At 43.5% G+C, this 144,179-nt stretch overlaps 1 protein-coding gene across 1 annotated transcript; it reads right to left on the bottom strand.

Moving 5' to 3' along the window:
• Positions 1-42,839: 42,839 nt before the first annotated feature.
• Positions 42,840-121,304, bottom strand: LOC126188739 (uncharacterized). The gene is made up of 4 exons (XM_049930347.1): positions 121,192-121,304; positions 108,240-108,443; positions 73,211-73,385; positions 42,840-42,989 (listed from the first exon to the last, which is right to left on the bottom strand). Exons 1-4 carry the CDS (start codon positions 121,302-121,304, stop codon positions 42,840-42,842), a joined length of 642 nt encoding a protein of 213 aa, XP_049786304.1.
• Between the last annotated feature and the right edge of the window lie 22,875 nt (positions 121,305-144,179).

The raw sequence follows: 144,179 nt of genomic DNA, 5'->3' as shown, positions 1-144,179 counted from the left end.
TTTGCAAACTGTTAAATTCTTGGCGCTCCCTTGAGTAATGCCTCATCTGGCTCTCACCTAAATACTGTAACGGAAAATGTTTCAAGAGGTAAAATGGTGCTCGCTATCGAGGGTGTAACGTCCCACTGGTGGGCGCTGAATAGATCTAAAGGGACTTTCCTGGTCCTTGGCAAATTCGGGAGGGGGGGGGGGGGCATTGGGACTGAAATGACGGATAATACAACCGTTTACTATTCCATGCAGAAGTTTGTTAGTTATCGAAGAGTACCTGCCTGAAAAGATTTCATGATTTGTTTGACTCACTTATGAAATTTGTTGGAAGCAAAGATGTTTCCTTAAAAAGAAATTTATTGAATTTTCAGAGTGATACAGCATATTTAATTGACATTTATAGTGAATTTAAAGAAATGAATGTACAGCTGTAAAGAGATGATTCGAATTTGACGAAAGCAATTTAGTCGTTTTTGTATTTGTATCAAAACTTGTGTTGTACATACAAAATTTAGATCAGAAATTTTTTTATCATTTCTCGGATCTTCCTCTGTGGAAAGAAATGTAATGGCATTCCTGATATACTACCATCATGTGGAATCACATCAGGCAGACTTTAGAAATAGATTTCAGCATGTCTTTGATGATCTTTCGAAAGGTTGCTAAAAACTTTCTCATACCATAAAGAATTATCACTAAGGATGAACTGACACAATTGTAAGAAATGATGAGCTAAAACTGAAATTAATAATGAATATCTAGAATTTTGGTTTCAAAGGCAAGTTCCAGTATAATATCCATCTTTACATACAACAGCAGTGAAATTTTCATTGCATTCCCACCATAATATTTAGCTGAAAGTGGGTATACTGCAGTCAGCAGTGTAGTGTAAAAAAAGAGAAACAGTGTCAGTAGTGGAATGTGGCAATTTAAGAAAGATGATGATAAATAGAACACCAGATATCGACAGCTTAGTGCCACAGCAAGCTTACATCTCTCACCAACAATAATACATTAATTTTTAGTAATATATATTTGCTGATTGTTTTTGAGTGATACACCAATATTGTTAACATCTTTTATTATTATTATTATTATTTATTTTTAGGCTTTCATTTTTGGACCAATGAAGTCAATTATGCAAAGGTTTATACAAATTGGTGTTATTCAATAATCTAGTTCACTTCAGTTCAATAATAATTCAATAAGACAGTTTAATAATATAGTGGCAATACAAGGATTATTATATAAAGAGTATTTTGCTTGTCTGTCTGCCCAATATTTCTTCATATTTTCAGATGTTTTCTTTATTTCTTTGTCTGAGATCAAGCTTCCTGTAGTCCTTTTATTGATTTTTATTTGTAATTTGGATTGTGTGTCTTGCAGTAGTTTGCTTTTCTATGTTTGTTTTTTTGGAGCATCTACTGTAATTTGGAGTTCACCTATGTCTCCCTTAATTTTTGTGATCCATTTGACGTTGCTGTTACTATTCCACAATTTTTCAACTATTCTCTTATTAATTCCGTTTTCTGGGGTTCTCACTGGATGTTAAAGAATGAAATGCATTTCTTCCTGATTGTGCTCATTACTTGTTCTATTTTCTTGAATACTCTTTTATTTGAAGCTATTCTTCCAACGCCCATTTACTTGATATTTTTTATTTATGCATGTCGTAATAATTTTTCCTTTTATCTTTAATATTTTGCCAATTTATGCGGTAATAATTGCTTTCAAGATGGTTTCTCCTGCACATGTCATTTCTGGTTATGTAACACATTTATAAGAATTTATTTTTGCAGCTATAGATAGGCTTTTTTGTTGTGTGTGTTTTTGGTAATGTATTTTATTTTGTTCCCTTTGTTTTTCTACTTTCTTTCCTGTGCTGGTTTTCTCTTTTAGACTGTATGTTATGATTTCACCTACATATTTAAATTTATTAAGACTTTTAAATCCTATTTATCTATTAAAATTTTGTTTGCATGAGTTGGATCAGTTAGCACATTCCCTTTTTTTTAATATGATACTCTATGGCCAATATTCTGTGCTACTTGTTGTAGTGATTTACCTTGTTGTCTGGTTTCTTTAACGTTGTTGGCTAGGAAAGCAAGATCATCAGCAAATCGCAAACAGTTTAAATTTGTATCACTTTTTGCGCTTCCAATTCTTACACTCTTTGCGTTATCTATCCATGTACCATTCTCTCATTGTGTATTCCAGTGCACTGTTGAACAGTAATTCTGATAGGAAGTCACCTCGTCTTAAGCCTGTGTTTATGAAGAATCATTCAGAAATTTCTCATCTAAACATAACTTTAGATTTGGTGTGAATTAGAGTGAGTTCTAATAGTTTAATTAGTTTTGAATGGAGTCCTAGATTCCTTAATACACTCCTGGAAATGGAAAAAAGAACACATTGACACCGGTGTGTCAGACCCACCATACTTGCTCCGGACACTGCGAGAGGGCTGTACAAGCAATGATAACACGCACGGCACAGCGAACTCACCAGGAACCGCAGTGTTGGCCGTCGAATGGCGCTAGCTGCGCAGCATTTGTGCACCGCCGCCATCAGTGTCAGCCAGTTTGCCGTGGCATACGGAGCTCCATCGCAGTCTTTAACACTGGTAGCATGCCGCGACAGCGTGGACGTGAACCGTATGTGCAGTTCACGGACTTTGAGCGAGGGCGTATAGTGGGCATGCGGGAGGCCGGGTGGACGTACCGCCGAATTGCTCAACACGTGGGGCGTGAGGTCTCCACAGTACATCGATGTTGTCACCAGAGGTCGGCGGAAGGTGCACGTGCCCGTCGACCTGGGACCGGACCGCAGAGACGCACGGATGCACGCCAAGACCGTAGGATCCTACGCAGTGCCGTAGGGGACCGCACCGCCACTTCCCAGCAAATTAGGGACACTGTTGCTCCTGGGGTATCGGCGAGGACCATTCGCAACCGTCTCCATGAAGCTGGGCTACGGTCCCGCACACCGTTAGGCCATCGTCCGCTCACGCCCCAACATCGTGCAGCCCGCCTCCAGTGGTGTCGCGACAGGCGTGAATGGAGGGACGAATGGAGACATGTCGTCTTCAGCAATGAGAGTTGCTTCTGCCTTGGTGCCAATGATGGTCGTATGCGTGTTTGGCGCCGTGCAGGTGAGCGCCACAATCAGGACTGCATACGACCGAGGCACACAGGGCCAACACCCGGCATCATGGTGTGGGGAGTGATCTCCTACACTGGCCGTACACCACTGCTGATCGTCGAGGGGACACTGAATAGTGCACGGTACATCCAAACCGTCATCGAACCCATCGTTCTACCATTCCTAGACCGGCAAGGGACCTTGCTGTTCCAACAGGACAATGCACGTCCGCATGTATGCCGTGCCACCCAACGTGCTCTAGAAGGTGTAAGTCAACTACCCTGGCCAGCAAGATCTCCGGATCTGTCCCCCATTGAGCATGTTTGGGACTGGATGAAGCGTCGTCTCACGCGGTCTGCACGTCCAGCACGAACGCTGGTCCAACTGAGGCGCCAGGTGGAAATGGCATGGCAAGCCGTTCCACAGGACTACATCCAGCATCTCTACGATCGTCTCCATGGGAGAATAGCAGCCTGCATTGCTGCGAAAGGTGGATATACACTGTACTAGTGCCGACATTGTGAATGCTCTGTTGCCTGTGTCTATGTGCCTGTGGTTCTGTCAGTGTGATCATGTGATGTATCTGACCCCAGGAATGTGTCAATAAAGTTTCCCCTTCCTGGGACAATGAATTCACAGTGTTCTTATTTCAATTTCCAGGAGTGTACTTTCGATACTGAAGGTCTACGGAAGTCTAAAAGTGTTACCACCAGAGATTTATTTCTTTTCCTGTAGTTTGCCATAATCTATTTGAAACCAATTATTTATTTTGCACAGTTACTCCATTGCCTGAAACCTCCCTGATATTCGCTTAACTCCTCTTCTAATTGTCCTCTGATTCTTCTGTATAGGATCATGGATAAAATTTTGTATGAATATGTGCAGTGTACGAGAGAGATTCCTCTGCAATTGTCCGAAATGTTCTTTTCTCTGATTTTGTGTAGTGGATGATGGTCGTGGTTCAATATTCAGGGAATTGTTCTGTTTTCCAAATTTTTATTAGAGCTGTATATAACGAGACCTTGACTGTGTCACTTGAACATTTCCATATTTAAGCAAAAACCTGATCTTCTCCACATGCCTAATAACTTATTGTCCTTTGACTTCTTGGCTACTTCAAGGGTCTAGTTTGTTAGATATGATTTTTATTGGGTTATTTTCGTTGATTTGTAGACGTTTTTTGGGTTTTTGCAGTTCAAAAGTTTATCAAATTCTTTTGCCATGATTTCAGTATTTTCTTTGGTACTATGTGCCATTCTTCTACTTTCATCTTTCAGTACTGAGAGGTGGCATGAGCCCCCTCTCATACTTCTATCTTGCGATTTTCCTCTGTAATTGCATGCGGTGAAAAGTTGCTATTCCTTCACACGTGGACTTCCCACGCAGCGTCTCTCGTGACCCAGGTGGTCCAGTGACAGGCAGGCTCTGCTGATCTTGAAAGGGTAAGCCGATGGGCGTGAGGGAGTCGAGTGAATGCTTTCCAGACGCCGACATTGTAGAATAGCGGCTGAGACACGCTCGCATGGGCCTGAAGTAGCGGCTGGGCTAGAGGTTCCGTTACTTCGCAGAAACTTAGCGAAAACACTTTCTGGCGGGCTACCAGCGAGGTGTGGGAATGACTTGTGTACCCAGGCAGTTGTGGCGGGCAAATTCCCGAGCTTTCTGCAAAATCGTAACTGTGATTGGCTTGCTCAGGGCATAGCTCCCTGACGTAACAAAATCAGCGCAGAATTTGGCGCCAAGAATCTCCATTGGTGGAATGGTAGTGCTCCGGCAATAGAGTGGAATTTTCCGCTGGTTTTCGAGTTGCTGATTGGAACGGTTAACCATGGCCACTGTGGTGGGGGCGGGAATGTTCTGTGTTTGGTTTGTACAGGTGCTCTTGTGGAGGAGTCGGCTTTCGCCTTTCGATCGGAGTAGGTTACAAGACTGAGCTCTCGCTGCTCTGGTCATCCTGCCTTCTGTTGGCTGTCTAATATACTTTTATTTAGTTGTAACTGTTTGACGAAGTTGCTGAAGTTTCGACTTCAACGTAACTTTCCAAGTACAGTTGACAATTGAGCGTTGTGCGTACAAGAGGCCTATGTTGTCTGTCTTGAGCAATTTTGGCTAAATTTGACTGTATCGGAGTTACTGGGTGACTTCGCTTGTTAAAATCAATCACTGTAGCATCAGTGATTGTGTGGCGAGCCTTCTTCGTCTCCCTCAGAGGCGCATTTGTATTGCTAGGAAGTCTTTAGTCTGGAACAACCAGGCCAGGATAATTTGTTTCGGGCTATACTAGCGACATTATCATCACCACGACGGGATGTCGAAGCAACCAGCCATCGCCTCCGGTATGCCAGATTGTGTCCATGCAGTTAAGAAGACAGCTTGGTAATGTACGTCTGCAGCACCAGCAAAGCAGGCAATTTTGCTAGGTGATGATCCGAGCTCAGCAGAGCGCGCCTGTTTGTCTTTCTAACTTTGATCTGTCTTGGGTGTTCATTGTCTGAGTTCTCACTAATGTAGCAGCAATTAATGCTGGGTTGGCTGTGTGTCTGTCTTAAGACTTGAGTTGCAAGGTATTGGCTCCACATATCACTTTGTCATAAATGTCACAATCTAGTTTAGGGACAACTTCACCTTCACAGCATTTATTTGAGTATCCAATTTGAGCCAATTTGACGTATTGTAAATGTTTCATGTGTTTTTGTTTATTATTTTGAGTTATAATAAATCATATTGTTATTTTGGACAGAACTTTCATTCTGTTAATCAGTAGAGCAACCCTATCATTTCTCACTACGTTAATGAAACTTTCCTTTATTTAACTTATTTATCAAATTAAATTATTGCAGGTGCCAAACTCTTTTCTACTCCACTTTCAGGGTCGTTTACAGTCAGTTCACGTTTCTTTTTAATCCATGTGCAACAGCAAAAGTCGAAGTTAGAATAGGGAGGGCTTAGAGCATCATTTACATATGTAGATTCTAGAAGAATTTAGTGTTAAATACACTGCTAGCCCCGGCACCTCGCATAAAATAGCGACCCTTAGCCTCGGATCTTTCCTGTGAATCACTGATTAACAAACAGTATTCTTAGTAGGAACATTCAAATTTGTTTTCTCTACTTTTTTATGATGAATACCCTAGTTATTTTTCTTGTAGTTCCGTGATTAATTTTAAGTAGCGGCGCATGATTACTGTTTTTGTTTTCAGCGTATATATTTGTTTGTTTGTTCATTGTTTTATGTGTTTCTTTGATGTGGTGTCCGCACCACATCACATTTTGTCGGGTTTGTGTGCAGTTTCTGGACCACAACAAATCGTGCATGTAATTACAGCGTTGGACCGGCGTTGTTGAAATTTTATGTCTATGTGGAAAAATATATGGAGTAGATTATTTTTATTGTGCATCGCAGATAAATTAGTTTTTCATGAATGATCACTAGAAGTAAGGCACGACTATTATCCAGCGAAGCTAAAACGAAAGAGGATAGCATAATGGATAAGGGGCAATTTACTGACGGGGATAGGTTCGGAGATGAGATGGGTACATTTTTAGCAGGACAGGACGACAGGGTCATTGATGAGGACGGTGATTTGGACGCGATCTTAGGGCAACGTCGCGGCCGTGATTATGATAGTGAAGTAGAGGATGAAACAGAGACAGGCACACAGGTCGAGACGGCAGCAGAAGTTTATAATCAAACGAACGAGAGCAGACAGGGGCCAGCTCGGTCACGTCAGAGCTCTAGCGCCCAGGTGTCCAGAGTTACATCGCTCATGTTTGAAGAGGATCAAAAAGATGACATAAACCCAATACTGAGCTTCCTACGATCAATGAAAGGAGAAGCTGACGAACAGCGTAAGAAGGAGAAGGAAGAAGCTGACGATCAGCGTAAGAAGGACACTCAGGCAATAATTTCGCATATAGGAGAAATTCGAGGGGAATTACTAACAATAAAGAAAGAATGTGGAGAAGTAAAACAAATGTCAATGGCTGCACAAAAAGTAGCAGGCCTGGCCAAAACGGCGGCAATAGGGGCAATGAAAGTCGCGGAAGCAACTTCTAAACTCGCAGGGCGCTTGCGACGTACAACACAGTCCCACTCAAAATCCCTAGCGTTCTTAAAAACCCAGGGTAATATCGCGGTTGCGAACACCACGAAACGAATGGAAGACGTAGAGAGTCGGATAGCAAAACTAGAGCAAAACGGGCACACGAGCACTGCGCGTTCGGATACCAATGATGGAGTACACAGAATTGTGTCTCCGAGGAAAAGCCCGCCGTGCTCTAGCCCAATGACCGAGTGCGGAACTAACAATGCACACGCAGAAACAGCGTGTAATAGCTCCAATAATTGTAGCCCGTTTAGGAGAGTGAATTCTGAGTGCCACTTCCACTGTGATACAGAGGTAGCACATCACAGTTATCAGCAAGCTAGAACAGGACACTCAGCAGACGTGCAAGTATCGGAAACGAGTGACAACACCAGTGCGAGGATCAGACAGGATTTTGATCACAATCACTTCCTGTCGATACTAAAATTCCAGAAGTTCAAAGAAAATGGAGGGTCGATGCATCCCAAGAGCTGGGTGATGCAGTTTACAAATTCATTACCGGCATCATGGCCAACCCAGACAAAATTAGAATTCATGTGTGGACACATCGAAGGCCAAGCCGCGGAAAAGATGCGAGGTGTGGCAGCGACGTGTCGGACTTATCAGGAATTTGTTGGTGCATTTCTGCGGACCTACTGGTCAAAGGAAACGCAAGACAGGATTAAAGAGGAAATAATATTTTGTCCTGAACTGGAAGTGTCCGGGCATAGAAGCGCAACCAAATTTCTTGATGATTTACTCAAGAAGAATCAATTTTGAGATAGTTCATATAGCAACGGAGAAATCATTAAATTTTACTTTTCCAAATTGCCTGTTAGGTATCAACAGACACTTGTCGGAAAGTGTGGATCTGACATAGAAGCATTCAAGAGTCTATTGCGCGAACTCGAAGTAGTCTTCGATAAACAAAACGCAAAGGACAGGAAGAAGGCGCAAAATAACAAATACCACGGGCCAACAAGGGCAGACGACAACAGATCGCATAATCCCACCCGTCAGTTAGGAAACCAGGGTTACGGAAATCAAGGTTACGCTATTCAAGGTTATGGAAACCAGAGACACGGAAACCAGAACGTCGGGGAACAGGGTCAATCTAGACAAGGAATCTGGGACAGGAGGAATAACGAACGGCAAAGCGACCGTAATTGGAGAGAGCGAAATCAAGGACAACAGGAGAACCAGGAGATTGAAATTAGACCGGCAAATCCTAATGCACGTCAAAGGAGGGGGAGTCTAACAAGGAATTGGCGGTAGTCCATAGGACACCACCACATCTCACACACAAAGGAGTTCGTGGAATAATAGTAGTTTAAGTGGTGTACACAGTAGAATAGGAAAATATATAAACCTTTCTTCGGGGAACAATAATTGTTGCATTAATAGATTAAGATTGTTAAATTATTAACACGAGGCATTGTCTCGCATAAGAATTTACTGCTGCTATCCTTTTTTTGTTTATGTTCGCGACTTCCAATGTCGATGGAGCTGGAGACACTACCTTTCCATGAGCAATGTTTTTGTCCTTTCCTGTCTGGTGTCCATGTTGAGGGATAATGATGAGTGAGGAGATGTCGCACAAACGGGCGCATACAACAACGTGCTCCTGGAAGCGTTCTGAGAAGTCGTGATACGCTCCATAGCGGCCACAACCAGTTCGTGAGACGTTCATACCAATGCTTGCAGGCACGCATCAGTGCACTGCAAGATTGTGGTATATTGCGTGATTTCGAGGATGAATATGGGCAGTATAGTTTTTACAGTGATGCGCCAGCATCGTTGTCTTGCAAGTCGGGGTGAACCTGTGAGCGTTTGACTCCAATGGTGCCCTAGACGGTAGAAATGCGGGCATAAAGCCTACCATGCCAATGAGCTGGTTGGGGATTTAGCGTGCTGCTTGTGACTGTCACAAATGAATAACTAAGGAATTATACTTGGAGATTGCTGACATACTGTGTAGCTGGTGTGTGGTGGGCGACGGAATCCTCAACAGGAACCAGTCCTGGCTTGGTCATATTACATTGCCTCTGGAAAAACCGCATGACATAGAAAAAGAAGTTGCAACTATAAATTTATTGTCTTGTATAGCCATGGCTAACCCAGTCTCTGGAGTTTCAGTGAGGCATAGTGAGAACTCGGAGGCCATGTCGTACGGCGCGCACATCACTGTCGTCATTAGCGGCGAGCAGCAAGACATCTCAGCGTAACAGGAATTATGTAAAAAAAAAAAAAAAAAGAAGAGAAGAAGAAAAAGAGAGAGAGAGAGAGAGATTAAAGAGAGAGATTACCATGTACTAGGATAAGTTAAACTTTAGGATTTAACAATAACTAGATCCTTAATATTGTGGTGGTTTTCTACCACAAGTGTTTGGCGCGCGCCTGTTGGGATGCTATTTTTCAGGTCACCAAACCACAGACCCGAGACGGAGGGACGACGGGCGAGCAAAAGTAGAATAGTTGCATGTTCTTTATAGCATAGTAAAACATCGACCTGCATAACAACATAATTTAATCAAAAGACATAGAATGTAGATCGTTGGCAAATGGTAGTTAATTCTTAAGCACGTCTACTGTCGATCTATACAATTAATAGTAATATTAGTGCGGGCCCGCACATTTAGTTGTTCATCCAATACGTAGCATCAGTTGTCACACACCATATACTAGTGAGATCGGTCTCTACACAAATATCAAGATAAATTATTTCCATGTCTAGATTAGATACACCAAGATTTTGTTATAATGATATAAAAGTAAAATAAGAGTGTCTGAAATGACAGACCATCAATATGTCGTTATGTAAATTTATTATAACATAGAAGGTCATGGGAAAAAGTTAGGCATAAGATTTTTGTCAGAATTGTGCAGATGACGGGTATCGTGGCAATGCAGAGGCCAGCCGGAGCAAAAACAAGAGTTCTTCGGCTACCTGCATGAAGGGGAGTGTCAGCGCGCCACCTAATGAGAAGGGCGCGGGAGCGTCTGGTCCTGCAAGCTGACAGTCACAGGGCCATATACCTGAGGGATTAGGCGGGATCCTCGCCGGGCCACAAGCGAAAGTGAGGCTGGCCGTTGACACTGACATGCAACCCACACGCAACAGCCAGCTAGCTCTCCGGACGCGGCAGCCGTTTGGAGGGATTCCCTGCGGCAGACCACGTTGTCGTGAGTACACGAAGTAGATCACGTATGGTGTCAGAACCTGCACCCCATGTGCCTCAGGACAGAAAGGGACGCTATATACTCACCTGTTTGGGTTTTTACAACTCACTAGCATTGGCCGATCTGCATACACAAAGCAGTATCGTGCCACAAACTCTAACAAATGAATTGTCTCATTTCTAACTTCTCCTCTGTATTAGAGAGCAGTTGTAGCAATCGTTGCTCCTAGTTCGATCCTGTATGGATGACCTCACACACTTGTGGAGTCACTCCACGTGCCATCATCTCTCGTCGAATTTCAATATTGGGAAACGTAAAGTACTGTCCAGGGAGAGAAGAGATCTGGACTAGTGATGCAACCCAACTAGTAGACCTCAGATACATTTAATCGACATGAGGAGAGCCTATCACTATGTCTTCCTACCGTACTGCCGTTATCATATGCGTGGGTCTTGCTGCAATCTCAGCAGCGTAATGCAGATGCTCCAGCACACCCTATTGCTGTTGCAACAACGTAGCAACAACACCCGACGTTTAGCCCTATGTGTTGTCAGTACTGTGGCCCCATCCCAAAAGCCCCCCTCCGATGCTCAAGACATGGAACCACGTGCTTCAATGCATATGACTCAACATACCAACCCCCTCAGAGAAACTAACGAATTTGTGAAGTGCTTCGAATATTTCTAGCAATGTGATTTAGTGCCTCATTCTCAGCACAGTTGTGAACATTGTGCAATGTGCAAGCACAACTTGACGCCCCATGAACCTTGTTTTTTTTCTTAAATTTCTTTCTCTAGTGTTGTTTTTATAATGTATGTTATACCTTGTATGTGTTTGTGTTTTACACTGTAACTCTTATGTAAGTGATAGAGTAGGGCGCACAAATTACACATTACTGTATTGTTCTCCACACAATGTTGTTTTTTTTTGTATTTTGTATTTATTGTTGTCTGTATGCAAACAGTGTGCCTGAAGTCCCCATAAACTGAAGCAGATACCACCACTTTCATTGTGAATGGACCATCAGTTCAGGGAACATTTTGTAAAGGTTATTCTTGCTGCAGGAAGACAGAATGAATCGGAGGTTGTAATTAGATTCTGAAAGCTCACAAAGAGATTGTTAACTTAAATAGTATCATGTGTGACTGAGTTCAGGTTAGTTTAATGATTCAGATTGTTGTAACATCTTGGGCATTTAATTGCGGAGCACTCCAACTGTGATTGTAAAGAATAAACTGCTCCATATTTGGCTCACAAGCCCGGGCCATATTTAGAGCGTGAATGTCTGTGTGAATCGGTGTTTGGAAGGGGCTCCCTGGGTATGGATGTGTGATGTGAGTGTTAGAGTTCCATATTAAGAAGGTGAAGTTGGCTACATCATAAATAATCCTCCCTCTATGAGCTGCATTTTTCAGTTGCAGCGATTTTCTTTATAGAGTGCGGCAAGTGGAGTCAGTTTGCAAGATTGTTCTTGGGCAATTGACTCACTACCTTGCACCTAAGTGACCCAACCGCTCACCAATTACAATCTAAAATGGCGTAGGGGCTATGAGAGGTGGCATGAGCCCCCTCACATATTTCTATCTTACGATTTTCCTCTCTAATTGCATGCGGTGAAAAGTGCGCGGACTTCCCACGCAGCGTCTCTCGTCACCCGAGTGGTCCGGTGACAGGCGGGCTCTGCTGATCTTGAAAGGGTAAGCCGACGGGCATGAGGGAGTCGAGTGAATGCTTTCCAGACGCTGACATTGTAGAATAGCGGCTGAGACACGCTCGCATGGGCCTGAAGTAGCGGCTGGGCTAGAGGTTCCATTACTTCGCAGAAACTTAGCGAAAACACTTTCTGGCGGGCTACCAGCGAGGCGTGGGAATGACTTGTGTACCCAGGCAGTTGTGGCGGGCAAATTCCCGCGCTTTCTGCAAAATCGTAACTGTGATTGGCTTGCTCAGGGCATAGCTCCCTGACGTAACAAAATCAGCGCAGAATTTGGCGCCAAGAATCTCCATTGGTGGAATGGTAGTGCTCCGGCAATAGAGTGGAATTTTCCGCTGGTTTTCGAGTTGCTGATTGGAACGGTTAACCATGGCCACTGTGGTGGGGGCGGGTATGTTCTGTGTTTGGTTTGTACGGGTGCTCTTGTGGAGGAGTCGGCTCTCGCCTTTCGGTCGGAGTAGGTTACAAGACTGAGCTCTCGCTGCTCTGGTCAGCCTGCCTTCTGTTGGCTGTCTAATATACTTTTATTTAATTGTAACTGTTTGACGAAGTTGCGAAGTTGCTGAAGTTTCGACTTGAACGTAACTTTCCAAGTACAGTTGGGAATTCAGCTTCTGCGTACAATAGGCCTATGTAGTCTGTCTTGAGCAGTTTTGGCCAAATTTGACTGTATCAGAGTTATGGGTGACTTCGCTTGTTAAAATCAATCACTGTAGCATCAGTGATTGTGTGGCGAGCCTTCTTCGTCTCCCTCAGAGGCGCATTTGTATTGCTAGGAAGTCTTTAGTCTGGAACAACCAGGCCAGGATAATTTGTTTCGGGCTATACTAGCGACATTATCATCACCACGACGGGATGTTGAAACAACCAGCCATCACCTCCAGTATGCCAGATTGTGTCCGTGCAGTTAAGAAGACAGCTTGGTAATGTACGTCTGCAGCACCAGCAAAGCAGGCAATTTTGCTAGGTGATGAACAGAGCTCAGCAGAGCGCGCCTGTTTGTCTTTTCTAACTTCGATCTGTCTTGGGTGTTCATTGTCTGAGTTCTCACTAATGTAGCAGCAATTAATGCTGGGTTGGCTGTGTGTCTGTCTTAAGACTTGAGCTGCAAGGTATTGGCTCCACATACCACTTCGTCATAAATGTCACAATCTAGTTTAGGGACAACTTCACCTTCACAGCATTTATTTGAGTATCCAATTTGAGCCAATTTGATGTATTGTAAATGTTTCATGTGTTTTTGTTTATTATTTTGAGTTGTAATAAATCATATTGTTATTTTGGACAGAACTTTCATTCTGTTAATCGGTAGAGCAACCCTATCATTTCTCACTACGTTAATGAAACTTTCCTTTATTTAACTTATTTATCAAATTAAATTATTGCAGGTGCCAAACTCTTTTCTACTCCACTTGCAGGGTCGATTACAATCAGTTCGCGTTTCTTTTTAATCCATGTGCAACAGCAAAAGTCGGATTTAGAATAGGGGGGCTTAGAGCATCATTTACATATGTAGATTCTAGAAGAATTTAGTGTTAAATACACGGCTAGCCCCGGCACCTCGCAGTACTAGCGTAAGGGCCTCATATGGCTGTAGTTGTTTCCCAAAGATTTTGTAGTAGTTCATGGAATTGGTTTTGTGGTAATAATCCTATATATAGTTCATTATATATTTATGCCCTCCCCCCATGAACCATGGACCTTGCCGTTGGTAGGGAGGCTTGCGTGCCTCATCGATACAGATAGCCGTACCGTAGGTGCAACCACAACGGAGGGGTATCTGTTGAGAGGCCAGACAAACATGTGGTTCCTGAAGAGGGGCAGCAGCCTTTTCAGTAGTAGCATGGGCAACAATCTGGATGATTGACTGATCTGGCCTTGTAACACTGACCAAAATGGCCTTGCTGTTCTGGTACTGTGAACGGCTGAAAGCAAGGGGAAACTACAGCCGTAATTTTTCCTGAGGTCATGCAGCTTTACTGTATGATTAAATGATTATGTCGTCCTCTTGGGTAAAATATTCCGGAGGTAAAATAGTCCCCCATTCAAATCTCCGGGCGGGGACTAGTCAGGAGGGCGTCGTTATCAGGAGAAAGAAAACTGTCGTTTAACGGATCGGAGCGTGGAATGTCAGATCCCTTAATCGGGCAAGTAGGTTAGAAAATTTAAAAAGCGAAATGGATAGGTTAAAGTTAGATATAGTTGGAATTATTTAAGTTCGGTGGCAGGAGGAACAAGACTTCTGGTCAGGTGAATACAGGGTTATAAATACAAAATCAAATAGGGGTAATGCAGGAGTAGGTTTAATAATGAATAAAAAATAGGAGTACGGGTAGGCTACTACAAACAGCATAGTGAATGCATTATTGTGGCCAAGATAGACACGACGCCCACGCCTACTACAGTAGTACAAGTTTATATGCCAACTAGCTCTGCAGATGTCGAAGAACTTGATGAAATGTATGATGAGATAAAAGAAATTATTCAGGTAGTGAAGCGAGACGAAAATTTAATAGGCATGGGTGACTGGAATTCGAGAGTAGGAAAAGGGAGAGAAGGAAACATAGTAGATGAAGCCGTGTAGTAGAGGAAGCCGCCTGGTAGAATTTTGCGCAGAGCATAACTTAATCATAGCTAACACTTGGTTCAAGAATCGTGAAAGAAGGCTGTATACATGGAAGAACCCTGGAGATACTAAAAGGTATCAGATAGATTATATAATGGTAAGACAGAGATTTAGGAACCAGGTTTTAAATTGTAAGACATTTCCAGGGGCAGATGTGGACTCTGACCACAATCTATTGGTTATGAACTGTAGATTAAAATTGAAGAAACTGCAAAAAGGTGGGAATTTAAGGAGATGGAACCTGGATAAACTGACTAAACCAGAGGTTGTACAGAGTTTCAGGGAGAGCATAAGGGAACAATTGACAGGAATGGGGGAAAGAAATAAAGTAGAGGAAGAATGGGTAGCTTTGAGGGATGAAATAGCGAAGGCAGCAGAGGATCAAATAGGTAAAAGGACGAGGGCTAGTAGAAACCCTTGGGTAACAGAAGAAATATTGAATTTAATTGATGAAAGGAGAAAATATAAAAATGCAGTAAATGAAGCAGGCAAAAAGGAATCCAAACGTCTCAAAAATGATATCGACAGGAAGTGCAAAATGGCTAAGCAGGGATGGCTAGAGGACAAATGTAAGGATGTAGAGGCTTATCTCACTAGGGGCAAGATAGATACTGCCTACAGGAAAATTAAGGAGACCTTTGGAGAAAAGATAGCCACTTGTTTGAATATCAAGAGCTCAGATGGAAACCCAGTTCTAAGCGAAGAAGGGAAAGCAGAAAGGTGGAAGGAGTATATAGAGGGTCTATACAAGGGCGATGTACTTGAGGACAATATTATGGAAATGGAAGAGGATGTAGATGATGATGAAATGGGAGATACGATACTGCGTGAAGAGTTTGACAGAGCACTAAAAGACCTAAGTCGAAACAAGGCCCCGGGAGTAGACAACATTCCATTGGAACTACTGACGGCCTTGGGAGAGCCAGTCCTGACAAAACTCTACCATCTGGTGAGCAAGATGTGTGAGACAAGCGAAATACCCTCAGACTTATCTTAGAAGAAAGATTAAGGAAAGGCAAACCTACGTTTCTAGCATTTGTAGACTTAGAGAAAGCTTTTGACAATGTTGACTGGAATACTCTCTTTCAAATTCTAAAGGTGGCAGGGGTAAAATACAGGGAGCGAAAGGCTATTTACAATTTGTACAGAAACCAGATGGCAGTTATAAGAGTCGAGGGGCATGAAAGGGATGCAGTGGTTAGGAAGGGAGTGAGACTGGGTTGTAGCCACTCCCCGATGTTATTCAATCTGTATATTGAGCAACCAGTAAAAGAAACAAAAGAAAAATTCGGAATAGGTATTAAAATTCATGGAGAAGAAATAAAAACTTTAAGGTTCGCCGATGACATTGTAATTCTGTGACAGACAGCAAAGGACTTGGAAGAGCAGTTGAACGGAATGGACAGTGTCTTGAAAGGAGGATATAAGATGAACATCAACAAAAGCAAAACGAGGATAATGGAATGTAGTCGAATTAAGTCGGGTGATGCTGAGGGAATTAGATTAGGAAATGAGTCACTTAAAGTAGTAAAGGAGTTTTGCTATTTGAGGAGCAAAATAACTGATGATAGTCGAAGTAGAGAGGATATAAAACGTAGACTGGCAATGGCAAGGAAAGCGTTTCTGAAGAGGAAAAATTTGATAACATCGAGTGCCGATTTAAATGTCAGGAAATCGTTTCTGAAAGTATTTGTATGGAGTGTAGCCATGTATGGAAGTGAAACGTGGACGATAAATAGTTTAGACAAGAAAAGAATAGAAGCTTTCGAAATGTGGTGCTACAGAAGAATGCTGAAGATTAGATGGGTAGATCACATAACTAATGAGGAGGTGTTGAATAGAATTGGGGAGAAGAGGAGCTTGTTGCACAATTTGACTAGAAGAAGGAATCGGTTGGTAGAACATGTTCTGAGACTCGAGGGATCACCATTTTAGTATTGGAGGGCAGCGTGGAGGGTAAAATTCGTAGAGGGAGACTAAGAGATGAATACACTAAGCAGATTCAGAAGGATGTAGGCTGCAGTAGGTACTGGGAGATGAAGGAGCTTGCACAGGATAGAGTAGCATGGAGAGCTGCATCAGACCAGTCTCAGGACTGAAGACCACAACAACAACATATATTTATGGAATCCCCTCTTATTTCTTCAAATGTCTGCGTGAATTTTTCCATTCGTTTTTAAGGTTGACATTTCTTTTGTTTTACGTATGTGAAACGTTAACCATGATCGGTGTTTAATTACTGGACGTACACTCCTGGAAATGGAAAAAAGAACACATTGACACCGGTGTGTCAGACCCACCATACTTGCTCCGGACACTGCGAGAGGGCTGTACAAGCAATGATCACACGCACGGCACAGCGGACACACCAGGAACCGCGGTGTTGGCCGTCGAATGGCGCTAGCTGCGCAGCATTTGTGCACCGCCGCCGTCAGTGTCAGCCAGTTTGCCGTGGCATACGGAGCTCCATCGCAGTCTTTAACACTGGTAGCATGCCGCGACAGCGTGGACGTGAACCGTATGTGCAGTTGACGGACTTTGAGCGAGGGCGTATAGTGGGCATGCGGGAGGCCGGGTGGACGTACCGCCGATTTGCTCAACACGTGGGGCGTGAGGTCTCCACAGTACATCGATGTTTTCGCCAGTGGTCGGCGGAAGGTGCACGTGCCCGTCGACCTGGGACCGGACCGCAGCGACGCACGGATGCACGCCAAGACCGTAGGATCCTACGCAGTGCCATAGGGGACCGCACCGCCACTTCCCAGCAAATTAGGGACACTGTTGCTCCTGGGGTATCGGCGAGGACCATTCGCAACCGTCTCCATGAAGCTGGGCTACGGTCCCGCACACCGTTAGGCCGTCTTCCGCTCACGCCCCAACATCGTTCAGCCCGCCTCCAGTGGTGTCGCGACAGGCGTGAATCGAGGGACGAATGCAGACGTGTCGTCTTCAGCGATGAGAGTCGCTTCTGCCTTGGTGCCAATGATGGTCGTATGCGTGTTTGGCGCCGTGCAGGTGAGCGCCACAATCAGGACTGCATACGACCGAGGCACACAGGGCCAACACCCGGCATCATGGTGTGGGGAGCGATCTCCTACACTGGCCGTACACCACTGGTGATCGTCGAGGGGACACTGAATAGTGCACAGTACATCCAAACCGTCATCGAACCCATCGTTCTACCATTCCTAGACTGGCAAGGGAACTTGCTGTTCCAACAGGACAATGCACGTCCGCATGTATCCCGTACCACCCAACGTGCTCTAGAAGGTGTAAGTCAACTACCCTGGCCAGCAAGATCTCCGGATCTGTCCCCCATTGAGCATGTTTGGGACTGGATGAAGCGTCGTCTCACGCGGTCTGCACGTCCAGCACGAACGCTGGTCCAACTGAGGCGCCAGGTGGAAATGGCATGGCAAGCCGTTCCACAGGACTACATCCAGCATCTCTACGATCGTCTCCATGGGAGAATAGCAGCCTGCATTGCTGCGAAAGGTGGATATACACTGTACTAGTGCCGACATTGTGCATGCTCTGTTGCCTGTGTCTATGTGCCTGTGGTTCTGTCAGTGTGATCATGTGATGTATCTGACCCCAGGAATGTGTCAATAAAGTTTCCCCTTCCTGGGACAATGAATTCACGGTGTTCTTATTTCAATTTCCAGGAGTGTATATAAAAATTTTTTGTCAAGTTGACCATTGTTTCGACTGCACTATAGCAATTTTCATCAGAATAAAAAGTTGCATGAGATACCTAAAAATAAGACGACCTGAGATAAAATACACTTAATAGGAATACTTCCATAAATTACGTTCAAACAATGTACTTACATATAAGTAGCGTCTTAGCAAAAGTGCTCTCGTCAAACAGAAATGTCATTAGGTATAAAATCTAAAACGTAAAAGTATAATATGATTGTCTAGTACATAAAACACTACATGGAATATAGTAACAGTTGCAAGGTCGCTTAGGGCGAAACACGGCATAACATAGCCGCTACCGTCAGACTTAACGGCTATCACGCTGAGGTAGCCGCGAGGTGGACACGAAAACATATTCGCGCCATCTAGCAGGAAGTAATCGACATACAGACAAATTAAGGGCAAATGAGGCATTGCAAGGACAATTTTGAAACATACTGGTAACAAACAAGGAACCAGTGTATGAAAGTTACAACATAACGTAACAGTCTTTTTTACAAAAGAAAATACAGTTCAGGTAATAAACAAAGAAAACATAAAATTGAAAGGGAAAAAGATGTTTAGGAGACTACACTGAGGATAATATCGCCATTCAGACAATTTTAACTCGTGGCTCTATACCCTGAAAAAAGTTTTTTTTGCGTTATTGCAACTGTTCGTTAAGAATGAGTGGTTCAAATGGCTCTGAGCACTATGGGACTCAACTGCTGTGGTCATTAGTCCCCTAGAACTTAGAACTACTTAAACCTAACTAACCTAAGGACATCACACACATCCATGCCCGAGGCAGGATTCGAACCTGCGACCGTAGCAGCAGCGCGGCTCCGGACTGGAGCGCCTAGAACCGCACGGCCACCACGGCCGGCTACGTTAAGAATGAGACCGTCCTTCAGAGATAGGTGTTCAAAAATTTATAGCTCTTCTAAGATGTTCAGCGTAAAGCCTTTTTTCTCTGAGTGCAAGATCTGTACGTCTTTTACATCTTTAGGATTATGCCCTGTGATTAATAAATGATCAGCAACAGTTGAATTACACAGGTCTGCAAAAAAATATTTTTTGAAAGTTGTTTGAAATTTGATAACTGACTTTTATGTACTTTTCAGCGCTGATTTCAAAAATGCAATCTATTTTTTTCTATCACGTCTGATTTTCTCACAAAAAGGGGAGTATTTTTGGGTATAATAACCATATTTAAACAATTTATCACATTTCTTCCAACGTTATAAAATTTTATTTTATTTATAAATCATGTTCTAAACTACTTTTCCAGTACACTTCCATTTCTCTTTAAGCTCATAAGTCCTTATCATAACGCTTTCGCTTTCTGTCGGAGCTTCTTTTATTGCTTTTCCGGCTGTGGACTCGTTGAGAATCATCTCCTTTTATCCTCCAGCAGTAGTCCGCTATCATGTTGACGTTCCATCTTTCTTGATATCTTCTTTCCATTTCTTTGCTGTCTTGGTGGAATCTTTCGCCCTGCCCTTCACTTACATCACCAAGGTTTGCACGGATGTAGTCAAGATGTGAGTGGAGAAAATGTACTTTAATGCTCATGTTATAGCCCAGCTTCTTAAAGTTGTCGAGCATGTCTACAACGATTGTCTTGTAGTTTGGATCTCTTTTGTTTCCTAGGAAACCGGTAACAACTAATTTCAAAGATGTCCATGCGGCCTTTTATTTTGTTTCCATTTTGTCCACAAAGTTGGGATCTGTCTTTAGTTTTGTAATGTCTAGTCCGACAAAGATTCCCTTCTTTAGCTTTGCCCCGGATAAACCAGGAAACTGTCCACAAAGATATCTGAAACACTCCCCTTCTTTTAGCAATGCCCTAACAAATGTTTCATCAGCCCCAACTTAGTGTGAAATGGTGGAAGTAACACCTTTTTGGGATCTACAAGGCTTTTCCTCTCAACATTTTTAACCCCTAGCTGTAAGGTTTTTCTCAAGGGCCAAGCTATTTTTTATGTAGTGTAGCTTTCTGTCTCTACTGTCCCATTCACAGAGAAAGCAAGGGAACTTTGTATAGCCACTTTGTTGACCAAACAGCGTTGAAATCATTTTTAAATCACCACATAGTGTCAATTTCTCTTCTGAATAGCAGAGTTTGCTTAAAACCAGTTCAAGGTTTTCGTAACATTCTTTTAAGTGAACATTGAGTCCAACTGGTATAGAAGCATACTTATTGCCATTGTGTAGATGTATTGCTTGAAGGCTTCTTTTTGAAGAATCAATAAAAAATCTCCACTCATCAGGAGCATGTTCTATTTTGAAACGTGCCATAAGTCCAGGCACATCACTGCAAAACACCAGGTCACCTTCTTGAGTGAAGAAAGATACAAACACATTTTCCCTCGATTGATACCAAGAAAAGGATGTACCCGGAGCCAACATACGTTTATCTTTCAATCTAGATCCTAAAACCTCTACCGATTCTTTAGAAAGGCCTAGGTCTCTAACCAAATCGTTCAGTTCAGATTGTGAGAATGGAATGGGGTCGGTTGTGCCAGGATCGTAGCAATCTCTGTCTTCTTCACTATCACCTTGCTGAGCCAATGGCTCGTGATCATCTGTATCGCCGGCCGCGGTGGTCTAGCGGTTCTAGGCGCGCAGTCCGGAACCGCGCGGCTGCTACGGTCGCAGGTTCGAATCCTGCCTCGGGCATGGATGTGTGTGATGTCCTTAGGTTAGTTAGGTTTAAGTAGTTCTAAGTTCTAGGGGACTGATGACCACAGATGTTAAGTCCCATAGTGCTCAGAGCCATTTGAACCATCATCTGTATCATCCATAGAGGAAAGGGTGTTGGTACTTCAGGTCCATGAGGAACAGGGCGAATGGCTGACTGAATGTTAGGGTAAGAAATATCCTTTTTGTTTTTCAAATTGAAACCTCGTACGTTGCAAGAACAAAAATAGCAGTTATCACTATGATTTTTGGGCTCCCTCCAAACCATTGGTATTCCAAAACCCTAAGGACTGCTTTTTACTTTGAAACCATTGCGTCAGTTCTTCAGCACTCACTGACCAAACTCTGTGTGGGGCCCATGGTTTATCTTGATGGCCTAACTTTATACCAAAGTAGGTGAAATATACTTCTTCAACAAAATCGGAAATGTTTCTTTGTTGCTTTTTAACGGTATAGTGACCACAAATGTAGCAGAAGCAATCTGGCGAATTTATACATTCGAAGAGGTACTGTGAACTGAAGGGCAATAGCAGAAGCTCACTGCTTAGTGATGGCGGGGGAAAGGGCAGCGCGCCAGACAGGCACTGACATGAAAATACTGCTGGTTTCTCCCGATAACTCTTTATTTTACGTATATCTAATATAAAAACGGCTAAATAACAGTTTATAGAGATCCTAAAAACCAAAATTCAAATTCACTAGAGTGCTGAAATATCGAAAGATGCTAAAACTAGACAAGCAAACTGTACGTGATGGAATTGTTTCACTATTTTTTCCGAAATCAGCGTTGAAAACACTATAAAAATCACTTAACAAATTTGAAGCAATTTTTATGTCGCAAACCTGTGTTATGAACATTGGCGCCTTTTTCCTCTAGAAGGTGTTCCTTGAATCTTACCGAAATAGCTCGGCCTGTTTGCCCTAGGTAATAGGCGGGACAATTGTCGTAAATAACTTTATAAACACCCGAATTTTGCAAAGCGGGAAGCGTGGGTTTCAACTTATGTATGAAGTTATTTTTTAAAGAATTATTAGTGGAAAAGGCTACTCTAGAATTATTCTTATTTTGAATCAGACGCTGTATTTTGTAGGAAACTGGACCCAGAAATTGTATAGAGAAAATTTTCTTTTCAATAGGTTCACTATTAGAAATGCCTAAGGTGGTGATTCTCTCGTTGGATTTACTACAAAAAATATTGTCTACTATTGAAGGATCATAGCCATTATTGACTGTAATAGTTGTAATCAGACTGGTTTCAGATTTGAGATTTTCACTAGAAAGGGGGATGCAGGTGGCTCTATGGATATCTGAGTGAAAAAAGGCTTTCTTATGAGACTGTAGGTGTGTAACACCACAGCTCTTATGCTGTATGAATTTATTTTGCTTTTGCTTTATTTAATGTTACATTGTTGATCTTCTGTAAGTGTGATTGAATCGATAACATAAAATTGTGTACTCTTTTCTTTGTTAAAAACTTTGATGTCGTGATTTGATTCTATGCAAAGTAGTGTATTTGTAATTTAAAGTTCTTTGTCCCATTTGGAGGGAACAGAACTTATTGTATGTAATTGTAATTTTGTGTGAATAATTTTTTGTAGAAGTGTCAATATGTGAAAATGTTCTGTTTTATTTAATGCATTTGTTTGCTGTTATGTAAATTGCTGATCCTCACTTAGGGTTCTTAGTTAGTTTGTATGTAAATGGTGTAGTGGTTCCCCTCTGGAACGGAACTGTGTAGCGCGCGCAAATTGTGGTTGGCATAGGTGGAAAAGGTGGAACTGATAGTCAGTCGGAGACGAGCCACCAGTCGGAAAGGAGCTACGAGTCTGTGCACTGTCATTATAAAGGTGCATATTGTGCTGATTCAGAGAGAGAGGCTTTTCCTGCTTCTTTCCAAGGCCTCGGATGGATGGACAAATAGCTGGAACTATTTTGGAATTTGTATGAATCATCGCCACGAAGAAATGACAGAGTCCAGCAATTCTGTCTGCGAATCCACCTACCAACATGCAGTTGCCACCACATTGCGCAATCATTGTATCGGAATACTGCATTGATGTACAGTGAAGGATCAGCCTAATGGATGTGTTAGTGTGCTGAAATATAAGGTAATTCATATCGGAATTTATTTACCTACCTTGATTTTACTCCTCATCATAACACCTCTCAGGATCCTCTCCGTTTGAAGTAAAGTGATTACCGAGTGTCCTTACTGAAAGTACATTTATGACCAGAGTTTTACCAATTAATGCCTCTTGAACTTAGTAAAGAGAAAGTTAAAATCAATGATGCTTGTTGAAATAATTTTCCTAGAAAAACTGCTTACTAAAGTGCTGTTACCAACTTCAAACTTTAGGCTGAGTCTTATAAAGTAAATGATCACGTTGTTGTCTGTGGTAAATTCTAAAAGGTGAGTCAGTTTCTTGCAATTTTGTCAACATTGTGTTTCGTTGTAGTAAAAGTGAGAAAGCTGCAGTTGTGAAACGTTACATTCTCATGTATGCCAAGTGTTTGTCTCTCTTGTGTGCATATTAACAGTATAAAGACCACTCAGTTTGTGTAAACCCTGAAAGTGATAGTGTTTTTCTGTGCCTGTTATAATTTTGAAAATAGTTCCTGCTGCTCTAACTGTTAGCTTCAATCTTAAAACATATGTGCGTCAGAGTTCATTGCACTCGCGTGTTACTAAGCCTAGGTTGTGTCTGTTATGTTGTCCATTATAGTTACTTATACCTACTTTCATAAACGAGAATGTAAATCTTTCTCTTGCCTAATTAGGCTGGCGACTGTTTCCCTTATTCTAGGAATAGTATAGCTAGGCAAAATTTTGTTTGTCACTATTCCAATATTTACGTAATTCTTACTTTCATTTCCGATAAGCCACCTCCGTTAGGAACAACACGGTCAATTTAACAAAATTCCTCTCAGAGGGTAACACTGTTCTGTTGCTTTGTGCCATAGTTGCTTTTACAAAATTGTTTTATGTCACAATCTGCTTCTAGCATTGAGGTTATGGTACAGTAGTAGCAGTTAGGAGTGTTATAGGTGGACTGAAGTGAAAGGTATAATTTGATTAGAACTGCTTTCTTTGCGGAAGATATTGAAGCTAATTTTGTGTTCTACTATCGTAAGAGTGAGATCTAGAAAGTTTAACTGTCGGAACTCATTCTTAAATTCACAAGGGAAAGAAATATTTTCGTGAAACTTGTTAAAAATATTGAAAAGTCAATCAGTACCGTCGTCAGGCTCTTTGTCTATGATCGAGATGTCGTCGACGTATCTTGCATATGAAAGAATGCCTACAGCTGTTGCTGAGAAATTATTCAGACGTTTTACTTATAAGGAATTAATTAACACATCTGCAAGGATCTTGGTGTCTTACACCTTGGCCCATTCTGGTATGCCCATGCATGTTTCCTTCGCTGTTCAAGGAAGGTAGATTCTCGGCTTGTTTTTTCAGATTTCATACCAGTCCTTAATGTAATGCTATGTGTTACTTGTTGCTATTTGTCATTTTTAATTAACTGATGTTAACTTTTTGTTCTCTCAATTTTTTGAGACTCGACTTGTTGCGCTGCTATTCGTCAACAGCAGTCTAGGGGGTGCTTTCCAACACAATAATGCTCGTCCACTACCGCTGTTGTAACCTAACACGATCTACAGAGTGTTGACAAGTTGCCTTGGCCTGCTTGATCACCAGATATGTCTCCAATCGAGCACATACGGGACATCATCGGACGACAACTCCAGGATCATCCGCAACTAGCATTAACCAGCCTTGCATTGGCCGACCAAGTGTAGCAGGCACGGAATTCCATTGCACAAGCTGATATCCGGCACGTGTACAGCACATGACATACACATTTTAATGTTTGCATTCAACATTCTGGCGGTTACATCGGTTATTAATGTACCAGCATTTGACATTTTCAATAGCTTATCTCGCATCTAAATTAAACTGTCATATTGCAATGTTAATTTGTTATGGTTTATATTGTTTAATGTGAAAATCATTTGTGTTTATAATTTACGTTTTACTAATATTTCATCTGTTTTTGAAAGGTATTTATTGTAAAAGTCTCTGTAGCAATTAATGGCACATGATAACTAGCTTTGAATATTTAAAGATCATTTTCAGATCTGATTTTTTAAACAAATTTGCCGTTTCACAACCTTTGATTAACCAGATTAGAAGACGAGCACTACATGTGATTGAAACTAGTTATCAAGTGTGACTAATTGCACCTGAGACTGTTACAATAATGGTTTCAAAGATTCTAAATTTGAGGTGTCTTTCATGAGAAAATGTCATCCATGTGTTATATATATTTAAAGCAGAGAGTATGTTTGTATATCCGGGGTGTCCTCCCACACCCATGGATCAATGTCAGTGAAATTTTGCACAGAAGCACCAGGCCTCATGAGTACAGCATTGTGAAGTTTATAACCTCCTAGCTCCAATATGGGCAGAGATACGGACAATAACGTGTTTTTTTTTTCAGCCTCTGGCATATAGGCTGATCTGCACGGTAAGGTGTAAGTAGGCTGTTTAGGTTTTTATGTTGCTAACGCCACGTAGCGCTCTGTATGAAAATCACTGACTGTGCTCTGTGCAGTCTGTGGCTGATTGGCATTGTTGGAATATTCTGTATTGTAATGTTGGGCAGTTGGATGTTAACAGCGCATAGCGTTGTGCAGTTGGAGGTGAGTCGCGAGCAGTGGTGGATGTGGGAACAGAGATGGCAGACTTTTGAAAGCGGACGATCTGGACGTGTGGCCGTCAGAAAAAGGAAATTTGTAAGACTGGATGTCATGAACTGATATATATATATATATATATATTATGACTTTTGAACACTATTAAGGTAAATACATTGTCTGTTCTCCATCAAAATATTCATTTGCTAATTATGCCTATCAGTAGTTAGTGCCTTCAATAGTTACAATCTTTTATTTAGCTAGCGGTATTGGCGCTCGCTGTATTGCAGTAGTTTGAGTAAAGTGATTCATGAAAGGTATAGGTTATTGTTAGTCAGGGCCAGTCTTTTGTAGGGATTATTGGAAGTCAGATTGCAATGCGCTAAAAAAAATTGTGTGTCAGTTTAGTGATGATCAGAATAAGTAAAGAGAGAAATGTCTGAGTACGTTCAGTTTTGCTCAGCTGTTTGAAAATCAGATAACGTAGAGGTTTTCCAGCACTGTCATTTATAAATTTTTCTAAGGGAATGTTCAAAGGGTGTTGTCTGGGAAAAGTACTGGTCTGCTAAACCAATCTGTTCTGCAGGGCAGCGTACATGTTAAGGGCAAGAACCAGTTATTCGGAACCTGACGTGTAGGCTGGAATGACATTAGTGTTGTGTTGGAGTAGTATCAGCCTGCTTTACCGACCTTCTTTGTATGGAGGCCTGTACATCACGAGCAAATTAATGCTTTTAGACCCCTGATGTGTAATCTGCCCTACATATCAGGCATGTTGTAGCAGAAGTATTGGCCTTCTTTATTGAACTGTACTGCAGGGGATAATTGTGCTGATGAGCAGGGCTGGGGACAGGGTGAGGTAGGTGGAGGCTGGGATGGACAGAGTGAGAGGGAGGAGAGAGAGGAGTAGGAGAAGATGCATGAGGCAGGTGGAAGGTGTAGAGGTGTAATGGGCAAGGAGGCAGGTGGAAAAGGAAGAGGAAGAGGATGAGATGGACAAAGGGGTGGGGAGGAGGATGTGGTCAGAGGGAGGGGGAGAAAGATATAGTCAGAGAGAGGGGGTGGAGGAAATGGACAAAGCTAGGCAGAGGAGGAGATGAAGGGACAGAGAGAGTTGGCAGGAGGAGATAGATAGACCTGGGAGGATGAGGTAGACAGACAGAGAGAGGAAGAGATGGACACAGAAAGGAGAAAGAGAACGTGTATTTGTGAAACGCTTACATGGGTGAAGTGGTGGGGTAGCTATCAATATTTCATTTATCAGTCTACTAAAAATATCATGCAAGATCATAAATGACCACTAAAGATGGGCACTTCTCTTGACATATAGTTTGTATACTTAACTAGCTTTAAAGGTGAATGGTGATAATTCTTTAGGAGTTGTCCGCCCCCGGTAGCTGAGTGGTCAGCGCGACAGAATGTCAATCCTTAGGGCCCGAGTTCGAGTCCCGGCTGGGTCGGCGATATTCTCCGCACAGGGACTGGGTGTTGTGCTAATCATCATTATTTCATCCCCATCGAAGCGCAAGTCGCCGAAGTGGCGTCAAATCGGAAGACTTGCGCCCGGCGAACGGTCTACGCGACGGGAGGCCCTAGTTACACGACATTTACATTTTACAGTTTTTAATTCACAGGACTCGTTAAAATCTGACGAGGGACTAGGAATATGGAAGAACAAGGTGTCATGCACTTGGGGTTTGTCACTGTGAACCGCTTGGAGGGGTAAGAGCTACGCTAGTGGATGTAAACTTTGGGTGACTGATTTTTGGGGGCTAAGCGTCTGTGCAAGTTTATACTTCAGCTTTTGTCAGGCTTTCGTCTACAGACGTCAGTGCTGGACTTCGCGTATTTTTTCGAGAGTCAGTGATAGAATTTGAGCGCCATTCAGTACTTTTTGTTGGTGTTTGACTTGAAGCAGATCAGGACATTTAATTTTGTACCACTGTATCTATACTCGCTCTTACGTGGACTCTCTACACAGCGCTGAGTTTGGGGTTCCGTAACCGGGAGCGCCTTGCGCGCAAGTGAGGAAATTAAACGGCGAGCGCATGCGCTGAATGGGGAGAACGCTAAGATGGTGCAAAATGCCGCGAGAAAAATTCAGCGGGCAGGACAGGACAACGTGTGAAGAGAGGCTTGCCGGCCGCTGTGGCCGAGCGGTTCTAGGCGCTTCAGTTTGGAACCGCGCGACCGCTACGGTCGCAGCTTCGAATCCTGCATAGGGCATGTATGTGTGTGAAGTCCTTAGGTTAGTTAGGTTTAAGTAGTTCTAAGTTCTGGGGGATTGATGACCTGATGACCTCAGATGTTAAGTCCCATAGTGCCCAGAGGCATTTGAACCATTTGAAGAGCAGCTTGCTGTTTGGTATACGGGCAAGGTATACTGGAGGAACACTCTACGATTATCGCCAACGGTGGTGTGTCTGTGCGCGATCGAGTAAGTATGTGTAATTGAGCTCCAAATATCTTGACAGTGTGATAACTTATTAACAACGATGTGTCATTGTGAGCCATTACGCTAAATGGCGTTTCCGTTATTCCGTCGTTGCCGGCAGACAAAGCGTGCTAAGCCCGTATTACGAACTACTGCAGCTTATTAATGGTTTAGACTTCTAAAGGCGGTTCTTCCACGATGTCCATCCACTGGCGTTGTTCCTTACGTTTTTAAAGGTGCAGTGCTTCTCACCGGGTGTCCGCAGCTCGTGGTCTAGTTGCTAGTATTGCTGCCTCTGGATCACGGGGTCATGGGTTCGATTCCTGGCCGGGCTGGGGATTTTCTCTGCCCGGGGACTGGGTGTTTGTGTTATTCTCATAATTTTATCATCATCGTCATCATCATTATTCGTGACAGAGGCTAGAATGGACTGTGTAAAAAATTGGACTGCGTAAAAACATTGGGACTGTGTACAGGCGCTGATGACAGCGCAGTTGAGCGCCCCAAACATCTTCTCACTGGGTCACTGAATATTATATTGATTTTCTCAAAGAATGTTAATGATAGAAAATCAAGTTGTTTGCTGGTAATCAATTTAGTACACGGTGCCTTATGTGCCGTGAATGATAGAGTTTTTGGTGGTAATCAATGCCGTTGTTTTGTAAAGGAAGAGGCTCACCGCCTGCAAAATTAAGTGTGCAGAATTTGTTTTTTCGTGCACTCAATAGTTGTACTTACCTAATTAATGTTCTCATTCAAAGGAAATGTAAAGTACCGGCCATTAGTAAATGTAACTGTGCAGTAATTTTCACCATGCACTAAAGGATTATGTTAACTGTTGGTTCATGCCTTTGAAGAGTGTTATTAGCCTTGAAACTGATTGGTGTTTCTCTGTATCATAAAGTGTATTTTCTACTTGTTACGCGCCATTTCTGTAGGGCGGCGGCCTGTTGTACAGTGGCAGCTAGTGAAGGCATAAGCTGGGCTACTTAAGTCTCAGCATTGCGAGATGGTTACTGGGCCAGCGTGTATTTGACGCTATTGTACATTTCTTATTTTTTTTAAAGGATTCACCTTCACTTTATTTCGAGAAGATAATTAAAAAACCAACTCTTGAAGGTAATGTCTTGGACCTCCTAGAAACAAACAGACAAGAGCTTATCGTATAAGTTAGTAGTTATCCAGGGCCGCTTCAAGCACAGCTAACGATCTTATTATATCAGACGTACTGTTACACATCCGGTGGGCTCCTCGGTGTTTGGTGCCCACACTCCCTCTTCCCTGGGGAACCACTGGGAATTGATCAAGGTCAGCCTGGGGAATCACCCAGACAATTGTTCTACTTATGATCAAAATCATGACATAACCGGTCATGTGATATAAAAATTTTGGGAACCGCTCTCAGACAATGGGAGCACAATAAAACCCACTGACCAATAGGAACTGAGCTCTACGCTCCCCTCCGTTTAAGACAATATGATACCAGCAGTGTGAGCCCCACTGTCATTCTGGGTCTGAACTTCATCGTGACAGGACGATAAAGTGCCAGCAGCACCAGCAGGACACAGCTTGCGCCCCCAGGCATAAGAGGAATAAATACCTAATATAATTGTTAGTATTTTTATTAACAGATATATATTCATATATATATATACTTACGATTTGTTATTGCTGTAACAGTGCAGCGTGCCCCTGAACCAGTTATAGTGGAAATGTAGGATGAGGACACACACCTACTACCGAGCAGACGGCAGCAGCAGCAGCCGTCAGATGGACTTCCCGATTTATCGGGTCTGTACTGTATTCTGCTGCCGCCTCCGTTCAAATACACTATGTGATCAAAAGTATCCGGACACCTCGATGGAAACGACACCCTACACTGGTAATGCTGGAATTCAATGTGGTGTTGGCCCACCCTTAGCGTTGATGACAGCTTCCACTCTCGCAGGCATACTTTCAATCAGGTGCTGGAAGGTTTCTTGGGGAATGGCAGCCCATTCTACACAGAGTGCTGCACTGAGGAGAGAGGTATCGATGTCGGTCGGCGAGGGCTGACACGAAGTCGGTGTACCAAAAAACCCCAAAGGGGTTCTGTAGGATTCAGGTCAGGACTCTGTGCAGGCCAGTCCATTACAGGGATGTTATTGTCGTGTAACCACTCCGCCACAGGCCGTGCATTATGAACAGGTGCTCGATCGTGTTGAAAGATGCAATCGTCATCCCTGAATTGCTCTTCAGCAGTGAGAAGCAAGAAGGTGCCTAAAACATCAATGTGGGCCCGTGCTGAGATAGTGCCACGCAAAACAACATGGGGTGCAAGCCCCCTCCATGAAAAACACGACCACACCATAACACCACCACCTCCGAATTTTACTGTTGGCACTACACACGCTGGCAGATGACGTTCACCGGGCATTCGCCATACCCACACACTGTCATCGGGTCGCCACATTGTGTACAGTGATTCGTCACTCCACACAACGTTTTTCCACTGTTCACTCGTCCAATGTTTACGCTCCTTACACCAAGCGAGGCGTCGTTTGGCATTTGCCGGTGTGATGTGTGGATTATGAGCAGCCGCTCGACCATGAAATCCAAGTTTTCTCACCTCCCGCCTAACTGTCATTGTACTTGCAGTGGGTCCAGATGCAGCTTGGAATTCCTGTGTGTCCACTTCACTATCACATGGGAAACAATGAACCTAGGGATGTTTAGGAGTGTGGAAATCTCGCGTGCAGACGTGTGACACAAGTGACACCCAATCACCGGACCATGTTCGAAGTTCCTGAATTCCGCCAAGGTCCCCATTCTGCTCTCTGACGATGTCTAATGGCTACTGAGGTCTACGATATGGAGTACCTGGCAATAGGTGGCAGCACAATCCACCTAATATGAAAAACGTATGTTTTTGGCGGTGTCCAGATACTTTTGATCACATAGTGTATACTGTGTCGTCACTGCTGCACCAGCTTATAAAATGGCAGGCCAGCCCCCATCAAGGGTATTACTATTCACAAGGGCATGTAACATCACTGTGTGTGGATCAAAACAAGTAAATATAGGACTGGATCCTGATAACGTCTTTGCTGTGGTTACTGAAATTGAAAATGCACAACACGTTGATTCTAAAGTTCAGTACTCATGGTACAAGTGGGAATATATGAGCAGTATCATGAATTATGTAAAGAATAAAATGACTGATAAGTCTGATCCATCCCATACATCTACTGATACTCAAATGCTAGGCCATAAAGTCACTAAAGCTGATTTGTATGGTTTCGTTAGAATGAACTTAGAGGGTCGGAATATGTACTTAACATATTCGAGTCTGAGAAATTAGATGATTCGTACTGTGCAATAACGATCGCTACAGGAAGACTGTGTCGTTGGCAGCCATATGTAAGAGCTGCAGAGTACGACTTTGTAGACTACTTGAACAAAAATAGTGTTACACTGTACCAAGTCGAGCAGTGTATAAATTCCTCTCTACCCTGTACCAAAATGTGTGTCTGTAGAACCTGTAAAGACAGTCAAGAGAGAGTTCACAGATGGAGTTCCTATGTGGGTAATACAGCCCGTTGGCTTGAACGCCATTCAGGCCGAGTTCAAGGCCTACAGATGACTCATTTTCCAAGTTTTGTGCTACCACTACGTGGTACACCTAAGGTGAATCAGGCTTGATGTGTATGTGTATGTGTATGTGTGTGTGTGTGTGTGTGTGTGTGTGTGTGTGCAAACACATGTTGTTTTCAACCGACCACTGTCTTTTCTGACACTCCATTAAAAGAATATTTAGCTTCCTCATACTGGGAATCAGTGTGTTGCGTCCAGACCGCCACCGCTGCCGCCTCCAGGTCACTGAGACCGCTGGTGTCCAAGTATCGCACCCGAGTCGATGACCACTGAATGAGTGTCAGATACAAAACGCCCGTTGAGACAACCGTAGGCAGGTGGTTATTGGCTCTCTGATAAATAACCCACGCCTAAACAGGCTCATATGATGCTTGTGACAGCCAGAGCGATCGAGAGCGAGAGGCAAGAAGTTATGGCTTGGTAAATGTCTCCGAAATAAATACACACCTGAGTAGGAAGAAATTCCGTTTTGCAACCAACACAGGGCAGTTTAATGGGTGGAGGCCCATCGATCTCGAATCGAGCATTCACATCGGAATGTATATAGCAAGGTTCATACAGAGATAGAAGTTCATCATTTTTAAACACTTGAGGCAGTAACTTAAATCTGTGTGAAATGTCAGATGGCCGGGTTGTAAGCTGTGTAGGAAACAGTTAATAGTCCAATGCATTTCAACTAGTGCGTCTTTCAGTGAGTTTCCTATACATATCCATAAACACTTTACAAATATTGGGTCTAGTGCAGCAGGGGATACAACCCGTCGGCTTTGAACAATGACGTCATTCCTTAGTCATAGATCGTAATGTCTTCACTTCGAGGCATAGATAATAAAGCAGTTCTGTGTTCTAAGAAGCACTACCATTAAAGTAATGGAATGTAAATCTAAAAGCGATCGCTTGATATTGGGTGCATCATTTTACTGATTGCTTAATGAAGTAGGATCAGTTTATTCTATCTCGTGAGATTTTTTTTTTAAAAAAGCCAAAAAACACTTATTAGGTACTGAAGGGAGCTGCTTAATAAAGTAGGATCAGTTTATTCTATCTCGTGAGATTTTTTTTTTCAAAAGCCAAAAAACACTTATTAGGTACTGAAGGGAGCTGCTTAATAAAGTAGGATCAGTTTATTCTATCTCGTGAGATTTTTTTTTAAAAAAAGCCAGAAAACACTTATTAGGTACTGAAGGGAGCTGCTTAATAAAGTAGGATCAGTTTATTCTATCTCGTGAGATGTTTTTTTTAAAAAAAGTCAAAAAACACTTACGCTTTTGACAAGATCAATGTTTATCTCTCTCGCATTCCTTTGTTTCTCAACATTCTCCTCAGCTCTTTCATCTCTGTAATACATGCTCTCTGGCGACTTGTGACGTCATTGTTCAAAGCCGACGGGTTGTATCCCCTGCTGCACTAGTCCCCAAATATTTCGTGATTTCAGCCACTTTCTTGAGTGTGGAATAGGCGTTCGTAGGTCGCTCGTCATCCTCTTCGTCTAGGTTAAGTCGTCATCTTGTGTTCTTGAATATACGAAAGTCGTGCACTCACTAAATAATAAAGGTCTGCACATCACTGGATCTGACTTGCAGTATACACTCACTGTCCTTGCTTAAGTTAATGAGCAGAGTCGTTCATTCTGGCGATGAACTAGCCATAGAGCCCGGTGTGTTCGTCATTTTATACTTTTTTAAGTTGCAAAAAAAAAGGTATATAATTAGCGATCGATGAACAGCTCACCCAGTCGTGACAAAACTGGCAAATTAGTAAGATGTCGAGGCACACTTCAGCAGCACGTGAAGCGAAAAGGCCATATGATACGGCAGTTATTTTGTTTAACGTTAGCTTCGGTTTAAACAACACGGACTGTAATTGCACCAATACTGGTATGATTTCTGACCAAGAGTCCTATACAGAGGTTGTATTTGAAAATCCACGATTTTGTGACGTTGATAATGGTGTCAATTATGTGACACATCAACGCATATTTCTGCACTGTTCCATGGCAACGTTCATTCGCCGTCAGTAATGCTGGCGGATCGTACAGTCACAGTAGGAGACTTTCTTGGAACAGTTAAAATATTCAACAACAACGAGTATATACATCTGCAGGAACAGACGTTTAAGAATTTAATCTACGCAAGTCGTAGTGTAAAGTGTGCTGTAGAGTACTGACTAAGGTTGCAATCGTACGTCTACCGATTCTAAGAGACATTGTGGAACAAGCATGTGGAATCTGTTCGCAGAACTCTTCCGCCATCGGAAGAAACCGTCGCTTAGTTGTTTGATTCATGGAGGTGGAAATGTGTATGAGCCAAGTATGTCAGACATAGCCACGGAACTTTGTTCATATTTTAGTCTGTACATATACCCTACAATACGTAAGTATTTATTGTATGGTTCACTATAAAATGCCCTGTATGCCAAGGAGAGCATCTAGTTGTTGTCATAGCGGAGTGGGCGACACATCCTCTTCAAAAGAGTCTTATGGTAACCATCTGGTCATGCGATGATGATGCTGGAAACAAGAAGAAGAAAGCTGATAGGCTAATTCCCTACGACACTCGCTCTTTAATTGCGGGTTATTTGGTGTGTGAAAAAACTAATTTAGTTCTAACACTGTTAACACATCCTGAGGGGGTGCACTTCAGGCATGTATACGTTTTTTCAGCAACCGTTTTTCAGCCAAAATATCAGCTCTTGCAGGAGACAATTGCTCTGCATTGAGGGGGTGATGTACCAGATGTTCAGCGATAGCACCGATATTCCAGCACCTGAAAAAAGTGAAGTCAAACAGAGCGCTCGTATTTGACGACGTGGTGGTAGAAAACCCGGATGAAATTAGAAAATGAAATTTTTGCTTTGGTCGCCATATGCAAGTCGAAGTATTTGATTTGATCTAGACATACTCAAGGACCCCGAAGGAGTTCTTCCAGATAATGCAAAACTTACTGTAGTTTTCAAGCAGGAAAATTTTAATTTAAAGCATATTTGCAAAGTTCATGTAGAAGCCGACATCTCATTCAACGAATTGGTCACAATATGCGCGGACTGCTGGAATAATTTGCAGTTTATTAATAAGACGCAGAAACTGAATGAGAGGCGATGTAGACGAAACTTAAACCTGTCTATACAGGGTGAGTCACCTAACGTTACCGCTGGATATATTTCGTAAACCACATCAAATACTGACGAACCGATTCCACAGACCGAACGTGAGGAGAGGGGCTAGTGTAATTGTTTAATACAAACCATACAAAAATGCACGGAAGTATGTTTTTTAACACAAACCTACGTTTTTTTAAAATGGAACCACGTTAGTTTTGTTAGCACATCTGAACATATAAACAAATACGTAATCAGTGCCGCTTGTTGCATTGTAAAATGTTAATTACATCCGGAGATATTGTAACCTAAAGTTGACGCTTGAACCCTCCGACGTTCAGCTGCGTGTTGTAACAAACACGGGCCACGGGCGTTTCATAGGACGTGGAGGACGCATAAATTGGACAGCCCGTTCTCCTGATCTTACACCTCTGGACTTCTTTCTGTGGGGTACGTTAAAGGAGAATGTGTACCGTGATGTGCCTACAACCCCAGGGGATATGAAACAACGTATTGTGGCAGCCTGCGGCGACATTACACCAGATGTACTGCGGCGTGTACGACATTCATTACGCCAGAGATTGCAATTGTGTGCAGCAAATGGTGGCCACCACATTGAACATCTATTGGCCTGAAATGTCGGGACACACTCTATTCCATTCCGTAATTGAAAACGGAAACCACGTGTGTACGTGTACCTCACCCCTCATGGAAATGTACATGTGCGTCAGTGAAAAAGACCAATAAAAAGGTGTTAGCATGTGGACGTAATGTGCTGTTCCAGTCTCTTCTGTACCTAAGGTCCATCAACGTTCCCTTTGGATCCCCACGTAATTCGGTGCTCTCCGATACACACGATCGAACAGCGGAGGAATGGTACTCAAGCGTCAACTTTAGGTTACAATATCTCCGGATGTCATTAACATTTTACAATGCAACAAAGCCATTGATTACGTATTTATTTATATGTTCAGATGGGCTAACAAAACTAACGGGGTTCCATTTAAAAAAAATGTAGGTTTGTGTTAAAAAACATACTTCCGTGCATTTTTTTATGGTTTGTACACTCCTGGAAATTGAAATAAGAACACCGTGAATTCATTGTCCCAGGAAGGGGAAACTTTATTGACACATTCCTGGGGTCAGATACATCACATGATCACACTGACAGAACCACAGGCACATAGACACAGGCAACAGAGCATGCACAATGTCGGCACTAGTACAGTGTATATCCACCTTTCGCAGCAATGCAGGTTGCTATTCTTCCATGGAGACGATCGTAGAGATGCTGGATGTAGTCCTGTGGAACGGCTTGCCATGCCATTTCCACCTGGCGCCTCAGTTGGACCAGCGTTCGTGCTGGACGTGCAGACCGCGTGAGACGACGCTTCATCCACTCCCAAACATGCTCAATGGGGGACAGATCCGGAGATCTTGCTGGCCAGGGTAGTTGACTTACACCTTCTAGAGCACGTTGGGTGGCACGGGATACATGCGGACGTGCATTGTCCTGTTGGAACAGCAAGTTCCCTTGCCAGTCTAGGAATGGTAGAACGATGGGTTCGATGACGGTTTGGATGTACCGTGCACTATTCAGTATCCCCTCGACGATAACCAGTGGTGTACGGCCAGTGTAGGAGATCGCTCCCCACACCATGATGCCGGATGTTGGCCCTGTGTGCCTCGATCGTATGCAGTCCTGATTGTGGCGCTCACCTGCACGGCGCCAAACACGCATACGACCATCATTGGCACCAAGGCAGAAGCGACTCTCATCGCTGAAGACGACACGTCTCCATTCGTCCCTCCATTCACGCCTGTCGCGACACCACTGGAGGCGGGCTGCACGATGTTGGGGCGTGAGCGGACGACGGCCTAACGGTGTGCGGGACCGTAGCCCAGCTTCATGGAGACGGTTGCGAATGGTCCTCGCCGATACCCCAGGAGCAACAGTGTCCCTAATTTGCTGGGAAGTGGCGGTGCGGTCCCCTACGGCACTGCGTAGGATCCTACGGTCTTGGCGTGCATCCGTGCGTCGCTGCGGTCCGGTCCCAGGTCGACGGGCACGTGCACCTTCCGCCGACCACTGGCGACAACATCGATGTACTGTGGAGACCTCACGCCCCACGTGTTGAGCAATTCGGCGGTACGTCCACCCGGCCTCCCGCATGCCCACTATACGCCCTCGCTCAAAGTCCGTCAACTGCACATACGGTTCACGTCCACGCTGTCGCGGCATGCTACCAGTGTTAAAGACTGCGATGGAGCTCCGTATGCCACGGAAAACTGGCTGACACTGACGGCGGCGGTGCACAAATGCTGCGCAGCTAGCGCCATTCGACGGCCAACACCGCGGTTCCTGGTGTGTCCGCTGTGCCGTGCGTGTGATCATTGCTTGTACAGCCCTCTCGCAGTGTCCGGAGCAAGTATGGTGGGTCTGACACACCGGTGTAAATGTGTTCTTTTTTCCATTTCCAGGAGTGTATTAACCAATTACACTAGCCCCTCTCCTCACGTTCGGTCTGTGGAATCGGTTCGTCAGTATTTGATGTGGTTTACGAAATATATCCAGCGGTAGTGTTAGGTGACTCACCCTGTATATTGTAGGCTACAGAGAAATTCCCAGGGGTGCAATGTGCTCATCCTGACAGGATGAATGTTAAGCCAAACATACGATTACACGTCAGCAGGAGAACCAATACCATCGACACAAGATTAACGGAATTGGATACAGGCGTCAAGGCAGCGGCTGGAAAATGTTAATCTCAGCTGAACGATGGAATGCAGCGAAGTGAGCAAGCAATCAACACAAGGCTAACGGAATTGTAAAGTATTATCAATGCACCAGCTCAGCCCTTGTGAGGTCAATTGAGGAGCTATTTGACTGAGAAGTAGTGGCACCAGCCACGAAAGCTGACAACAGCTGGGAGAGCAGTGTGCTGATCACGTGCCGCTCTGTATCCACATCAGGTTATACCTATGGGCTGAGGATGACATGGGGGCCTGTCAGACCCATTGGTCCTTCAAGGCCGGCTGTTGTTTTTTTCTTTTTTTTCTGTGAAAGTCGAGAACTGAATGACACAATCCAGTGGCATGAGGCATGTGTAGAGGGAAAAACTGAAACAGTCAGTGAAGTGTCAGTGCACGATTAATGGAAATGGATGGGATTGTCAAGGGAATAGCTATGTGCGAATCCCTGACGCAGGATACGAATGAGAGAGTCCATCAACATGAATTTCAGGTAGATGATTTAAGAACACAAACAATCCATCACCCCCCTGAGTATATAAGACGTGCACTATCTCAAAGTGCAATCAGAATGTTGACAAAACTCGAGGTCATAGAGGCATGGAAAGCTTTTTGTCGCAAACTACAGCTCTTAAAACTGGGCCAGCTGGATCGTGAATTGTCTCTACCTAAAGCATTAAAGCGTTTAGGTCCATAACAGAAAGTATCACACAGCTCTGGGTGGCAGTGTCTGATGGTGGCAGAAAAAGAGAAGATGATGATGATGATGAGAATTTCATCAAACATCACAGTGGTAGCGAATTAGATAGACATATGGCATCAGTAGAGATGAGCCATATATGTTGGAAAAGCTACCTATACACTTAACAAAGGACACCATCGGCTGCAGTCGCCACAGACGCCTACTGCAGAGGCAACACAGCAGACAGACCTGCGATGCAGGTTGCCGACTCTGCTGCGAAGTCCGGCTGATGCAAGAGTGTTTACAAGCAAGTGCCACAGTTAACAAACACGTAGGTGCGAACAACGTCTATCAGAGGGCATCAATCAGCAGCAGAGGAAGGGGGCGCGACGATCAACGACCTATTTCCTGGCGATCACGTGTGTGCAAATAGTCCCAGAACTATCCTTCCGTCTGGGGCTAGATAAGCCAGCGGCTGGCCATTCAGCGTGCAGTTCTCGACTCGCCGAGTGCGGAGAAGATCGGCCAGTCCAGCGGTGTGTCACTTCGATCATCCCCTCTCCCACAAAAGATGTGAGACGTCGCTTCCATCGTGTTAGGCTATCTGCCAGCTGCTAACAGCCGACTTCGACGTGGAACAGTTGTAGGGGCATAGAGTCGAAGGGAACTCTGATTATAGGAATTAGTTGCTATTTTCTTGATCCAAAGAAGGGATCTTTTTTGTTTTTTTGGTTTTGAAGGTTGTGTTGCTGGTGATGGTTTATTGTAGTTTCTTTGATAAAAAAGTTGGCAAAACGAGTTGGTTCTTGCTCCGTAGATTCATTACCATCCATGTTGGAAACAGGGAGTTTGAACGGATGCATGGTTTAGTGGTGCTAATGTTCTTAAAAACATCGAACCCTCAAAAGTATTTGCCGAAAGACAAGAGATTATATGCTAAAATATTACGTATGACTAATGTTCATAGGCGACACAACAACCCAAAAAGACGATTAAAAAGCACAGACAGTAGGAAATACGTTAACATGGAAATTGGAATGCAGGTGTGGGGAAGGAGTAGAAGAAAGGATTATGGGATAGTGTGATTTTAGTACTAGGAATGAGAAAGGAGAAAGACCAACTGAGTTCTGCACTAAATTACAGCTAGTAATAGCGAATACTCTGTCAAGAATCACAAAAGAAGGAGGTATAGTTGTAAAGGCCAGGAGATACAGGATTACATCATGGTCAGGCAGAGTTTCTTAAATCTGATACTGGATTGAATGGCATACCCAGGAGCAGGTATGAACTCGGATCACAATTTAGTAGTGACGAAGAGTAGGCTGAAGCTTAAGAGATTAGTCAGGAAGAATCAATGAACTAAGATGTGGGATACAGAAGTACTAGGGAGTGAGGAGATATGCCTGAAGTTCTCTGACGTTGTAGATATTGCTATAAGGAATAGCTAAGTAGGCAGTTTAGGTGAAGATCAGTCACAGCAGTCAGAAAGAAAATCAGAAGACAGTGATAGTGGGAGAGGAAGGTAGAAGGAGCCAATGTAAATATAGGAGAGACAGTGTCGTTGGGAGAGAAGACAGTGGCAGCGAAAAAGAGGAGTCTGTGTGTAAGCCAGTCACGGTTTGGGATGGGGGTGGTGAGGTCGACATATGTCAATTTTCCCTTATCGCTCTAGCCCACTTATTAAAAAACGTTGGTCTATTTAATCTATCCACATATTAGTCCCGCGTTGGATAACTGCGCGACCTAAGGCGTCTTGTCACGGTCCGCGCGGCTCCCCCGTCGGAGGTTCGAGTCCTCCCTCGGGCATGGGTGCGTGTGTTGTCCATAGCGTAAGTTAGTTTAAGTTAGATTAAGTAGTGCGTAAGCTTAGGGACCGATGACCTAAGCAGTTTGGCCCCATAAGATCTTACTACCACACATTAGACTTCCCAGGTCTAGGCGTCCAAACCCCGAGCCTACACTCCCCAAGCCCATAAGTTGAAAAAATATAACGGTGGCTAAAGAGAAAGACAGCAGACTGTAAGCAAAAAGAGAGATACAGTGGCAATGTGAGAGAAAAAGAATGCAACAAAGACAATGGTATGGGACAGTGCGACAGTAAAGTGGCATGGTGAGAGAGAGCGAGAGAAAGGGATGAAGATATAACTGGAGAGACAGGAGGAAATGTCAGAGGGAGAAAATAGAGAGAGAGAGAGAGAGAGAGAGAGAGAGAGACATATAGACAGAAGCAGTGAGAGAGATGCTGAATATGGAGGCTCAACTACAAAGAGATGCTGGGGAAAAGGGTTTAGAAAGTCCTGTGTTAAAAGAGAGCGAATACGTTCACATGCTAAAATTTTTGGTGAGGAACGCAGAATGGGGATTGAGACAGGTGGTTCCCCATTTCTCTGTCAGAGTCTATTAAAGAGGAACGTATTCATCTTTTTTGTGCTTCGACAGGAGTATTTTGCCGCTTGCAGAATTTGCTTGGTTGTTATATTCATTTGTCGTTTTAAATTTGCCTAGCAAACTTGTCTACTGACAGTTACATTATTTTCATAATTAAAATACTAGTTTTTACATGAACATTAATCTCACCATTTTTTCTTTATTTAAATATTTCATTATAGTAATGTTAGTAATTTACATTGAATATATTAATTATTTTAATTTTTGTCATTTTTTAAAATTCTTATGAGATCATTAAACAATAAGTCGTATAGTAAAATTTTATACAATTTGAAATAATAAAATGTAAATACTACGTTGTAGGCTTTTAATTCGAAAATGACTAAAATGTTCCTTGCGAGTTAGTTAACACAGGATTTCCCTCTGGTAGGGCTTGCAACATCGTTTGAGCCTAGTGAGCCATAGATCGTAAAAACGGCCCAGATATGGTGGGGACCACTGAGTATATTTGAACTTTAAAACCGTAATTTTCTGTCGATGATACTCGAGAAAAATATAATAAAGTGGAGAAAATGAGCCTGTGCCAGGCATTGAAGATCATATTGAAGTCTTAAAGGACTTAGCAAAATAATTGTGTAGGTTTAAATTTAAGCTGAACGCTATCATAGAGCTAAGCCGCCCATGGAGTTTTCTTTCCTTTTTGATGACTGTACAGTGACATTTTTAGCAGAGGTGAAGCGGCTGAGAGTGAAATCATTGTGAAGCGAATAATATCTACGCACAAGAGTAGATGGCGAGTGTTCCAAGTCTGACAGATTTCCGGGCCATGACCGACAGAGTTCTTGAACCAACACAGCAGTCTCTGTGGTACAGGAAATTATGGCAGAAATGAAATCATAATTTAGGCTATACGACCAGCGTTAGGAGAAACGAGTTGACGGGGCACATTTTTGTCACCTCGGTAAATATTTAAAAAGCGATATGGTTTTTGAATACGAAAGGTCCTGTTGTAAAGTATACGAGGGTAATGGAAGAAATGTTAAGTGCAATACTTAATGCCATCAATGTTCGTACTATTAGCAGTTAACTCTCATATGCTTCACAATGGGTTCATGAATATAGGACTTACCGCCAAAAAGATTTACCAGGATATCAAGAAACACCGCGGCTTTCAGTAAATAATGTCAGCACTCTCTTTTCCTACCGTAACTGGAATAACTCGTAGCCATTGCCCAGTTGGTTTCTTCTCCGCTGGTCGTAGGCTCTAATGTTCATGCGGTAAACAGTACATAACGAAATGTCAAGTGCGAAAGAATTCAGTGTTATTAAAAACGAAAATAGGAATATTAGGATGCCACCTGATTTTTATTTCTATTATGGAGCCAAAAGAATCAAGAAAAAGGTTTTGAGAGCCATTCTACTATCAATGCTCATGGTAGAGTTTCCAGGAGCTTGTTATTTATAGAGCAAAAGTTACAGCAAAATGCTTGACCTTATATCATAGCTTGCACGAGATCACACTTTTAACGGTTCGTTTAGTTTTTGCTCGAAATCGCAATCGACACATTAAACTACGTGTTGCTTTCTGGGAAACTGTAGATTCGTAGGAGCAGCTAACAATCGACTTTAACTGGAATTTGTATTTAGTTTTTACGTATGGAACTGTCAGAGCAAGTAACTTCAGAAGCGCGATTCGAGATTTATATCAGTATTCAAACAGTAAATATAAATTATGAAAGTTATGCTCCTTCGCATGCTGTATAGGTTCCAGAACGATACGGCTCCTACCCATCACACCATTCTCACGCTCTGAGACCATCTGTCGCATGACGTGACGTGTGCTAGTCTGCATATGGCACTGATTCATATTATAGTAATTCTAAAATACCCTATCGAACACAGTTGACTTTTCGAAGCGAAATGCCTTTCTTACATGCAGGCATCTCTTAATACTGTGAGGAGAACTTATTGTTAAGCGTTTTTAATAAGACAAAAACTGACACACAAAAATCATGTTGCGTAAATCACACAGATCTTACCAGTGCCTCCTGTTTTCCGATGTGAGTGAGTTAAATGCGTAGCAAAAGCCGATCTCTGTCCGCTGCAGGAAGAACAGACTCGAGCAGTTGAAACGGTGGCCCTGCCAATAGCATTTCTCGAAGACTTCATCAACTGGCGGCAATGCCTGCAAGAAGAAAGATCGTGCTCGTTTAATAAACAGCATTCAGTGAAACTACAGGGTGTCTCAAAAACATTCATCCGATTTCACAAGATTACACTGATGAGTCAAAAATTATGACCCCATAATTCACACGAGGGGTGTCCAGAAAGTAAGTTCCGATCGGTCGCGAAATGGAAACGACTATGAAAGTCCGATGAAGCTTTGCACAGATGTGTTCGACAGTGTCTCTAGTATGCCTTTCGGTTGCATCACTTCGCTATTTTCAGTTCTGAGCGCATGGTGAGCACAAAAAGATGCGTAGAAAATAGTGTCTCCCGCCAAGTATGAGATCCTGGTGAGAGATTTCGCCTGATGTTATGCAGCCCACATTACAGAACTGTCATACAGTTACTACTTACAAGGGAACTTCCCCATCGCACCCCCCTCAGATTTAGTTATAAGTTGGCACAGTGGATAGTCCTTGAAAAACTGGACACAGATCAATCGAGAAAACAGGAAGAAGTGTGGAACTGTGAGAAAAACAAGCAAAATATACAAACTGAGTAGTCCATGGCCAGATAGGCAACATCAAGGATAAAATGAGCTAAGGAGCGACGTGGTCCCGTGGTTACCGTAAGCAGCTACAGAATGAGAGGGCCTTGGTTCTAGTCTTCCCTCGAGTGAGAAGTTTACGTTTTTATTTTCACAAAGTTATGATCTGTCCGTTCGTTCATTCACGTCTCTGTTCACTGTAATAAGTTTAGTGTCTGTTTTACGACCGCACCGCAAAACAGTGCGATTAGTAGACGAAAGGACGTGCCTCTCCAATGGGAACCGAAAACATTTGATCGCAAGGTCATAGCTCAACCAATTCCTCCACAGGTAAACACGTCATATATATTCTATATGACACTGGTGACGGCATGTGCGTCACATGACAGGAATATGTTGTCGACCCACCAAACTTGTACACTTGGCGAATGAGTAAAAAGATTCTTCTACCTTGCCTGATTTAGGTTTTCTTGTGGATGTGATAACCACTCCCAAACAGTGATTAAAACATAAGAGTTTGTCATATAATAATTGAAAATAAAAAATTAAACTTTTCACTCGAGGGAAGACTTGAACCAAGGACCTCTCGTTCCTTAGCTGCTCACGCTAACCGCGGGACCACGGCGCTCCTTATCTCACTTTGTCCTTGATGTTGCCTATCTGGCCATGAACTACTCAGTTTGTAAATTTTGCTTATTTTTTTCACAGTTCCACACAACTTCTTCCTGTTTTCTCGATTTATCTGTGTTCAGTTTTTCAAGGCCTATCCACTGCGCCAACTTATAACTAAATCTGAGGGGGGTGCGATGGAGAGGTTCCCTTGTTAGTGACAATTCTCTGTCGCAATCTGCAGGGGCAATGAAAATGCTCCTGCAGTTCTTTCGATGGGAAGTGTTTGATCAGCCGCACTACAGCCCGTAATTGGCTCCCTCTGTGTTTCATCTCTGTTCACATTAACTACTGGCTATGAAGACAACATTTTCGTACAGACAACGAGCTATAGATGAGCGTAGAGAATTGGCGGGAAACACAGGCGGCTGCCTTCTATGATGAGGGTATTGGGAAGTTGGTACAACGCTACGACAAATGTCTAAGTCGGAGTGGTGACTATGTAGAGCAGTGGCTGGAAGCTGTAGCTAATTGTTGCAGTAAAATATTTCTGATTATCACAGTGGTTTCCATTTCGCGACCAATCGGAACTTACTTTATGGACAACCCTCGTAGCTCGTTCGTCCGTCTTTGCAACGAAATACATCACTCATTCTGCGTATCATGGATCCGGCAGTGTGTGGGTAGGTTTGTGGAGGTATGTTCCATTAAAAGTCTACTCACAGGTCATGTGATAACAGGCTGCTGCTTTCTGTACGCGGGGATGGCGCCCGCCCGATAACGTCCCAGATGGGTTCCGTAGGATTTACTTCAGGAGAGTTTGGTCGCCGAGACCTCTACGTGAGTTCACTATAATGCTACTCAAACCACTGTAGCACGGTTCTGGCACCGAGACACGGATAATTATACTGCTGAAAGATGGTATCACCGTCGGGAAAGACATCAAGCACGAAGGGATGCAGGTGGTTCGCATCTGTCAGCGTGTCTTCGATTACTACCACACGTCCCAAGCAAGCACAGGGGAATATCTCCCATAGCATAATACTGCTCCCACCGTCCTGCGTCTGGGACTTAGTGTAGCAAAAATGTGATTCACCCGAAGAGCCAACACGGTTCCATTGATGGACGGTCGCATCCTGATGGTCCCGTGCCCATCGCAGTCGTAACTGACTATGTCGTTGGGTCAACGTGTGAACATGTAGAGGTGGTCTACTGCGGACCTCCATGTTCAACAATGTACGATGAACGGTGTGCTCCGAAACACTTGTGCATGCACCAGCATTGTGCTCTTCCGGCAGATTGGTTCAAATGGCTCTGAGCACTATGGGACTTAACATCTATGGTCATCAGTCCCCTAGAACTTAGAACTACTTAAACCTAACTAACCTAAGGACATCACACAACACCCAGTCATCACGAGGCAGAGAAAATCCCTGACCCCGCCGGGAATCGAACCCGGGAACCCGGGCGTGGGAAGCGAGAACGCTACCGCACGACCACGAGCTGCGGACATCTTCCGGCAGAGATGCCACAGACAGCCATCTATCCTACTTTACAGAGCAGACTTCCGAACCGCACTTTCTGTGAAGAATTGTGAACGTCCAACCATTTAGCGCCAAGTCACTGTCACTGTCCTTCTACCTCCTTCCGTAGATGCTCACGACATTAGCACTTGAACATTCGACCAGCTCCACCGTTTCCGAGAAAATCGTCCTCAGGGTCTGCGTAATAATAATCATCTGGCCTTTTTCAAAGTCGCTTATCTTAATGGATATCCCCATCTGCAGGTCATATCTTCGCTTGGACGATCCTCCGTCCGTGTCTGCTCCGCTTACGTACTTTTGTTACCGAGTCACTTGCATGCAACGCCACCAGGTGGCATCCAACGTCGCGGTAGGCAGTGGTCATGATGTTTTGGCTTATCAGGGTATATCTTTTACAGGAATGCAGGTGGGAGCTTGGAGTAAATTTTAACTTATTCAACGAAACCAAAAGTTTACTTTGGAGCCAGTTGTAAGTCACCGGCTCACGAGGTTGGCAGTAGAGGAATCCCTAGTGCAACTAGCGTGCGTCGGCCCCTGTGACCGAGCGGTTTTAGGCGCTTCAGTCCGGAACCGCGCTGTTGCTACGGTCGCAGGTTCGAATCCTGCCTCGGGCATGGATGTGTGTGATGTCCTTAGGTTAGTTAGGTTTAATTAGTTCTAAGTTCTAGGGGACTGACGACCTCAGAAGTTAAGCCCCGTAGTGCTCAGAGCCATTTGAACCATTTTTGTTGTTATTTGAGAAAGAAAATAAAACCTAGTTTGTGGATGCATTAAAAGATGAGCTCTGGAGCACAAAACTAGGTTTCTTTTCTGATTTATTTGAAATACTCAGCAAAACAAATTCTAGCCTACAAGGTAATGGTGCAATTCTGCTTACTGCTACAGACAAAAACTCCAACCTTGAGAGGTGAAGTCGAGGTATGAATGAGGAAAACAAAAGAAAGTAACTTGAAGATTTCCATTGACATCTAAATGTGCAGTTAGTATCAAAATTCAATAATTAATTCATGCCTGTTTAGTGCGATTGAAAATGAGGTTGAATGGATGTTGCCCAACACTAGATATTAAGCAGTACTTGTAAAATCAACTTCCTGAAGAGGAGGAATTGACAGACCTGAAGAACAACCGCACATTAAAACTGTGTACCAAGAATCAGATTTATGCAATTTCTGTATTTCTGTTTAGCAAACTTACCTTCATATACGTAAAAGAGCACTCATCATTTTGCTGCAGTTTTTCGTGTGAAAGCGCGTTTTCTATTAACGCTAGTATAAGAACAGTTAAAACTAGACGGTTGCGAAAGTTAGACGCGGAAATATGAGCGAATTTGTTCTACATCTGAGCCAATATAAGATAGACGTGTAATGTTTGTCAAACCCACGTGAGTCACTAAATTCATAATACTACTGAAAAGTTTTGTATTTTTGAAAAGTGTATGATGTATAATTATTTCATACATAGAAATGAAATACAGAAATCAAATAAATGTTAAAATATCATTCGAAGGGCTTATTTCAATAGTGGTACAAGTCCATTACCTCCACTTTTCTGCCTGTAATGCTTCTGAAATTAATTATCCAAACAAACAGAAAGAAAGGTTCATCTCTAGCAAGAAGCCATATGGTTGAACATTTCTGGTATCTCAACTGCAGATTTTTCAGCGCTCATTTAATTTTAGGACTCTGTATCTCAGAATGAACAATAATGGACTTGTACCACTATTGAAATAAGCCCTTCATTTGTTACAATAGAATCTCACTTATTAATATTATAGAAAGAGTATGCCGTGGAATTGCACGTATTACAAGGTGTGTCTCCATTAGGAAAAGTTGGAGAAGCACTGCTGCAGAGTGCCATGTAGCGACGTTTGCATGCTGTAAACCAGGCTCCCATCAATCTTCGCAAGTTGGAGTACGCAGCTGACCAGTCACGGGGCAGAATGTCTCCCAAACACCTTCAGTCGCTCATTCAGTCTACATCTCAAAGCGATGCCACCATCATGAGGACGAAATGGAAGGCTACTCTGTTCGAAATAACTTTAGAAATGACACTTCTGCTGGAGCAGGAGTGGCGTGGATCGGGGTTGTCGCAATTTACACGAAACACACATGTTACCTGAAATATCATTAAACTTGGTCATACTTACAAACTTTTCAACTTACAAGTATGGAATGCACCAGTGTACTCTAGAAGAGATACACTATTTTTCTCATTTTAAGTTTATTTTCAATAATTTTTTAAGATAATGCATGGAAAATTTATGGAAATGAATTTCGTGTACCGTTCCCGAATATTTGTTTGTAATTGAAGACAGAACACATTACGAGAATGAAATCTGAAGACTAAATCATATTTTCACCTAGTTCAATCTGGAGCTCCGTCAGCGACCTCTGTCAAGAGATATCCTGAGGTGACAGAAGTCATGGGATACGTACAAATATCGTGTCGGACGTCCTTTTTTCCGGTGTACTGCAGCAGCTAGACGTGACATGAACAAGTTGTTGGAAGCCCCCTGCAGAAATATTGAGCCATGCTGTCTCTATAGCTTTCCATAAATGCGAAAGTGTTTCCAGCGTAGGATATCATGCACGAACTGACCTCTCGGTTACGTCCCATGTCGGGCGATCCGTGTGGCCAAAATCATTCGCCCGAACTGTCCAGAGTGTTCTTCAAATCAGTTGTGAACAACTGTGGCCCACGGAGACGGCAAATTGTCACCCCTAAAAATTCAATCGTTGTTTGGGTACATGAAGTCCGTGAATGACTGCAAACGGCTTCAAAGTAGCCGAACATAACCATTTACAGTCAATAATCGGTTCAGTTGAACTAGAGGACCCAGTCCATTCCATGTAAACACAGCCCACACCATTATGGAACCACCACCAGCTTGCACAGTGCCTTGCTGACAACGTGGGTTCATGAATTCATGGGATCTGCGTCACACCCGAACCCCATTATCAGCTCTTACCACCTGAAATCGGACTCATTTGATCAGGCCACGGTTTTCCAGTCGTCTAGAGTCCAACCGATGTGGAGACGAGCCCAGGACAGACACTGCAGACGATGTCGTGCTGTAAGCAAAGGCACTCGCGTCGGTCGTCTGCTGCCGAGGCGCATTGACGTCAAATTTCGCCGAAATGTCCTTACGGATGCGTTCGTCGCACATCCCATATTAAGTTCGGTGGTTACTTCACGCAGTTTTACTTGTCTGTTAGCACTGACAACTCTACGCAAACACCGCTGCTCTCGGTCGTTAAGGGGAGGTCGTCGGTCACTGTGCGCTCGTGTTTAGAGGAAATGCCTGAAATTTGGTATTCTCGGTACACTCTTGACATTGTGGATCTCGCAATATTGAATTCCTTAACTATTTCCGAAATAGAATCACCCATGCATCTAGCTCCAACAACCATCTCACATTCAAAGTCTGTTAACTCTTGTCGTGCGGCCAAATTACGTTGGACACCTTTTCATAAGAATCACCTAAGTACAAATAATAGCTCCTCCAGTGCACTGCCCTTTCATACCTTGTGCACGCGATACTTCCAACATCTGTAAACGTTCATATCGCTATCCCTTGACTTTCCTCATCTCAGTGTAATTTAAGTTACATTTTACGCCTGATGCACCGCCAACAGCTAAGTCGCCCATTTCGTTTCACGACAGGAAGCAGATCGCTAGATTTATAACTAACTTCTTATTAAAAATGGTTCAAATGGCTCTGAGCACTATGGGACTCAACATCTTAGGTCATAAGTCCCCTAGAACTTAGAACTACTTAAACCTAACTAGCCTAAGGACATCACATACACCCATGCCCGAGGCAGGATTCGAACCTGCGACCGTAGCAGTCCCGCGGTTCCGGACTGCAGCGCCAGAACCGCTAGACCACCGCGGCCGGCTAACTTCTTATTATTGCACAACAAAAAACTGTAATGACAACTAAAATTACAAATCCCGCACCCGTAAGAAATGAAAAAATGAAACAAGCGTAGAGCAAGCAGTGTGTTGCAATGGTGGGATTGAAGGCCTGGCGACAACAGGTGGTTGCTACAGCTGCAGGTCTCTTGGGACCGGCCCGAATGATTGTCTTGCCTTTCATATGAGCCTCGTTCCACTACTTCATTCGTAGCCGTCAATCCTAAAGAGGTTTCGAACAAAGTGCAGGTAGGCGTTCAGTTGAATTAATTATAAGCTTAGCAACTACACATGCATTATTCCACGGACCACTGCACAGTACATGCGAGGGGACGGGGAGAGTATTTCTACCAGTGTTACATTGCAACTCGATTCTGTTATTATAAGCGTAGTTTTCACGGAGATAGTACGTTTCGAAACAGAGTTTCGAAACTGTATTGATAGAACCTGCGCATGCCCGGCTATCAATGCGCGAAAGTCGTTTGCGACATTGTTTGATTCGCGACACGAAACTATTAGTTGCTTGTGTTTCCGGGATTATCTTTCAGTAAATGCGAAATGAAGTGGGGAAATGTGAGACTGGTTGGTTTTTGGGTGGTCGCTTGTGGGACGTTAATGATAATCGTTACAAGGACGTCCGCCTCCTTAGCTGAGAGGTCAGCGCTTCTGACTGTCACGCAACGGGCCCTGGTTTGATTCCCTGCGGGGTTAGAGATTTTTTACTGATCGGGGACTTGGTATTGTGTTGTCCTCACCATTATTTCATCATAATTGTCATTTAAGTCGCACAGTGTGACGTCAACTGAAAAGATTTGCAAATCGGCCGCCGAACTTCTCCAGGTTGGGACTCCTGGCCATCAATGCCATGTGGTCAGTTCATTACAAGAACAAAGTGTTATTTAGTACTGGAATTGAGGCAAGTTTTCGTGATGTGAGCATCGAAGGATTGACGACATTGGCGTCATTGGCCGGGAGGCCACTTGGGGAAGGTCCAGCCCCTTGGTGCAGGTCTTATTACATTCGAAGCCACATTGGGCGACCTGCGAGCCGGATGGGGATGAAATGACGATGAAGACAACACAACACCCAGTCCCTGAGCGGAGAAAATCCCCGACCCAGCCGGGAATGGAACCCGTCCCGTAGGACGGGAATCCGCCACACTGACCACTCAGCTATCGCAGCGGACATTGACGGCATTAAGAAACCACACTGAAGAGGCTGACTTCACTAGAAGCAGAGCTGCGCGAATGAGGAAATTATGCAAAGAATACGGATGTGAAGTAAATGGTGGCAATAGAAAATTAATATGTACGAAGTGAAAAATTTGATGTCATAACGTCGCACATGACAGATTTCCCCACAAGGTAGCATCACAAATATCTGGAAAAAATTTAGCATTTGTGGACTAAGGAACGCGACATGGGGAAGGATAAAAATCTCCATTTGAAGTATCCTTTGAAGTATTTTACCAAAATTCCGTCAGTGAGCAACCGAGTTGGCTCTTTTCTTTATACGAATTCATACGCGTTTGGTCTATTTTTTTTTTTTTTTTTTTTTACATGTTTCAAGCAGACAAGCCTGATCTCTGCCACTACCAATGTAACTACCACGACTTTCATTCCAGAAACAAAACGGTGATTGTGGATTCATAAAACATTGAATCTGAAGTGTACGCTGATATCTCTGTGTTGACAGCCATTTACGAAACTAGTTTCGCACCGCTAATTTCAAGAAACAAGTTTAGCATCTCAGTCTATCAGGCTTTACATTTGGTATGGTGTGTGACGCAAACCTAGCTAACAAGCCTTTTGGTTGCTACTATGATCTGCACTAGTTAGGCCGACTAAGAGATATGTTGCTCAACATGAACGCAGAAACAGACATGAATCTGCCATGTAATGGATTGATCCATACGAATAGAATGGCCCTTGTAAAGGAGTTCCTGGTGTAGGTTCTTAAAAAAGGATTAAAGGTTTAATTAATTACAAGGGGCTTCATCTAACTGCAGAATTAAAAGTCTTGGCCCAGTTTGACCCCATTTTATTGTAATTACTCGTCACGGTCACATACATAGATTGTTGTTGTGGTCTTCAGTCCTGAGACTGATTTGATGCAGCTCTCCATGCTACCCTATCCTGTGCAAGTTTCTTCATCTCCCAGTACCTACTGCAACCTACATCCTTCTGAATCTGCTTAGTGTATTCATCTCTTGGTCTCACTCTACGATTTTTACCCTCCACACTATCCACCAATACTAAATTTGTGATCCCTTGATGTCTCAGAACATGTCCTACCAACCGGTCCTTTCTTCTAGTCAAGTTGTGCCACAAACTCCTCTTCTCCCCAATTCTATTCAATACCTCCTCATTAGTTATATGATCTACCCATCTAATCTACAGCATTCTTCTGTAGCACCACATTTCGAAAGCTTCTATTCTCTTCCTGTCCAAACTATTTATCGTCCATGTTTCACTTCCATACATGGCTACACTCCAAACGAATACTTTCAGAAACGACTTCCTGACACTTAAATCTATACTCGATGTTAACAAATTTCTCTTCTTCAGAAACGCTTTCCTTGCCATTGGCAGTCTACATTTTATATCTTCTCTACTTCGACCATCATCAATTATTTTGCTCCCCAAATAGCAAAACTCCTTTACTACTTTAAGTATCTCATTTCCTAATCTAATTCCTTCAGCATCGCCCGACTTAATTATACTACATTCCATTATCCTCGTTTTGCTTTTGTTGATGTTCATCTTATTTCCTCCTTTCAAGATACAAAAGAAATAAATTACACATTAATGTGACTGACAAAAGATGAAGTGAGAGAACGCCATAAAGGAGTGCCAGTGTTGTTCCGAAATACGATACAATATTTCTACGGGCACTGCACCAACTGCAGCCGTTATGAAATACATGAATTCTTGACATACGAATGGAAAACCTGGTAGAAGCCGACCTCAGGGAAGATCAGTTTGGATTATCTTAGAAAGTAGATTAAGGAAAGGCAAACCTACATTTCTAGCATTTGTAGACTCAGAAAGCTTTTGACAATGTTGACTGGAATACTCGCTTTCAACTTCTAAAGGTGGCAGGGGTAAAATACAGGGAACGAAAGGCTATTTACAATTTGTACAGAAACCAGATGGCAGTTATAAGAGTCGAGGGACATGAAAGGGAAGCAGTGGTTGGGAAGGGAGTGAGACAGGGTTGTAGCCTCTCCCCGATGACATTCAATCTGTATATTGAGCAAGCAGTAAAGGAAACGAAAGAAAAATTCGGAGTAGGAATTAAAATCCATGGAGAAGAAATAAAAACTTTGAGGTTCGTCGATGACATTGTAATTCTGTCAGAGGCAGCAAAAGATTTAGCAGAGCAGTTGAACGGAATGGACAGTGTCTTGAAAGGAGGATATAAGGTGAACATCAACAAAAGGAAAACAAAGATAATGGAATGTAGTCGAATTAAGTCGGGTGATGCTGAGGGAATTAGATTAGGAAATAAGACACTTAAAGTAGTAAAGGAGTTTTGTTAATTGGGGAGCAAAATAACTGATGATGGTCGAAGTAGAGAAGATGTAAAATGTATACTGGCAATGGGAAGGAAAGCGTTTCTGAAGAAGAGAAATTTGAGTATAGATTTAAGTGTCAGGAAGTCGTTTCTGTATGTATTTGTATGGAGTGTAGCCATGTATGGAAGTGAAACGTGGACGATAAATAGCTTAGACAAGAAGAGAATAGCAGCTTTAGAAACGTGGTGCTACAGAAGAATGCTGAAGATTAGATGGGTAGATCACATAACTAATGAGGAGGTATTGAATAGAATTGTGGAGAAGGGAAATTTGTGGCACAAGTAGACTATAGGACAAGGGATCGCTAGGTAGGATATATTCTGAGGCACAAAAGGGATCACGAATTTAGTATTGGAGGGCAGCGTGGAGGTTAAAAATCTTAGAGAGAGACCAAGAGATGAATACACTAAACAGATTCAGAAGGATGTAGGTTGCAGTAGGTACTGGGAGAAGCAGAAGCTTGCACAGGATAGAGTAGCATGGAGAGCTGCATCAAACCTGTCTCTGGACTGAAGACCACAACAACAACAATCGCAGTTGGGAATATGGCGCACCATGTGCTGCAAAATGGAATGACGACAATGAACATTTGTGCCGGACTGGGACTCGAACCCGGATTTCCCGCTTACTGGGAGCAATCGCCTTATCATTAGGCTATTTGAGTACGACTCACGGCCAGAGCCAAGACTCCATAGGCCGTCAACGATGTATCTACAACCTGTAGTCGTCCATCCATTATGCACATTGCCGAACAGGTAAGACTTTTTAACTGAAAGTCGCTTGCTCGGTATCGGCAGATAAATTCGGTATTGCAGTGTTAGCGTTGTCCTGAAGTACGATGCATTATTCCTTAGGACATACATGAGCGAAAGTGCCAGCTATGAACATAGAAAACAATTTAAACCAGCTAGTTTAACTTGGCCAAGCTCGCAAGGAAGAAGTGAGATATGAGTGACTATAGTCTCCAACTCGACACTCTCTAAAAAGCATATACGTGTGTGAGAGTGCAGCGATTGCCCTGATCATGTCATAAAGATGTATGATATGCACATGATAATGAAAAAGCCGGCTTCGTCATGAGTGAGCCCCTGAGTACCTGACCAAAGCCGGCCGCGGTGGCCGTGCGGTTCTAGGCGCTTCAGTCCGGAACCGCGAGACTGCTATGGTCGCAGGTTCGAATCCTGCTTTGGGCATGGATGTGTGTGATGTCCTTAGGTTAGTTAGGTTTAAGTAGTTCTAAGTTCTAGGGGACTGATGACCTCAGATGTTAAGTCCCATAGTGCTCAGAGCCATTTTTGAACCTGACCAAATTTAAAGTTACAGGATCTAACCAAGTTTAAAAGCAATAGCCCAAAAGCTCTTAAGTGCTTCCTGGATAGCCTGCGCTACCAGATATTCTCGCCAAAGTTAGCAAATTTGCCAGTCGAATCATGCACGGCCAGGCCTGCTGTTAACTACTACTCATCAGCCACTCTGTATAGGCTGGTACACAGAAATGCAAGCCTGCCTTCTGCCGCTTCTTCAAAGAGTATCGTCAGAGCGTCTCCTTCTCCATGTTCCAAAACTCCGTATATCAGCTTTCACGTCTCCATCCAAAGTGCCCAAGAAACGCTATGTTTCCTTTCTGCCCTGCAGAAAAATCAAGTAAAAGGTAATTCGCCAATTGTAAGGCTCCACTAAGCATTGGGCAACCACCCTTTGTCTTTAAACAGCGGTCCAGCGCCCTATCTAGCAAATGTTTTATAAGTTATGCTTAACCCTGTATTTGGCAGTGTTGCTCTAAAGCAGACTTCTATGTTTCGAACAGTGTACCGATACGTGGAACTGTTTCAGTGTTTCGGAACGGCTGTGGTTCACTGTTTCGAAACAGTGGTGTTTCATTCCGCCCCTGTCTCGGGTAACCGGACCAGATTCGATCTCGAGTCAGACACAGAAACTGTATCGTTGTTTCAAAATAAGGCTGTTTCAGTCCACCTGTGCTTGGAACGGACTAATTGTATCGAAACAGTGATGTTTCATTCCGCGCTGTGTCGGACGAGATTCGGGTTCGGCATAGGTACTGAAACACAACATACCACTTCGTGAAACACTTTCAAGAGTGTCGAAATCTTTTTGACAAGCAATAGCATGAAGCTTAAGAAATCCTAAAATAAAGCTTGGTTTCTATGTGACTGTCCTATTCTGAAATGCCGTAACATCTGCTTTATAAACACTAACCAAACAATAAAACAACGCATACTATTCACATTCAAAATAATAAATATGTAAAAATCATTCAGGTAAATTACACTTTTTTTTAAAAAAATACGCTTCTCTGTTCATGTACAGTAATCATATTAAGAAACGCAAGTAAGCCTACAACATTTTGAATAAAAAAAGGCGTAGAGTGACAGTTATTAGACCTATACATGAATTTGATGTAGGTATAATTGCAAGCAATCTGTTTGACGTATCACTGATAGTGTAATGGTGAACGGGAAGGGCTGGGAAGCATAGTGAATTTATAGTAACGGTTTGTAACACCTTAAAAGACAAAAATTTTCTGTTACATTTTGTTATTTATTCGAATTATTTGGCGTTATTTGTGAGTCTATAGTCACGGTGCGTATTATCCACAATGATTCCCTGTGTGTGCATGGAAATTAGCAGGATGGGTATATTACCCATACTAACGGAATGTGGGAATCCCAGTAGCATATCCGTCGTTTCTGCAGTTTGCTCCCACCTCCAGTTCCGTTCGTGGTGGCTCTTCTGTCTTCAGCTATGGCTGTCCTCAGCCAATTGAAAAGTATGAAAGTCACACGACACGAAATCAGCGCATTTGCTGTAGGAAATACAAACTGTCAAGACGCCTAAGTGATAGTTTCATACTTTCTGCGTTATGATTAGCGCTCTCGCACCTCATTTATGTTTATACGGTCATACTTATACAGTAGACATTCAAGATGATAAGATGTGTAGGTTTATTAGATTACAAAACACAAACTGTTTCACTGTTTCGAAACATCGTATCGAAACATTACATTGTACTGTTTCATTTGTTTCGAAACAGTTATGTGTTTCAGTTTGCCCATCTCTACTCTAAAGCAACATCAAATTTACGTTGGCCTTATGGGACAACAAACACTTCCCAGTGCCTTTTACTGGCATTGTTGCCTCCAGGCAACGTTCCTTTACACACTGCGAATGCCAATTGTTGTAATAGTTCAAGGTTTTCCACACGAGATGGCAGTTGTGCAGTGGTGTTACAGAGATCTCCTCGTGTGAGCAACGGGGGTGTCTTATTTTGGTTCTGAAAGAGTGGAATCCAATAAATTGGCAGTAATCTTAGCAGATTTTCTTCAAGAAATACCCAAAGGTGAGTTTACAGCAGAAATATTTCAATCTAACATTGTTTTGAATTATGTAAATAGTATAAAACTTTTATGTTGCCTGTGAGCAACATTGCCCATAGTTGGGACATGTGCCATTAGTATATTACATATGCTTATGGCGTGACAGAGTAGACATTTTTATTTTCAGGGGCTTTTTAGCTATGGATTCCAGAATATTTTATGGAATTAAAAAAACGAGAGGAATTGTAGTTCCACCAGAAAATCCGGCTTTGTCTGATCTGAGCGAATCTGAAGACTCTGAACTCGAAGTTTTGGCAGACTGTAGTGATGATGATCCAGACTACACTCCTGGAAATGGAAAAAAGAACACATTGACACCGGTGTGTCAGACCCACCATACTTGCTCCGGACACTGCGAGAGGGCTGTACAAGCAATGATCACACGCACGGCACAGCGGACACACCAGGAACCGCGGTGTTGGCCGTCGAATGACGCTAGCTGCGCAGCATTTGTGCACCGCCGCCGTCAGTGTCAGCCAGTTTGCCGTGGCATACGGAGCTCCATCGCAGTCTTTAACACTGGTAGCATGCCGCGACAGCGTGGACTCACACCGTATGTGCAGTTGACGGACTTTGAGCGAGGGCGTATAGTGGGCATGCGGGAGGCCGGGTGGACGTACCGCCGAATTGCTCAACACGTGGGGCGTGAGGTCTCCACAGTACATCGATGTTGTCGCCAGTGGTCGGCGGAAGGTGCACGTGCCCGTCGACCTGGGACCGGACCGCAGCGACGCACGGATGCATGCCAAGACCGTAGGATCCTACGCAGTGCCGTAGGGGACCGCACTGCCACTTCCCAGCAAATTAGGGACACTGTTGCTCCTGGGGTATCGGCGAGGACCATTCGCAACCGTCTCCATGAAGCTGGGCTACGGTCCCGCACACCGTTAGGCCGTCTTCCGCTCACGCCCCAACATCGTGCAGCCCGCCTCCAGTGGTGTCGCGACAGGCGTGAATGGAGGGACGAATGGAGACGTGTCGTCTTCAGCGATGAGAGTCGCTTCTGCCTTGGTGCCAATGATGGTCGTATGCGTGTTTGGCGCCGTGCAGGTGAGCGCCACAATCAGGACTGCATACGACCGAGGCACACAGGGCCAACACCCGGCATCATGGTGTGGGGAGCGATCTCCTACACTGGCCGTACACCACTGGTAATCGTCGAGGGGACACTGAATAGTGCACGGTACATCCAAACCGTCATCGAACCCATCGTTCTACCATTCCTAGACCGGCAAGGGAACTTGCTGTTCCAACAGGACAATGCACTTCCGCATGTATCCCGTGCCACCCAACGTGCTCTAGAAGGTGTAAGTCAACTACCCTGGCCAGCAAGATCTCCGGATCTGTCCCCCATTGAGCATGTTTGGGACTGGATGAAGCGTCGTCCCACGCGGTCTGCACGTCCAGCACGAACGCTGGTCCAACTGAGGCGCCAGGTGGAAATGGCATGGCAAGCCGTTCCACAGGACTACATCCAGCATCTCTACGATCGTCTCCATGGGAGAATAGCAGCCTGCATTGCTGCGAAAGGTGGATATACACTGTACTAGTGCCGACATTGTGCATGCTCTGTTGCCTGTGTCTATGTGCCTGTGGTTCTGTCAGTGTGATCATGTGATGTATCTGACCCCAGGAATGTGTCAATAAAGTTTCCCCTTCCTGGGACAATGAATTCACGGTGTTCTTATTTCAATTTCCAGGAGTGTATATTCCAGAGCGTCAATCTCAGTTTCATAACCTAATTATACCAGAAACTGATTCTGATTCAGGAAGTGAAATCTCAGAAGCTGAACATGTGCAAGGTCCTTCTGCAGTGAATCCTTCTAGTGCAAGTGCCAGTCAAGTTAAAAAGAAAATTACAAAAGCAGTCACTTACATGTGGGTAAAGGAAAATATAATTGCTAGGGCAGAAAGTTTCTATCTTGTGTTTTCTGATGAAGGCAATACACCACTGGGTTATTTCAGAAGATTCTTTGATTCAGAACTAATTGACAAAATTGTGCAGGAAACGAACTTACACTCTGTGCAACGAACTACCACGTCAGTAAACACCAATATAAATGAAATGGAACAATTTTTCGGTGTTCTGATATACATGAGTCTTGTTTCTATGCCTTTGTACACGGACTATTGGTCTCAGTCAATGAATTGTGAAAAAATCACCAGCATTTTCAGTTTGAAGCGCTTTCGGAAACTCCACCGATACCTGCATTTTACAAACAATGAGGATGCTGTGAACTCTTCTGACAGACTTTCCAAAATAAGACCTGTTCTTGAGTCTATTGTAAGGAACTGCCGTGAGCAGAAACAAGAGTCGAAATTTTCCATAGATGAGATGATGGTTCCATATAAAGGTACAAGAGCAGGTAATTTGCGTCAATATATTGAAAACAAGCCACACAAGTGGGGTTTTAAGATTTTTGCTCTTGCTGGTGTGTCTGGAGTTGTCTATGATTTTCTTCCCTATACTGGCAAGGGGATGATAACTGATCTTGCTGATGACGAGAAAGTATTTGGAATTGGAGGACAAGTTGTGGTTACACTTTGCAAAAGTATTCCAAGAGATATTTCTCCCAGAGTTTATTTTGACAATTTATTTTGCAGCCTTGAACTTATAACATACTTTTAAAAAATCAAAACATTGAGCCCATGGGCACCATAAGGAAGAACCGAATAAAGTACTGTCCTCCACAAGACGAGAAGCAGTTACTGAAACAAGGACGAGGCAGCTATGATTACAGGAAAGGACAGTCATTCAGACCTCATTTTAGTAAGGTGGGCAGACAAGAAAATCGTGACACTTGCAAGCTCATTTTGTGGTGTCCAACCACTCGCAACAGCAATGAAAAAAGAAGAATTGATGTGCCCTGTCCCAGTACTGTACGTCAGTACAACAAGCATATGGGAGGAGTTGGTCTTGCTAGTATTCTGATAGAGCTCTACAGAGTACCAATGAAAACTAGGTGTTGGTACATGAGATTGTTTGGATTTACTCTAGATCTGAGTGTTGTAAATGCCTGGCTGGTATTTCGAAGAGACTCTCTGGACAAGAAGATCTCATAGAAGTCATTCAGGGCAGATATTGGCAATGGTTTGATGTTTTCAGGGAAAAGGAAAGTAGGAAGGCCCTCAATAGACATAACACCACTACAAAAGAAGAGGAGGAAGCCAAGAGTTCCGACTGTTACACAAGATGTCCGATTTGATAATATGGAGCATTGGCCTGTATGCGATCCCAAAGGTCGTTGTCGTTATTGTCCATCTGGATATTCTACAGTCATGTGTTCAAAATGCAATCTAGTATTGTTTCGTTCCAAAGAGGAACTATTTCCAAAAATTCCATTGCAAGAAGAACTAGAAGGGAAAATGAAACAGTTCTATTACACAGCGGAATGCGTAAATGTGTTTATGAATTAAATTATTCACATACAGGAAACCTTTTGCTTGAGGTTATTGGCAAACACTTTTTTTCTATAATACGTATAATTGTGGTCTACTGCTGGCAATGATGCTTGTAAGCAACATTTCATAATTTTCATAATTTTTGTCAAAAATTTCTAAAACTGACTGAATTGTATTTCTTTAAGCATAATCAATAAATATAAGCACTGAAAAATTTTTTTGTTTCTATTTTCACCATTTGCCAAATAAAGGGTTAAACTACCCTCCCAAATCAAAATTCAAATGGCTCTAAGCACTATGGGACTTAACTGCTGAGGCCATCAGTCCTATAGACTTAGAACTACTTAAATCTAACTAACCTAAGGACATCACACACATCCATGCCCGAGGCAGGATTCGAACCTGCGACCGTAGCAGCAGCGCGGTTCCAGACTGAAGCGCCTAGAACCGCTCGGAAACAGGGGCCGGCCTGCCCTCCCACTTACACAGTTCTGAGAAAACTGAGTTCCAGACTCCCACTTCAAAGCTATCATTTTACTTTGACCAGTGAGCTGTTTTCCCACATTGGAAATTTCTAGGAAACAGCCACCTAAACTCACATTTGCGGACATATTTATTCTAGTTTTCCTAGTGAACTTTTTTCCTGCCTTGCAGGAGAGAGAAATTCTCACTCCACCCGAAGCTGGTTCCAGCCGTCGCACAACCTCCCCCACAAGGGGAGAAGAAAAAACTTTTAGCAATAAACAGCTGCCAAACTTCCCACAGGAAAGCAGAGATAAGTATCTCTCAGCCAGCGAAAACCGTTGCCAGCAAACACAACATTTCACCAAGCTGTTCTTTGAACAGAGAGGCAGACCTATAACAATATTTTATTTCCACCCACTCAACATGCAACACATTCATTATGCTGGGCGTTTTAACCAGCGTCCAGCACTGCCCACCGCATGACGACACTTCGTGAAATCTTGACTGCACGTGCCTTGCTGATGCCGAGGCAGACAATATGGGAGCTGTAAACACCTACCTGGCAGTCAGTGCATTGGCACAGAGTAACATACTTATCTTTGTCAGTGTCCTGGTCACCATTCCCTGCTACAAGTAGCTAATCTTTAGAAGCCTGCTAATCTCCCTCCCCCCCCCCCCGCCCCCCCCCCCCCCAAGGAGCTCCCGGGCCTGATCGCCGTTCGCCAGCGAGTCCCCACTCCTACCATGAGGGCCACCTGGAACTCCATCATATTCTTACAACACAACAAATATGGGACGTGCAATTACCCACACAGCTAGAGGGAAATAAAGGCATGTGATAGTCGCTTGATCCCTGCAATCAAGGATATCAGCCATATTATCATCATGAATCGGTCTTAACATGATATAGATTATCATTAATCGAATCAATAGCAGTAATACATCAGGCGTGGCTGTCCTTCACTTGACTGACGCATTTCAGTGAGGGGAGGGAAAAGTGCCTGTTCACACTGGGGTGACAAATTGTCGTGGGATAGCGAGATGCACATGTATAGAGGGCGGTAGTATCGCTTACATAAGGTATAAAAGGGCAGTGCGTTGGCAGCACTATCGTTTGTAGTCAGGTGATTCATGGCAAAGGTTTCCGGCGTGATTCTGGCCACACAGTGTGAATTAACAGACTTTGAACTTGGAACGGCAGTTTGAGCTAGACGCTTGGGACAATCCATTTCGGAAATAAAGAATTCAACATTCCGAGATCCACAGTATCAACAGGGTGCCTAGAACACCAAATTTTAGGTATCATCTGTAACCACTTAAAATGCGTTGGCCGGCGGCCTTCACTTAACGACCGAAAGCAGCGGCCTTTACACAGAGCTGTCAGTGCTAGCAGACAAGCAACACGGCGTGAAATAATCGCTTAAATCAATGTGGAACGTACGATGAAGGTATCCGTTAGAACATCGCGGCGAAATTTGGTTTTAACGGGCTGTGGCCACAGACGACCGACGTGAGTGCCTTTACTAAAAACACAACATCGCCTGCAGCGTTTGTTCTGGGCTCGTGACCGACCATACCGATTGAATACTAGACGACTGGAAAGCCGTAGCCTGGTCAGATGAGTCCCTATTTCAGTTGGTAAGAGTCGATGATAGGGTTCGAGTGTGGCGCAGACCCCCCGAAGCCATGGACCCAAGTTGTCAACAAGGCACTGTGCAAGCTGGTGGTCCCTCCGTAATGCTGTGTCTGTGTTTACATGGAGTGGACTGGGTCCTCTGGTCCAACTGAACCAACTATTGACTGGAAATGGTTATGTTCCGATGCTTCATTTGCATCCATTCATGGACTTCATGTTCCCAAACAACACTGGAATTTTTATAGGTGACAATTTGCCATGTCAGTGGGCCACAGTTGTGCGCGACTGGTTTGAAGAACATTCTGGACAATTCGAGCGAATAATGTGGCCACCCAGATGGGCAGAGTTGGGACGTAATAAGTTCAGGCGAAATTTTTTCAAACGATCTAACAGTGTTCAGAAAGGACAGATTAAATACAGTTGATGGTGTAGTATTTATTGCTGTCAGAAGTAGTTTGCCTTATAGCGAAATTGAAGTAGATAGTTCCTGCGAAATAGTATGGGTAGAGGTTATACTTGAAAATCGGGCAAAACTATTAATTGGATCGTTTTACCGAGCCCCCGACTCAGAAGAGTTGAGTCTCATTTCAAATGAGTACCCCACTCATACAGTGGTGACTTCAATCTACCCTCGATATGCTGGAAAAATTAAACGTTTAAAGCCGCCGGCACGCATAAAACGTCATCCCAAATTGTACTGAATGCTTTCTCAGAAAATTATTTTGAACATTTAGTTCATGAGCAGCCTCGAGGCGTAAATGGTTGCGAAAGCATACTTGACTTCTTAGCAACAAATAATCCTCGACAAATATTGAGTATCGTGACGAATACAGGGATTAGCGACCACAAGGCAGTTGCTACTAGGCTGAATGCCGTAACACCTACAACCATCAAAAGGAAACGCAAAAAAATATATATTTTTAAAAAACTGATAAAAATGCTCTTAACGCCGTTTTAAGAGACAGTCCTCACTCCTTCTGATCTGGTCATCATGTAAGCGTAGAAAAGTTGTGGGATGATTTGAAAGAAACAGTGTCAACAGTTGAGAGATCTATACCACATAAATTAATAAGGGATGATACTGATCCCCCATGGTATACAAAACGGGTCAGATCGCTGTTGCAGAAGGAGCGAAAAAAGCATGCCAAATTTAAAAGAACGCAAAATCCCCAAGACTGGCAAAGTTTTACAGAAGTTCGAAATATAGAGCGTACTTCAATGTGAGATGCTTTTAATAATTTCCATAACGAACCTCTGTCTCGAAATCTGGCAGAAAACCCAAAGAAATTCTGGTCATATATCAAGCACACCAGTGGCAAGATGCAATCTATACCTTCACCGTGCGATAACAACGGTGAAGTCACTGATGGTAGTACTACTAAAGCAGAGTTATTAAACACGGTTTCCCGAAACTCCATCACTAAAAAAGACGAAGTAAATATTCCTGAATTCCAATCAAAACAACTGCCATGACGAGAAACGTAGAAGTAGATATCCTCGGTGTCGGAAAGCAGCTTAAATCACTTAATAAAGGCAAAGCTTCTGGTCCAGATTGTACACCAGTCAGGTTCCTCTCAGAGTATGCTGATACAATAGTTCCATATTTCGCAATTATATACAACCGCTCGCTCACAGAAAGATCCGTACCTAAAGACTGGGAAATTGCTCAAGTCACACCAGTACCCAAAAAGGGAAGTAGGAGTAATCCGTTGAATTACAGGCCCATATCACTAACGTCGATTTGCTGTAGGGTTTTGGAACATATACTGTATTAGAACATTATGAAGTACATCGTAGAAAACGATTTTTTATTGACACATAGTCAGCACGGATTCAGAAAATATCGTTATTTCGAAACACAACCAGCTCTTTATACTCAAGAGGTTCAAAAAGGCTCTGAGCAGTATGGGACTTAACATCTATGGTCATCAGTCCCCTAGAACTTAGAACTACTTAAACCTAACTAACCTAAGGACATCACACAACACCCAGTCATCACGAGGCAGAGAAAATCCCTGACCCAGCCGGGAATCGAACCCGGGAACCCGGGCGCGGGAAGCGAGAAAGCTACCGCACGACCACGAGCTGCGAACTACTCATGAGGTAATGAGTGCTATCGACAGGGGATGTCAAATTGATTCCATATTTTTAGATTTCCAGGCTTTCGACACAGTTCCTCACAAGCGTCTTCTAACCAAACTGCGTGTCTATGGAATATCATCTCAGTTGTGCGACTGGATTCGTGATTCCTGTCAGAAAGGTCACAGTTCGTAGTAATAGACGGAAAGTCAACGAGAAAATAGAAGTAATATCCGGCGTTCCCCAAGGAAGCGTTAAAGGCTCTCTATTTTTCCTGGTCTATATTAACGATATAGGAGACAATCTTAGTGGCCGTTTTAGATTGTTTGCAGATGATGCTATCATTGTATTATAAAGTCATCAGATGACCAAAACGAATTGCAAATTGTATAGTGCGAAAAGTGGCAATTGACCCTGAATAAAGAAAAGTGTGAAGTTATTCACATGAGTACTAAAAGAAATCCACTAAATTTTCATTACGCGATAAGTCATACAAATCTGAAGATTGTAAATTCAACTAAATACTTAGGGATTACAATTACAAATAGCTTAAATTGGAACGATTTCATAGATACTGTCTTGGGTAGAGCAAACCAAAGACTGCGATTCATTGTCAAAACATGTAGAAGGTGCAACATGTCTAATAAAGAGACTGCTTACACCACGCTTGTCCGCTCTATTCTGGAGTATTGGTGTGTGGTATGGGACCCGCATCAGGTGGGACTGGCGGATGACATCGAAAAAGTACAAAGAAGGGCGGGTCGTTTTGTATAATCGCGAAATAGGGGAGATAGTGCCACAGACATACGAGAATTGGAGTGGCAATCATTAAAACAAAGGCGTTTTTCGTAGCGACGGGATCTTCTCATGAAATTTCAATCATCAGTTTTCTTCTCCGATTGCGAAAATATTCTGTTGGCACCCACCTACAAAGGGAGAAATGATCATCACGAAAAAATAAGAGAAATCAGTTTTTTTCTTTATTGTGATTTTTATCACCTTTTCACAAGGCGGGCTGTCAGCAGCAGAGTACGCCGCTCTTCAATCTTGAGTCTTACAAGAAGTAATACATAGAGGGGGCACAGAGAATACAAACAAAACAGCGAGCAAAACAATGTAGACACGAAAAAACAAAAAACATGGAGCCGTTCACGCTGGACGAGAAAACATCACTGACACTAGTTGACACGGCGCACATAACATGGATGACGGCGACGGTACACGTGAACAGTGGCGGCGTGACGGCGAACAAACACTAAACACAAACGAAGGCACACACACGATACACTGATGGCGATGACCTCCGGCGCGCGAATGTTCACTGTGCGTGTGCGAGTCCGGGGACCTGCCAAGAGAGGAGGAGGAGAAAGGGGAGTGGGAGAGCGACAGGGGAGAGCAGAGATGCCACGGGCAGTGGAGATAGGGGGAGGGAGGAAGGGGGAGGGGAAGCCCGGGGGAAGAGGGCTGGAGGGAGGGGACGGGGGAAAAGGAAAGAGAAGGGAAGGGAAGAAAAGGGAGGGAGGGTGCCTAAAGGAAAGGACACCGGAAGTGAGGGGTGGAGAAGGGTCAAAGTTGATAGGAGAGGTAGATGGAGGGGAGGAGGACATCATCAGGGAAGGGGAGCTGGCGGAAGCCACCTTGGGAGAGGGTAAGGAGGGTGGAGAGATGGAGACCGTGTGGGACGTGGGAATACATGCGCGGCAGCAGGCGGGGGTGGGAGAGGATCGAGGAGACTAGCGGGTGAGGAGGACCGAGTTTACGTGAGGTGTACGAGATCCGTATCCTTTCAATGAAAAGGAGGAGGTGGGGGAAGGGGATGAGATCGTACAGGATCCGCGTGGGGGAGGGGAGACGGATGCGATAGGCGAGGCGGTGAGCATGGCGTTCAAGGATTTGGAGGGATTTATAAATGGTAGGGGGGGCGGAGATCCAAGCCGGATGGGCATAACAAAGGATAGGGCGGATGAGGGATTTATAGGTGTGGAGAATGGTGGAGGGGTCCAGACCCCACGTACGGCTGGAAAGGAGCTTGAGGAGACTGAGTCGGGAGCGTGCCTTGGCTTGGATTGTCCGGAGGTGGGGAATCCAGGAGAGGCGACGGTCGAGGGTGACGCCAAGGTACTTAAGGGTGGGAGTGAGAGCGATAGGACGGCCATAGATGGTGAGATATAAATCAAGGAGGCGGAAGGAAGGGGTGGTTTTGCCTACAATGATCGCCTGTGTTTTGGAGAAATCAGGGCTCACAAAGAGAAATTTAAGTGCCCGTTTTTCCCGCGCGCCGTTCGAGAGTGGAACGGTAGAGAGACAGCTTGAAGGTGGTTCATTGAACCCTTTACCAGGAACTTTATTGTGAATAGCAGAGTAATCATGTAGATGTAGATGTAGATGTAATCGAGAGGTGTCAGTTCGTGCACAATATCCTGCAACGGCCCCACTTTCGCAGTTGTGGACGGCTATAGAGGCAGCATGGCTCAGTATTCCTGCAGAGGACTTTCAGTGACTTGTCGAGTCCATGCCACGTCGAGTTGCTGCACTACGACAAGCAAAAGGAGATCCAAACGATATTAAAAGACATCTCACGACTTTTGTTACATCCGTTTATGTGTCCTGGTAAGCGCTCTAACTCCTCTTATGCTATCCTATACAGGGTGGTACAATGATCGTGACCGGGCCAAATATCTCACGAAATAAGCGTCAAACGACAAAACTACAAAGAACGAAACTTGTCTAGCTTGAAGGGGGAACCCAGATGACGCTATAATTGGCCCGGTAGATGGCGCTGCCATAGGTCAAACGGATATCAACAGCGTTTTCTTAAATAGGAACCCCCTTTTTTTTATTACATATTCATGAAGTACGTAAAGAAATATGAATGTTTTACTTTGACCACTTCCTTCGCGTTGTGACAGATGGCGCTGTAATAGTCGCAAACATATGGCTCACAATTTTAGACGAACAGCTGGTAACAGGTAGGTTCTTTAAATTAAAATTCAGAACGTACAGGGTGTTTCAAAAATGACCGGTATATTTGAAACGGCAATAAAAACTAAACGAGCAGCGATAGAAATACACCGTTTGTTGCAATATGCTTGGGACAACAGTACATTTTCAGGCAGACAAACTTTCGAAATTACAGTAGTTACAATTTTCAACAATAGATGGCGCTGCGGTCTGGGAAACTCTATAGTACGATATTTTCCACATATCCACCATGCGTAGCAATAATATGGCGTAGTCTCTGAATGAAATTACCCGAAACCTTTGACAACGTGTCTGGCGGAATGGCTTCACATGCAGATGAGATGTACTGCTTCAGCTGTTCAATTGTTTCTGGATTCTGGCGGTACACCTGGTCTTTCAAGTGTCCCCACAGAAAGAAGTCACAGGGGTTCATGTCTGGCGAATAGGGAGGCCAATCCACGCCGCCTCCTGTATGTTTCGGATAGCCCAAAGCAATCACACGATCATCGAAATATTCATTCAGGAAATTAAAGACGTCGGCCGTGCGATGTGGCCGGGCACCATCTTGCATAAACCACGAGGTGTTCGCAGTGTCGTCTAAGGCAGTTTGTACCGCCACAAATTCACGAAGAATGTCCAGATAGCGTGATGCAGTAATCGTTTCGGATCTGAAAAATGGGCCAATGATTCCTTTGGAAGAAATGGCGGTCCAGACCAGTACTTTTTGAGGATGCAGGGACGATGGGACTGCAACATGGGGCTTTTCGGTTCCCCATATGCGCCAGTTCTGTTTATTGACGAAGCCGTCCAGGTAAAAATAAGCTTCGTCAGTAAACCAAATGCTGCCCACATGCATATCGCCGTCATCAATCCTGTGCACTATATCGTTAGCGAATGTCTCTCGTGCAGCAATGGTAGCGGCGCTGAGGGGTTGCCGCGTTTGAATTTTGTATGGATAGAGGTGTAAACTCTGGCGCATGAGACGATACGTGGACGTTGGCATCATTTGGACCGCAGCTGTAACACGGCGAACGGAAACCCGAGGCCGCTGTTGGATCACCTGCTGCACTAGCTGCGCGTTGCCCTCTGTGGTTGCCGTACGTGGTCGCCCTACCTTTCCAGCACGTTCATCCGTCACGTTCCCAGTCCGTTGAAACTTTTCAAACAGATCCTTTATTGTATCGCTTTTCGGTCCTTTGGTTACATTAAACCTCCGTTGAAAACTTCGTCTTGTTGCAACAACACTGTGTTCTAGGCGGTGGAATTCCAACACCAGAAAAATCCTCTGTTCTAAGGAATAAACCATGTTGTCTACAGCACACTTGCACGTTGTGAACAGCACACGCTTACAGCAGAAAGACGACGTACAGAATGGCGCACCCACAGACTGCGTTGTCTTCTATATCTTTCACATCACTTGCAGCGCCATCTGTTGTTGAAAATTGTAACTACTGTAATTTCGAAAGTTTGTACGCCTGAAAATGTACTGTTGTCCCAAGCATATTGCAACAAACGGTGTATTTCTATCGCTGCTTGTTTAGTTTTTATTGCCGTTTCAAATATACCGGTCATTTTTTAAACAACCTGTAGGTACGTTTGAACACTTTATTTCGGTTGTTCCAATGTGATAGATGTACCATTGTGAACGTTTCTGAGAACGCATGCTGTTACAGCGTGATTACCGGTAAATACCACATTAATGCAATAAATGCTCAAAATGATGTCCGTCAACCTCAATGCATTTGGCGATACATGTACGACATTCCTCTCAACAGCGAGTAGTTCGTCTTCCGTAATGTTCGCACATGCATTGACAATGCGCTGACGCATGTTGTCAGGTGTTGTCGGGGGATCACGATAGCAAATATCCTTCAACTTTCCCCACAGCAAGAAATTCGGGGACGTCAGATCCGGTGAACGTGCGGGCCATGGTATGGTGCTCCGACGACCGATCCACCTGTCATGAAATATGCTATTCAATACCGCTTCAACAGCACGCGAGCTATGTGCCGGACATCCATCATGTTGGAAGTACATCGCCAGTTTGTCATGCAGTGAAACATCTTGTAGTAACGTTGGTAGAACATTACGTAGGAAATGAGCATACATTGCGCCATTTAGATTGCCATCGATAAAATGGGGGCCAATTATCCTTCCTCCCATAATACCGCACCATACATTAACCCGCCAAAGTCGCTGATGTTCCACTTGTCGCAGCAATCGTGCATTTTCCGTTGCCCAATAGTGCATATTATGCCGGTTTACGTTACCGCTGTTGGTGAATGACGCTTCGTCGCTAAATAGAACGCGTGCAAAAAATCTGTCATTGTCCCGTAATTTCTCTTGAGCCCAGAGGCAGAACTGTACACGACGTTCAAAGTCGTCGCCATGCAATTCCTGGTGCATAGAAATATGAAACGGGTGCAATCGATGTTGATGTAGCATTCTCAACACCGACGTTTTTGAGATTCCCGATTCTCGCGCAGTTTGTCTGCTACTGATGCGCGGATTATCCGCGACAGCAGCTAAAACACCTACTTGGGCATCATCATTTGTTGCAGGTCGTGGATGACGTTTCACATGTGGCTGAACTTTTTTTTTTTTTTTTTTTTTTTTTTTTTTTCCTTTATTGAATTTCAATTCCCCCCGAAGGGGGCGGGCTGGCAGCAGCTTAGGACGCCGCTCTGCAGCCTACAGATTTTCTGATAAAAAGCAGGAGAATAAACAATAATAAAAAACAGGCGATAAAATCGGGGACTTAGTGAGTAAACAGGTGAAAAGAAAATGGGGAAATTAAAACAAACAACAGAGGGAGGATGAAGCGAATAAAAATACATACGGAGCAGACAGGGGGAACAATAGACAATTAAAAAACACGGCGACAGTCTGGATTCTGTTCGCAAAGTATATAAAAATGCACACCCAGCGACAGCATGGTTTCTGTTCGCAACACAACACTGAATAGTCACTAGAACACAGCACGAAAAGTCGGCAAAGGTGACACCACAGTCGAGAGCAGGTGGGGGAAACTGGACAGGAGATGGGAAAACAAAAAGGGGGGGAAAGGAGAGGAAAAGCGAAGGGGGGGGGAAACCGGGAAAGGAGCTGATGGAGGATGAGAACCCATAAGAGGGGTGGGGGGCAGACGCGACAGGGAGGGGGGGTAGGCAGAGGAGGGGAATACAAAAGGACTGGGGGGGAGAAGGGAGGTAGGGAGAGGTGTAGTGGGGAGGAAACAGGACGGAAGGGGGGGGGAAGAGGGAGCCCAGGGAAAGGACAGAGGAAAGGAGGGGGAGGGAGGATCAGAGTTGATAGGAAGGATAAATGGAGGGAGAGAGGGCATCATCCGGGAGGGGGAGTTGACGGAAGCCACCTTGGGAAAGGAGATGGAGGGTGTAGAGATGGAGGGTAGGGGGGACACAACAGTGAAGACGGGGCAGGGGGCGAGGATGGGAGAGGAGAGGAGCAACCAGGGGGTGAGGGGGGTCAAGACGGCGGGAGGTGTAGAGGATGCGGATATGTTCGAGGAAGAGGAGCAGATGGGGGAAAGGAATGAGATCATAGAGGATCCGCGTGGGGGACGGGAGGCGGATACGGAAGGCGAGGCGGAGTGCATGACGCTCAAGGATCTGGAGGGACTGATAGAATTTGGGGGGGGCAGATATCCAGGCAGGACTGGCATAACAGAGGATGGGACGGATTAAGGATTTGTAGGTGTGGAGGATGGGAGAGGGGTGCAACCCCCATGTCCGGCCAGAGAGGAGTTTGAGGAGGCGGAGGCGGTTGTGGGCTTTGGATTGGATGGATCGGAGATGAGGGATCCAGGTGAGGTGACGGTCAATGGTGAGGCCAAGGTAGGTGAGGGTGGGGGTGAGACGGACAGGACGTGCGCAGACAGTAAGGGAGAAATCCAGGAGCCGGAAGGAGCGAGTGGTACGACCTACGATGATTGCCTGGGTCTTGGAAGGATTGAGTTTCAGGAGCCATTGGTTACACCATGCAGCAAAAAGGTCAAGGTGATTCTGGAGAAGGCGTTGGGACCGTTGGAGGGTAGGAGCGAGGGCGAGGAATGCGGTGTCATCAGCATATTGCAAGAGGTGCACTGGAGGGGGGGGTTGGGGCATATCTGCTGTGTACAGGAGGTAGAGGAGAGGGGAGAGGACAGAGCCCTGGGGCACACCGGCAGAGGGGTAGAAGGTGCGAGAATTGGCATGATGGATGGTAACGTAGGAGGGGCGGCGGGAGAGGAAGGAGGCCACCAGACGGATGTAGTTGATAGGAAGGGCGTAGGTTTGGAGTTTAAACAGGAGACCGGGATGCCAGACACGGTCGTAGGCCTTTTCAAGGTCAAGGGAGACAAAAATGGCGGAGCGACGGGAGTTAAGCTGGAGGGAGAGGAGATGAGTGAGGCGGAGGAGTTGGTCATCAGCAGAGAAGGAAGGTCGAAAGCCACATTGGGTGTTTGGGAGGAGGTGGTTTTGGTGGAGGTGGAGATGGATGCGCCGGGAAAGGATGGATTCCAAAAGCTTGCTGAACACCGACGTGAGACAGATAGGACGATAGGAAGAGGCATCAGATGGAGGCTTATTGGGTTTGGAGAACATCAGGATACGGGAGGTTTTCCACAGGTCGGGATAGAAGCCAGTGGCAAGGATGACATTGTAGAGGGCGGCAAGGAGGGAAAGGAAGGAGGGAGGGCAGTGTTTGAGGTGGCGGTAGGTAACGCAGTCGTGGCCGGGAGCAGTGTTGCGTTTAGTGCGGAGTGTGAGGGTGGCTGAACACTTCCTGTTCCCTTAAATAACGTAACTATCTAGCGAACGGTCCGGACACTTGGATGATGTCGTCCAGGATATCGAGCAGCACACGCCTGTTGGGCATTTTAATCACAAGAGCCATACATCAACACGATATCGACCTTTTCCGCAATTGGTAAACGGTCCATTTTAAAACGGGTAATGTATCACGAATCAAATACCGTCCGCACTGGCGGAATGTTACGTGATACCACGTACTTATACGTTTGTGACTATTACAGCGCCATCTATCACAAAGCGAAAAAAGTGGTCCAACTAAAACATCTATATTTCTTTACGTACTACACGAATATGTAATAAAAAATGGGGGCTCCTACTTAAAAAAACGCAGTTGATATTCGTTTGACATATGGCAGTGCCATCTAGCGGGCCAACCATAGCGTCATCTGGTTTCCCCCTTCAAGCTAGACAAGTTTCGTTCTTTGTAGTTTTTCGTGAGATATTTGGCCCGGTCACTATGGACCACCCCGTATATATCCTGATTCATAAATACAACTAAGGCGTTGAGACTGTTGTACAGTCTACCTAGAATACTGATTTCCTAAATTTATCGAAGAGGGTTTCACAAGAACAACATTAATTTTCTTCCAAAAAGTTCCACTTAAATACCTGAATATCATCGTTACACTTTCGCATGGGCTATATTGACCTTTTCATGACCCTAGCAGTGTGGCTGTAAATTTTTCGCTGTCTGCTGTCATACCTCCTTGACAAGAAACCCAAACTTTGGAGCAGCCTTTAGAATATAAATTTTAGAAAGCATTCTGGAGCACAGCTGTCGATATGAAATGTTAAAAATCAAATAAAAACAGCCTCGCTTGCGTTTTCAGATTCTTTTATTCGTTAGCAACCGGTTTCGGTCCTTTCTTTTTCTACTAATATCACTCCTCTACCGCCATCAGCAACCATGATGGCGGGGCAAAGCCTGAAAAGGATCTGTGGAAAGGACCGAAACCGATTGCTAACAAATAAAAAATCTGAAAATGTGATCGAGACTGTTTTTATTTGATTTTTACTCCCTAGCATATGTTTTGCTAATGTCTTTTATGTTGTTTATCAAACAAATGCCTCGTTATTTCAGTCCAATAATAAAAAACTAGACAGTAAGTAATCCCATAGAAGTTATTCATATTAAAGTCTTCTACAATAACAGCTGAGTTTTACTGTGTAGAGGTTGAATGATATCGACTGTTCCCTGAATAATACATTCATTCTATAAGACAGGAATGATCATTTCCATATAAATTATAAAGAGTACAAGCAGTGGCTAATATTACCAAATGGTGTTAGACCCACCTGCAGCATTAACGAGGTGATGTTGAGGTCTTCGAACAGGTGTACGGCAGTGCCTGCTTCATCCAAGGCGTCCTGTATTCGATGGTAGTATGGGTACTGAATGAGGCAGATCGCAGACATGATGGCAGAAAGCTGGCGTCCTAATGTGCTGTTAACCTCTGACACTCCAAGGTGCCTGAAAAAGACAATGACTGCTTGAAATCCTTGTCCACCCTATATTTATTCGGGTCGCATTTGGGAAATAATTTGTGTGATCATTATTGGTTTCAGCTGCTAGACGACTTCTTCAGATTTGTACTGGTTGCCTGCAGGATAATAAGTCACATTCATTGTAGTAAGTGGCTGCTTTTACAGTCAGATTTGCGGTTACTGAATGAAGGGTTTTTTCTTAGAAAACGAAGTAGGGCCAGCTGAGAGGCTGTTGTAACCATCCCACAATCTCTCTCTTTCCCAGTGTTTATCCCGTCGTACAGAGTCTGCGCTTTCCATGATGCGTTTTTTATTACTGTTTTAAATTTCTGGTAGGATATTTTTCCTGTGGCCTCAGTAGTCAGTAAATGTAAGGGAGAGAATTAGTGTGCGCCGTCCATCTGTGAATTGTGTAACCATTGTTGTGTGTACCGTATTTTAACTGTTTGTGTGCCGTATTTTTTGAGGAGCAGATTGTAGACCAGCCCAACATTTGCGTAGATGAATGGAATATCCCCTATAAACCACATACAGACTGACGAAGAGGCCAGATCAACGGCAGGTTGACCGCAGTGGAGATTCGATCCGTGGCTGTTTCTCGCAACCTATCACACTGAGCGTTAAGCTATTACGAACATACTACCCAGTGATAAGCCAAAACATTATGACCTCTGCCGAGAATTCTTCCGTGTTGTATGGCCGTGGTCCATGGAACTCTTCTACCCCTGACGTTTCGTCCAAGGCTACGTTGGACATCTTCGAAGGTGTTCCTGTTTGTGCTGAGTCTTGCCGACTCCGAAGATGTCCATCGTAGCCTTGGACGAAACGTCAGGGATAGAAGAATTCCATGGACCACAGCCATACAAACCGGAAGAATTCTCGGCAGCTGAAACATCCGTCGTGAAAGCCTTCGTTGTATGATTATGGCTTCTGCTTAATCCACCTTTGAAACGCAAAATAGCAGCAGTTCTGCTTGGCTTGGGTTCGACAAGTGCTTGGTAAGTTTCTGGAGCTATATGGCACCAGATGCCTACACGCAGGTCACGCAATTCCCATAAATTACGGAGTAGTGTTTTGCGAGTGACGGGCTGGTGACTGATAACGGCCCAGATGTCTTCCACTGAGTTCAGATCAGAGGAACTTGCTGGCCAAGATACCAACGTGAGCTCGCTGTCACCCTCCTCAAACCATTACAGCACGATCCTGGCCTTGTAATATGGACAGTTATGTAGGATGAAGATGACATCATCGTCGGGGAAGATATAACGATATAACCTTCGAAGGGATGCAAGTTCAATGAAGCCAAGGTGAAGACAATCTCCACTCATTCCAAATTAATAATATAAGTGTAGACCAGATGTGGCTTAAATTCAAAGAAATAGTATCGGCATCGATTGAGAGTTTTCTAGCAAATAAATTAACAAACGACGGAGCTGATCCTCCGTGGTACACAAAACGGGTTAGAACACTGTTGCAGAAACAACGAAACAAACATGCCAAATTTAAGCAGACGCGAGATCCCCAAGATAGGCGATCCTTTACAGAAGCTCGAAACTTAGCGCGGAGTTCAATGCGAGACGCCTATAACAGTTTCCACAACGAAACTTTGTTTCGAAACCTGGCAGAAAATCCAAAGAGATTCTGGTCGTATGTGAAGTATGTTAGCGGCAAGAAACAATCAATGCCTTCTCTACGCGATAACAATGGAGATACTATCGAAGACAGTGCTGCCAAAGCAGAGTTACTAAACACAGCCTTTCGAAATGCCTTCACAAAAGAAGACGAAGTAAATATTCCAGAATTCGAATCGAGAACAGCTGCCAACATTAGTAACGTAGAATTAAATATCCTCGGAATAGTGAAGCAACTTAAATCACTTAATAAAAGCAAGTCTTCTGGTCCAGACTGTATACCAATTAGGTTCCTTTCGGAGTATGCTGATGCATTAGCTCCATACTTAACAATAATATACAACCGTTTGCTCGATGAAAGAACCGTACCCAAAGATTGGTAAGTTGCACACGTCACACCAATATTCAAGAAAGGTAGTAGGAGTAATCCACTAAGTTACAGGCCCATATCGTTAACGTCGATATGCAGCGAGATTTTGGAATATATATTGTGTTCGAACATTACGAAGTACCTCGAAGAAAACGATCTATTGACACACAGTCAACATGGGTGTAGAAAACATCGTTCCTGTGAAACACAACTAGCTCTTTATTCACATGAAGTGCTGGGTGCTATAGGCAAGGAATTTCAGATCGATTCCGTATTCCTGGATTCCCGGAAGGCTTTTGACACTGTACCATACAAGTGGCTCGTAGTCAAATTGCGTGCTTATGGAATATCGTCTCAGTTATGTGACTGGATTTGCGATTCCCTGTCAGAGAGGTCACAGTTCGTAGTGTAGGGAAGCAGCCTATTCACGCTGTAGTAAATTCACATCAGTTTCCATTGTGTGCTAGCCAGTCTGCTGTAACTAGCTCTGACGTCATAAATGTTGCGCAATACCTTAAAAATCAAGCAAATGACCTAAAACTTTTCTAGCATGTCAGGAATAATACTAAATTAAGGTGTGTTAAATATCAGTTCGATAACTTCAGCCATTTTCGAAATTTGGACGTTTTTCTAAAAAAATCATTGGCGCAACAGAAAAGAGCTAGAGACTTCAAAATTTATATTTAGATTCATCTTTCATAATGATTTAATAAAAACAGTACTTTGGATTTCACAAACTAAGACTTTAGTGGAAATTCATGATTTTCTGGTTTTCGTCTCAAAACTGAAGGAAGCAAGATAGATTAAGTAGGCTAATAAATAAGGCTAGGATGTTTAGATTTAAATAGGTTGGAGGTCCGCTATGACTGTGAAGATGTGAAAAGTTTCTTTTGAATACCTATAAAATTATAGCAATAGCGGATCTCAAAAGGGCCAGTTCAGAGCTCATCTACTGCGTGCAGTGTAATTTAATTAATTCTCTCGCACAAAATATTTAACTTAGCCACGTCAAAATTTTATTATCAATACTTATCTGCGTGCTGAATGCACGTTTAAATTAAGAGCTTCATCGGCCATCAGCAAAAGAAGCTATAAATTATTATGTAACTTGAAGTGGTGCGTTACTAGCCCAGCGGCTAGTCGGGAGAGCCGATTTGATCAGGTGTTCCCTTAGCCGTCCGCACCGCGGCTATATATATAAGAGCGCTGCGCGAGGAAGGAAGGCCCCAGTTCTCTCCAGACGCTGAATAGCACGACATCTGTGTCGGGAGTCGCGTCGCTTCGGTATCACTGCTACAAACAGCCTCGGGTGCCGTATTAAGTTACTAGAAATACGCGGAACCATGAAATAATTTCAAGTGAAGGGTTAATTCTTGGATGATTTTCATTATCTAGCTTCAGTTTGCGTATTGTCGTATTTTCACGTGCCGTCGCGGGACAGACATTCTAACAATTATTTAGCGTGGCGTTTGATGAAATATTCTCATCAAATCTTGGCGAGCATTCTTTTTAACATTTAATTCGGACATTTATAGTTGCATCAGCGCATTAGACTCTAAACTGCTCTGTTAGTTAGATTGTAGGGATACTTGTGTTTGTTAACAGTGAATTTCAGAATATACTCAACTATTTTGGAAAATCGTTTTTTGATTAGAAATCCCGGACAATCTCCTAATTCCTCAGAGCTATAAGCTGCAGCTATAATGGTATTCTCAGATGAAGTGGGCACTAGGAACTCTAATTACAGGCTTCACTTTTTGTTAAATCACTTTCTGGGTGCTAAAAAGTAAATAGAGAGCCAGTGTTGAGAACGGCGAAAGACAGCATTAACAGCATTCTAAAAGCCTGAAACTGATTGAACATTCAAACATTTATACAGCATTATTTTAATTTTCACAAGTTAACCGCCGCTCCACATATGGTGCATCAGCCGGGAAATCAACTAAGTGAAAGTGATTTTTAACTATTCGGATTCGCGAGTGAAATGCGACACGCAGCTGAGTAATAGAACAGTGAAAGTGTTACGTGGGCATGTGGACAACGCAGTTGGATTAACAACGCATCTGGATTGATGGAGCTGCCAGCATCGCGAGAAGCCAGTTTCGCCGTACCGCAGTCGTCCGCAGTTGCGGGCCACGCAAACACACAACAGCCGTCGGAGTGCCGTCTGCAATGCAGCGAGCTGCGTCGCATCAGTAATCCTGGTACGCCGCGCCGACCACGTCGTGCAGAAGGAACTAAGTTAAGTGAAAAGCTGTTAAAAATTTTACTAACCTGCACTAAAAGACTGTCGGCGATGGAACCGCCAAAAGAAACTGAGTTTAAACTTAAATTAGAACCTATGTCTGTTGAGGGAACTGTAAATTCAGACAACGTTTCAAGTATAAACATGCATGAAAGTAGTAATGTTAAAGTGAAATATGAAGTATTGCCTCCTGACAGTAGTGTGGGAAGGGGCAATGATTCAATAATAGAGACCCCTGTAGTAAAGCAGAAAGTAGAAATTGTAAATTTATTGGATGATAGTTTCTCTGATGAATTAAAAATGAAACAGTCATCAGAGATGGTGGAGTTTAAGAAGGAGCAGTTAGATATGACTGATCAATCAGAAGTTTCATTTAGTTTTGAAGATTCTGGTGTTGGAGCTAGTTTTTCGTCACCTGGGTGTGATAAAAAGCCAGCTAGTGAGCAACCCAAAGATGCTGGGGCTGTTGATCTAAATGTTATATTACAAGCAATAGCTGCCAGTCAAACAAATTTTAATATGCGGTTTGAGGCAATGGATAATAAATTGGAATCCAATAATGCTGAGTTAAAGTCTGAAATAAGTGAACAGGTCAAAAACAGTAATGCTGAATTAAAGTCTGAAATAAGTGAGGTCAAAAGCAGTAATGCTGAATTAAAGTATGAGATTATGGCCAGCCAAACTAATTTTAATAAACGATTGGAGGTAATGGACGATACCTTCAAGGCTGGTTGCAATAAGTTGAAAGAGGATCTAGACAGTTTGAATTATAAAATTGACTACAACCATGAGGATATTAAGAAAAAGGTTGCTCAAAAATTTTCTGAAATGTATAAAACAGTAAAATCCGAAGTTGCTGAGGTTCGCAAGGACTTCCAAATGGAAGATGCGAAGCTGGAGCACAAGTTAACAGAAAAGATCGTGGCGGAATCTGAACTGTGCTCAGATAGATTTAAAGATGTTAATATTAAAGTAAACATATGTCACGCAGACGTAGATGCAATTAAAACTGATACTACTCATATTGTACAAAGAGTAGATAATGTTGAATTGAGAGTAGAAAATATCGATACTAACATTGCTAACATTGAGAGTAAAGTAGCTTCAGTAACTTCTGGTAATGGTAGTATACAACAAGTTGTAGCTGCAAACGCCGCTTTTATCGGGTGTCGGCAGTTCTTGCGGTTCGATCCAGATAAAAATATCCACCCGCTAGATTTCTGGAACGATTTTGAAGATGTGATTCCACCAACTTGGTCTGAACGAGAGAAAATCTCATTTATTAGAAGCCATTTAGCAGGTGACGCCATGCGTTGGTCAGCTGATGTTATGTTGAAGTGTAAAACTTTAGCGGAGTTTAAAACAGCTTTCATTAATGAGTATTGGTCTAGCAATAAGCAAAATGAAGTGTTGAGAGAATTTTGGAGTGGAAAACGCTTCAATGCAGGCAAGGAATCAAATAAAGAGTTTGCTAGGTCATGGATTTCACGTTTGTCACATTTGGCGGAAAAGCTAAAACCAGAAATGATTATACTAGGTCTTGAAGCCAAACTGCCATGGTATTGGCAAACTAGAATTATATCTGCCCCTAGAGACAATCTGGATCGTTTCATTGAGTATCTGGAACGTGTAGAACGTGTTGCTGCCAATGAGGAGCAAGCACGTAATAACAGAAATGCCAATAACAATAATAGTAATTTTAGGAACGAGCAAAATGGCAATGTAAACATCAGAACAGTAGGTATTCGCCATCCTAAGAGAGGTAGGAATTGGGGAAATAATTATCAGAACCAACAATGGCGTCCAAGGGATAACAATTTTGTTCCAAACAGAATTATGCAGGTAAACAACCGCGCGGAAAGCAATGCTATGCCAGCTAACTATAATGAAACTAAAGGAAACAGTAGTAGGCCGAGGCAGGAAAACTAGTTCCCGTCTATGAGGACACTGGCGCTCACCAGGCGGTTACTTTTCCTAAGCCAGTAGTTACGGGAATTGGTAAGACAAATCAGAATACTCAAACTGAACATGTGGATGAAGAGTCGGTAGCATCTAAGGATACAACAGAAATATTAGATCACTCACAGTATTTGATAGATACCGTGTTAGAGACGCTTTCTAAGTGGGAAGAGAAAGAGAAGGCGCAGCAGTGTAACGATAGGGAGGAGCTACAAAATACTGAATTGACAGGTGAAGAAGCAGAAGAAATTCATGCTTATATTTACGATGAAGATGATGTGCTCTTATCTAAAGTGCCTGTGCAGGATGTTGATAATGTACTAATGGATTTAGGACAGGAGATAAGTGAGAATGTAGAGGGTAGGCTGTTGAGGGTCGATGAACCCAGTAGCTGTGACCAGTTGTCACTTGAGAAGGAAACCGACGATAATGGTGAAAGTGGTTTAGCTGTAACTAATGTTACGCCCGGTCCGGAGGCGCAGAATCGCTCAGACTACAGTAATTTGGGTTATGTTCAGCAAACTAAATGTAATGAAGTCGTGCGGTGTTTCGATTTAAAATTAATAGACCGACTGGAAAAGGCAGCTGAAAATGTAATTCAGGAAACCCCTACACACTGTGACCTAAATGTAATGAAGACAGATGTCAATCACTTTAGTTGGAGACAAATCCAAAAGGAACTACTAGATGAATTTGAGGAACCACCTGTACAACCTAGAATAAGCCACCCTATAATAATAGTGAATATGTTGGGTATCAATGTACGTTGTCTCTTAGACAGTGGAAGTGAGGTGAGTGCAATATCTCAGTCCTTCTTTGATGCATTACCTGGTAAAGACAAGCTTACAGTAATGAGGGTATCAGGACTAAGAATAATTGGTGCTACTGGCAAGGTTTCAAAAACAGTAAAGCAAGAAGCTTTACTACCCTTTAACATTAATGGTAATTTAATTGATCATCCATGTTTGTTGACTTTGAAAGAAGCCAGTTAAAAATGGTTTTGCCAATAACCGGAGTAATTACAGTCCCTTTTAGTGATAAACATGTAGTAACTGATGATGAAACTTGGGAGCTGCCTATACGAATTCTGAAAAATAGGAGGTATTGGGACGAAGGTGTTAATCTTAGTAACAGTAAGCTGAACACAGAAGAAGAAGAAGGAGCAATTATTTTAGACAAACTAGAGGCTAAATTGCAGGAAATCGATAAGATTTCAGACAATCAAAAGGAAGAACTGAGACAGGTTCTAAAGAGGTATCGTAAGGTATTTTCAGATCGACGTGGCGTGGTCAAAGGTTATGAATGAATGCTGTAGGGAGGAGGTTGTTCTGTAACCTCTACACAGTGTGGCAGCTGTGCAGTCCCAGCTGTGTGAGATCTTCTTTCCCTTTCAGGTCTCACTCATTCTTCCTCTTTCCTGTCCTCAAAAATTTCGACCTCTTCTTTCCAGACATGAAATTTTTCTGTCATGGCTATCAAGCCATGAGTTCTGTAACCATTCTATCCACCGATTAGTGAAGAAAAATACCTAATGTGACAAACCTAATAGTGACAAACAATAGAGAAGTATGATGTAATTAAGGTACAATGCATTTGAGTAACAAGTATGTATAGAACTCTGGTACTATGGTAAGTACAAAGTGTTGTTTTATTGGAAATGGTCCACCAACAGTAATTTAAAAAGATATATGAATTCATATACAAGCAGGATCTGAAGTGGTAGTGAAACCTAATGTATGCATTAGAGCTAACTAAGAAATAGTAAAAGAGATTGCTTAGTGTTAGGAAAAATATGCAGATAAGTTGTAAGATTAAACTCACCTGGTGTAGCAAGGAAAGGCAGTGTAATAGAATTGAGCAGTGTTTGTGGTTGAGACGTGAAGGACACGTCCCTGAAGTATTTATAAGGTTGGAGCTGGCCATTATTTTAGTGTAGTGTGTGACAGGATACACCTACACGTATTGAGGTTATGAGTTGGAGGTGTGAATGCGACCATAGGTACCCTTATGTTAGATGAGACAGAGCAGCTCATGGTGTCCTATTGGTTTAAGGAATTTAGCATTACGCTCGTCCATAATTACTTGATGCACTTTAGTGGTAGGTCCGAGAGAGACTACCTGAGGTTTCAGCGTCCGATCGAGTGAAAATGGTTTGCCACGTGAGCAAACTGATCAGCTACAATACACTATGAATATGAAATAAATGTGCTATCCTATGCTTTAAATATTAATAGAGTGAGTGTTAAATAAGTACACACACTAGCAAAATAAATAACATAATGGCAGACGTGAAACATTAATTTTAGCTCAGCATAAATACACTTCAAAGTAAGTAAGTACCTAATTGCAGATGTGGAACTAACACAACAGCAGAGGACCAATAAGTGGATTTTGTAGTCAACTAAACGTAGTGTGTTTTGAACACTCAGAACTGTACTATTACCAAAAGTTACTCACATGTACGAAGAAGCTGAGAAAACAACCACTAATCAAATATACTCATACTATCTCTAAGCATAAGGTAATCAAAGATGAGTCAGTTAAGTAAATAAAATGCAGATTTGTCAGGAATGTACCGAGCATTGGTTCAGTGTTCCGGCCCAGAAATAATAAATTGAAATTAAATAGGATTCATGATTGTATGCCTTGAGCATAAATTTTCTCTAGTACGTGACTAACGGCGTTTTGAACCATTTGTTTACCGATTATGACAATTAAGTAACCGCGAGAGTAATATTGAAAAAGTTCTGTTAACTTTGTTCCAGCAAAATATTGAAGGATAAAATGTATATATACCTATTTCATTGTGACCCACCCTTAGATATTAAGTGAACAGAGTCTGAGGCACTCTTTTTGTTTGTTCTACAGGACAAACCAGATAATGGCAGCCGGGTAGCTGCGTGAAAGTGTGGAGTGACTTGGACACAACTCACAGTGACCCCTCCCCTTTCCCCCATGTAATTTAGAGAGAACGTGAAGGACGCACACCATAGCAACTTCCCCTCCTCTACCCTTGTGAATGGAAGTGTAGGACGCCAGCCAAAGCGGCTACAACCACGTGTGTAAAAATTATTTGTGAACTTTTCTTTCAGGTTTAGAAAAGACTGCTAAGAGATAATCATCTGTTTAGGTATCATGTTATTTTCTTTGAATTTGTGTATGTAAAAATGTATTTAATGTATTTAATGGATCTAAGATTTTCATAATTTTTCAATTCGTATGTGTTTGTTTGTCTAAGGCAATATGTACGCCAAAATATTTCATTGACTTTGCGTAAAATTTTGAGTAATGACATTGTTTAAAAGGCAGTGAACATGCCCACAATTTAAATAATTAATGTAGGTAATCAGTTTTCTTTAATGTTTCTACATGTTTATATTTCAATTTTGATTTTTTTATAGGGAGTTAAACTGTACTCTTGCTTCCCTTTTTGTAATTAATTTTTTTTTCATTCATTAACATTCATAAACAAAAAATTTAAGTAGAGGGTGATGTAGGGAAGCAGCCTACTCACGCTGTAGTAAATTCACATCAGTTTCCATTGTGTGCTAGCCAGTCTGCTGTAACTAGCTCTGACGTCATAAATGTTGCGCAATACCTTAAAAATCAAGCAAATGACCTAAAACTTTTCTAGCATGTCAGGAATAATACTAAATTAAGGTGTGTTAAATATCAGTTCGATAACTTCAGCCATTTTCGAAATTTGGACGTTTTTCTAAAAAAATCATTGGCGCAACAGAAAAGAGCTAGAGACTTCAAAATCTATATTTAGATTCATCTTTCATAATGATTTAATAAAAACAGTACTTTGGATTTCACAAACTAAGACTTTAGTGGAAATTCATGATTTTCTGGTTTTCGTCTCAAAACTGAAAGCAAGCTAGATAGATTAAGTAGGCTAATAAATAAGGCTAGGATGTTTAGATTTAAATAGGCTGGAGGTCCGCTATGACTGTGAAGATGTGAAAAGTTTCTTTTGAATACCTGTAAAATTATAGCGATAGCGGATCTCAAAAGGGCCAGTTCAGAGCTCATCTACTGCGTGCAGTGTAATTTAATTAATTCTCTCGCACAAAATATTTAACTTAGCCACGTCAAAATTTTATTATCAATACTTACCTGCGTGCTGAATGCACGTTTAAATTAAGAGCTTCATCGGCCATCAGCAAAAGAAGCTATACATTATTATGTAACTTGAAGTGGTGCGTTACTAGCCCAGCAGCTAGTCGGGAGAGCCGATTTGATCAGGCGTTCCCTTAGCCGTCCGCACCGCGGCTATATATATAAGAGCGCTGCGCGAGGAAGGAAGGCCCCAGTTCTCTCCAGACGCTGAATAGCACGACATCTGTGTCGGGAGTCGCGTCGCTTCGGTATCACTGCTACAAACAGCCTCGGGTGCCGTATTAAGTTACTAGAGATACGCGGAACCATGAAATAATTTCAAGGGAAGGGTTAATTCTGGGATGATTTTCATTATCTAGCTTCAGTTTGCGTATTGTCGTATTTTCACGTGCCGTCGCGGGACAGACATTCTACCAATTATTTAGCGTGGCGTTTGATGAAATATTCTCATCAAATCTTGGCGAGCATTCTTTTTAACATTTAATTCGGACATTTATAGTTGCATCAGTGCATTAGACTCTGAACTGCTCTGTTAGTTAGGTTGTAGGGATACTTGTGTTTGTTAACAGTGAATTTCAGAATATACTCAACTATTTTGGAAAATCGTTTTTTGATTAGAAATCCCGGACAATCTCCTAATTCCTCAGAGCTATAAGCTGCAGCTATAATGGTATTCTCAGATGAAGTGGGCACTAGGAACTCTAATTACAGGCTTCACATTTTGTTAAATCACTTTCTGGGTGCTAAAAAGTAAATAGAGAGCCAGTGTTGAGAACGGCGAAAGACAGCATTAACAGCATTCTAAATGCCTGAAACTGATTCAACATTCAAACATTTATACAGCATTATTTTAATTTTCACAAGTTAACCGCCGCCCCACAGTAGTAATTGACGGAATGTCATCGAGTAAAACAGAAGTGATTTCACGCGTTCCCCAAGGTAGTGTTATGGGTCCTTTGTTGTTCCTTATCTATATAAACGATTTGGGAGACATGTGAGCAGCCGTCTTCGGTAGTTTGCAGATGACGCTGTCGTTTATCGACTAATAAAGTCATCAGAAGAGCGAACCAAACTGCAAAACGATTTAGAAAAAATATCTGAATGGTGCGAAAAGTGGCAGTTGACCCTAAATAACGAAAAGTGTGAGGTCATCCACATGACTGCTAAAAGGAACTCGTTAAACTTCGGTTACACGATAAATCAGTCTAATCTAAAAGCCGTAAATTCAACGAAATACTAAGGTATTACAGTTTCGAACAATTTAAATTGGAAGGAACACATAGAAAATGTTGTGGGGAAGGCTAACCAAAGACTGCGTTTCATTAGCAGGACACTTAGAAAATGTAACAGACCTACTAAGGAGACTGCCTACACTACGCTTGTCCGTCCTCTTTCAGAATACTATTGCGCGGTGTGGGATCCTTACCAGATAGGACTGACTGAGTACATACAAAAAGTTTAAAGAAAGGCAGCACGTTTTGTATTATCGCGAAATATGGAAGAGAGTGTCACAGAAATGATACAGGATTTGGGATGGACATCATTAAAAGAAAGGCGTTTTTCGTGACGACGGAATGTCCTCATGAAATTCCAATTACCAACTTTCTCCTCCGAATGAGAAAATATTTTGTTGACACCGACTTACATAGGGAGGAACGATCACCACGATAAAATAAGGGAAATCAGAGCTCGTGCGGAAAGATATAGGTGTTCATTATTTCCGTGCGCTATACGAGATTGGAATAATAGAAAATTGTGAAGGTGGTTCGATGAACCCTCTGCCAGGCACTAAATGTGATTTGCAGAGTATCCATGTAGATGTAGATCTAGACGTATAATGTCCATTATTGTATAATACTGCCCCGACGTTTCTGCGTTGGTAGCGTGGTGCGGACACGCCCATCGACTTGGTATATGAAGAATCGTGATTCATTCGACGAGGAGGCACAGTTCCATTGAGCCATGGTCCAATCTCGATGACACCCTGCCCACTGCAATCGTAGCTGACAATGTCGTTGGCGTGCAATTGGGGTTTCCTATATGTCCCTCTTCGGAACAGAGACGAATTTCCTGTCAAAATCCAATATGCATGATGTATAATGCACTCAAATAGTGCTCGTCCTTGCAGATCGGATATAGAAAGGGTTAATTTGATACTAGTAAACTGCAGGAGCATCCAACGAAAAGTCCCCCAATTAGTATCGCTTATTGAAGCTTATAATGCCCAGATAGTATTAGGAACAGAACTTTGATTGAGAACGAAATTGGGTAGCAACAAAATCCTAAGTTAAGACTGGAGTATTTATCATAAGGATAGGTTAGTCATCGATGGTGGCGTATTTATTGCAATAACGTATCTGATAATATCTAGCAGAAGTTATCACTTATTCCAAATGTGAATTCATCTGGGTGAGACTAAGCATCAAAGGTCAGTGAAAAATGGTGCTCGGATGCTTTTAGAGTATTCTGACCGTTTCGTCAGAAAATTGCTTCGGGCATATAATTAAAGAACCAACTCGTGAAAGTAGCGTCTTGAACCTCCTAGTAACAAACAGACTTGAACTTAATGAATCAGTTAACGTAGATGAAGTTACCAGTGGTAATAAAACTGTGATAGCAACTGTGACTGCAGGTGTTACAAGGAATGTTAAGAAAGGTAGGAAAACATTTTTCCTTAGCATGCGTGGCAGGATACAAATTGCAGAGTATCAGAGTAGTCGACATCAAATATTCAGTGCTGACGACGTAGACGTGGAGACAAATGAGAAAAATTCGTAAGCGTCTTTCATTATGCCTCAGACACTAATTGTCCGAAAAAGGTCTTAAGGGGTGGGAAAGACCCACCGTGGTTTGATAGCCGTCTTAGAAAACTTCTCCGTCAACAAAGAGAGCCTCATCACAGATTCGAGACAAGTCAAAACCTAGCTGACAAACGAAAGCTAAACGAAGCGAAAAATAGTGTAAGGACGGCAATGAGAAAAGCGTTCAGTGACTTTGAAAGTAAAATTTTGTCAACCGATCTGAGTAAAACCACTAAGAGGGTTTGGTCTTACGTATAATCAGTAAGTGGTTCGATATCCTCTACTCATTCACTCAGTGACCATACTGGGACCGAAACGGAAGAGAACAGAGAGAAGGCCGAAATACTGAAATCGGTGCTCCAAAATTGTTTCACGGCAGAAGATCATAACAGGGTCCCTGCTTTGGAATGGCATTAGGCGCAGATGAAATACCTATAAGATTCGACAATGATAGTGCGAAAGAACTTGCTCCCCTCTCAGCAGCAGTTTATCGTAGATCGCTTGCGCATCCAAGGATACCTATCGACTGGAAAAAAAGCCGTACATCATTCACGTTTTGAAGACGGGTCATAGAACAGATGAACATAATTATAAGCCTGTATCGTTGACGTCAATAATTATTGTTGTAGAATTGTGGAACATGCTTTGTTCTCACCTATTACGACGTTTCTGGAGAACTAAAATCTCCTCTTTAAAAGTCAACATGGATTCCGCAAACAGACATTTGGTAAAATACAGGTCGCTCTGCTCCTCCGTGAGATCCATAGCGCTGTAGACAATCGCCCTCAGGTTGATGCCATGTTTCTTGACTTAAGGAATGCATTTAACATCGTCCCACATTGCTGTTTAGTGAAAAACATACGTGCTTACCGTGTACCGGACCAGATTTGCGAGTGACCTAACAGATAAAACTCAACGCGTCCCCTTAGCGGAACAAAGCAGAATGATGTAAAAGTAATTTCCGGAGGAGGTGGAGGACAGAGTACTGTTTAACGTTCCGTCGACAATGAGGTCATTAGAGACGGAGCACAAGCTGGGAATAGGAAATAATGGGAAGGAAAGCGGCCGTGCCCTTTCGGAGGAACCATCCCAGCATTAACCTTAAGCGATTTAGGGAACTCACGGAAAACCTAAATCAGGATGGCCGTATGCAAGTTTGAACCATTGTCCTTCCGAATGCGAGTCACGGTGCTAACCTCTGCGCTTTCCCACTCGGTGGTAATTTCCTGAATGGCCCAGAGCAGTGTGTGAGGACCGTTACTGTTTACAATACATACAAATGATCTAGTGGAAGTATCGGAAGCTCTTTAAGAGTGTTCGAAGATGATGCGGGGCTGTCTATAAGAAAGTAGCAACACCACAAGTTTCAGTTTGCAGAATGACCTGCAGAGGACTGATGAACGGTGCAGGCTCTGGCAACTGATCCTGAAAGTATATAAATATAACACATTGCGAACACATAGGAAAAGAAATCCACTGCTGTACATTATACTATTGATGACAGATTTCTGAAATCAGTAGCTGCCGTAAAATATCTGAAGTGACGATCCAGAGCAACCTTTAGTCGAATGACAATATTAAACAAATAGTAGAAAAAGCAGTTGCCAGAATTTTCGTAATAAGGATCTTAAGGATATGTAACTCGTCCAGGAAGGAAGTGGGTTACAAGGGTGCTTGTTCGATCTTTTCTCGGATACTCTTCATCAGGCTGGGTTCCATAGCAGGTAGGACTAATAGAAGAGATAGAGAATATCCAATGAAGAGCGGCTCGTATCGTCACAAGATCGCTTAATCCACGCAAGAGCGTTACAGAGATGCTCAATAAATTCCAATGATAAACGCTACGAGGGAGGCGTTGTTCCATTACTGTAGCTGTACCGCAGACCCCTCTGCTGGTAAAATCTTAAGAGACTGCTTTCTGGGAAGAGTCGAACAACATATTAGCTCCTCCCACATGATCTCGCGAAATGACTACGACGAGAAAAGCCGGCCGGTGTGGCCGAGCGGTTCTAGGCGCTTCAGTCTGGAACCGCGCGACCGCTACGATCGCAGGTTCGATCCTGCCTCGGGCATGGATGTGTGTGATGTCCTTAGGTTAGTTAGGTTTAAGTAGTCCTAAGTTCTAGGGGACTGATGACCTCAGATGTTAAGTCCCATAGTGCTCAGAGCCATTTGAACCATTTGAACTACGACGAGAAAATTCGAGAAATTGGAGCTAATACAGACGCTTACCGACAACATTCACATCACGCGCTATTCGCGAGTGGAGCAGGGAAGGGGAGTCAGTCAGAAGTACCAGAAGAAACCAACGCCACACATCGTTAGGTGGCTCGTGGAGTATGATGTACATGCAGATGTGTATGGAAGTGCAGAATTTTTCCAGTGCTGAAATTTTCTCTGGTTGTCAGCTGAGAGGTGACGTTGTGTTGCTGCAACGTTTCGGCGGGTTTCCTGCTCGTCATTTTGATTCAAGTCCAGTTCGTTCCATTACTGTAGCTGTACTGCAGACCCCTCTGCCGAAGGCCCAGCGGGCGGATCAGTCGCGGAAGAGATGTCGCGGCTGCTGGTGGTCGGGTGATGGTGGTCAGGGCGTGGTGATGTGGGGTAGGGGTGGGGATGGGGGTGGGCGTGGGGGGGGGGGGGAGGCTGGCGGTAATGGAGGTCTGGGCGTGGCGATCTGGCGCTGCTTGTCTAAGTCGGCCTCTCCTCCGCTGTTTTCATATCACAGAGTAAGACGTGTTCCTGCTAAAGCCACGTCCTAGGCTGACAAGGAGAGGTCCCCAGTAGTGTGATCGACTTTTTGAAACCATCTGTACGGTAATGTAGGTTAAGGTCCCATGTGTCACACCCTGCAGCCACTCACCCCGCTGGGTCCTCGTTTGCAAGTAATCGACGAAAAAAATTTCGGAGTTTTGCGTGGTGCTCATTATCTTCAAAAAGGCATTGACCTATAAACTGGTTCTGTACCATAGTGTCTTACATGCAGAAGGTTGTGAGTTCCCATTTTGCTTGCTCCTTAATATTTCTTTTATTTTTAAATATTTATCGAAATGATTCTGATTATTATTTTTATTCAGTTAAATGGTTTAAATGTAATTTTTTCTATTCCTTTGTCACGTCATTTTTATCACAGTTTGAACTTTTTAATTTGTTCTCATGTTTTGTTGGTATCATTCTCTTTCCAACGTGGATGTTGGTTGGTTTGGGGAAGGAGACCAGACGGCGTGGTCATCGGTCTCATCGGATTAGGGAAGGATTGGGAAAGAAGTCGGCCGTGCCCTTTCAGAGGAACCATCCCGGCATTTGTCTGGAGTGATTTAGGGAAATCACGGAAAACCTAAATCAGGATGGCCGGACGCCGGATTGAACCGTCGTCCTCCCGAATGCGAGTCCAGTGTCTAACCACTGCGCCACCCCGCTCGGTCCAACGTGGATGTGAGTTTGATTATATTTATTTAGCTAATCTTTAAACATTTGAAAATGCCTATTTATCAGTTAAAAACAGAAGACGAAATAATCTATTTCTAGTGACTGTGCAATCTCAGTCTCTCTCTCTCTCTCTCCATTCAAACAGGCCTCGGAAGGCCAATCTGTACCCAGCAGTCTCCGTGTCATCCTCAGCCGATAGGCGTCATTGGGTGCGGTTATGGAGGGGCATGTGGTCAGCACATCGCTCTCGTGGCCGTTGTCAGCTTTCATGACCGGAGCCACCAATTTTCAGTGAGGCAGTTCCTAAATCGGCCTCACAAGAGCTGAGTGCACCCCGCTTGCCGAAAGCGCTCAGCAGACCCGAACTGTCACCCATCCAAGTGTTAGCCCAGCCCGACAGCGCTTAACATCGGTGATCTGACAGGAACCAACGTTGCCACTGTGGCAAGCTCGTTGGTATTGAATACGCACTGGTGTCAAAAATGTTTTTTGTTAGAACATACCGCATTTTTTTGGCTGGTAATTGTCTTACAAACATTTAAAACATAAATTCCTATTCCATTATTGACAAAGTATTGCAGATGAATATTTAAACGAAATAAAGGAATTCAAGCAAATAAGGAATAGAGATAATGAAGACAATAACGTGGACGGAAATATAGAATGATAAAGCGAAGGAAATTAAATCAAAATTAATACACAAAATTAATTAAAACCGCATGAACAAAGTTTCTAAGTGGAAAAAGAATGATACAAATAAAAATTAGAGCAAAAGAAAAAGTTGATACGATAATTAAAATGATGGAATTGACCTGACGTCCATATAAAGTAATTTCTGAAAATCACGGCAAATCTACACCATTATGACCTCGTGGGGACTTAAGTTCACTCTGTCCCGTGGCGTAACACTGAATTACTGAGCGTTTGTTGCTTCCACATGTAAGGGTACCATTGTTGACACCCCCATTTAATAATCCATTATAAACACCTGCTTCCTCTGGATGTTATGTCGCTGGCCTTCTGGAAGCTTCCAGTACAAAACGACTTGCGACAACAGGCGGGAGTCCACCCATTGATCTCAAAGGCTTGAGCAAACGTCGGAGAAATGGTTCACTCTGGAACGAGCGGTCAGTGATGATAGTCGGGTTGCGGTCCCAGTGTCGGAACGGTTATGCTGGTCTGAAGACATATTAGCATGATTAAGATTTGGAGGAGTACAGGTTTGCAGTCGGCGCTGACCTGTGCGTTCTGGCACACGTTCTCTGAGTTATAAATAAGTTTCACATTTTGCAATTAGCGCTGTACATTATCTGAGCAGCTCACAATTTGTAGTACTTGCTGGACAACTTGGGTTGCTTGATTACTTGTCTTATTCCGCAAGTCTTGCACTCAATTACTTTACGTTCGTGAGCTGTGCAGATTACGAAAGCTGGAGGAGCTTTCGAAGCACTCTTCCCGTTACATTTGAGGTATTCTCCAGTGTGTTAGCGGTATATTCAGATACAGGTCAGCTTCTAGTGAGACACTGTTCGCTGTTAATGTTCAGAGAACTGATGTTCACGCGATATTAATCGCTTACGTTATTTTCAGTGGTTTATGCGGAATTTTGATGAGAATAAATCGATACTGTCAAGCGCACACTTGCTTTTCAGCTGTAACCCCGATTGTCCTACAACTCAGCCACACTAGGCGACCGTTAGTTAACAAATATAGTCAGTTATTTGCAAATCTAATTGGCTGTCTCACTGTGACGGTGTTCCCGATAAATTACATGTGCCCATACTTCGTAGATTATTGTTAATTTGTTTAATTAATGCACTAGAATCACACACTCGTACTGCATTTTGATGTTAAAGTCGTTAGTCCGGTAGGCAGACAGCACACAGAACTGCCGAGCCCCAGCACGGCTTCGAAATAACTTCTCATCTGGACGCTGATCTGTAACCCAATAACAGCTCCTGATTTCAACCCGTAATTTGCAACACTATCAGGTCAGCAGAAAAGTTTACTGTTCAAATAGCGTAATTTTTTCAAGTAGAGGCAAATTTATGAATAAGTCAAGACATTAAGAACATACTTATTTTTGTCCCATTATACCGACATTTTGTTTCTTCACGTTACCAAAGTTAGACCTTGAACAGGTGATTATTCAGATGTTTTTCGTATTAATACGCGCAGTGTTACATGCAGATTGCTCATATCACTCTACAGTGACGAGCAATTTATACTCAAAGCGGTTCTGAGCGTTCAAAGTCACGCACTTCCCTTGTAAGTAACTAATGAGAGTTTATTTTTCTTTGTCATTGTTCTCACTGGCTGATCAGGAATCAGATCCACTAAGCCAAACTGAGTGTAAACCAAGCAGGAAACTTACGAAGTCTGCAGAGTCCTAGGATGCATGTTCTTTGGTCAAATCCCAGCGAAAACCAAGTTGCTTCATATAAGACGTGTGTCAGGGAACATATCATTATTATTAATATTAATATTAATATTATTATTATTATTATTATTATTATTATTATTATTATTAATGGTGTGTCCTTGGTTTAGCTTTCGACGCCGCCGACCGGTAACGCATCTATACTTAGCGGGTCATCATAAGCTCGACTCCTGCGTTCAGGCTGGTTTCTGCGGTATCCGGCTTATCCTCCAGAGGGTCTCCCGTAACCAGTCAGAGGGCGCAGAAGATAGCAACAAGCATTGCTCCAGACATGCACCTCATGCTGCATCCGCTGCAACTTCGATAGCCAATAGGAAAATTGTAACCTTCCGCCGCGTGAGTATTTCTGCCCGAGCGGAGCCGGCTAGAGCGCGTTCCGTCTTCGCCAGTCACAGATTGATGCTGCATCACTGTTCGGACACCGCCTCGGATCGGACGTCGCCTTCGTCACCCGGACGCTGTGATCCCGCGTCCTATGTGTTCCGAGCCTCGGTGTTCTGCATCGTGGACAAGTCAGGCCACTCGTGAGATAGGACTTTCAATATGTACTTTGTTTTGAAGATAGACTTCTGATTGGTCAAGAGGACGTCATCTACGCTCTCAAGAATCTGTTTTCGTTTCATTGAAGAACATTTGTTTGTGAAGAATTTTTCCTTCACATTACTAAGGGGAATTTCTGGAGAATCTTATTTTCTTTCGTTGCACTGGATCAGAAACAGCAGACTGTTTGTGTTCGTAGTTTAATTACATCTACTTCTGATCTTGTGGAACTAATCCGAGTGAAAAATACTTCAATTATTATTGTTATTTTATTATTATTATTATTAATACCATTTCAGAATGGAGCGAATAATTCAGTCTTGACGTTTCTGCTTTATTTTTCTGCTCCTTATAGGGTTCAGATGATTCCATTGTGAGCACTATTGGAAAAGTAAACGGTGTCAGTCTATTGGACATTTGTATACTCTGGCTCGCTACTTGGAACTCTTCTGTGTTCTTGCGAATTTGTGGAACTTGTAATTGAGTTACTCATCAAAATAGAGAGTAGCAACGAATCTCCGCAGACTAAATTAGACTGAGGGCAGAAGTACCTTCGTTAACACAATTCTTTCTGAACTAAGTTGGAGTATACGCGTGATTGGCCCCTGCCACTCCTGTTCTGGCACGACGTTTACGCCCAGCGGGTCGCCACTCTTTACTCCCGCAGGCGCTCCTCTTACGGAGACAAACAGTTTTGCCTCTCGCGAGTACTCCCTGTGTTAGTATTCGGTGCTGGTTGTAAACATACCGTTTACAGGCTCAGTTCTAACAAGCACCACCAGGTACCTCTACCATCGTCCACAGACAGCGCGTGAAGCAACAACGGCGACGTTGCTACCCCGGACCATGCTACATCCCCAGATATTCCTCCGCTGTGATGTACGTAAACCATGGTGAACGCTCCAGCGGCCCACCCTCACCTACCTTGGCCTCACCATTGACCGTCACCTCATCTGGATCCCTCATCTCCACTCTATCCAATCCAATGCCCACAACCGCCTCTGACTCCTCAAACTCCTCTCTGGCTGGACATAGGGACTGAACCCCTCTACCATCATCCATACCTACAAATCCTTAATCCGTCCCATCAACTGTTATGCCAGTCCCACCTGGATATCCACCCCCTGCCCCAAATTCCATAAGTCCTTCCAGATCCTTGAGCACCACACACTCCGCCTCACCTTCCATATATGCCTCCCATCCCCCACACGGATCCTCTACGACCTCATTCCTTTCCCCCATCTGGTCCTATTCCTTGAACATACCCGCATCCTCTGCACCTCCCGCCGCCTTATCCTCCTCATCCCCTGGTTGCTCCTCTCCTCTCCAACCCCCGCCCTCTGCCGTGCCTTCACCGTTGTGTCCCCCCTACCCTCCATCTCTACACCCTTCATCTCCTTTCCCAAGGTGGCTTCCATCGACTCCCCTTCCCAGATGATGCCCTCTCTGCCTCCATTTATCCCTCATATCTACTCTGATCTCACCTCCCTTCCTCTGTCCTTTCCCTGGGCTCCCTCTCCCCCCACTTCCATCCTGTTTTTACCCCACCAATCCGCTCTCTGCCTCCCTTCTCCCCCCCCCCCCCCCCGAGTCCTTTTGCATTTCCCTCCTCTGCCTTTTCTCATTCCCTCTCACGTCTGCCCTGCCCCCCTTTATGAGTTCTCTCACCTCTGTCGGTCCCCCCCCCCTTCGCTTTTCCTCTCCCCCTACCTTTTTTCCCCTCATCTGTCCAGGTCCCCCTCCCCTGTCCTTGGCTGTGGTGTGTCATCTTCGTGCCGACTTTTTAGTGTTGTGTTTCTGGTGAGTGTTCAGTGTTGTGCGTCTTTTCCAAAGTGTTGCGAACGGAAATCATACTGTGGCTGGGTGTAATTTTTATATCTCTTGCGAACAGAAACCAGACTGTCGCCATGTCTTTTAATTGTCTGTCTACTATTTTACCTGTCTGCTTCCTGTGTATTTTATTGGCATCGCCAATTTTCTGTTTTAACTTTCCACAATTTTCCGCCGTTTTGCAGTTTAAGTCACCGTTTTATCGCCTGCTTTTATTGTTTCTTATCTTAGTCTTATGTTTCAAAAACTCTGTAGACTGCAGAGCAGCGTACTAAGCTGCTGCCAGCCCGCCCCCTTTGGGGAGAATCGAAATTAAACAAAGGAAAAAAAACTCCAGCAGCCAAAGTCCTCTTACGAATTATCGGAAGAGTCAACGTTCAAGTGCTAGATCACTTGAACCGACTACCTACCCGGATGGAAGAGGTGCACCAGATGTCCTGGATATTTGTACCTGTAAAGAGTTCCCAGGTTTAATCTCAGCAGAGGTTATCCATGTCCTCTCCTCCTCTCCTTGGATCATCTGCTAGTGGTGTTTCCAGCGACGCTCCATACCACCGTCAACACACAAAGAGTCAGCACTGCCAGGACCAAATGGTTCAAATGGCTCTGAGCACTATGGGACTTAACACATGAGGTCATCAGTCCCCTAGACTTAGAACTATTTAAACCTAACTAACCTAAGGACATCACACTCATCCATGCCCGAGGCAGCATTCGAACCTGAGACAGTAGCAGCAGCGCCATCCCAGACCGAAGCGGCCGGCTGCCAGGACCAACTGGGACCGATACTGACAACGCGTTCGCAATAGATCTGAAGAACAGCCAGTTGGGATTAACGCGAACGTCAGTGAAGCAGTAACTCACTTTACCGACGCAGGCAGGAAGGCAGTTCACAACGCCACTCTACCACAGAAAGATAGGGGTGGGCGAAGGCAGCAAACACTCCCTCCAGAAATTTTACAAATCATTCTACAGAAAAACCAGTTAGCCAAGTAATGGCGCCTCACCAGACAGCGAGAGACGAAAGCTCGCATTAATTTCCTCCAGCGCCAGATGAAAGCGGCCATAACGGAACACCGCAACAGATACTGGTCCGATAAACTTGCGACGCTTCATAGGGACACCACGACGTAGGATGCCGTCCACATTTTTAACAAGAGAAGGCCGCGACTACCGCCACTGACAACGCCAGCTGGTCAGACGTACGCAACTACAGACAAGGCGAATGATCTCCCTGAAGCATCTGAACTATCTTCCTCTGCAGGACCCAGTAAACCACGCTCATGTCCAGGTGGTTGAACAATGACTTGAAGTTTTATCTCCAGCTGGTAGAGAAACAGGAAGAAATCACAATTCCCAAAGTACAGCAATGTAGGAAAGCGCTCCCCGCCAAGAAAGCTGCAGGGCGTGATGAAATCGACACAAATACGCTAAAAGAATTGCCCCCGGAAGCCATCGGCTATCTTCCTTGCACATTCTCCAACGTACTGCAGTAAAGAGTCTACCCCACGACGCGAAGCGAGCGGTCGTTGTCGCGTTTCCGAGAACCGACAGAAATCGAACAGATCCAGAGAGCTACCGGCCGATAAGCTTACTGCCAACAATGAGCAAGGCCTTTGAGCGCATTCTCCTTCACTGACTGAACGGCCACCTTAACCAAGACGACGTGCTACCTGCAGAGCAATTTTGTTTCAGGCCTGGACATTCTACATCGCAGCACCTAGTCTGGGTAACAGAAGAAGCCATACAAGCCTTCAACAACAAGGAATATTGTGACATGATGTTTTTAGATTTCACGCGCGTATTTGACAGTGTCTGGCATCTTAGGTTCTTGTACAAGCTTTACGCACAAGGCCTGCTGGATCTCTAGTGAAGTTGCTCACTGATTACCTCGAAGACAAGACTTTCGTCCTCACAACTCATCTCGAGAATTATGTACAGGAGTACCACGAGGGTGGGTAACAGGCGTTGTCTTGGTTGATGCCTATATCGCTGACCTCCCAACGTTGCCAAGTTTCATCAAATAAGTCTACGCTGATGACGCATCACTCATCTTCCGGAATCGGTGGCCGGTAGCTGTCCAGTGAAGACTAAAGACGTCTGCTCTGACATCGAATGACGGGCAACGGACTAGTGCATGGTTTTTAACTATGCAAAAAGTCAATCTCTACTACATTCCCCACATTACGCTCTTCAACTTGCCGATTCCATGGAAACCAACTGTGAAGTACCTTGGTGTGACTTTAGACCTCCAACTCCCATAGAAGCACCACGCACACCAAGGAGCGTTCAGCTCTCTCCATTGCAAGTGCCCTTCAGGTTTATAGGTCTTACATCTGGCCGATAATGGACTTTGCCTGCACCGTCTGGGGAACAGCTGCGAGCACTCATCTTACCAAATCCCTACGCCTCCAAAACAAAGTTCTATGACGTTTATATCATATCCAGAGAAACTTCCCAGCGGCGTACTTACATGATGCAGGTGATAAGGTACTCGTGCTTGACAGATTTACGAGGGTCACTCCAAAAGAAATGCAACTATTTTTTTCAAAAATCCATCTAATATTCTACATGTTTGAAAGTTTTACAGTGTGTAGATACATCCTTAAAGAACAATATTTTCATTTCCCCACATAATTTCCATCCCTCTCAACTGCCTTACGCCATCTTGGAACCAGCGCCTGTATACCCGCACGGTAAAATTCTGGACCAACCTGTTGGAGCCACTGTTTGGCAGCGTGCACAAGGGAGTCATCATCTTCAAACCTTCTTCCACGAAGTTTCCCAAAGAGATGATAGGACATGGAGCCAGGTCAGGACTGTAAGGTGGGTGTTACAGTGTTGTCCATCCTAGTTTTGTGATCTCTTCCATGGTTTTTTGACTGACATGTGGCCGTGCATTGTCGTGCAACAGCAAAACATCCTGCTTTTGCCGATGTGGTCGAACACGACTCAGTGGAGCTTGAAGTTTCTTCAGTGTCGTCACATATGCATCAGAATTTATGGTGGTTCCATTTGGCATGATGCCCACAAGCAAGAGTCCTTCAGAATCGAAAAACACCGTAGCCATAACTTTTCCAGCAGAAGGTGTGGTTTTGAATTTTTTTTTCTTGGGTGAATTTGCATGATGCCACTCCACTAATTGCCTCTTCGTCTCTGGTGAAAAATGATGGAGCCATGTTTCATCACCTGTCACAATTCTTCCAAGAAATTCATCTCCACCATTCTTGTACTGTTCCGAAAGTTCGCTGCATACCGTTTTTCTTGTTTCTTTGTGAGCCACTGTCAACATCCTGGGAACCCACCTGGCACGAACCTTTTTTAACACGAACACTTTCAATATTCTGCAAACACTTCCTTCCCCTATCCCAACGTAGCGTGACAATTCGTTCACTGTGATGCGTCTGTCAGCAGTCACCAATTCGTTAACTCTCTGCACATTGTCTGGGATGTGTGCAGTACGAGGCCTGCCGCTGCGAGGGCAATCCTCAATAATGCCGTGCCTGGTTTCATCACGTAACTGCTTGCCCACCGACTAATTGTACTGCGATCGACAGCAGCATGTCTATATACCTTTTTCGACCTCTTGTGGATATTTCCCACTGTCTCGTTTTCACAGCACAGGAATTCTATGACAGCACGTTGTTTCTGTCGAACGTCAAGTGTAGGAGCCATCTTGAAGACATGCTGTGACGGCGCCACTCACGGGAACAGGTTGAACTAAGTTTGAAAACAAGCGGGAAGGATGTATCTACGCACTGTAAAACTCTCACACATGCAGAATGAAAACTGTATTTTTACAAAAATAATGTGCATTTCTTTTGGAGTGACCCTCGTAAAGAGCTTGTAGTGGGACTCTACGAAAGACGAGAACTTACCTCGCTCGGAAGGTACAACGACGTTGCCGACTGCTACAAGCGCCCCGTTGCCCGGCTTGACAGACATTAGGGCCACAAGAAGCTGACCACCCAATGAAATTTAATTCCTGGCACTACGCAGACGTATTCAAACATGAGTAGCAGTAACTAAACAATATCACACGGAATAGCAGGCAATACCGACCCGGTAAAGAGTGCTCCATCAGTACAGGGCAATTTCGCCTAGAGAAGATGTTTGCTTGGCCCCAGCGGCGAGTTGCCGTCGCAGCTTCGCTCCAGGCCACTCCCGCCTTTCGCCTTAGGCGTCTCATCGGTTGGTGTACAGCCGACTCTGCACCGCGCCGCATCGCTCCGCTACGCCTCCCAGAAGCTATCAGCACTCTGCCTTGAACTCGGAGATTCAGTATAGTTGCGCAGCAGTGATTTTGTCACGGTCTACATCACAATCCAGATCACGACAAACTCTTGGTGTTGCTACGTTCATGTTGATCAAGGACGATCATTTCTGTTATCATTTTCTTACGTGGGACTTAACTTTCCGCTGGTGAGACTGCTAAAAATATTAGCTGTCAAACTAACTGTGGCACCAGAATGAGATTTTCACTCTGCAGCGGAGTGTGCGCTGATATGAAACTTACTGGCAGATTAAAACTGCGTGCCGGACCGAGACTCGAACTCGGGACCTTTGCCTTTCGCGAGCAAGTGCTCTACCAACTGAGCTACCCAAGCACGACTCGCGCCGCGTCCTCACAGCTTTACTTTTCCCAGTACCTCGTCTCTTACCTTCCAAACTTAAGAGAAGCTCTCCCGCTAACCTTGCAGAACTAGCACTCCTGAAAGAAAGGATATTGCGGAGACATGGCTTAGCTACAACCTGGGGGATGTTACCAGAATGAGATTTTCATTCTGCAGCGGAGTGTGCGCTGATATGAAACTGTGGAACCATCACTGTGGAACCATCACTCATTGCGTGAAATACAGACTACCGTCCAAACTTCGGACATAAAACAGTTAAATTAGATTTCTTCTCAAAGGAAGTCTTTCTTGATTTTTGATGTTTAAATGTTTGCTGTCCGTATCCTTCTTTACGACAGCGAATTTGTGATGAGACGAGAAGAAGTCAATCTGATGGAGACACATCTAAAGCAGAAAGGGAAGTTAATGTTTAATGGCCCGTCGATGGCGAGGTCATTTGAAATCAAATAATGCCGAGATAGGGATAGAAATTTGATGCATTTATTTCAAAGGAACCACGCCAGCATTCACTCTGATTGAAAGAAGCAATGGGAGACTGTCATCTGGATTATCGGATGGGGTCTCGAACCCTGCTCTTTCTGAATACAAAACCAGTGCCTTCACTAACACGCCATCCTTCATTTGGATATAAAAATTCCATAATTGAGAGGCAGTCAGATCAAAGCTCTCCGGAATCAGGAGGGTTGTTTCCTGAAAACCGGACAAAAAAGTTTGTGGGTGAACAGAATGAAAATATTAACATTCTATTATGCTTAGAAATGAACGGTCTGTAATAGCATCAAGATTATATGTTGTTCGAAGCTAAGCTACGTACTAGTATGCTGTAAAAAATAAATAATTGTAATAACAGTAAAAAGTATCTTGTCTTGAAGACATCGGAGAAACCTCGCCGAGTGGGAACTAACAGTTGCACATTTTTATAAATATCGCTGTACTTGACAGTAAAATAAGAGAAATTTTTGTAGATCAATAACCATCCCGGTGTGATGGACAGTCAGTTAGCGCAACAAAATCGTAAAACAGGACTTCATTAAGAGCAATTACTGAAATATGATAACGATTTATGAATTAGTGACTCGTTAGCCGGAAGTTCGATAACAATTTTCGTTAGTTTCCAGCTCATTATCTCACTGCTGTAATTGAGGGAATTTCTTCTACAATTATACAAATTGCTCGACACAGGGTCTACAAAAAACTACAAGTTTATGAAATTCACTGTGACATTTCTGGTAAGTTGTCAAAATAACGATCATCAATTACTGCAGCCGCCTTTGTGTTCCGCTGATTTCTCCATGGCCACTAGACTGATTTCATATATATATATTTAAAAAAAAAAAACAGATTTTTTCAATTATTTTCGAAGCATTTTGAGTGATTTAGAATCAGTTACTCATGCGGAATAGACATCAACTCGTATGAAATGTGTTTAATTACTCACTGCATCATTTAAACATTACTCTGTCTGACGAAAATAAGTGAAGCAGCCAGGAGGGGGAAAAGGAAAGGTAATGAAACTTTACCGGTTGAGAGGAGGCGTGATGATGTTTCAGTGAACACAAAATAGTCAAATTTACGAAGAACTTGGTAGTATGAGCCCATGTATTATTAGTACGACACTGCACAACTGTGGCCTGGATGCATACATTGAATCGATTGGAAAGAGTGTCACATAGCCTTTGTAGCCTCTCCCGAGGCAAGGTGGTCCATGCCTGTTTTAAATAGTTCTCTTTATTTTGAATACTGGCAATGGAGCAGCTGGTCCCAAACATGTTATATCTCGGACAGACCTGGGGACCTCGCTGTTTACGGGAGTACATCAACGTCACGCAGGCAGAGCATAAAAGACACGTTCCCTGTGTGGACAAGCATTGTTCTGCTGAAAACTGGCTCCACAATACTGTCGCATATCCGTGACGTACCGTCTCTCCGTCGGAGTTCCCTCAATCACAGGCAGCCGTGACCTGAAGTCACATCGGATTGTTCCCCCCACTATGACACCAGGGGTATCGAGGTACATACGAGTAACATGGCGATCCTCTCTTGTGATAGCCAGACATGAGTATGCCGACGAGTATGACTGCCCTTACATTCCCATGCAGCCCAACATTGCGCCATTGCCACATCCGAATGCCCCAGAAATTGGGAAATTGCACGATTCGGGCAGTTGGCCATATAGAGGCCTACAATGAGATCCCTTTCAAACTGTCAACCGCCGAAAACACTGTCTCACATGAGGACACGTCACCACCGTGTCTTTCATAGTGATCACTTAACACCTAACACTGTTCACGCCCCTCGTGTCCTATCGAGCATGGTAGCAACACTGCCGGCCAGTGTGGCCGAGCGGTTTTAGGCGCTTCAGTCTAGAACCGCGCGACCGCTACGGTCGCAGGTTCGAATCCTTCCTCGGGCATGGATGTGTGTGATGTCCTTAGGTTAGTTAGGTTTAAGTAGTTCTAAGTTCTAGGGGACTGATGACCTCAGATCTTAAGTCCCATAGCGCTCAGAGCCATTTGAACCATTTGGTAGCAACACTAACGCTTTCTCGGGACCGTTCTACCTGTCGCAGAGAACTGCAACTCTAATCATTTACATGCCCACCGATGATGTGTACGTGTTCCAAGTTACACTGGTATATGACCGTGTCTTCCTGACGCCTCACTTTCTTTGATAGTCTGTACGTTATCACAACTCTTTACCCGAATTTAAACCTGGATACAGAGAACTATCGACATTATCTACATCTCTACTGTCAAGTATTCATTCAATTTTAACCAACATATTAGCCAGTTTCGTCTGTTTGTGATAGTGAGATCTTCTCAATCCCTACGTCACAAGCGAATTCCACTTTCAGAATGAATTACGAAATTACAACATTCAGTCGTAATAAAAGACTTCGAAATCGAGAAACATGAAAGACAATAAATGTAAAAAAAAGATGTATATTTTTGGTGAGGCAATATACGTCTTACATGTCATTTTCAACTGTTCTAACATAGTGCAGTGCAACTACTCGCATATTAAATGTCATTTTCATTCTTATAATCTTTGTACATTGTTTAACACTGACACTATGATCAAGTAGTGAATCGATTGTAAAAAATTAAATTTTATGACTTATCCCATTTCTGAGTACGGGACAGTGCAGCCGAACATACTGAAAATGTACCCACGAAGTATCCACGTATGAAGTTGATGGAATAACGACGAAATCTTACTCCGGTCATCATTCAGAACATGTATGGAGAAATAACTTACGGCAGTGTTTCCTAAAAAGGTGTAAGAGGGTCCCTATCCCAGATTAAACTCTTGCTTTTGTGTCCTCTACATCTCGTGGGAGGTATAATGTGCCGGAATCTTCAAAATTTATGTGGGCTATTAGTCTTATATACAGTGATAATGTGATTCACAACCAACATCGTATTGTGTCTGAGTGCTTTATCACGTTCATCAGGGGCCTTTTTCGTGCTGTCTATGTAGATCACACATCATCCTAAAGTGGCATTCATTATCAGCATAAATAAGCTGTATAAGAGCTTAACTGCAAGAACGAGAAGGTTACGTTAAGAAAGAAGGAGTGCTGTTCGCCAATACTATTGTTTAAAGTGTACCTCGATGAAGAACCTGAATAAGTGAAGCAAAATTTTAGGAAAAACTGGATGTGCAAGAGAAATAGACACAAGTGCTAACAATCAACTTGTGGCGCAGTTCTTCTTGTTATGTCCGTACTTGCTACGAAAATGGGATGAGAAGTTTCGCCTTATGCAAGACGGCTTTTTTGTTTTGTTTCACCCATACATGTTTCAGCACTTTTGTGCTATAGTCTGTGGGTTGAATTTTTATTTTTAACTGTAAAATAGTTGTTACATATTAACATTTTTGTTGGTTACAGCATTATGTAAAAGTTCAATTTATACCGTAATTGGCGAAAAGTAGATGTAAGCATTAGTTAACATACCCTACATGATGTTATTGTCCATTTATTTTGGTAGCTATTCTGCTACACAATATACAACTTGTCATCTGCAAACAGCAAAACGTAATTTATTTTTCTGTTTGTTATGGATTTACGAACGGAAATCAATCTGTATCACGCTTTTTGTGTGTAACTTACAGTTTTGAAGTTGTGGTGCGTTCTCCTGTGTTGTTGGCGAAGTAAATAGGCTTACATCTTAACCTATGGTCCCTTGGCACTGCACTTTTTTTCGATTTCTCAAAACATAGGCGGAGTTTTCGCTGCCATTACGTGTTGTTGTGGCTGTGTGGTGTTCATTTGTTTCGTAGCGTGTTTTACTGGGTGAGGCGCTCGAGTATGAATTGTAATTGGCGTCAGTGGTGTATGGTTTGTGTGGATTTGCGTGTATGTGTTGAGTACTGAGACAGAGAGAGAGAGAGAGAGCGACAGAGAGAGAGATATAGAGAGAGGGAGAAGAGATAGAGAGAGGGAGAGAGAGAGAGAGAGATAGAGAGGAGAGAGACAGAGAGAGAGTGAGAGAGAGAGAGAGAGAGAGAGAGAGAGAAATGCAGTGCCAAGCGACCATAGATTGTTGCGAGGGTATGTGACACTTTCGCTTCATAACCGATCGCTTACGGTCCTGATGGTATGCCGAAAGTATGGTTCAAATGGTTCAAATGGCTCTGAGCACTATGGGACTTAACTTCTTTGGTCATCAGTCAACTAAAACTTAGAGCTACTTAAACCTAACTAACCTAAGGACATCATACACATCCATGCCCGAGGCAGGATTCGAACCTGCGACCGTAGGGGCCGCGCGGTTCCAGACTGTAGCGCCTAGAACCGCATGGCCACTGCGGCCGGCTGTCGAAAGTATAGGATGCAGTAGACATACGGCTTACACAGACAAAGATCATCCTTTGCAGACGCTAACCGAGCGCTAATCTCATATGGTGGTCGAAAAACACACTTCACACCGTGTCTGCGCAGATTGCGACCAATCCTCTTGGAAATTCTACCTGCGTAAGACAAAAAGGCCGTATACTTTGGTGCCACCTCGTTATTTTCGTCACTCGTACGATCCACGATTCGTCGACAGTGCAACGAGCGTCTGATCTATCTTTCACCATAAGCATTCTGGCTTAAGGTGACTCCAAGGTAGGTAACACTGCTGACATAAAAAGAAAAAAGGTAAATTATTTTGCTTCCTTTCAGTCCATAAAGTCATACACAAGCATTTTTCTCGAGGTAACTCATCAACTTAAGTTTTCTGAGTCTATAAACGTATAATACACATTACTTGTGGTGTGAACGCAAGAAAGTCCTGCAGAGGCCTATTCAAGGAACTCTGGATACTGACTACTGCTTCCTAATATAATATAAATAACAAACACTCACCAAATGTTCTGCAAAATTATATTTATATTTATTTGGTCACGAACTGGCTTTCATCTTCTTAGGACAATGTCAGATAGTGAAACTCATCTTTAAAAACACATCTCTTTTTAAAACCAATAGCTCACTTCATGGAATCAACACTAGATACGGAAAAAACTTCCACATACATTTAAAAACACTTACTTTTGTCCAGAAAGGTGTTCATTATTCAGGAATACACATTTCTGATAACTTTACAGCAGCCGTAAAAAGATTAACTACTAATAAAGTTCACTTTACGAGAAACCTAAAGGATTTATTGGTGGCCAACTCCTTCTACTCCATTTCCTAACAGAACTGACTGATGTGTATATGTTATCATTAATATCAAATAATTCGAGTATGACCTACAGTGTGACTATTGTACAAATTCAGTGGATTAATGTGCTCAACGTAAATAAGTGTCATAAACGATTTGGCTATTTCATCCTATGTGGCTGCAACAGCCTAAGAATTATTACACGCACCACAGTGTATTGAGCATTTACATGTTTTGTGATAAGTTTGTTATTGTCTTTTAAATGAAAATATGTTTAAGATTTTTTTGATTTGTTCCATATCACTGCGGACCACTTTAGCTGGTATTTATTGAAGATATATTAGTACATTTTTTCGTTGTAAATATTTATTGTGTATCCTTCTTTTCTAACATTTTCTGCATCCTGGGGATTCCCTCAGTGTAGTTTATTTGCAAGGTTATGAACGAATTCTGAGGCGGGGTGCAGGGAGCGGAAGAATCAGGTTCCTCCCACTGACTGCTAACACAGTGGTTGGCCATAGTAGGTGGGCGTGCTTACGTCACACAGTACCGGCACTAGAATTGGATTCATATATCAGTTCACAAGGGGTGTTCAAAACGTTGTTTTCGTAGCCGGTCAAACGGCAAGTTCAGTGCCCTCAGCTGAATAGCAGAGGCATGATTGGTCAACTTAAACTGATGCTAGTTGACGTCATAAAGCGCTGCTCGAAATTGGAGGGAACGGTCGCTATTGGCGCAAATGACGTTCCGAGACAGTGTGGGGGAATTTTGGAATCAGCACAGAATGCTGATTCGCGGTTTTCGAGGAGAGTAGGGAGTTGAGCAATGCTGGCTTCACTCTTGCATCGTATCACAGAGAGGATTCGGGATCTGCTCTTTCTCGGAGTCGGACAGTCTTGCGACTTGGTCGCTCGTTTTCGGAAGAACTTAGAATTCTCGGACAGCCTTCACGGCCAGGCGTTGACACGGAGTTGCTGCACGGCAGAAGTCGAAGCCTACATCATCAGGACGCTGCCTACCGACGGCGTGCTGCAGATTTCAGTACTGGTACAGTATTCTGCGGCTCCGGCATTGTAGGACCTTATCAATTTTATACTGAATCCCTCAGCAGGACTCTCGCTCGCTTTGCTAGAAGTCCACCTTGCTTGTTTCTCCTTGTGATCCCATTTGAGCTCTCACTACTAATTGCGATACTGCTATATAGTCGGGAGATTAATATTTGATTCATTAGGACCTCCAGTCATTATCGTCAATCTATTGCATCACAAGAGAGTAGAAGCCCTTTTTTCTCGAGCCAACTCTTATTCTCATAATATTTCAGTATACCCTATCCTTTAACTTACTGTGTGTGTCTACAATCATGTGCATTTATGTCTTGATGTATAATAAATCTCATTGTAATATTTAATCCGCTTATCATTTCGTAGATATATTCAGAATCCCATTTAATGTTGTTTATTATGATAAAGTTCTCTTTTTTTCTGAGTAGATTACGATTTTTATTAAATATTTGTGAGTGTGCACTCCTTATTTTACCAACTAGCAGGGTCCACCATCATTTTCTTCAGTTACCGTTGCGCACATAATCAATTAGGTGGTATGTAAGGAGGGTGTCGAGTGCATGTCCAGTTTTCATGTAAAATTCGTCCGAATTAAAGATGTACAAACTCTTCTCCATTCCGGCACCTCGCAAGGGCAATTTTAAAACACAGTCGAACTGAAAAATTGGAATTAAAATTTATCTCTTTTTTTGCAGTCACTGTTCATCTCATCAGCTGAAAGAGAGGGGGTGGAGCAATTATTTAGCTCCACTCCGTAAAGTACTACCTTTTGTCCTTCACCGAAGAGTAGAAAGAGTATCTGGCACTGCCCGTGATGGCTACGAATCACTTCGTCACTCATCAAAAGGAGTATAAATTTGCGACCCAACACAGAACAACAGTCATTTCACAATCGATAATACAGAAGGTTCTGTATTAGATTGCCGAGGCTGGCAGCAGCAAGACACAATACATGAGCGGGCCGATGTCGATCGATTTCTCTAGACCCAAAACTCGGAAGCACTCATTCATCTGTTTGTGAACAGATTGTATGGATCTACTGGAGCGAAAAGTACATCTAATCTAATCTAACTCAGCCGACAAACTCTCAGAATCTGAGATTACGTGGAACTGAGTCACGCTGACTCGAATGGAGGCAACTACACTACTGGCCATTAAAATTGCTACACCAAGAAGGATTGCAGATGATAAACGGGTATTCATTGGACAAATACACTCCTGACCGACACTTGTAACCAATGGCACACTATACCATCACGCCGGGTGATACGCCAGTATGGCGACGACGAATACACGATTCCAATGTACGTTCACCGCGATGTCGAGAAACACGGATGCGATCATCATGATGCTGAAACAGAACCTGGATTCATCCGAAAAAATGACGTTTAGCCATTCGTGCACCCACGTTCGTCGTTGGGTACACCATCGCAGGAACTGCTGTCTGTTATGTAGCGTCAAGGGTAACCGCAGCCACGGTCTCCGAGCTGATAGTCCATGCTGCTGCAAACGTCGTCGAACTGTTCGTGCAGATGGTTGTTGTCTTGCAAACGTTCCCATCTGTTGACTCAGGGATCAAGACGTGGCTGCACGATCCGTTACAGCCATGCGGATAAGATGCCTGTCATCTCGACTGCTAGTGATACGAAGCCTTTGGGATCCAGCACGGCGTTCCGTATTACCCTCCTGAACCCACCGATTCCATATTCTGCTAACAGTCATTGGATCCCGACCAACGCGAGCAGCAATGTCGCGATAGGATAAACCGCAGTCGCGATAGGCTACAGTCCGACCTTTATCAAAGTCGGAAACGTGATGGTACGCATTTCTCCTCCTTACACGAGGCATCACAACAACGTTTCACCAGGCAACGGCGGTCAACTGTTGCTTGTGTATGAGAAATCGGTTGGAAACTTTCGTCATGTCAGCACGTTGTAGGTGTCGCCACCGGCGCCAACCTTGTGTGAATGCTCTGAAAAGCTAATCATTTGCATATCACAGCATCTACTTCCTGTCGGTTAAATTTCGCGTCTGTAGCACGTCATCTTCGTGGTGTAGCAATTTTAATGGTCAGTAGTGTTGTTGTTGATTTAGCCTGTGCTTCAGCCTTCAGAGCACTGTACCAACCTGGCCAGCAGCTCCTCGCCGGCGCCCTTGAAGGCGCTGGTTGGCGGGCAGACGGTGACGGCGGGGAAGGGCACGAGGTGCAGCGGGTAGTCGGTGTCGGCCACCTGCGTCACGGTGGGGGAGTCGCCGTAGCGGCGCCACGTCGCAGACACCAGCAGGCCGGCCGTCGCGGCGCACGCCGCCACCGAAACCAGCCAGCACAGCCTGCGGCATAACGGGCCACCAGCCGTGAGGGCCGAGCACAGCGGAAGGAAAGTTACTCACCCCCACTCAGGCATCACGCAAATACACTCCTGGAAATGGAAAAATGAACACATTGACACCGGTGTGTCAGACCCACCATACTTGCTCCGGACACTGCGAGAGGGCTGTACAAGCAATGATCACATGCACGGCACAGCGGACACACCAGGAACCATGGTGTTGGCCGTCGAATGGCGCTAGCTGCGCAGCATTTGTGCACCGCCGCCGTCAGTGTCAGCCAGTTTGCCGTGGCATACGGAGCTCCATCGCAGTCTTTAACACTGGTAGCATGCCGCGACAGCGTGGACGTGAACCGTATGTGCAGTTGACGGACTTTGAGCGAGGGCGTATAGTGGGCATGCGGGAGGCCGGGTGGACGTACCGCCGAATTGCTCAACACGTGGGGCGCGAGGTCTCCACAGTACATCGATGTTGTCGCCAGTGGTCGGCGGAAGGTGCACGTGCCCGTCGACCTGGGACCGGACCGCAGTGACGCACGGATGCACGCCAAGACCGTAGGATCCTACGCAGTGCCGTAGGGGACCGCACGGCCACTTCCCAGCAAATTAGGGACACTGTTGCTCCTGGGGTATCGGCGAGGACCATTCGCAACCGTCTCCATGAAGCTGGGCTACGGTCCCGCACACCGTTAGGCCGTCCGCCGCTCGTGGTCTCGCGGTAGCGTTCTCGCTTCCCGAGCACGGGGTCCCGGGTTCGATTCCCGGCGGGGTCGGGGATTTTCCCTGCCTCGAGATGACTGGGTGTTTGTGTTGTCCTCATCATTTCATCATCATCCAGGAAAGTGGCGAAATTGGACTGAGCAAAGATTGGGTAATTGTACGGGCGCTGATAACCACGCAGTTGAGCGCCCCACAAACCAAACATCATCATCACACCGTTAGGCCGTCTTCCGCTCACTCCCCAACATCGTGCAGCCCGCCTCCAGTGGTGTCGCGACAGGCGTGAATGGAGGGACGAATGGAGACGTGTCGTCTTCAGCGATGAGAGTCGCTTCTGCCTTGGTGCCAATGATGGTCGTATGCGTGTTTGGCGCCGTGCAGGTGAGCGCCACAATCAGGACTGCATACGACCGAGGCACACAGGGCCAACACCCGGCATCATGGTGTGGGGAGCGATCTCCTACACTGGCCGTACACCACTGGTGATCGTCGAGGGGACACTGAATAGTGCACGGTACATCCAAACCGTCATCGAACCCATCGTTCTACCATTCCTAGACCGGCAAGGGAACTTGCTGTTCCAACAGGACAATGCACGTCCGCATGTATCCCGTGCCACCCAACGTGCTCTAGAAGGTGTAAGTCAACTACCCTGGCCAGCAAGATCTCCGGATCTGTCCCCCATTGAGCATGTTTGGGACTGGATGAAGCGTCGTCTCACGCGGTCTGCACGTCCAGCACGAAAGCTGGTCCAACTGAGGCGCCAGGTGGAAATGGCATGGCAAGCCGTTCCACAGGACTACATCCAGCATCTCTACGATCGTCTCCATGGGAGAATAGCAGCCTGCATTGCTGCGAAAGGTGGATATACACTGTACTAGTGCCGACATTGTGCATGCTCTGTTGCCTGTGTCTATGTGCCTGTGGTTCTGTCAGTGTGATCATGTGATGTATCTGACCCCAGGAATGTGTCAATAAAGTTTCCCCTTCCTGGGACAATGAATTCACGGTGTTCTTATTTCAATTTCCAGGAGTGTACATACGACATTGCTGGACCAAAAATTCTCTCTGTAGGAAAGAACATGTGTTCCGGAAACAATGATCGTGCAAAACCCAGTGTGTTCCATTCATTCACTAGACCAAGAAAGCATTAGACACCGGCTCCAAAGTTGATTCCGTGTTCGTTCACTTCTGGAAAACGTTGGATACGGTTCCGCACTGCTACGTAAATAACAAAATACGAGCGTACCGAATAACAGAGACCAGCTGTTCGACTGAACAGTTTCTAGCAAAAACAACACAGCTTGTCATTCTTAATGGAGAGAAGTCTTCAGATTAAAAGTAACTTCGGTCGTGCACCAGTTCAAGGGAGTATTGCATGACCGTTGTTGTATTGTGTATTTAAACTGGTGACCTAGAAACGACGGACAGGTTTCGACCCGCCGTAGCCCTCAGTGGTTCACATCCCCACAATAGGCCACAGCAGTCCACCCACCCCACCGCCTCCCCACAACGAACCCAGGATTTTGGTAAACATTTTTGGAATACAGTGATCAATAGTTTATTATATTTTGACTAAAGTTCAGTCTTGATCACACCATTTACGTTTCAATGACATAGGTAACCGGTTTCGGTTATTTTTACATAACCATCATCAGACTTGGAGATTAATTTTAGGAAATACTAGAAACCAATCTTCAAATAAAATGAAAGTGTCTAATCACGTCAAAATTTAACAAGATAAAATAAAATTAATTATACCCATGGCTGCCTTAGGATGGTAGGCGGAGCTCTCCTCAGCTGCTACGAAGTCAACTGATGGTTATGAGTGCTGAGCACGAGCTTAAATATGCAGAGGCTCCGCCTACTTCCTGTCACACTACTTCACAACTACCAATCAGCGTTCATAATATGATGCCATCGTCAAAGTATAAAAGTAGGAAATACACTAATAACATAAAATTGATTCATTTAAAATGTCTGATTAACAGATAGTTAGTATGTGTACAGCTTATTTATCGTAAAAATATTTTTCGCGAAAATCTAATTGTTCATTGAGCAGCATTGATGATTTGGTTTTCAAATGAACATATATCTCGATTTCTTCTAAGATATTCATAAGTAAGCTTTTATTTGCATAATGAAGAACTTGTAAATTCTGCTCTACTGTCCCATCAGCATGATTATTGAATGCTGTATGATGGCCGAATACAGACTTTGTTCGTGAGGTACCCGACGTATGTTCTTTGTACCTTACTGCAAAATTTCGACCTGTTTGGCTGATGTATATTTTCTCACAGTCTCTACATTGGATCTTGTATACTCCTGATCTGGTAAATTTTCCATTATCTTTACTTACGGTATGTCTTAATTTTTGTTGTAAGGTATTGTCAGTTGTGAATGCTATTGTTATTCCAGAATTTTTGAATAAATTAGTAATTTATCTGATATGTTTCGCATATATGTCATCTTCATATATTTTGGATTACCTATTAGTGGAGTACTTTGTGATTGTTCACTTTATTAAAAAATGATATCTACTTGTCGTGTGTCGAAAGAGTTGGTTTTTGCAATTTGTTTTAAGATGGTCATTTCCTTTTTGATCTCATTAGCTTCTAGCGGTAATTTTAGTATTCGGTGTATCATAGACTTAAAAAATGCTTTTTTTTTATACTTGTCAGGATGACACGATGTGGCATTAATAATAACATCAGTGGTTGTAGGTTTCCTGTATATGGTGAAGAAATGTTTCCCATTGTTATTAGTTATAGTGAGATCTAGGTAATTAATAAATTTTCGATTGTCATGCTCAACCGTAAATTGTAACTTCGGATGCATAGAGTTTAATTGTATAGCAAGCTTCTCAATTTCATCTTTTGAACCATTATAAAGCAATAATGTATCATCTACATATCCTTGTAATATATGATTTTATTTGCGATATCAGGGTTTTTATCTAAAATATAAATAAGCTGTACACATACTAACTATCTGTTAATCAGACATTTTAAATGAATCAATTTTATGTTATTAGTGTATTTCCTACTTTTATACTTTGACGATGGCGTCATATTATGAACGCTGATTGGCAGTTGTGAAGTAGTGTGACAGGAAGTAGGCGGAGCCTCTGGATATTTAAGCTCGTGCTCAGCACTCATAACCATCAGTTGACTTCGTAGCAGCTGAGGAGAGCTCCGCCTACCATCCTAAGGCAGCCATGGGTACAATTAATTTTATTTTATCTTGTTAAATTTTGACGTGATTAGACACTTTCATTTTATTTGAAGATTGGTTTCTAGTATTTCCTAAAATTAATCCACAGGTCTGATGATGGTTATGTAAAAATAACCGAAACCGGTTACCTATGTCATTGAAACATAAATGGTGTGCTCAAGACTGAACTTTAGTCAAAATATAAGAACCCAGGATTATTGTGCGGTTTGGCCCCCAGTGGACCCCCCCCCCCCCCCTCCTCCCGGGAAAGTCTCATACCAGACGAGTGTAACCCCAGATGTTTGCGTGGAAGAGTAATTATGGTGTACGTGTACATGGAGACAGTGTTTGTGCAACAATCGCCGACATAGAGTAACTGAGGCGGAATAAGGGGAACCAGCCCGCATTCGCCGAGGTAGATGGAAAACCGCCTTAAAAACCATCCACAGGCAGGCTGGCACGCCGGACCTCGACACTAATCCGGCGGGCGGATTCGTGCCGGGGACCGGCACGCCTTCCCGCTCGGGAAGCAGTGCGTCAGACCGCGCGGTTAGCAGGGCGAGCTGAAAGGACCATTACTTGTCATCTACCCCTTTTCTTCTTTTTCTCTGGCCTTTATCCCGTGTATTCACGGGGCCAGCATGTTAATTTACGGATTTGGCAGTGTTAGTAGTAGAGGGTGGCCAGATGTCCTACCTCTCGTCATCCTCACGGAATTAGTGTACCAACCCTGTATGCGTCTATTGTTATTCCATGTGAAAGTGTCCGAACCTTTTAAGGGTGCAGTACCTCGGTCGGTAAAAGCGGAATCCATATAGGATCACTTGGTTGTCAGTCTACCTGTCTGTCCAACAGTTAAGACCTCTTTTTCTCGGCAGTGGTTACAGGTACCAAATTTAAATTCATGTCACGTACTAAGGTTTACAGTCCCTTGCCGGTGTAAGAAATGCAAGTTTCTAAGTCAGTGCAAGACTTGTAAGGACTTGGAAGAGCAGTTGAACGGAATGGACAGTGTCTTGAAAGGAGGGCATAAGATCAACATCAACAAAAGCAAAACGAGGATAATGGAATGTAGTCGAATTAAGTCGGGTGATGCTGAGGGAATTAGATTAGGGAATGAGACACTTAAAGTAGTAAAGGAGTTTTGCTATTTGGGGAGCAAAATAACTGATGATGGTCGAAGTAGAGAGGATATAAAATGTAGACTGGCATTGGCAAGGAAAGCGTTTCTGAAGAAGAGAAATTTGTTAACATCGAGTATAGATTTAAGTGTCAGGAAGTCGTTTCTGAAAGTATTTGTATGGAGTGTAGCCATGTATGGAAGTGAAACATGGACGAAAAATAGTTTAGACAAGAAGGGAATAGAAGCTTTCGAAATGTGGTGCTACAGAAAAATGCTGAAGATTAGATGGGTAGATCACATAACTAATCAGGAGGTACTGAATAGAAATGGGGAGAAGAGGAGTTTGTGGCACAACTTGACCAGAAGAAGGGATCGGTTGGTAGGACATGTTCTGAGGCATCAAGGGATCACCAATTTAGTATTGGGGGGCAGCGTGGAGGGTAAAAATCGTAGAGGGAGACCAAGAGATGAATACACTAAGCAGATTCAGAAGGATGTAGGCTTCAGTAGGTACTGGGAGATGAAGAAGCTTGTACAGGATAGAGTAGCATGGAGAGCTGCATCAAACCAGTCTCAGGACTGAAGACTACAACAACAAGTCAGTGCAATCAACAGATATGACCATATATGTCACATACTTTGTACAACTTACACATATCGTTAGGGCAATCTAATATTGTAATTGTACTATTAGAAGCCAAAATCGTATGATGTGAAATAGTCTATCTCATGGCCAGTTTCGACAGTAACTAGCTGTCATCGTCAGATTCTCAGATCTCCCACAAAAATAATTACACATCGGTCTCATCGACATACTGAGAACTGCTCAAATTATAATAATACAACTCCACACTGGTTCGTCAAATTTATAAAACTTGCTAAATAAAATATCCGTAGCATGGATAAAGAGTACAGGAACAAAAGCAGGTGCAATAGAAAACAAGATGCGTCGATGACAAGTCAGGACGAAATCTTTTGATACTCACAAACTCTCTCGGCAATACCTATCTACGAACGGTGTACATACAGAGTTACACACAAAAAAAGGGAACATTTCCACAATCCAATAAAACTAGAAGTGATGAAGGAAAGAAATTGCATTCATAGCAATAGAAACCTTATAACTTTGTAATTTACGAAACATTGATGGCATTTATCATTTTTTTTTTAATTAAAATCCTTTAGATGGCGTCCTTCTATGCGAAATCTGCTGTAGAGATTCCTCATTGAACATCATTAGGATTTGTGTTTGCCCAGTAACGGTAGTTCTGTTTATTCACATAACCTGTGAGATGAAAATGTGCCTCATCTGACATCCACAACTTATTTAGAAATTCATCGTCTTTGTTTATTTTTCTTATCATTTGCTGACCGAATCCTAATGGTAACCGGTATACGTTGTTCTTCAATTGTTGCACCGTCTATAGTTTGTACGGATCAAATTTTAAATCAAGATGAAGAATTCTGCGAACACTCTCCCGGGACATTCTAACCACTGCTGCTTGCTTACGGATTCAACGCCGAGGACAGACTCGCATACAACATCAATGTTCACTGGAGAACGCACACTTCTTAGTCGTCCCGTTGGTTTCTTCTTGAGGGTAGATCCAGTCTCTTCAAAGCTATTAATCCAACATTTTATCGCGTGTTTCGACGGAACGGCTTCATGACGTCCTAAATTACAAAAACGTCGAAGCTCCCTCTGCGCCGCTACCAAACTATCATTGTTTTTATAAAACATTTTTGTGGCTAACGTACGCCGTTGCCCGTTCCACTGATCCATGATTACTGAAAAGGCGTACTGTTTACTCGCTAACTGTCACGAACCCGCAGTGCTGCCACCTGCCCAAGGTTGCCACTACTCATTTCAAACATTATCGTTATTCTGTGTCACCCTGTACTTGTCGGGGCTGGTGGTTCAGCGATAAAGCGCATGCCTTGAACCTGATATGTCGCTGGTTCGAATCTTGGTCGAACCATGGATTTCCCAGTCTTCGTTTTTACCTAGCCTTTACCTCTCAACGATGCGAGGAGCCACCAGACACAACACTTACCTCATATTCCATGGGTTCTTTTTCTCCGGTTGGATATCTGGGCTAACTTAGGGACGCAAAAGTCACCGAAGTGGCGTCGAATACAGAGGCTTGCACCAGGCCTTTGAGCCACACGAAATTATTATTATTACAAGGTGTACAACTTTGCTTCCGCCGTTTTTTCCCCAACATTTGAGCCTTCAATGAGTCAAACTGGTTACACTTGCATCATTCAAAGTATTTTCCATCGCTAGCCACTACTTTCTCCCATCTTTCGGACAGTGTATGTATCCCGCGTCGAAAAAAATGTTCATCTTTTTAAGTGATCCACGAATCGATCCAATTTGGGACTTCTTCATGAGATCGGAAGTGTTGGTCAGCCAGGCCATGCGCCATTGATCTATACATGTGATCATCCGAGGGAGCAATGTCTGGAGAATATGGCAAGTGGGGTAGGACTTCCCATTTTAACGTTTCCAAGTACGTTTTGACCCCTTTTGCAACGTGGGGTCGAGCGTTGTCATGCTGCAAAAGTCACTTTATCGTGCCTCTCGCTGTATTGCGGCCGTTTGTCTTTTAATGCTCTGCTCAAACGCATTAATTACGTTCGATAACGAGCACCTGTGATTGTTTCTCTTGGTTTTAACACCTCATATTACATGACGCCGAGCTGGTCGCACCAAATGCAGAGCATGATCTTGAAGCCGTGAATATTTGGTTTGGCCATCGACATGGAAGAATGGCCGTGATATCCCCATAATTTTTTGCATTTAGTGTTATCGTAATGGACCCATTTTTCGCCCCGGTCACAATGCGATGCAGAAATCCCTTCCGTTTTGCCTCTGAAGCAACTGTTCACACGCAGTGGCGAGCGATTCTAGGCGCTTCAGTCTGGAACCGCGCGACCGCTTCGGTCGCGGGTTCGAATCCTGCCTCGGGCATGGATCTATGTGATGTCCTTAGGTTAGTTAGGTTTAAGTAGTTCTGTTCTAGGGGACTGACGACCCCAGATGTTAAGTCTCATAGTGCTCAGAGCCATTTTTTAACCAACTGTTCACAAACACAAAAACGCCGTTCAACGTCTCATGGTTTCAGCTCACACGGGACCCAAGTTTCTTCTTTCTGAATCATGCCCATAGCATTGAGACGTTTTCAAATGGCTTGCTGTGTCACTGCCACTAATAGTGCCAATTGTTCTTGAGTTTTACGCTGGTCTTTACTCAGAAATGTCTCCAATTCTGCATCTTCGAAAACATTCTCTCTTCCACCACACTGCCGGTCTACGACGTTAAAATCACCGTTCTTGAAGCGTTGAAACCACTCACGACACGTTCTTTCACTAACAGCGTCCTTACCATATGTACTTGCGAGCCGCTGTTTTCTTCATATTGAAACAAAACAGTAACACCTCCCGCAAATGACGAGAATTAGGCTCGTAAAGTGACATTTTCAAACAAGAACAACTTTATGATCCAGACACAAATCGACTAATCTTTGAAGGTCCAAGCTAACTACCTGACGTCTCTGTTTTGTTTCTTTCGACTGCTACTTACCATTGTCGCCACCTATCGGCAAACGACGGAAGCAAAGTTGTACACCTTTTATCATCGACGTATTAAACTTGTACAGCCGGCCTCAGTGACTGAGCGGTTCAGTGTGGAACCGCGCGACCGTTACGGTCGCAGGTTCGAATCCTGCCTCGGGCACGGATGCGTGTGATGTCCTTAAGTTGGTTAGGTTTAAGTAGTTCTAGGTTCTAGGGGACTGATGACCTCAGATATTCAGTCCCACAGTGCTCAGAGCCATTTGAACCATTGTTTGAAACTTGTACACGACCCTCAGAATGCGAGTCCTACTCCCCCTTGTCCTATTTTTTGTAAATGAGCTGAGGTGCAACGTGTTTACCAGCCGCGTATTCACCTAGTCGGTTGTTGAAAACCGCCTAAAAACCGCAACTAGAGTGGCCAGCACACCGGCCCTCGTCGTTAATCTGTTGGACGCATTCGATCCGGAGCCAGCCATCCTGGAAGCAGCGTACTAATGCGTGTGTCGGTAGGACCTTTGCTTTTCACAATATAAATAAATGACCTAGTGGATAATGTCAAATGTTCCATAAGACTTTTCGCAGATGATGCTGTTGCACACAGAGAAGTCTCAACCCTAGCAAATTGTAGTGAAATGTAGGAAGATCTGCAGAGGATCGAGTCTTGGGGCAGGATTTCGCAATTGACCCTCAAAATAAATAGATGCACCGCAATAATAAAGAGACAGAACTACCCTTCATTGTATGCATTTCACGATTATTGAACAGTCATTGGAAGCAGTCACATCTATAAAATATCCTGGAGCACACTTTCGGACCTATTAAAAGGATGTGAGACAGATTCCAGACTGAGTTTCCTGGGAAGAATCCTCAGGAATTATAGTCCGTCAACAAAGGAAATAACTAACAAAAAAGACGTTGGATCAGTCTATATTAGTAAAAGGCAGGCGCTTTTTATGGTCCACGGTTCATGGTGTACGGTCATACTAAAGGTTGAACACAATAAGACATCACTTAGAGATATGCCTTGAGGAAGCGTAACTCACGACGCGCAAATTAAACAGACTATATTCATCCGATTTTTCAGAATGAGAGCACGTAGCATCTTCCAATAAACTTAACACATAATTTCAAACCTTTACAAAATTTATTCTTGCGGACATTAATTTATTCTTGCTGACATTCCCCCCCCCCCCCCTTCCCCGTCACACACACACAAAATAATGAAAGGAAAACAGCTTATCGTTTACTACACTGCGCAACACAAAGCATCACTTTTTCGAAACCCCGTAGTTATCTCCATGCTTGAAATTTGCCTCAAAGATACCTACGACCTTCCACTTTAATGGTGCAAAGGTGTGCTGCCCTGTGACTTCACCGTCACATTGGCACCAAACTTCACCACTATTCTGCTGAACGCCGTCGCGGACGTCTCAGACTATGGGAAGGCCGTCACAGCTCCGCTTAGCCATATTTCACCCCCTTCTTTTGGCGTCTCGGCGGTGGACGCCAGAAGCGCGACACCCAGCGTTGAACTCATGCAGTCTTCTTATGGGTGGCCGAGGAAAACATTCCAAACCCATCGCCGCTCAGAATCGACACGAGAAGGCAGGCCTCAGTGGGTTGCATAAAGGGTGTCGATGACACCATCCCTACCTTTGGAGCGTCGAATATCACACATTTCGCGCTCGAAAATGACAGTTCGCACTTCCAAGAGCAACACAACGCTCGACACTGCTGCCACCCGATAGTCGTTTCAGCCCTACTCTAAGTATATCGTGGGGCTGCAAACGCTCTGAACGTGATCGCACGCCTTTGGTGTGTAGCGCGACCGCAGTTTTTGCTCCATTATACAGGATGAAGCCACCAGGGAGCGTTCAAAACCTTTCGACGAAATCTGAACGTGATCCGAAGAAGTAAAGTCTGTTTATGCTTTCTGTTTCACACCCTCCTGTGGTGTGATCACGGAGAGGGACAACATTAACATGTGCGTGAATAAAACGGCAAAGGGTCCCTCTACGCCCCCCCCCCCCCCCCCAGTTCGACAAAAGTCTCGGTGCCACCCACACCCCTGTGTTGAGCACGTTAAAAATGAACCTGTCAGAAACGTCGACAACGTTTCAGCCTCGCAGCTGCTGTAGCGCCTGAAGGCAAGCAAACCGCATATAAGGAGTGTCGAAGGGATTACCTACCGGTCATAGTGTGATACGTACACGTTGGGTTTGGGCACAACTGTAGAAAGATATGTGCGAATACGACATCATAAACCCGCCTTACAGCTCACAGGAACTTCTGAGCTGTGGCCTTTTTCGCGTGTGTTGACATCTTGCTGTTTGAAGCGTCATCGAGCCCGAGGATGATGTCGCAGGGCGCTACGCTTTTGCACCATTATAGATGAATGTGGTAGGTACCTTTGAGGGAACTTTCATACGTATGTATCGCAAGGGAGACTTTTCGAAAAAAGTGATCCTTTAATTTTGTTGTGCAATGTACATTTTCGCTTTTTATGCAGTGGAACTTCAGCATGAGGTTTTACATTGTAACTTATTGTTTCTTTACTACTAATTCTGTTCGCAAAGAATTTTGCAGACAATATCCAGACACACTGAGGTGACAAAAGTCATGGGATACTTCCTAATAGCGTGTCGGACTCCTTTTGCCCGGCGTAGTGCAGCAACTTCATGCGACATGGACTCAACAAGTCGTTGGAAGACCCTGAAGAAATATTGAGACATGCTGCCTCTATAGCCATCCGTAACTGCGAAAGTGTTGCCGGTACAGGATTTTGTGCACGCACTGACCTCTCGACTGTGTTCCATAAATGGTCGATGGGGCCTGTGTGGCCGAGCTGTTCTAGGCGCTTCAGTCCGGAACCGCGCTGCTGCTACGGCCGCAGGTTGGAATCCTGCCTCGGGCACGGATGTGTGTGATGTCCTCAGGTTAGTTAGGTTTAAGTAGTTCTACGTCTAGGCGACTGATGACCTCAGATGTTAAGTCCCATAGTGCTTAGAGCCATTTGAACCCCTTTTTTCCGATGGGATCCATGTCGGGCGATCGAGGCGGCCAGATCGTTCACTAGAATTCTCCAGACTATTCTTGAAAGCAATTGCGAATAATCGTGGCCTGGCGACATGGTGCATTGTCATCCACAAAAATTCTATCGTTGTTTGGAAACATGAAACCCATGTATGAGAGCAAATGGTCTCCAAGCAGCCGTAAATAGCCATTTCCAGTCAGTGATTGGTGAAATTGGACCAGAGAATCCAGTCCACTACGTTATGGAGCCACCATCAGCATGAACAGTGCCTTGTTGACAACCTGTGTACATGGCTTCGTGGGGTCTGCGCCACATTTGACGTCTACCATCAGCTCTTATCAAGAGAAATTGGGACTCATCTGGCAAGATCACGGTCTTCCAGTCGTCTAGGGCCCATCCGATATTGGAACGGACCCAGGAGAGGCGCTGAAGGCGATGTCGTGGTGTTAGCAAAAGCACTCGCGTCAGTCGTCTGCTGCCGAAGGCCATTAACGGCAAATTTCGCCGCAGTGTCATAACGGACACGTTCGTGTTGCGTCCGACGTCGATTTCTGCGGATATTTCACACAGTGTCGCTGGTCTGTTAGCACTTACAACTCTACCCAAACGCTGCTGCTCCTCGGGCGCCCGCTGCGTTTAACGTGCTTAGAGGTAATGCCTGAAATTTGGTATTCTTAGCGTGCTCTTGACACTGTGGATTTCGAAATATTGAATTTCCTAACGATTTCCGAAATAGAATGTTCCATTCGTGTAGCTCCAATTACCATTCCGCGTGCAGAGTCTGTTAAATCTTGTCGTGAAGTTTCTCACATGAATCATCCGAGTACAAATGATGGCCGCACCGATGCACTGCCTTTTTATAACTTGTGTACGCGATGCTATCGCCATCTGTATGTGTGCATATCGCTGTACCATGACTTTTTTCACCTCAGTGTATACCAATGAATGTATCTGCACATTTATATCATTTTATGACAAAAAATTCGGGAGATGTGACGTTTCATGCATGGGAGTCTGAACCTTTAAAGAAGTGGGAGTGGGGTTCTCTGGTAGACGCGGTGGTGATGAGCGAGTTGTTACCTGGCGGCCGCGCTGCACCGCTTGGGGTCCAGGTAGCGGACGCCATGCAAGGAGCCGTCCGAGGCGTATTCCCGCAGCACTGTCGTCACCGATACGTACGCCTGCGCAGCCATCTCGTATTGCCGCGCTGTGCCGCTAAGCCTCTAGATATCGACGCTCTCCCACCTGTTAGAAGGCTGTACGTCTGTCCGAAACATTCTCCATCATTAAGTTAATGGGTGCGCGATTGGAAAACGTGTTCGACAACCCGTCAGAACCAGATAGTCACTGCAGCTTGTTTCGAGAACATGGTGATTAGTAAAACATGTGTAGTGTTTCATTCGTTTCATAACAGTGATAGGAATATTGAAGATAAGATCGATTCAGCTGCAAGTCCTTTATTTATGAGACGGTTTTGCAGAATTTTAGCTGCATCATCAAGTATAATACACTACTGGCCATTAAAATTGCTACACAACCAAGATGACGTGCTACAGACACGAAATTTAACCGACAGGAAGTAGATGCTGTGATATGCAAATGATTAGCTTTTCAGAGCATTCACACAAGGTTGGCGCCGGTGGCGACACCTACAACCTGCTGACATGAGGAAAGTTTCCAACTGATTTCTCATACACAAACAGCAGTTCACCGGCGTTACCTGATGAAACGACGTTGTGATGCCTCGTGTAAGGAGGAGAAATGCGTACCATCACGTTTCCGACTTTGATAAAGGTCGGATTGTAGCCTATCGCGAATGCGGTTTATCGTATCGTGACATTGCTGCTCGCGTTGGTCGAGATCCAATGACTGTTAGCAGAATATGGAATCGGTGGGTTCAGGAGGGTAATACGGAACGCCGTGCTGGATCCCAACGGCCTCGTATCACTAGCAGTCGAGATGATAGGCATCTTATCCGCATGGCTGTAACGGATCGTGCAGCCACGTCTCGATCCCTGAGTCAACAGATGGGAACGTTTGCAAGACAACAACCATCTGCACGAACAGTTCGACGACGTTTGCAGCAGCATGGACTATCAGCTCGGAGACCGTGGCTGCGGTTACCCTTGACGCTGCATCACAGACAGGAGCGCCTGCGATGGTGTACTCAACGACGGACGTGGGTGCACGAATGGCAAAACGTCATTTTTTCGGATGAATCCAGGTTCTATTTCAGCATCGTGATGGTCGCATCCGTGTTTCTCGACATAGCGGTGAACGCACATTGGAAGCGTGTATTCGTCGTCGCCATACTGGCGTATCACCAGGCGTGATGGTATGGGGTGCCATTGGTTACACTTTTCGGTCACCTCTTGTTCGCATTGACGGCACTTTGAACAGTGGACGTTACATTTCATATGTGTTACGACCCGTGGCTCTAACCTTCATTCGATCCCTGCGAAACCCTACATTTCAGCAGGATAATGCACGACCGCATGTTGCAGGAACTGTACGGGCCTTCCTGGATACAGAAAGTGTTCGACTGCTGCCCTGGCTACCACATTCAGATCTCTCACCAACTGAAAACGTCTGGTCAATGGTGGCCGAGCAACTGGCTCGTCACAATACGCCAGTACTCTTGATGAACTGTGGTATGGTGTTGAAGCTGCATGGGCAGCTGTACCTGCACACGCCACACGCCACACTCAATTCCTAGGCGTATCAAGGCCGTTATTACGGCAAGAGGTGATTGTTCTGGGTACTGATTTCTCAGGATCTATGCACGCAAATTGCGTGAAAATGTAACCACATGTCAGTTCTAGCATAATATATTCGTCCAATGAATACCCGTTTATCATCTGCATTTCTTCTTGCTGTAGCAGTTTTAATGGGCAGTAGTGTAAAATCATCAGTCATGTTTGGATCGAGAAAAGAGTTTGGGTTGACGCAGCGTTCACAGTCATCTCATTCTCTTTCCTCGATCCAAACACAGCACATGATGATGCCTATAAATAAAGGGTTTACGACTGAAGGAATCTGTGGATGCCCTGACTATAGTGTCTGCTGCAGTAACAGGAACGCGGGTATAGACATTAGGGATATTTCCAAGCGTTGAGTGAAAAAAGAAGACTGCAGTGTAGTTTACAACTTCTCATTTATATCATGATCTGAAAACTAATTGTTAAACATGCTTAAGATACCTTAATATTGGTTAAAGAAATAATAATTTTTAATTTTTTTTTCTTTATTGTAATTTGAACACCCCATACAAGGTGGGCTGGCAGCGGAAAAGGTTACTCCGCTCTTCAGCCATATGCAGTACAATAAAAAAGAAAGGGAGACAGATAAGAACAGACTGGCGGTTAAAAAACAGTAGATACAATAATTAAAAAAACATGAAGCCGTTCACACTCGACGAAACAAACAAGAAAACTGTCGGCACTGTGCACAATCCACTGACGAGTTAGACGACACATGTGAACGAAGGAGCGTGGACGGCGAAAAACACTGATGCACAAACACGACGGCACAGACACTAAACCGAGGGCGATGATCTCCGGCGCGCGAATGTTCACTAGGCGTGTGCGAGTCCGAAATAATTTTTAAATTTGTGATACGTATATAAATTGCGTTCATTGACGGAGGAGAAGTGAGCAAAAAAGGAAATGGAAGGAACTAATAACATCAGCTGCATCGGTATTTTATGCGGAATAAGCGGCGACGATTGGAAAATAGGTGGCGGGCCGGTATTCGAGCCCAGGGTCTCCTCCTTACCAGGCAACTGTGTTAACCACTGCACCAGTGTTTATCTCACAGGCGCCGTCTATCTCTTAATGCTCCTCGGCCGACTCACATTCCTACCTAGCGCCACCTGTCTGCAAAAAAATGGTTCAAACGGCTCTGAGCACTATGGGACTTAACATCTATGGTCATCAGTCCCCTAGAATTAGAACTACTTAAACCTAACTAACCTAAGGACATCAAACAACACCCAGCCATCACGAGGCAGAGAAAATCCCCGACCCCGCCGCGAATCGAACCCGGGAACCCGAGCGTGGGAAGCGAGAACGCTACCGCACGACCACGAGATGCGGGCCACACCTGTCTGCAGTCCCCGTCCATGTGCTCCATGGTCGCCAAGTGCATCCACACTGAACGTTGTGAATTAATTGCTCATTGAGGCGAGTCAATTATGTAAAATGTATAAACATCAGTTTCTCATTGATTAAGAGTGAGCCAGAAACTCATTTGAGATCTGTCCTTGTTGTGGTTGAAACACTCCCGTTTAAATTCCTTTATTGGGTTTTGTGTAATTTATCGAAGCCGCCAAACAGTTAATTATTATGATTAAATGACCGTGTGCTTAATGGATGAAAGGCTATCGGCTTTTCAGCTGTGGTTTCGGGGGCATTTCAACCGAGTGCGGCTGTTTTGCAACTGAATAGTGGAATGATTGAAAGTTTGTCTATTATTAAGGACCACAAAGGTTGCGATGTACAAACTGTACTGTATTTTCTACGAACACACAAATTTTGAGGCAGTTGCTACCTTCGCCTTACACTTTAATTACGGTTATCTCTTTTATTAGTTGCTGATTTTAGGTACTTCGTCACACGCAATGATGATGGTTAACATTCACAACAATCCTCACTGCAATCCATGGTTGTTGCTGGCCGACGCGGTTGACGCGAAACACGTAATTCGGCGCTTGTCACTTTCTGTTTCATATCACTCGCGAATCGGTATTAGTGAGTGTCAACCCCACGACGATCAGGGGGACGTGCTCACTCTTCATACTCCGGTGAATATTAACGTTTACAACTCACTCGACCACCATTCTTGCCCGTCTCTCCAACACCACTCCTCACTCGACACTCTCCAGTACTACTCCGCACTCGACACTCGTCTCACTGCCTCCTGCAGCGCACGGCAATCGACTCCTGTCTACTATCGACCTGGGCGTCGGATACTAGCATCTATGTTCATGGGATCACGGATCCCTTACACGGTCTTCAGTCTAATTCAAACTTGATGCAGTTCGTCATGTTTTAGGGCACTAAAAGTTCGCAAGTATGACTCCACAGCAGGACACTTGCAATTTTTACCTTTCGAAAAGTCTCAGTTCTCTCTAAAAAAAATTCGAAATTTCTGTTGACGTCATCCATGACTAATCATAAACTTATGGCTTAGTCTAAGTCTTGATCAAACAAATATTGCACTAAGAGAAACTATCAGAGCTCAAGGTTACGTAGTAATAAAACCCGTAATTTGGCATATGACAGAACACAAAAAAATAAATAAAATAAAAAGTAACCCAAACTTCACCTGTCTGAAGGATAGAAGTAAACATTACATTACTGAAGTATCGTAAACTGGCTAGTTTAACATCATGACATTCGCCCATGTATGTAACTCACTTCAAGGTTGCACAATCTGTCACATGCTGGAGGAGGAAGGAAGATGGGGCTTAACGTCCCGTCAACATCGAGGTCACTAAAGACAGAGCACAAGCCCGGATGGTGTCAAAGATGTGGTAGGAAATGGGCCATGACCTTCCAAAGGAACCATGCCGGCATTTGCCGGCATCGATTTAGGCAAACTAAAGAAAACCTAAATCCGGATGACCGGACGGGGATTTGAACCCCCGTCCTCCCGAATGCGAGTCGAGTGTGCTAACCACTGCGCCATCTCGCTTGGTGAATCATATACTGACACACACGCCATTATTAACAGTTTCAAAATTCATACGTCAAATACCCTCCCCCCATGAACCATGGACCTTGCCGTTGGTGGGGAGGCTTGCGTGCCTCAACGATACAGATAGCCGTACCGTAGGTGCAACCGCAACGGAGGGGTATCTGTTGAGAGGCCAGACAAACGTGTGGTTCCTGAAGAGGGGCCGCAGCCTTTTCAGTAGTTGCAGGGGCAACAGTCTGGATGATTGACTGATCTGGCCTTGTAACATTAACCAAAACAGCCTTGCTGTTGTGGTACTGCGAACGGCTGAAAGCAAGGGGAAACTACAGCCGTAATTTTTCCAGAGGGCATGCAGCTTTACTGTATGGTTAAATGATGATGGCGTCCTCTTGGGTAAAATATTCCGGAGGTAAAATAGTCCCCCATTCGGATCTCCGGGCGGGGACTACTCAAGAGGACGTCGTTATCAGGAGAAAGAAAACTGGCATTCTACGGATCGGAGCGTGGAATGTCAGATCCCTTAATCGGGCAGGTAGGTTAGAAAATTTAAAAAGCGAAATGGATAGGTTAAAGTTAGATGTAGTGGGAATTAGTGAAGTTCGGTGGCAGCAGGAACAAGACTTTAGGTCAGGTGAATACAGGGTTATAAATACAAAATCAAATAGGGGTAATGCAGGAGTAGGTTTAATAATGAATAAAAGAAATAGGAGTGCGGGTAAGCTACAACAAACAGCATAGTGAACGTATTATAGTGGCCAAGATAGACACGAAGCCCATGCCTACTACAGTAGTAGAAGTTTATATGCCAACTAGCTCTGCAGATGACGAAGAAATTGAAGAAATGTATGATGAGATAAAAGAAATTATTCAGGTAGTGAAGGAAGACGAAAATTTAATAGTCATGGGTGACTGGAATTCGACAGTAGGAAAAGGAAGAGAAGGAAACATAGTAGGTGAATATGGATTGGGGTAAGAAATGAAAGAGGAAGCCGTCTGTTAGAATTCTGCACAGAGCATAACTTAATCATAGCTAACACTTGGTTCAAGAATCATAAAAGAAGGTTGTATACATGGAAGAATCCTGGAGATACTAAAAGGTATCAGATAGATTATATAATGGTAAGACAGAGATTTAGGAACCAGGTTTTAAATTGTATGACATTTCCAGGGGCAGATGTGGACTCTAACCACAATCTATTGGTTATGAACTGTACATTAAAACTGAAGAAATTACAAAAAGGTGGGAATTTAAGGAGATGGGACCTGGATAAACTGACTAAACCAGAGGTACAGAGTTTCAGGGACAGCAAAAGGGAACAATCGACAGGAATGGGGGAAAGAAATACAGTAGAAGAAGACTGGGTAACTTTGAGGGATGAAGAAGTGAAGGCAGCAAAGGATCAAGTACGTAAAAAGACGAGAGCTAGTAGAAATCCTTGGGTAACAGAAGAAATATTGAATTTAATTGATGAAAGGAGAAAATATAAAATGCAGTAAATGAAGTAGGCAAAAAGGAATACAAACGTTTCAAAAATGAGATCGACAGGAAGTGCAAAATGGCTAAGCAGTGATGGCTAGAGAACAAATGTAAGGATGTAGAGGCTTATCTCACTAGGGGTAAGATAGATACTGCCTGCAGGAAAATTAAAGAGACCTTTGGAGAAAAGAGAGCCACTTGTATGAATATCAAGAGCTCAGACGGAAACCCAGTTCTAAGCGAAGAAGGGAAAGCAGAAAGGTGGAAGGAGTATATAGAGGGTCTATACAAGGCCGATGTACTTGAGGACAATATTATGGAACTGGAAGAGGATGTAGATGAAGATGAAATGGGAGATACGATACTGCGTGAAGAGTTTGACAGAGCACTGAAAGACCTGAGTCGAAACTAGGCCCCGGGAGTAGACAACATTCCATTAGAACTACTGACAGCCTTGGGAGAGCCAGTCCTGACAAAACTCTACCATCTGGTGAGGAAGATATACGAGACAGGCGAAATACCCTCCGACTTGAAGAAGAATATAATAATTCCAATCCCAAAGAAAGCAGGTGTTGACATGTGATAATTACCGAACTATCAGTCTAATAAGTCACAGCTGCAAAATACTAACGCGAATTATTTACAGACGAATGGAAAAACTAGTAGAAGCCGACCTCGGGGAAGATCAGTTTGGATTCCGTAGAAATGTTGGAACACGTGAGGCAATACTGACCTTACGACTTATTTTAGAAGAAAGATTAAGGAAAGGCAAACCTACGTTTCTAGCATTTGTAGACTTAGAGAAAGCTTTTGACAATGTTGACTGGAATACTCTCTTTCAAATTCTAAAGGTGGCAGGGGTAAAATAGAGGGAGCGAAAGGCTATTTACAATGTGTACAGAAACCAGATGGCAGTTATAAGAGTCGAGGGGCATGAAAGGGAAGCAGTGGTTGGGAAGGGAGTGAGACAGGGTTGTAGCCTGTCCCCGATGTTATTCAATCTGTATATTGAGCAAGCAGTAAAGGAAACAAAAGAAAAGTTTGGAGTAGGTATTAAAATCCAGGGAGAAGAAATAAAAACTTTGAGGTTCGCAGATGACATTGTAATTCTGTCAGCGACAGCAAAGGACTTGGAAGAGCAGTTGAACGGAATGGACAGTGTCTTGAAAAGAGGATATAAGATGAACATCAACAAAAGCAAAACGAGGATAATGGAATGTAGTCGAATTAAGTCGGGTGATGCTGAGGGAATTAGATTAGATTGCTATTTGGGGAGCAAAATAACTGATGATGCTCGAAGTAGAGAGGATATAAAATGTAGGCTGGCATTGGCAAGGAAAGCGTTTATGAAGAAGGGAAATTTGTTAACATCGAGTATAGATTTAAGTGTCAGGAAGTCGTTTCTGAAAGTATTTGTATTGAGTGTAGCCATGTATGGAAGTGAAACATGGACAATAAATAGGTTGGACAAGAAGAGAATAGAAGCTTTCGAAATGTGGTGCTACAGAAGAATGTTGAAGATTAGGTGGGTAGATCACGTAACTAATGAGGAGGTATTGAATAGGATTGGGGAGAAGAGAAGTTTGTGGCACAACTTGACTAGAAGAAGGGATCGGTTGGTAGGACATGTAATGAGGCATCAAGGGATCACAAATTTAGCATTGGAGGGCAGCATGGAGGGTAATAATCGTAGAGGGAGACCAAGAGATGAATACACTAAGCAGATTCAGAAGGATGTAGGTTGCAGTAGGTACTGGGAGATGAAGAAGCTTGCACAGGATAGAGCAGCATGGAGAGCCGCATCAAACCAGTCTCAGGACTGAAGACCACAACAACAACAACGTCAAATACAAACTCTGCTCACTCCCTCATTCCCTCAGGCAATAAAAAAATTTAAAAAATAGTCATCCACCACGATAAATGAATGTGGCTCTCTGAAACTGAAAAATATTATCTACATTTTAGCTTTTTAACTAAAATGTCTTTTACTTAGTTATTTCATGATAAGTATTTTGAGCTGTGCACGAGCCATGTCTGAGATGTGCGATATCGATAGATGCTGCTGTGCGGGAGCGTCTTTGCCCGGTTACTGGTTAACTGTGGAAGCCCTCCAACAAGGTGCAGTGATGTGGTGCCGAGTGTTGGTATACGGGCATACGCAGCATGCGTTGTGAGGGTTGACTTACTGGATGCCACAGTATGCTGTCCCGTGTTCGCTGTTGCTGTGAATGTGTTGATCTTTCAGGCAGGCTCATTACTGGGACATAAGCAGCAGCCTGGCGTCAGCACTGTTGGTGTCGAGATGCCTATCTGATTTAAGGCCACTGGCCACTCAACCATTTGACAAATGGGAACTTGGTCTCGAATTCTCATCTGAAAACCGTTGGAATCTTATGGTGAGCATCTACTTCCGTCATTGGGTAGCGATTTGCGCTTGTTAAATAGGTGTACTGAGCATCTGTCATCCTGAGTACCTCCCTTTTCGCAAATGTGTTTTCTGTTCCTTGTGTACAACTGAGCGGGATTCCACTCTTCAATTAGTAATATCAAGCTGTTTGAGGCCATTTTGTGCTCACATGGCGAATTGCTGCATATGTGTGTTACTCGCTGATTTTCTTCTGAATTGCACTAGGAGAGCGGCTGCCGTACTTGCTGAAGGTGTCTAGCTTGCTGGTACTCACGCAAGCTTCGCAAGTGTTTTTGTTATCGTTTTAGTGAGCTGTGCTCTTAAGAGATTTGTTTTAAAGATTTCTTGCTGGGTTGCAATTTATGTCCTTGTCTGTACTGTCAAGTTGATTTGTGTGTGTATTTTAACAGGAGCTTTATTAATAAGATTTCATATGTTGTAGGGGAGCATAGGATGATGATTATTATTATTGTTATTGTTATGATGCGTACATGGTAAAGAAACCGGAAGCTATCATGTACCTAATTGACAATTAATTCAAAATAAAGAGCCTCCTTGATGTGCTATTTAATTTATGAATCCAGTAGCTAATAACGGTATCTGTCTCCTTTGATTAAAGCAGTTAACCAGGTAGTTAAATTTGTGTGTTTTATTGTATTTTTTGAACACTAGAGCCACGTTTTGGGTGAGCTCGACTCTCTGTAATACTGTCACCATTTGGTGTCAGAGGGAGCTTTACTTAAATATCTAGCGTGTAAGATCCCGTTAGCAGCATGTACTGCATTTGCTACATCATTTTTTGCTGATTATTGATCTAAGCTTAATTTTACGTGGCCGTTGATGGTGGTTTCTTTTGGTTAAGGGAACTGAAATAAATCTTTACTAGTACCGCCGTGAGGCTGATTTTAGTTCCTAACTAGTATGTTGCCGTTATCGGTGATTTCTGACTAAAAATTATGTTTCTTATCCTCACTGGGTTCTCCTACTTTCCACTCTGGCATTCAGTCTATCTTAAGTTCTTTTGAGGCGCCCCATTTAGTGCAAACTTATAATTGGCAGTTGGCTGTAAATATTATTTTTAAAATTATTATTTATTTATTTGCCAAAAAACCTCGGTCATTTTTTAAAATCTTGGAATTCTATGAATTTTTTTAAACTGTCGTGTTGTTAAGCTTGTATTTGTCCTTGGTACTAAAAGCCCAGTAACCAACTGTTTTTCTAAAATACTTTCTCGGAACGGAATTATAATATTTATTTATTCAGCCTTGCAAGACACTTTCTCAAAAACTATAAGAGTTTCCACATTAAATATTTACTATTCGTTTATTTGGTGGCCCTTAATATTATCACAATAAATTATTGTTAAAATTTTACATGTTTTTGTTGGTCCCGCACCTTGCCACTCACCCTACCAGCTACCTAACGCTTCAATTTAGTTAAAGTTTTTCAGTGATCTTTACACAGAACACATTAATACATCACGTACTTAATTATCATAGGATGTCATGAATTCTGCGTTTTATGTGTCTTCGTATATTTCAGAAATTACTTCAGACATTAAACTGAAATCAAAATGTCATAAATTATTATAATTTCCAAAATCTTTACAAAAATTCACAACAGTTTGGTTGCTAGAAGTGTCTTCAATAATTTACAGGAGAATACCCCTGGGTTGCCATGTGCGTTAGCACGCCCCTCCTGAGATTTGAGCAGTAAATGGTCACACACTTTCAGGTGGGACAACAGTACACAGACAGTTGTTGTACACTTTTTCCGTCCCACTGATAGTGAGTGTGAGAGAGGGTGTGAGGGGTGAGGGTGGCATGACCAGTGGCGACAACAAGGGCATCTGGCCACCTTCTACCACTAATATTCCCAAATTCAGTAATTAACATGCTGACTTTGCGAAGATACAGGATAAAGTTCAGGAAAAAGAAGAAGAGAATTTACAGGGAGGCCGGCGGCGGTGGCCGTGCGGTTCTGGCGCTGCAGTCCGGAACCGCGAGGCTGCTACGGTCGCAGGTTCGAATCCTGCCTCGGGCATGGGCGTGTGTGATGTCCTTAGGTTAGTTAGGTTTAAGTAGTTCTAAGTTCTAGGGGACTTATGACCTAAGATGTTGAGTCCCATAGTGCTCAGAGCCATTTGAACCATTTTTTTTTTTTTTACAGGGAGGTATGAAATATTTGCACGCTGAGAAGTGCTAATCAAACACTGTAAGGCTGCCCTTCTGCGCAGAGTGCTGGGAGCAGAAGCTTGTGATCACCTCGCAGCACGTAGACTGCTGGGATATGCTTAACCTCCTTCTACCATGATATTCGATTTACAGGTTGTACCGTTACTGTCACTATATGACGCTGGTATCAAGCATCACTACGTGATATTCATTCATTTTGCCGCTATTTCGCGGTTATTTTAGTCACTATACTATAGCTCACCGCGGTTATTTTAGTCAGTATACTAGAACTCACCACGCTAGGGTAGTGTGTCGCTTGAAACGTCCCTATGTCCTCTTTTGCTAGCAGAAGGCAGTCGGTGAATATCATTATGCCAAGAGGACCTACTTTAGGAAAACGGATAGTTCCGCGGAAATTGTGTAGTAACCCGCTCCGTCGCTATCGAATGCTAGACAGATGCCCGCCTCCACTGTGGTCAGTGAATGCTGTGGCCAACCACAGCCTTCAGAGAATAATTGATCATGACATTTGTGCCTTTCTACATGTGACGGGTTCGATTCCCGGCGGGGTCAGGGATTTTCTCTGCCTCGTGATGACTGGGTGTTGTGTGATGTTCTTAGGTTAGTTAGGTTTAAGTAGTTCTAAGTTCTAGGGGATTGATGACCATAGATGTTAAGTCCCATAGTGCTCAGAGCCATTTGAACCAATTTTTTTTTCTACATGTGATACAAAGAGTCAAACACCGTGGCCCCATCCGACCCGTTGGGACAGTTAGTTGCATTCGCTCTAAAAATTGTAACGCTCAGGACAATGTTCTTTTAGTTAGTCTGCAAATGTATGCGTTCCTGCTTCAGTTTGCGAGTTCGACATCAATGTTCACTGAATGCCATTCGCCAGAGCGCATCGCATACCAGTTGGAACCAAGATGTTGGTAGTACAGCAGATATGGATTTGGCCTACGGCAGTGTTTCCTTACTGTCACAGACTATGTACTGAAACTGTATCTATAAGAACTGTTATCGAGTATTCCAGTTTCTCATCACATGAGGGCAGTGCTTCTGTTGCATTCATTCAGAAAGTTCCACGACCAGCGAACCAAAGTGCCGGTGAATTCCAACGGAAGACTCAAGCAGAGTGCCCTGAGCAGAAGATCTAGGCACTCTACTAAGAAGAGAAGGCCCTGGAGAATTGTGGACATCATGGAACCAGCATTTTTGGAGTGATGTAGCTGCAGGAGGAGCTGTAAAACTATAGTTCAGTATCATTGTCTTAGGATTTTAAAAGATGTTCTGAACTAAAACGTAATGTGTATCTTGAACACAGTGACCTCATTTATGCCAAACTGTTTGAAGTACCCTACTCCAGGCGGTGTTAGTGGCGTACGGGAACCTACGCACAAGAGGCTGATGGCGTTATAGTCATGGACAAGAGAGCAGGAGACGACGACGCAAGAGGCACAGGGGCACTAGGTCAGCGGCGCCATGGCAGGAGTCGCTGGCGGCGCGGTCGCCTCCCTCCCCGCAGCGAGGAACCAGTTGCATCTATTCAGCTCACTCCACAGCGACCAAGTGCACCCACGGAAATTCTTTCGGATCTCCCCATGGATTTTTCAGTTGACCCACGTGGTTTATGGCGTTCTTTTGCACGTTACCGCTTTTGTAGTATCTGAAAACCTTGCGCTAAGGACACGTCACCATTTCCGCCTTCCGTCTCACCACACTGGGTAATCATGGCTCGTCCGCTAGCCCTTGACAGCCGTTCCACAACTGGCCGATGGGAACAGCACCTGCTTGCCTGTAGCGAGTCTGCGACACAGATGCGAGCACCGATGCTTACAGCGGGCCAGCTGGTGCCCATTCCAACTAAAGTGGCTTACTTATGCCGCGGACCGAGATCCACGCTTGACTGCGCTATCTATTCCGTAACGATCGTGTTGTCTTACTCTGCACTAGAACTATCTTGGATCTGCTACCGCACTATGTTTGGATTACTCTCTTTGGATCAGTGTTTGCCAGTGCTTGTAATTTTAGTGTTAATAATGTTACTGTTATGTGTTGTTTCACTGTGTAGCAGTCACTACATCCTCGACCACAACGGCTTCAACCCTGAAGTTATCATTTTTTTAGGCAGGCAGTGAAAACTTTCTTGTCCACCTGCACAACCCTACGAACACGAGGTAAGCAAACTATAAGCCCCCCACAATATGGTTCTGTATGAAATTTAGCCTAATTTTACATCTCACTCTACAAAAAAATCCACGTATTACCAAAGCTGTTGTGTTGTTGTGGTCTTCAGTCCTGAGACTGGTTTGATGCAGCTCTCCATGCTACTCTATCCTGTGCAAGCTTCTTCATCTCCCAGTACCTACTGCAACCTACATCCTTCTGAATCTGCTTAGTGTACTCATCTCTTGGTCTCCCCCTACGATTTTTACCCTCCACGCTGCCCTCCAATACTAAATTGGTGATCCCTTGATGCCTCAGAACATGTCCTACCAGCCGATCCCTTCTTCTGGTCAAGTTGTGCCACAAACTTCTCTTCTCCCCAATCCTATTCAATACTTCCTCATTAGTTATGTGATCTACCCATCTAATCTTCAGCATTCTTCTGTAGCACCACATTTCGAAAGCTTCTATTCTCTTCTTGTCAAAACTGTTTACCGTCCATGTTTCACTTCCATACATGGCTACACTCCATACAAATACTTTCAGAAATGACTTCCTGACACTTAAATCTATACTCGACGTTAACAAATTTCTCTTCTTCAGAAACGCTTTCCTTGCCATTGCCAGTCTACATTTTCTATCCTCTCTACTTCGACCATCATCAGTTATTTTGCTCCCCAAATAGCAAAACTCCTTTACTACTTTAAGTGTCTCATTTCCTAATCTAATTCCCTCAGCATCACCTGACTTAATTCGACTACATTCCATTATCCTCGTTTTGCTTTTGTTGATGTTCATCTTATATCCTCCTTTCAAGACATTATCCATTCCATTCAACTGCTCTTCCAAGTCCTTTGCTGTCTCTGACAGAATTACAATGTCATCTGCGAATCTCAAAGTTTTTATTTCTTCTCCCTGGATTTTAATACCTACTCGCAACTTTTCTTTTGTTTCCTTTACTGCTTGCTCAATATACAGATTGAATAACATCGGGGACAGGCTACAACCCTGTCTTACTCCCTTCCCAACAACTGCTTCCCTTTCATGTCCCTCGACTCTTATAACTGCCATCTGGTTTCTGTACAAATTGTAAATAGCCTTTCGCTCCCTGTATTTTACCCCTGCCACCTTTAGAATTTGAAAGCGAGTATTCCAGTCAACATTGTCAAAAGCTTTCTCTAAGTCTACAAATGCTAGAAACGTAGGTTTGCCTTTCCTTAATCTTTCTTCTAAGATAAGTCGTAAGGTCAGTATTGCCTCACGTGTTCCAGTATTTCTACGGAATCCAAACTGATCTTCCCCGAGGTCGGCTTCTACTAGTTTTTCCATTCGTCTGTAAAGAATACATGTTAGTATTTTGCAGCTGTGGCTTATTAAACTGATTGTTCGGTAATGTTCACATCTGTCAACACCTGCTTTCTTTGGGATTGGAATTATTATATTCTTCTTGAAGTCGGAGGGTATTTCGCCTGTTTCATACATCTTGCTCACCAGATGGTAGAGTTTTGTCAGGACTGGCTCTCCCAAGGCCGTCAGTAGTTCCAATGGAATGTTGTCTACTCCCGGGGCCTTGTTTCGACTTAGGTCTTTTAGTGCTCTGTCAAACTCTTCACGCAGTATCGTATCTCCCATTTCATCATCATCTACATCCTCTTCCATTTCCATAATATTGTCCTCAAGTACATCGCCCTTGTATAGACCCTCTATATACTCCTTCCACCTTTCTGCTTTCCCTTCTTTGCTTAGAACTGGCTTTCCATCTGAGCTCTTGATATTCATACAAGTGGTTCTCTTATCTCTAAAGGTCTCTTTAATTTTCCTGTAGGCAGTATCTATCTTACCCCTAGTGAGATAAGCCTCTACATCCTTACATTTGTCCTCTAGCCATCCCTGCTTAGCCATTTTGCACTTCCTGTCGATCTCATTTTTGAGACGTTTGTATTCCTTTTTGCCTGCTTCATTTACAGCATTTTTATATTTTCTCCTTTCATCAATTAAATTCCATATTTCTTCTGTTACCCAAGTATTTCTACTAGCCCTCGTCTCTTTACCTACTTGATCCTCTGCTGCCTTCACTACTTCATCCCTCAAAGCTACCCATTCTTCTTCTACTGTATTTCTTTCCCCCATTCCTGTCAATTGTTCCCTTATGCTCTCCCTGAAACTCTGTACAACCTCTGGTTCTTTCAGTTTATCCAGGTCCCATCTCCTTAAATTCCCACCTTTTTGCAGTTTCTTCAGTTTTAATCTACAGGTCATAACCAATAGATTGTGGTCAGAGTCCACATCTGCCCCTGGAAATGTCTTACAATTTAAAACCTGGTTCCTAAATCTCTGTCTTACCATTATATAATATACCTGATACCTTTTAGTATCTCCAGGGTTCTTCCATGTAAACAACCTTCTATCATGATTCTTAAACCAAGTGTTAGCTATGATTAAGTTGTGCTCTGTGCAAAATTCTACCAGGTGGCTTCCTCTTTCATTTCTTAGCCCCAATCCATGTTCACCTACTACGTTTCCTTCTCTTCCTTTTCCTACACTCGAATTCCAGTCACCCATGACTATTAAATTTTCGTCTCCCTTCACTATCTTAATAATTTCTTTTATTTCATCATACATTTCTTCAATTTCTTCGTCATCTGCAGAACTAGTTGGCATATAAACTTGAACTACTGTAGTAGGTGTGGGCTTCGTATCTATCTTGGCCACAATAATGCGTTCACTATGCTGTTTGTAGTAGCTTACCCGCCTTCCTATTTTCCTATTCATTATTAAACCTACTCCTGCATTACCCCTATTTGACTTTGTGTTTATAACCCTGTAGTCACCTGACCAGAAGTCTTGTTCCTCCTGCCACCGAACTTCACTAATTCCCACTATATCTAACTTCAACCTATCCATTTCCCTTTTTAAATTTTCTAACCTACCTGCCCGATTAAGGGATCTGACATTCCACGCTCCGATCCGTAGAACGCCAGTTTTCTTTCTCCTGATAACGACATCCTCTTGAGTAGTCCCCGCCCGGAGATCCGAATGGGGGACTATTTTACCTCCGGAATATTTTACCCAAGAGGACGCCATCATCATTTAATCATACAGTAAAGCTGCATGCCCTCGGGAAAAATTACGGCCGTAGTTTCCCCTTGCTCTCAGCCGTTCGCAATACCAGCACAGCAAGGCCGTTTTGGTTATTGTTACAAGGCCAGATCAGTCAATCATCCAGACTGTTGCCCTTGCAACTACTGAAAAGGCTGCTGCCCCTCTTCAGGAACCACCAAAGCTATGTACCCACAAAGTTATTCAACGCCGGCCGCTGTGACCGAGCGGTTCTAGGCTCTTCAGTCGGGAACCGCGGTGCTGCTATGGTCGCAGGTTCGAATCCTGCCTCGGGCGTGGATGTGTGTGATGTCCTTAGGTTAGTCAGGTTTAAGTAGTTCTAAGTCTAGGGGACTGATGACCTCAGATGTTAAGTCCCATAGTGCTTAGAGCCATTTGAACCATTTTTGTTATTCAACTTAAACTCATACGCTAACCTTTGACTAAGTAAAACCTAATTTGAACTGTATTGTAACTGGTTGGAATAAACTTGTTTTTATATTAAATGCGCAACTGATATGCAACAATTATCCAGCTAGATCTCTCGAAAGCACAACAGCAAGCAGCAAGTAGGCAGCGTCTAAGCTAGATTTCTATTTTTAAATAAAGTTTTCGAACATTATTCAAACTGTTGCACACCTTATGCAGTAAGAGACAGATAAATGGACCTCGAATCTCTGTGCCACAGTTTTAAAGTGAAAACCAATGTAACGGTAAAAAGAATTTCGCTTTTTAAGGCTCACGTATAAAAATCTAAACATATCCCACAAGACTCATCAGCACTCACAGATCTCTACTGCAATTGCAAGTGCCAGATGATTGTTATCTCAAGATGCTGCCCCCTGTTACGGATCAGACACAGTTATGTGAAGTGTATGCACACATTTTATGCACCTTTATTTCAACCGATAGAATGTTCTCATACGCAACTGTAATTGAATTTTAATTTTGTTTTTTACAGCCATTGTAAATTTCAAACAGTTGTCGGCGCTTCGCGAAGATAATTCCTGTAAACATTCTGTCTGGTTTACACAAGACAGAATGAGCATACGATTCATATCATTCGCTTATACGAGCATTTCTAATAACGGAACAGAACACAGGCATAGCTTACGAACACAGCGTTATTGTTTTTAGACACAAATATTTGTCACGCTACGCAGCTAGAAACCTGATGCAGAACTTTAATGGATTATTTTGCCCACTGTTTTTGATGAAGTATGCAAAATGAAGTAGGGAAAGAAGAATTTAGGTGTTTTAATTTACTTGCAACGTGAAATACATAGATCAAGTATAAGTAACACTGAATTGCAGCTCTAGCTTCCCTTAGCATTACTCTAACTTGTAAGTCTGTTGACGCCCCTCCTTACAACTGAGGACATTTGAAATCAGAACACTAGCATTTGCATCTGTTTATTAGAAACTGGATTCATTTACGTTAATGGTGGTTTCGCAATTCAATAGCTGCTATATCCCAGATAGTTTCTGATGTGGCACTTCAAGGATTTCATGTTCAAAGAAGATACTGTCAACAAAATTAAATACTGTGTTATTAAAGCTAGAATGAAGGTTAGACAGATAAGTACTTTCTTATATTTTAATAGCATAACTGGTATGTATTCGCATTTGTCTAATTTCAAGGAAAGTTAACGTATTTTTCGTTTTTAATACAAAGCTTGTGCTTATTCCTGCCTGACGTAGCACTTCCTCTTTCTCACTTATCCAGTTGGAACCTATGAGTTCTTTGGCAGTTTTCTACCGATCATATTTCTTTTTCTACGGTATCTGTGTTCTTCCCTCACCATCATTACATTTTCTCTCTCACTCACATTAAGTCTTGTCAACAACAGAAGTATAAAAAATAGCAGACAAAAGCTTTCTGAATTACTAGGGACGTGAACATCCTTTAAAGACCGACAACATGCACAATATAATCACAGTCCCTACTAGAGTTTCTGTAAACAGTGACACTGCAATTGATTAAATTGTCACAAATATTCAGTCAGAGAAATTATACAGTGAAAACTGCTGAAAACAATTTATCCGACAATATAGAACAAATACTTACCGTAAACTAAAACGTAAAGGACAGAAAGTATAATATTAAGAACCAACCTATACACAAATAAAACATAAATAAGTTCACTAACAATCTTGCTAAGGAAAGTTGGGCCGACCTACTAGATAAAAAAAAAAAAATGGTAGTATCTTTACAACTAAGTATTCTGAATACATCAATAAGGCTTTCCCCTACAAACACAAATGTGTCTCTAGTAAAACAAAAATAATTGGATGAGCAGGGGCATTATGGTATCCAGTAGCAGGCTCAAAGAGCTGCATAGATTAGTTAAGTGCAGAACGGGGTGCTCAAATGTCAAGATGTAATATATTAGGTATAAGATACTATATCACAAAGTTATAAAATATGCTAAGAAAAAAGCTATTATGAAGGCTGTTAGCCTTTTAGAAAATAAGGCAAGAACAGCATGTCAAATGTCAAATGAAGAAGCAGTTCATAAAAGGAATAAAAAAGATGCTCGCAAAGAAATTAGATGGATTAACACCTTAATAAAAAGCTCTGAATCAATAGCAAAAGTCTTCAATAATTACTTTATAAATATCTACAAACATATGACAGACAATATCGCAATCTCAGCAACTAATGCTTCAAATGGGCGAAAGCTGAAGAAAAAACCATTAAGTAATTAGATTTACTTGTTTGTAATAGTGAAGGAGAAGTAATTAGAGTTATAAATAAACTGAAATACACTAAGACACAGGATGTCTATGGGATATCAAATATTCTCGTGAAACTGTCTTCTAGCTTTATAGCAAGCCACTGACGAAAGTATTTAATAAGTGAATTGCAGGGGGGGGGGGGGGTGTTTCCAGAAAGCCTAAAAATTGCTAAGTTAATACTTTTATTCAAAAAGTGTAATGCAAGAGAACCAGAAAATTACAGACCTGTGAGTATTTTACCAACAATAACAAAAATCTTTGAACATATTCTGTACAGCAGGATGATGAAGTTTTTCACAACACACAAAATATTATCCAGAAGTCAACATGATTACCAGAAAAATATGTCCACCACTACTGCTGTACGAGATCTCACTGACTATGTGCTAGATGCTTTTGACGAGGAAGAAACTACAATAGTGATATTTTGAGACCTTCCTAAAGCATTTGATATAGTAAATCACGAATTACTTCTGGATAAATTAGAATTCTAGGGGATAGGATGTACTGCACTTGACTTGTTGAGATCCTATTTGACAAACAGGTATCAGACAGTGGAAATATCAGGCGAAGAAGGAAATAAATTTTACTCAGATACAAAGAAAATTATACACGATGTACCACAAGGAAGCGTGCTTGAGCCTTTACTCTACTTGATTTATGTAAATGATCCTCCCAGTGCCATCCAAAACAAGACCATCCCTTATGTTGATGAAACCAATATTGTGATAAAGGGTGCAAATTTAGAAGAATGTGCTCTAAACGTTAAGGGGTTTTTCGTTATCTTAATAAATGGTTTTTGCAATAAGAGATTAGTACCAAATTAAAAAAAAAAAATAGCAACTCGATTTGGTTTGCTATCAGGGAGTTAACTGAAATTGTCAGCATGGAAATCCTGATAAAATATTACTATGCACAATTTTACTCCATTGTGTCATATGGGATTGAACTTTGGGGGAGCGCATTAAATACAAATAAGATCCTTATTATACAGAAAAAGGCCATCTGCATAACGACAAGGCAAAAGAGGCGTACCAATTGCAGACCAAAATTCAAAGAACTAAACATCCTAACACCAGTAAGTGTCTACATCTACAGGGTTCTAACACTCACAAAAAAATCACAGTAATCTCTACCAAACAAATGAACAGGTACACCAATATGAGTCCAGGAATTGCTGGAGACGAAGGGCAATTCAACATTGAACCAGCCGAGATGAGAAAGGGATTGCATACATACGAATGCGCCTCTACCACTGCCTTCTAAATGTCATTACGCAAATAGAGAACATAAATTAATTTAAAACATGTTTTAGACAAATAATGACAGAAAATACATTTTATTCAGTGCAGGAATTTTTTTATCAAGAGAAGTTATGAATAAATGAATGTATGATTATAGACTTCTGTGATTATAGACTAACATGATTAAAAACCTGTGTTATTTTAACATGTATGATTATTAATCTGTATAATATTATTAATTTGTAACTCTTCAGGGCGACGCATCTTGCGTGACGTGCGTGGCGAGCACAGGGCCTCAAGCTGGGCCTGGCATTGCTACCACTTACTTGTACCAGGTCCCTCCTGTTTTCTTTCCCATCGACCACCTTCGGCCAACTCTTGCTCACTTCCGACCCCGACGGTATTAGGGCATCCGAGGCCTAGGGAGTCTTTCGTTTCCCTCTTTCTACCTTTCATGCTCTTTTCCCTTGCGCTTCCGATAGCTAATTCTACGACTGTCAGAGCTCTTTCTCTTTCCATTTCTCTTGAAGTTAGTCAACAGCTTCAACGGCGGAAGAGGTCTGGAAACCCAACGGCGAAGAAGATGGAAGAACCAACTTCAGCAGCATCTGTACTCCATGTTAGGAGTGGGTGCATCAGGCGTCTGTTCTCCACGTCAAGAGCGGCTTTCCTCCTGCTGGCAGTAGCTCTAAAATGATTGATGACAGGCTATGAGACGAGCCGACCGTAAAAATTCTGTCACATGTTTATGGAAATGTTGTCTTCTGGATTCGGTACAAAAGCTAAGGCGTTCCCCGTAGGCGAAGCGCGTTGGCATGGCTTGGTCAGCGTGAGAACTATCTAAAGCCCTTGAAAGCCGAGTCATATACATCTGTTCAGTGCAAGAAACACGGTGGAGCGGAAGCAAATCGTACGACATTGGATGCAGTTACAAGGTGATGTATAAGGGCACACGCGGAACATCTAGTGGCTTTGGCATTATAGTATCATCCAACTTTGACAGTAATATCTCTGAAGTGCAAAGATATGATGATCGCCTGATGAAGATTGTGTACATCATAGATGGCAGAAAAGTCAACTTTTTCAGTGCCTACACTCCACAAACTGGCCAAGCAACTTCCATCAAGGACGCCTTTTGGAGGATGCTTGATGCAAAGACTGCTGAAGTGCTGCCAGAAGATTACAGCATCATCGCTGGTGACCTGATTGGGCACGTAGGGTGCAGAATGGAAATACATACTGCTCACGGTGGACATGGATTCGGAGAAAAGATGACGACGGTCAGCGTATCTTCGATTTCTCAGAAGCTCATAACCTGTCAATTGCGAACACATGGTTCAAAAAGCGTGACTCACATCTAATCGTCCGCAGCTCGTGGTTTCGCGCTCGCGTTCTCGCTTCCTGAGCACAGGGTCCCGGGTTCGATTCCCAGAGGGGTCAAGGATTTTCACCTGTCTCAAGATGACTGGGTGTTTGTGTTGTCCTCATCATTTCATCATCATTCATGAAAGTGGCGTGATTGGATTGAGCAAAGGTTGGAAACTTGTACGGGCGCTGATAACCATGCAGTCGAGTTCCCCACAAATCACACATCATCATCATCACATCTAATCACATATTACAGCGGCACTAACGCCACGCAGATCGACTACATCCTCGTGAGACGCCGTTATCGTAAAGATGTGCTTAATATGAAACAGTTGCGACACAACACCGTCCATTGATCTGTAAGCTACGAATCAAGTTGCCAGCAAACAAGCGTGTAGATCGCACAGAACCAGCGAGAATCATATGGAGGAAATTCGAGGACAAGCAAGCCGACAGCATAGCCCAGATTACTTTGCCACCAATTACCACAGTTGAAGAAAGCTGGGAGAATGTGAAAGAGTCCCCTCACGAAGCTGCACATGCAATTCTTGGGACAACAAAACCAGGATTACGGAGGATCGATAGAGATACGTGGCTTTGGAATGACACCGTCAAAGATGCGGTACACACAAAGAAACGATTGTATCATGAGTTTCTTGCCGATAAGACACCGGAGCGATGGAATGGATACAGAACAGCCCGAAGAGATGCAACACAAGCTTTAGCAGCAACCAAATCCTCACGTTACGCTGATCTACAGGGTGTTTCAAAAATGATCGGTATATTTGAAACGGCAATAAAAACTAAACGAGCAGCGATAGAAATACACCGTTTGTTGCAATATGCTTGGGACAACAGTACATTTTCAGGCAGACAAACTTTCGAAATTACAGTAGTTACAACTGTCAACAACAGATGGCGCTGCGGTCTGGGAAACTCTATAGTACGATATTTTCCACATATCCACCATGCGTAGCAATAATATGGCGTAGTCTCTGAATGAAATTACCCGAAACCTTTGACAACGTGTCTGGCGGAATGGCTTCACATGCAGATGAGATGTACTGCTTCAGCTGTTCAATTGTTTCTGGATTCTGGCGGTACACCTGGTCTTTCAAGTGTCCCCACAGAAAGAAGTCACAGGGGTTCATGTCTGGCGAATATGGAGGCCAATCCACGCCGCCTCCTGTATGTTTCGGATAGCCCAAAGCAATCACACGATCATCGAAATATTCATTCAGGAAATTAAAGACGTCGGCCGTGCGATGTGGCCGGGCACCATCTTGCATAAACCACGAGGTGTTCGCAGTGTCGTCTAAGGCAGTTTGTATCGCCACAAATTCACGAAGAATGTCCAGATAGCGTGATGCAGTAATCGTTTCGGATCTGAAAAATGGGCCAATGATTCCTTTGGAAGAAATGGCGGCCCAGACCAGTACTTTTTGAGGATGCAGGGACGATGGGACTGCAACATGGGGCTTTTCGGTCCCCCATATGCGCCAGTTCTGTTTATTGACGAAGCCGTCCAGGTAAAAATAAGCTTCGTCAGTAAACCAAATGCTGCCCACATGCATATCGCCGTCATCAATATTGTGCACTATATCGTTAGCGATGTCTCTCGTGCAGCAATGGTAGCGGCGCTGAGGGGTTGCCGCTTTTGAATTTTGTATGGATAGAGGTGTAAACTCTGGCGCATG

The sequence above is a fragment of the Schistocerca cancellata genome, chromosome 5 (genome assembly GCF_023864275.1).
Source record: "Schistocerca cancellata isolate TAMUIC-IGC-003103 chromosome 5, iqSchCanc2.1, whole genome shotgun sequence".
Lineage (NCBI taxonomy): Eukaryota > Metazoa > Arthropoda > Insecta > Orthoptera > Acrididae > Schistocerca > Schistocerca cancellata.
The sequence above is the reverse complement of the archived record's forward strand: the minus strand, read 5'-3'. Positions and strand labels throughout refer to the sequence as shown.

Excerpts from the sequence above, each read along its gene's own strand:
- LOC126188739 (XM_049930347.1), bottom strand. The coding sequence starts at position 121,304 with ATGGCTGCGCAGGCGTACGTATCGGTGACGACAGTGCTGCGGGAATAC. Across the intron at positions 108,444-121,191 it reads CGGTGCAGCGCGGCCGCCAG|GCTGTGCTGGCTGGTTTCGG; the intron begins GTAACAACTCGC and ends GTTATGCCGCAG. Across the intron at positions 42,990-73,210 it reads TCACCTCGTTAATGCTGCAG|GCATTGCCGCCAGTTGATGA; the intron begins GTGGGTCTAACA and ends TTCTTCTTGCAG.